The following is a 117258-nucleotide window of genomic DNA, read 5'->3' on the forward strand; positions in this document are numbered from 1 at the left end:
TTCCAACACACCTTCCTCAAGCCACTTTCAAACCACATGTGTTTTCCAACATCCAGTGCCAACCTTGGCTTTCAGGTTAACTCACACGATTCGCCCCACCCCCTAACTTAAAAGATGAATGTAGCCATACCAGATACTTAGAGGTATTTCCCTGCCTCCTCTCAGGTGTTTCAACCAAAAGCCTGTGATCAGAGCCATGTAAGTGTTGAAAAGACATTGTTATTATCAAATTAGACTTCAAAGGGTTTTAGAGATGTAAGAGGCCACGGAGATCATTTAATGCTATTCTTGTGGAGTACCAAGGCTGGAAGTGGTCGAATGACCTGCTGAAGGTCCCAGAACTAAAGAGTCACATCTAAATGAAAGTGTCATCATGACTGAACTTGTTCACAGAAGTAGGGAGCACATATAAATATAAATATAAATATATTCAAGATTATAGAATTAGGACTTAAATTCATAAAGGAATGATTATTTGTGTTTCATGTACAACTTTAGCTGTTTGTGATGGGTCTTAAGGTATGCTTGGGAACAAATCTGGACTCTTAATAGATGGAGTGAATAAATGAGTCTGAGGAGAAGAAAATCCAATTCCTTGAGTACAGAGCTCTAGGGAAAGCAGTGAACTTTAGACACGGTTTGATCCTTTAGAAGTTCATGAAGGGTAAAGCAGACTTGGGTCAACCCTGTCATGATTTAATAAGGGGGCTGGATCACTACACGTGAAAAAAGTAATACAAACAAGGAAACTGACCAGCAAAGAAGAAGCAAATTACATGTGTACAGGTATGTAGTGGGTGTGTAAATACATGTGTGTAGCTATGTAGCAGCTGCCCATTCACACATGCTACTTTCATGGCATTTTAAGTATCCAGTAAACAAAGATGGTGGCATTTGGAATGAAAAATTTTTTCATTACTCCTCACCTGAGGATGTATTTATTGATTTTAGAGAAAGTGGAAGTGGGAGAGAGACAGAGAGAGAGAGACATCCATTCAAGAGAAAAACATCGATTGGTTGCCTCCGTTATGTGTCTGGATTGGGGACTGAACCTGCAACCTAGGTATGTACCTTCACTGGGGGATTGAACCCACAACCTTTTGGTGTATGGGATGACTCTCCAACCAACTGTGCCACCCAACCAGGGCTGGAATGAATTCTTGTACAACTTCCAGCTCAGCTTTAAGTACACAAAGATATTTTAATGGCATGTCTCCTATCTCTTGGTTTGGTTCTGATGAAGTAAATAATATTCCCAGTACAAACCTCTGCTCTGAGCTCCAGACCCATAAACCCAACAGTCTGTTTGCCATCCTCTTGGGTGTCTCAAAGGTACCCAAAGCTCAACATGACCAAAATGGAACCTGATCTTTCTTCCAGTGTTCCCTGTGTTAGTTAATGGCATCATTGTCTGCAGTCTTCAAGCCAGAAACCTAGAGAAGGAGCATGATCTTGTCTTGTTTTCTGCTGCAGCTTCAAGATCTACAACAGCACATGCACAGTGTGGGTATTTCATAAGTCCTGTGGAATCACAGCCTGCAGTCTCTAGATTGCATTCTTTTCCCTCCTTCCCACCATTACTACTCAGCTGAAGCCATTTAATTCATCTCCCTTCACCCATGGTCCACCCTGTTCTGTGTCCACTCTTCAGCCAGTGATCTTTTCAAAACACAAATCCGTTCCTAAGGCAAGTGTTCTTGCCGTGGCTTCCAGAGTTGTGCATGGTCTGCATCCTACCATTCTCTTAGCCTTATCTTTGGATCTAGTCGTTAGCCTTTTGACACTGCCTCCTATTTGTGCTCCCTCCTGCCACAGGGCCTTTGCACACACTGCTTCCTCTGTTCGGACGGTTCTTCCCCTCTTCACCCACGTAACTTCTACCACCCTCCAGTGCCACTCTCAGAGAAGCTCAGATGCATTTGATGTCCTGATGTCCAGTGCGTTTGATGAAGATGTCATAGTCAAAACAAGTTGAAAAACGCTGAGACACCTTAATAGCACTTGTCATGGCTTCACTTTTACATGTGTTTGTATAACAATTTTCTGCATAAAACTTTTCACCACTTGTTAGAGGTTTTGTCCTGTCTTTCTATAGGAGGTCAAGGATCTAGTCAAGGACCATTTAAACATGTCAGCCTTTCTTTCTTCATGTATGTTTGGAAAGTGCCATGAAATATATTTAGCTGTATTCTCTTTGTTTCTATTGAATATAAATCCTCAAAATATAGATCCCATTCTGTTTTTGGATCATAGTTTATGAAGACCCTTCCTTAGTGCAATATGAATGTTTCATAATGTTTGATAAAAACACCCTGTGGTGGTAGACTGTGAGGCCCTTCTTGGCTCGTGAATGCCTCATGGGATGGTTTCAGTGTAGTTCAGCCTGGAGACAGGTGTGGACACTTTGAAGTTTCTTCTTACCCTGTGATGTCAGGATTCAGTAAAACTGAGCAAAGAGGAGCTTTTCCAGGATATATATATATTCTTCTCTTTTCTTGAAATATACAGAAATAGTTTGACCCATTCTTATGTAATCAGATGGTTGGAATCACTCAGGAAGACTAGATGTCTCAAACAGACCCTGTCTGTATATATAGGAATTTATTATACAATTAAAAATGATCATAAATCCAATAAGGGGAGGGTGAGGTTATTCAATAAATTGTGTTTTAATATTTAATGAGAACTTTGTAGCCCTGGCTGGTGCAGCTCAGTGGATTGATCACGGGCTGTGAACCAAAGGGCCGCCAGTTCGATTCCCAGTTAGGGCACGTGCCTGGGTTGTGGGCCAGATCCCTAGTACGGGGTGCACAAGTGGCAACCACACATTGATAATTCTCTCACTCTCCTTCCCTTTCCCTCTCTCTAAAAATGAATAAATAAAATCTTTAAAAAAAGAACTTTGTGGAAAAAAGTAAAATTTATCATTATACCACATCATATACCAATATAAATTTCAGAGAGATTAATGCATAAAATAGTAAAAATTCCAGCCAAAACAGGGTAGGTGAAAAAGGATCAGATAAAGCAAATATTTATCTGATATCCAAAGCGGGGAGACCTAAGCTTAGAGCAGTGGAAAACAGCACCTCTTCCTCCCATGAAGAACTTTTCTGTCTGTACAGAAATAAGACATTAATGACTGAATTAAAGGTAAGTGACAAAAAGGGAGGAAAAAGTAGACTATCAGAAACTATAAAAAGGGTCAATATCTACATAAGGGTATTTATAAATTAGTAAAAAAGCACTAAGACCACAACAGAGAAGTTAGAAAAAGACTACAAATGAATAGTTCACACATAAAACAAAATAATTGATTGACACACATGAAAATATCCAACCTTGCTAGACACCAAAGAAATGCAAATTACACTGTTTTGCAGTTGCATAAACACAGAAATTACCATTCAATCTATCAAATTAACATATATAAAAAGTGTGTGATATTGGCAAAGGTTAGGTGAAATAGCTTTTCCAGTACATTATTGGGGGAGTGATATTTGTCATGATGGATAATAAGCATTAAGAATGTTCACAGCTTTTAACCCATTTTCCAGACTATATCCTAAGGAAATCTGTTAAGGAAATACATCTAAATATGTACAGTGTTTTTTTAATTGAGTTTGAGAGAGAAAGGTGGGGGGAGAAAGAGAGAGAGAGAGAGAGAGAGATCATTCCACCCATTTATGCATTCATTGGTTGATTCCTGCATGTGCCCTGACCAGGATCAAACTAGCAACCTTGGTGTATCGGGTCAGTGCTTTAACCAACTGCACTACTCTGCCAGAGCTAAATGTGGACAGTGTTTTGTGCACAAAGATTTTCGTGTGTTATAGTATTATGTTCAGTGATAGGGAGATGATTAAAAACACTAGTTTACATTCTCATAATGAAATTAAGCAACCACTGGAAATTAAGTAAATGCAATTGTCTAATAAAATGAGGAAATGTGGGGAAACAGTACCTACAATTGTATATATTTTGCACACAGTATAATGCCAACTACATTTAATGTGTACATAGAAAAAGTATTGGAAAATATACACTGAAACAATAACAGTTGTTATTTTTCCAAGGTGGAATATGTGATTTTTAAAAAGCTTTTTTTAACTTTTCTTATTTTCCAGGTTTCCTATGATCCAATTCTCTCTCCTTTCCTAGATTAAAACTGAGGAAATGCCATAAAAACAAATGAAGTACTATTCCATACTACAACCTGGATGAACTTTGAGAACCTTAGGATAAGTAAAAAAAAAACCAGACACAAAAGGCCACATATATTCCACTCACAGGAAATGTTTTGAACAGGCAAAGCTGTGGAGACAGAAAGCAGATTAGCAGTAACTGAGGGATGGGGAAGAGGAACTGGGACTGATTGCTAATAAGCATGGGGTTTCTTTTCCTTGTAATGGAGAAGTTCTGGAATGATATAGCGGTGATGACTGCACAACATAGTGAAGATACTAAAACCCACTGAATTGCACATTTTAAAATGGTGAATTCTATGTTGTGTAAATTATATCTCGATAAAATAAATAAAAAGAGGCTTGAGATTTTTTTTTTTAAAAAAAGAGAAACTAGCCTGGCTGGCATAGTTCAGTGGATTCAGCGTGGGCTACGAACCAAAGTATCGCAGGTTCGATTCCCAGCCAGGGCACATGCCAGGGTCGCAGGCCACGACTCCCAGCAACCGCACATGGATGTTTCTCTCTCTCTCTCTTTCTCCCTCCCTTCCCTCTCTAAAAATAAATAAATAAATCTTAAAAAAAAAAGAGAGAGAAACTGAGGGGAACGAGGGCTCTGGATTAAGAACTTAATAGAGCCCATTTTCAAATGCTAATTTCTTTGTGTTCTTAAGGGAGCCCCGTTTTTTGTTCCTGGTTGGCCCGAAGGACCTCCCTCGCTGAGGGGTGTGTATGTCGGAGAAGGAGAGAGGAAGAGGGAGAATGAGAGAGAAGGAGCAAACACCGCTCTGTGTTTTGTGACTGATTGGCTCCTCTTAGGACCAGAGATGTTTTACAAATTATAAAATGCTATTAAAAAATGAAAACATATAGGGATACTATTTATAATAATGTTAAAAACATCAAATACTTAGAAATAAATCTAACAAAGGACATATAAGACCTCTATCTAGAAAATTACAAACACTGAAAGAAATTAAATTTTAAAAGGACATACTTTGTTCATTGTTTGTGAGATTCAATATTATAAATATATCAAATTTCCCCAATCGTCCTATAAATTCAATGCAATCTTAACCAAAATTCGAGCAGTTTCTTTATTTTAGAAATTGACAATTTATTCTAAAATATATATATGAAAATGCAAAGGGCTAAGGATAGCCAAGAAATCTAGGTGGAGGAAGGACAAAACTGGAGGTTTTACGTGACTAGATATCAAGATGTGTTATGAAGCTGTGATGACTAAGACATCATGGCATCAGTTTAGGAATGGACTTGCAGGCCAGTGGAACAGAACAGTGTTCGTAAACGAATCCCCACGTGTGGTGAAATGGCAATAGTGAAGAGTTGGTGGAGGAAGGCTGGGTTTTTCAGTAAATGACACAAGGTCTATTTGAAAAAATATATGAAGAACCCTGACCCCTATCTGATACCATAGGGCAGGAAAATTTTGTGCTTCAATGGAAAACTGCACTTTCTGTAGCATACCCTCTGGCTTATCTGATTTTGACTTTATGGCAGCTATTTTATAACTCTATAACTTATGCATAATTGGTATCAATGCAAATTCATGAAAATAAATTCCATCTGGTGGAGGGATAACCTCATTCCAATCATGCAAAAACCAGTTTTGCCTCAATTTGCATATTCATTTCAATATTCCTGTTCTATAAATGTGTCTGTTCTTTGGATTCACCTTTGAACAGGTGGAAACACCTTGCCAGTTTTCCTTATTAATACATTAAACAAAATGCTAACATTTCTTTTTATATCTGTATGAGAGTCATGATTTTATCTTTTCATTGGAAAGTTATCTTTTAACAATATACAGAATTAGTTCTAGTTGGATTGTTAATCTAAATTTGAAAGATAAAGTAAATAATACTTCTAGAAGATTATAAACAATGTGTTCATGACTTTGGAACAGCAAAGATTTTTTAAAATGATTTTGGTATTAAAAATATTTTTTACATTTTTATTGTTTTTCTTTTCATTTCCATTTATCCCCATACTGTCTCCCACCTCCACTCCCCATCCCCCTCAATCACCACACTTGCTCATCTCTACAAGCAGCAAAGATTTCTTAAAACAGGACGCAAAAGCACTAACTATAAAAGAAAAGATTGATAATTCAGATTTCATCAAAGGAAAGTAAGAAATTCCTTTTACCCCAAAACTCCACAAAGAGAACAAAAAGGCAAGTCATAGGGTGGGAGAAGATATTTGCATTATATTTTTTGGACAAAGGTACTGTGTGTGTGTGTGTGTGTGTGTGTATACACATACACAAACACATAAAACAAATATATAATGAAAAAAGTATCACATATATTATACATATAACAAATCAATAAGACAGAAAACTGGGAAAATGGACAAAAGGAGCGAGGAGGCACATCACAGAAGATCGTATTCCGGTGGCCAGGAAACAAGCACACACCCCATTAGTCCCTGGGAAAACACAAATTAAAAGCCCTGCACATCCACCGGAGGGGCAAAATAGAAAAGACCGACAATTCCAAGGCTGACAAAGATGTGGAGAAACTGGATCTGTCAAATGTTGCTGGTGGGAGTGTAAATTGGTAAGTACTCTGGACAACTGTTTGGCAATGTCTGAGTGCTAAGCATATAGCCTCCCTATCATCCAGCAATTCCATTCTTAGGTGTGTGTTTGTTTATTGTTAGGTGTGTGTATTGTACCAATAATATACAACAAAATGCATAGCACATCTGTTCCTAGTAGCCCTGCATTAGTTCCCTATGGCAATCATAACAAATTGCCAGAAACTTGGCTGCCTGAAAACAGCAGTGATTTCGCTTCTCGCTGTCAGTCCTGGAGGCCAGAAGTCTGAAATCCACAGTGCTCAGGGCTGTGCTCCCTCCGGAAGCTCCAGGGGAGAGTCTGTTCCTTGTCTCTTTTGGCACTTTTTGGTTTCTGGTGACGTCACTCCAATCTCTGCCCTCACCTTCTCATGGCCTTTTCCCTTTCAGTCTCTGTCATCTCCTTCTGCCTCATTCTTTTAGGGACTCTTGTCATTGGATCTAGAGCCCGCTTGGGTAATCCAGGATGATCTTCTCATGTCAAGATTCTTAATTACATTTGCAAAGATTCCTTTTTTTCCTAAACAAAGTAATATTCACAGGTGCCGGGGACCACGATGTGCACGTATCTTTTGTGGGACCAATATTCAGTCCACTACAAACTGCAAACTAGAAACAACCTAAACGTCTATCAACTGTAGAATGAAAGATAAACTGTGGTATATTCATATCACGGAGCACTATAAAACAATAAAGAGGAATAAATTACTGCTATATGAACACCATTGGTGTTGCTCATAAAGATGATAATACCGAGTGAAAGGAGCCAGACCCAAATAAATACCAAATGTCTGATTCATTTATATACTATGCTCAAAAATAGCAAGACTGATCTATGCAGACAGAAGTTAGGACAGTGGCTACTTTTGGAAAAGTGGGCACCTAGTGGCTGGGGGGGACTCGAGAGAGATTTATGCTGGGGCTGATACTGTTCTACTTCTTGATCTGAGTGGTGGAAATTCACTGGGCTGAACACTTCTGTGCCATTTTCTTCATATAATGGTTATAGCACATTTTTCTTTTCATCTTCTTGCCTTTATCACAGCTATGCTGTAAAGCCATAATAAAGTTGGTTTAAAAAAATCTGTCCCTGTTATACAGTTTTCTTTCATTTGTTGAATATATTAGATTACAACACATATATGTATTAAAAATTATGAATGGTTACATTTTCTTTCTCATGGGTTTAGGTGATACCACCTATCAGTAATGTTTCATTTTGGGACATGGGTATATATTTTCAGTCTAACAGATTTTGAAGGAAAGTGGAGTTGGAGAACCCAACTGTGGCATGGAACAGGCTGAGCTGTGCTTTGCTTCTGAACTGCCCTATGAGACTTAATGTCCCCGACCTTCCTTGCTGAGATTTGGAGTGTGGTGGTTGGGGTGGTACTGGGCAATGATGTTCCAGGGCGACTGATTCAGACTTAGGAAAGGTGTTATGCCTACTAGGATGGGTAAGGGTAGGGTTTCTTGAAGGCGGGCAGAGTCATAGAAGGGACTACAGCGGCAGGTAAGAAGGGGGCACTTCTCCTTTCCTGGGGGTACCTCCTACAGGGCACCCCCAGGTAAAGAGCTTTTTTCTGGTTCTTCCCCTTGGACTTGGTGAAATGTCATATTGATCTCAGCTTTAAGCTTGTAGGCCTACTTTGGAATTCCTTAGGGTCAAAAGTCCACATACCAAACCAAGCAAAATAGAAATAGACTCATAGACACAGAGAACAAACTGGTTGCCAGGAGGGAAGGGAGGGGCAGGGGATGGATGAGAAAGGTGAAGGGGAATAAGAGGTATAAATTTCCAGTTATAAAATAAGGAAGACATGGAGATGTAATGCACAGCAAAAGAAAATAGTCAACAATATAGTGATAACTTTGTATAGTGATAGTTACTAGGCTTATTGTGGTGATCACATCGTAAGGTATATAATGTTGAATCACTATGTTGTATACCTGAAACTAATGTAAGATTATATGCCAACTATACTTTAAAAAAGTCAATGGACTCATAAGCCCTGTGCTATGTATTGTAGCACCAAAAGGGAAGAGGAGTGAAGGGAGAGTGGGTCCACTCACACCCACCTCTTGGCCAGCTCTGCTGCAGTGAGGTCTGTATCTAGAAGTGCCAGCAGTTGAAAAGGTGGAAGCTCATGGCATGTATGGGAGAGGCCGAGAACAAGAGCCTGAGAGGTAGACTCTAATGGGAAAATTCAAGGAGGAATGTGTACTCAAAATATCTGCTTTCTCTCTGTATGCTGTAAAACTTAGTCTGGAAAGGTGGAGTATAGCTTGCATACAATGAACATATAGTTCTTTTATATCCAGACAAAATAAACCTTATGTTCTTTAAAAAATATTTATTTATTTTTAAAGGGGAAGGGAGGGAGAAAGAGAGGGAGAGAAACACTAATGTGTGGTCACCTCTCACGCACCCCCACACTGGGGACCTGACCTGCAGCCCAGGCATGCGCCCTGACCAGGAACAGACCAGGAACCCATCCACCTACCCTTGCCTCGCAGGCTGTCACCCAATCCACTGAGCCACAGCACCCAGGGCTAAACCTTATATTTTTAAAAGGTGGTTATGCAGGGTAGTGCTAACTGTGGTGGTAGCAGCAATGAATGGGTTAATGCTGATGGCTTAAAAGTCATTTATACCTCTTCTGCTTAACTTGAACTGCTTTTTATTGCAAGGAATTTGGAGAGCTAAAAATGGTGAGGACCACGCTTACTGCCCTTGAGATGTTTACAAGTGAAAAAAGCAAAAGAAAGAAAGAAAGAAAGAAAGAAAGAAAGAAAAGCTAAGAAAGAAGAGACAATTCTGAAGGGAGAGGCAGAGGGAAGGCTTTGTGCAGAAAATGGGGAGGGATGGGGTACGCATTCCCTGCGGCATTTTAATTGTGGGATTCAAGTGCCTTTTTCCGAAGGGACTGGACAAATTGGAAAGATAATACCTTTGTGTCATCAGTGATGCAAGTTTTGTTAACAAAAAATGCTGTCCACAAGAGTGTATGGGAAATGGGGAGCCATTTGCCTGCAGAGAACCCCTCGCTCCTGGCTGCTAGAGGCAACACCTGGAAGGTAGTCTCCTTGGTCAGTCCAGTGAGCCTGGAGAAGCCAGAGGGCTGTTTACCAAGCTCAGCAGTGAATGAGTCATGCCTGTGGACTTTTGTCGCCACACCTGAGTCTGAGGCAGAGGAGAAAGACAAGCAGCCATTCCCAGCCCCTTTCTGGGATAGCACATTCGCCCCTCCAGAGCCCTCAGAAGGGATTTTTGAGTTAGCATTCCTGCAGTTGGGGGGTACTGAGGGGCTGTGGGCAGGAGTGATTGGCAGGTAGCAAGGCTGTCAAAGTCCCTCCCTGGGCATGCCCTGTCTCACAGCCCCTAGCATGGCTCCACACAATGTCCTGGAGGGGAATTCTTCCCAACTGTGCCTACGAGACAATGTGCTCACAGTCTGACTACACAGGTGACAGTCTGACTACACAGGTGAGTGCTGCCTGTGGAGAGGCCCAGGGTCGGGCCTGCCGACTGGAGTCCTGGTGCTCTCTGTGCTGCTGCTTTGGGAGAGGACAGGTGGCTAACTTGTCCAGTCTAACCTGCCCGACACCTTGTCCAAGTGCTCTGGGCCGACTGAAACTCTTTTCCTCTTTCAGTCAGAGTTGGAGGCGGGGCGGGGTGAGAGGAAGGAGCAGTCATCTGGCCGCACCCTGGCTGTGGGAGGTGTTTGCAAACACTCCCGGCATTCAGCGAACCTTCAGGGTCCACTGCCCCAGGGCCAACGACAGTGGGTCTGTAAAGCGGGGAGAAGACAGATTCTCACTGCAGAGCAGTCAGTGTGTGAGTCTTAAGGTACAGACAATGTGCTCTGATTGGAGGAGGGAGAAAAGGACTATCCAGGAATCTAGGGAGCAGGAGCCAATTCCCAAACAAGCCCCCTTCTGGAGCTCCTGGCGTCTCTCTTCTCTGACAAATGTCTAATTCCTGCCTCTAGTGACCCCCACTCCTCTGAGTTTACCCCTGTCACTGCCCAGTGTCCACAGGGAAAGTTCTTGATCTCGATTTCTCAGGGGTGGCTAGGCAGCCCTGCGCGACCCCAACCCGCCACCTCTGCTTTAACCACAGAACCTATTTGTGTATGACAGAAACCCAAATAGATGAGGTCACAGGTACTATCATTTTTCCTCCCCTCTCTATGGAGCCCTTCCTCCACTTTGTCTTCTAATCCTTTCCATGACTGGAAGGAATGCTTGGTGTCATACTCAGCCCGTGAGGCTGTGCTGTCCGGGTAGGTTTCATTCCCGACTCTATTGTGAGGGCTGTGCTAATCGTGTGAGTGCGGCAGGTGGGGAGGGGAGGCCAGAGCTGAAAAACTTTTCTCCCAGCATCAGTTTTGACTTCAGATCTCTGACTTTGTCCAGCTGGGATGTAGTGGAGCAGTAGACAGGTAGGACAAGCAAGAGGGAAGAATATTCCTTATTTAATGCAGTACCAGTACAAAATGGACACCAAGGGTGGATAAGGGCTGGGACAGAATGGGGCTGTAGGCAGATGTCCCCAGGTGAAAATGAAGAAGGTATCTAGCTGTGACCTGCCATGCTATTGGCTGCTGGCCTACTCCTTATACCTGCCTTATAACCTACAGCACAGCCACTGCCCAAGATCCTCTGAAAGCTGGCTCACCTTGTCTAATACTGTAGTATAAACATGAACACTCCTTAGCCTGGAGTTCATGATTTACATGATCTGGGCACCCCTTCCTTGGCTGTCTAATCTCCACCACCTGTCCCCAGTGCCTTCCTAAAATATCCCACACTCCAGCCCCAAGGGACTCATAACCCCTAAACATGCCATGAACTCACCGGACCCCACCCCTTGCTAAGGCTGGTCTGTTCTCTCCTGAAACGCTCTTCCACCATCATCTTCTCTGCCCATCAAATCTAGTATACCCTTTAAGACACAGGTCGATACTACTCCCTTCATCAAAATCCACTTGCTTAGAGAAATCGCTTTCTCCTTAAAGCATCCAAAGCATTATATTAATACAGGACTTCTTATAGCATTGGTCATTCCTCAGAACTGAGTCTCTTTGGAGGTAGCAACTAGCACAAAGTAAGTTCTCAATAAATCTTTACGGTAATGAATGGAGCCATGAGGTTGAATGAGGTTAATAGATGGCCAGGAAGGGAAAACAGCGCAAAAACAACAGAGTTCTGTTAAGCTTTCCTGCCTCTTACGTGTCTGGTGCCTCCTTTCCTTCTCCCTACTGATCACATTAAATGTTTACAACGTACTAAATAGGCTTTTCCCACACTGTAGCTGCCCTCAGTGTCAAACCTGAGGTATAATGTCTGTTTTGTCATTTCCTACATGGTAAAAGAGAACATTGTGTACTCATGGTTGACTGGAATAACCTGCAACTCTTCAATTCCACAGCACTGTCCAAGGACCTACTGTGTACCCAGGTTTCTGCGAGGAGCTGTGGCAGAGACAAGTCACATAAGTCACCGCCTGGTCCCTACCCTGAAGAGGGATATCAGAAGCCAAACTGTGGACAAATCTGAGTGAAGCCTTGCAGGGGGAAGGACTTGGCTGGGCAGAGGTTGGTAGGGCAGCCACAGGACAGCGAAGTGCTAAAGACGTGGAAGTGGGAAGATTACCTGGGTTACAATTTGTTCAGGAGCTAGAGGAGAATGACTCAGCGTGGGGTCAGAACTGGAAGGCCCTTAAATCTCTAAGTCTGAAGTTAATACAGGTGAGGCAACATCGTAGGATTTCAAGCAGGTTAGTTAGGGCAACAATATGCAGTGTGGACTGGAGGGAAGAGAGCCCAGAAATCAGGGGAATACTAATAGAAATGCAAGATTGGGGTTCTGAGGATCTGGAAGAAGCAAGGAAAGCAGTGAAAACATTGGATGAGAGTCAGGACACCTGGGTTCTAGTCCTGGCTCTGTTGTGGGGCCTTGAACCAGTCACTTCTCAGTTCTGGGCCTTTTCTTAACTGTAAAACCTAAAAACCTTCAAAGATCCACAGTTGAGCCTTAGAAGCAGGATATTGGGAATGAAGGGAATATGCCAATCTAATGGACATTTGGAACAAGGAAGCGACTCACGAGGAGTACAGAGATAAAGAGCAGGGAGAAACCAAAGAGGGTCCCCCAGGAAGAAATGGGGAAACGGGGGTGGGCGGACCCTCCGCTCCTGACTTCTGGTTTGGCAATCCAGGTTCAGTTCCCCCTTTCTTCTCCTTCTCTAACTTAGCCTTTTAGCCTCACCATATTTGGTGAGGGCAGGGCAAAATTGGACACCCCACACCACCTCATACCGTCCCCCCACCCCGCCCCACTTTACCTTCCCCTTTTCAGGCTTTGACATGATCCTCCTCCTTCCCCACCCACCTGGCACCATCCCAGAACCCGCTGTCCTCCACAGTAACCACCCGGGCGGTCAAAGCAGAAAGAGCGGTGAATTTTTTATCATGTTCATTATTACTCTCATAGCTAGTGTTTACTAAGAACTCACCACGAACCAGGCTACATTTTTTTTTACAGCAATTCTAGGAGGTGATTGTTAACTCATTTTACAGATGGAGAGATTGAGACCAAAAGATGTTCTCTAATCTGTGCAAAGTCACACATGCCAGTGGGCAATGCCAGACTGGAAAGGAGGTCCGATTCCCAAGTCAGTTCCCCGTCCAGTTTCGGTTGGGCGGTTGTGGATTCCATCCCTCACCCACCTACCACCTCACAGACCAGAATCCTCCAAGCCCCGCCCCTCTCTCGCCTCGCCAGCCCCGCCCCCGGCGCTCCGGGCGCCGCGGGGCGTGAGCCGCAGCTTTTGGGGCGGGTACCGTGGGTGGGGCGGGGCGGTCTGAGGGAGGAGGGCCCAGGCGGGGGCGTGGCCGGAAGCCTTAAAGTGGCCCGGGCGGTGGGGCGGGCTGTAGAGGCCGCGAGTCGCGGCGATCTTCTCGCTTTGGTGTATACTACAGCGCAGTCACCATGTCCCTGGCGGCTTCGGCGGGCCGGGGCCCGGGAACCGTGTGGTCCCCAACACACGTGCAGGTGACGGTGCTGCAGGCGCGGGGTCTGAGGGCCAAGGGCCCTGGCGGCACAAGCGATGCGTACGCCGTGATCCAGGTGGGCAAGGAGAAGTACGCCACCTCGGTGTCGGAGCGCAGCCTGGGTGCGCCGGTGTGGCGGGAGGAGGCCACCTTCGAACTGCCGCCGCTGCTGTCCGCCGGGGCTGCTCCCGCTGCCGCCGTCACCCTGCAACTGACCGTGCTGCACCGCGCGCTGCTCGGCCTCGACAAGTTCCTGGGCCGCGCGGAGGTGGACCTGCGGGACCTGCATCAAAACCAGGGTCGCCGGAAGACGCAGTGAGTGCGGGCCGCGGGAGAGGACCCGGAGCAGGGGCGCGGGGAGTGCGGGGTGGCCTGGGAGCTTAGATCCGTTTAGAGTGATCGGGCCGTCTCGGCGCTGCTGTCTCAAGAGGACAGACAGGGAGAGACCGTTCAAAAGGGATCCCTCCCTGGAGCAATAGTAGCATTTTCACCTAGCTTCAACTTCTTCGGCTGTCCCGCTCCAGCTCTCCTAGTGTGTGGGCTCTGAAAGCTGGGAGGGGTACCTGGGGCGATTTTGAATCGGCAAGACCTCGCTCAGCGTCTGGAACTTAGTAAGCACTTCATGAATTTTTGATGAATTGAAAATACATGTGGGCTGAAAATACATGAATTCCTGTAGTGTAGTTAGTGTGTATATTTATTTTTTTAATTTTTAAAATGTTGTCCAAGTACAGTTGTCTCTATTTCCCCCTCACTTCCCCCCCACCCCACCCATCCCCACATCCCCCCTCGATCCTGCCCCCCTTTAGCTTTGTCCATGTGTCCATTAAACATGTTCCTTGATGACCCTCCCCCTCCCCCTCCCCATAATCCAGTACTGTGTACATTTGATATACGCATTAATTATGTGGAAAGCTTCCTAGGTATTTTACTGTACTCGACCAGGGCACAGAGAGGATTAACTGGGGGAGTGAAACCCACTGACACCCTGGCTCTAGAGGCTCATCCAGGGACGGAACAGGGGTATTACAGTGTGGGGTGGGTGGAGGTGAGGGCGGGGAATGGGAGTGCGGGTTGCCTGGTGATGGCTATCTCCCACCCCCACCTTACCCTGGCCTAAGGGATTCCGGAAGAGAATTTGGCCCTCCCTTCCCCCCTCTCCTCCCCAAAGAATGCTAGAACAGTTTGGTCTTAACCTTCAGACCAAAAAAAATATTAACCCTGTTTGCCTGGGCTCCAAATTAGTTTGAATTTCCCAGTGATGTCTGGAGCCAGGCTCTGCCCTTGGCCAAGCTCAGCTGGGAGGTAGGCGTTGTTTTTCTTTGGAGTTTGTCAAGTTGTGTCCCTGGCCCTGCTCCCACCAGATGGCTGTTCACCTGTAGCTCCCAGTCAAGGGTATCTCACTCCTGCAGGGAAAGCTGGGCAAAACCCAGTTCACTCCAAGATTTTACCCAGTTTTTTGTTCTCTTTCCTAGGTGTTTGGAATGGAACATTTGATTATACATCTAGTATACCAAAAGCTAATCTTACTTAGCTTTCTTGACTACTTGCTGGAACTTACATATGCAAGCCAGGATTGTTGCCACCTAGCCCCTACAGTTTATGAAGCACGCTGATTCACATTTTGTGTTTTAAATGTAGACAGTATTTTAACTTTACCTTGTGAAGGAGACGGGAAAAACTAGAGGGTTTGATGTTACCAGACTCCTTTTTCTGTAGGGTGGGTCCAATTTCAGCGTGCATGCTTGCAAATATAATACCTGATTTGCTTATCTGGCCAAAGATGAATAGGCATTTCTGAACTCGAATCAGATAAAAACAGAGAGCCTTGAGGTGAGGATGGATGGGGTATCTTCTTGGCATTAGCTTACAAGCCATAAGGTGATTAGTGTCTTTGCTAAGGAGGGGCTGAAGCCATGCTCATTTTTCATTTTATTAAATGACATCAGGGGCCTTGGGTTGGCTTCCTTTTCAACTTCAACTGGGCGCCATTAGCGGCTCTTTGTTTGGTCCCAACCCAAGATGTGTGGATATTATCATCTGTTTCTTATGGGAACATTTTATTGTCATGAAAGACAAAGTGCATCTCCCTGCCAGAGATGGGGACTCCATGTTCCCCTGTCTGGTACCTGCACTGGTCCTGACTCATTGTTGGGTTTCAGGCTGCTTGATTTCTCAACACCCAGGTTTCCCTATTTATGAATGGAGCTCGTTGCCCAACTTAATTAATGTTTGTAAGCTGTTTCTGGGTTCCTGGATTAATATAGATTTTAAAAGTTCTGGTACTGCTTTGTGAGGCAAGAAAACCCCCCTAAGCTCCCTGTTTCAGGAAGGGTTTAGTCTTTGCATCTTCATTTTCATCCTCTCCAATGTAACCCTAAACTGAGGTGGTCACTTCTATCTCTATTATATGAGCTGATTACCACTGAGTCACAATATCAGCTTGTAGGAAAAATGGTGCTTAGTGGATGGGCTTTTTCTTTTTTTTAATAACTGCAAACGAAGGCTTCTTTGCTTCTCTAGTAGGAGGTGAAACTACAAGCTTTCCATCTATCACTTCCTGGGACTTTCCAAGGTGCTGGGGGAACCCAGTTAAACAAATTGTCTGAGGCCTGGGCCCTCAAGAGAACTAAGATTTGGAGAATGAAAGGTGGAATTTTAACAAACTGGTTGGGCTAGGAAGTAATTTGAGCTAGTTATTAATGGTTTGACTCTACCTCAGACACTGAAAACCAGAAATAAAACAAAAGCTCATGCCCTGGCTTATGTGGCTGAGTGGATTGAATACCAGCCTATGAACCAAAGGGACGCTGGTTACATTCCCAGTCAGGGCACAAGCCTGAGTTGTGGGCCAGGTCCCCAGTTGGGGGTGTGCTAGAGGCAACCACACATTGATGTTTCTCTCCCTCTCTTTCAGCCTTCTCCTCTCTTTAAAAATAAATAAATAAAATCTTTTAAAAAATAAAGCAAAACAAAAGCTCCTATCTTGGTCTATAGGTCTGTGTATATGTGCGTGTGTTCATCTCTAGCAGAGGAGATTGCTGCTATAGAGTGTGACTTTCGTCATGGGCCGAGAAGCTGCAGGTCAAGGCATTTAGAGCTGACTGTGCTGATGTGTGCATTTGTTATCTTGATAAGCCCTCATCTATCCTGTCTTCGAGGAGTCAAGAGAATATGCTTTTTATAATGACTCAGCTTCTGCGGGCCTTGACTTTAGTGTGATGACACATTTTAAAAACACCAAACAGGGGCAGACCTGTAGGATAGGGTACATTCAGTAGGGCAGAGTGCACATGTGGCCCCTTTACTGAAGAAGAAATAGGAATGAATTGGTTTCACACTTACACGCATCTGTTAAAGACCTGGGGCCCCGGCTGGGACTCCGTTGAGCCTCCAAGGTTCATACAACGGTCATAAAAGAGACATGCATCTGAGAGGCAGAACCAGGTGACTAACAGGTAGGGGTCTCTGCTCAGTTCTCTAGTCTCCACGAGAGTGTGGTTTGGGTTCCAGACTGATTAAAAAAACTTTTTTAGGATACTGAGAGCAACACAATTTGGGGGAATTACCTGTTGAAGATAGATTAAAATAAATATTCAGGCTGGTGACTGGAAGGCCATTGTGTAACTCTCCTGAAACTTAATCCTGGAATCGTCTTCCAGACAGGAAGAGAATGAGTGAGTGGTGGAGAGTCATTTTCCTCTATCCGTTTAGGCTTTGAGAGGGAATTTTGTTGTATATGAAAGGATTCGGGCATTTATAAAGGTTCACTACGTTGAAGGACTAAGTGTAGAAGGGTGCTGTAATAAGTTGCCAAAGCAAATTTGGGTCATTAAAGAGGAATAAAGAGAGTTGTTTTTCTGGGAGCGTTGGATGCAGAGAAATGACTTAGAAGACCGTAGAGATGTATAATTCACAAACTATAAACAGTCGGTATATGTGCTTATACCTTTAGGTTTCCTAGGCATACTCTTCAGTTGTTTGTAATAGAATGGAACATTTGAGCAACATGGGTAAGGCTTTCCTTTCTTGGGATTCCCCTTAAAGATACCATTGGGCCTTACTGGAAACCCTCCTACCTCTTGCCCAAGTCCCAGTCCCTTCCCACTCCACATAGGAAACTGGTAGCTCAGAGTCCAAGAGCGCCGTCTGTCCGCTCTGGGACGAACCCCAACCTGCTCGTGGCAATGCAGTGAAGTGACCAGGAAGGGGGACGTTCCCTCAGAGCCATTTTTCTGGAGCTATTACAGATGTTCCCTTGTGCTTTTCATGGTATGATGTGATGATAATTTTATTTGTAAAACATTCAGTTAGCATGGGGAAAGTTCTAACTGCCTTTCCCCCTTTGTCCTTAAAGTTTATCCATGCTTTTCATAAATATTGTTTAACACCTACTATGTGCCAGGTACTGGGTATACAGTGTAAACAATGGTGACCGAAACCAATGCGATTCCTGCTTTCGGGAAGCTCGGAGCCTTGGGCGGCTGGTGGTGGTGATGGTGGAGGGTAGAGGCATTAAACAAATGAACACGTAAATAAATAATCGTGTATAATGGTAAGTACTGTGTGGGAAGAGAACAGGTTCTCATAAGAGAAAAGAGCGGGAAGGACATGATTTAAAGAAGATCGCAGATAGCCTTTCTGAGGCAAAGACCTGAAGAATAAGGAGTTTTTCTAGTGATGAGTAGGGGAAGGAGGGCTGATGCGGGGGCGGGGGGACCAGTTTGTGCAAAGGCCCTGCAGTAGCTGGAGAGATTGTGTAGATTGAGGGCTTTACTGAAGAACAGTGGGAGCCAGTGAGTATTAAAAGCATAGAGGTGGTGTAATCCACTGCTCAGAAATCTCTGTGGCTGCTGGGTGGAGAATGGCTTTGCAGCAGGCGTAGTTTGGAATCAAATAAACAAAATAGGGGGCCACTGCAGTAATCCAGGGGACCAATGTTGGTGGCTTGGACTAGGTTGATGGCTGTGGAGATGGACAGAAGTGGGTGGATTTCAGAGATACTCTGGAGGCTCAGATGGTATGGCTTGTGATGGATTGGATGTGGGTGGGGGCGAGTGAGAGGAAGTGATGCGAATGAACAAATGAAATAGGAGAGCTTGCTGTTGACAATGAACCAGGAAGTGAGGGCTGCTTTCTTTTCCCAACAGTCATTGCGCTAGGGTGAGGTCACCATCACCAAGACAGTTTTGGGCAGTGACACCCGTGAGTTGAGTTGAGTCTGCTGCTGGAGTGCATTAGTGGGAAACACAATTAAAACTAGGGTGTGTATATGTGTGTCTTCAAGTATTTACAGTTTTAATACAGGCCAGGTCTTTGTTTTGTAATAGTGTTGCTGGTATAGTTCTACTGGTGTGTTCCAACACAGCTGATGAAGTCACTACTTCGAGGAATGTAGGACTAAGAAAAGGGAAAAATAATATGTAACATTAGGAAAAGTAAACCCATAAATGGAAAATAAAACTCTGGAGGCAAGTAAGCTAACCGTTTAAACGTTTTTTCACATTAGGGTATGTAAGTGTACAAGAGACCTGTGCTTTCCCCCTTTTGCTTAAACTTCCTTTTGGTTACAGACTTCTATTGTATGTCTATAGCTGCCATCAGTGGGAAGGTTTTTATAAATAGTATCTGTCATTTTAATTGTAGTTATTAACTCAAAAGTGTTGTAATTACCTTAAAAGCAATACATGTGCTGATTAAAATGCCATCAGCTCAAACATATTTGCTGATATCACTCTTCCTCCTCTTTAACAATAATCTTAGATCTATTAAAATACTTACGTTTTAATTGCCATTCGTCCTAGAAAACTGTTCTCACTCTGTACTTTTGGAGGGACATTAGCTCTGGTTTAGCTCCAGAAGGATTAGGAAACCCTAACCGTAGTGGAGAGTGTGATGGGAGGTCGTTTTAGGCCTTATCTTCACCCCAGAGCAGTTCCCTGGGTGGCCTCTCTTTCTGGGTCTGGTGTAGATCTCTGAATTCCCAGGCCTTGGAATTCCGACAAAATCAACAGTCGGGCTCTTGTATTGCCTCTGAAGAAAGTAAGCCCGCTGCCAGGATGATTTTTCTGCTCCCCTTCAGGTGGCCCGGGTCAGACCTGATGCCCCAGCTGGCCCCAGAGGAGACCACGCCTGGCTTTTATCTGCTTCTCCCTCGTCAGGGGCAACTTTGGTCTCGTTGTTGCTGTGTGGCCCATCTCAGAGCTCACGGTCTCTGAGAGTGAGCGCATGTGTGTGCGTGTGCCTGTGCAGTTCCTTAGGCACGGGCAGGCGTGTTTGCCTGCGTGGACATGGAGAATGGTTAAACCTTACATTCAGTCCGGGGAATTAAAGACTAGAGGTGTCGGAAGTGCGAGGCTAAAGCTCTGCTTTTTCAGTTCCCCAGTTTGTGCTCTTTCTGAACATTGAAGCAGCAGGTTGCCTTCTGCAGCTTGTTGGCTAATGATGCTTTTGGCAAAGGAACCACTTTTAGTCACTAATGAGAAAAGAAATTCCTTTCCTTCAGGGAGAAGTCTGTATGTAGATAATCTGTTAGAAAAAAAAAAATCACGTGCTAGTCTCCAGGGTGCCCCCCAGGGACACATTTAGGAATGTGCTTGTGGAGAGAGAAAAGGCAATGGTAATTAAGTGTCTTTTCCTGAATGTTGGCCTCTGAATGGAGAGGAGGGAAAGCATTTATAAGAAATCCTAGAAAAATGTGTCTAGAGGTGTGGCTGCTCTGCATACTTCACTTTTAAAAATAAGTGCTCTTTAATTAAAATGGACATGGCTAACCTAGGTAGAACAATTAAGGCTTCCAGAAAGTCTAGCCTGAAAAGGCCTCTTGTGGTCAGGAAGAATGGTGTCCTGTGTGCAGAGACCAGCAGTAGGCTGGGTCCTGGGATATTTCCTCAAGGGTGTGGCCCGCCACAGCACCAGTCCTGCCGGGTTTTCCTTTTACACTCATGGAACTTTTCTTCTTTTTTTCTTCTTAAAGATTTTATTTATTTATTTTTAGAGAGAGGGGAAGGGAAAGGAAGGAGAAAGAGAGGGAAAGAAACATTAATGTGTGGCTGCCTCTCGTGCGCCCCCTTACTGGGGACCTGGCCCACAACCCAGGCGTGTGCCCTGACTGGGAATCAAACTGGTGGCCCTTTGGTTCGCAGGCCTGTGCTCAATCTGCTGAAGCACACCAGCCAGAATTGATGGCACTTTTCATTTTCACTAGTCATTGGTTGTGAAAACAGGATTGCTCCCTTGATTGCAAGATAAATCATAAATACTCTGCCTCTTTGCCAGGAACTCTCATAGACAGGAGTGTGTGAATCTGTTTGTGGGGTAGAGAGTAGGCTGAATGTTTTTAATGTTTGTCTTGCTGGAGTTTGTTTCTCTTTGTCCTGGTCAAAAGATGGTGAACCAAAACATTGCATTCTCTTTTTCCATCCTTAAAATCTCTTTGCATGAGTGATAAAGGACCCCGTGGTTGCCATGACACCGTTCAGACCAAATAGAATACATCAGTGGCATTTACATGTGAGCTGGAGGTGAGACACCTGATCTGGTGGTACAATATTAACATTTGTGGCTTTTTGAGATACAATCAAGTAAAAAAGTTGGTCAGTAAATGATTGCAAGGGTGGACTTACATGGTTAAAAGTGCATTAATTTTTCTAATTCTTAGAGAATGTTGAAATGCTGTTGCTTGCTATTCCCTTTAGTCTTTACCTACAAGGAGTCTAATATTGCTTTCAACTCAGAAAACATGTCTTGAACCTTATACTTCAGTGAAGTATGCCATCTTGGCATATCTCTGAAATAGTTTGGAAGCCCTCTGTTTCAGGTCTGTCCTACCTGTGTAGAAACCCTGAGGACTATTAACTAAACCTCTTGGTAAGTTATAGAAAATACACACCGATCATGGTATTTTTAAAATCCCTATATGCTTTCTAATTTTGGAAATCGTGTAATACAAATTAATTTTGTAATTGAGTCTTTTCTTACCCTCTTCAAATGCAAATTGTTGTTATTTAATGGATGCTTGGATGCCTAGTCAGTCAGAACTGAAGATATCTTAAATTCCCTTTGGAGAGCCATCTGAATGGGGAAACTGGGGAATGTATGCACTTCACAGAAGCTCACACAGTCATTACAAATGACGGGTATGGAGACTGCAAGATGATGAAGTCTGTAACACACTGCAAACAGAATCACATGTGTACTTTGGCTACAACTGAGTAATAATTACAGCTAGCACTTACTGAGTGCTTATTAATACCGGGCACTGTTCTAAGCCCTTTACATGTATGAAGCCACTTACTCTTCACACCCTCATGAGGTAGGCGCTTTACCCTGTTTCAGAGGAGGACCTGAGCCACAGAGAGGTCATGTAACTTGCCTGAACTCTCTCAGCTGGTGACTGTTAAAATGTGCAGGAAAAAGACTTCAAGATAATACTTTAAAAGGTAATAATGGTTGGATTGGCATGAGTGTGAGTCAGTTTTTTTAAAAAATTTAAAATGTTTCTATAACCTGTTTTGATTACTTCCTAACAGAATGTCGGTAGAGCAAGTAATATAGAAAGGACTAAAAATCATTTTCAACCTGCTTTTTCTATACCATGTCACTTGCCAACTTTTAGAATTGAGTTTGGAAGCTACAGATAGCCTTTTGGTACTGCTAGAGCGGCTAAAATGAGGGTAAAAAATGATCTATTTGCTGCTGTTGTGCTTTACCAGTTCTTCCCAGCAGCTGACAGTGGGCAGAGGGGAAGGCCCTCCTGGGCAGGGGAGTTGGCTGGTTGGTAATTCCATATTCAGAGTTAGGTCATGATGACCAGCCACCTTGGTCAATGACAAACTGGTTAAACTACTTAGCTTCTGGAAGGTACACACCGCACATGTTTTATAGGTCATAAACATTTCTGTCCCTGTTTGCTGTGCATTGCTCCTGGGCTCCCAAGAGCAGAGTCTGGACATTTTACCCGTCACTCCTTTGCAGAACCCTCATAGGTGTCCGCAGCTGCTAACCTCACATGATTTTCAGCCTTAGTTTTATTTCCTGGGGAAGACAGTTAAGGAACTGCTTTTTAAAAATTTCTTCACTGGAGAAAGATGAATGTGTCCTCTGTCTCAAAACACCACGTCAGGTGCTGTTTTGATCTTCCTGCGTCTTCCCTGGCCTGGGGCCGTAATCCCTTGGGTCATGATGCACAGTCACGTTGCTTGGTTATGGTGGAGGTGACGCATGCTGCAAGTCACGGGTGAGATTTTGCAGAGGGAAAGGAAACAGGCAGCCCACCACTAGCCCTCGAGTCCCAGCTGGACCCATAGACGCGGCTCCCTTGAAATTAAACAAACGCATTGAAATGTTGCGCTAACTGGTGAGCTGGGATCTTCCTCTGCATTGCCTTTTCTGTGCCCAGTCCGAGGATACAGTATTAGTTCATTCTGCTGGATCCCTAAGTAGGTGGTTCTTGTAGCCCCTAGGGGTTTAAGCTAGCTGCTGACCGACTGTATTTGCGTGTGAGTTCTCATCTGTGATAAAATGATAGGATCTTTTCATATGTAATTATTTTTTCATGCCTCAGAGGTAGAAAGAAAAGGCAGCAGTTGTGCCAGTGCCACAGACACTTTGTGACATTTGTGAGCTCACTCTCCACCCCATCCCTGCCCCCCCCAGTTAAGTGTTTTAGGGCAGAACCTGGCCTCTTCGTTTTGTGTTTCCAGTGCCCAGCATGTAAAACCATCATGCCTCCGAGTCTGCCCTCAGGAATGTTTTGAGGGGAAAACATGCTTGCCTCATCGGCAGAAAGATTGTTTTGGAGACATACCAGTCAGTCCTTCACAAGTGCAGTCCCTGGTCCGCGGCGCCTCCTGTTTCCCCAGAGCAGGAGCTGCACTGCCCGCACCCTGCCGCGTTCACATTCCGCATTCCGCGGGAAGGCCCCTGGGATCCGCTTGTGTTTGAGAAACTCCACGTTCGGAGGCAGATCAACCCTGAGAATTGGGCATGGCTGGATGGTTTCATCTGTTCTCGAAATGGCCATGGCAAAGCCCAGGAGACTCGACAGTGCACATCTGGGCAGTAGCTCCCGACCTGGCCACTGGGAATAATGGGGTGGGGGGTCCTGCGTCCTGCCCCTTTCCTTCCTCTGCCCAGTTCATGCTTTTTCACATTTCCTACTGCTGTTAATAAGGCTTCTTTTGAGAAGTGTAGACTTAAATGCAGTTTTCTACACCATTTTGTATGATTTGAACTTTTAGCCTATGCCTGTTGTTACTTAAAAAATATAGTTTATATGAGTTTTCTGTCACTTCTTATGTATTCAGAGATCCTTTTAAGTTTTGAAGAACTGAATTTCAATTATAGGTAAAAATCATTATTTGCTTATGGAAGGGATCATTTGATATTTTTTGATAGGTTTCAGGGTTTTCCCAGGACAGGGTTTAAAAATAAACTTGCTACATTGGGATTATGGCTTTCTTTCTATTCTCTGCCCTTTGGACTAGGAACCCAGCCCTGATTTCTGAGATAATGCAAGGTTTCTGGGCCTACGTGAAAGGTAATGCTGAACACACCCACGCTGACATCACATGCTCTGTGGCCATGCTTTAATATTTATGAACCACTGCAAGGTGCTGGAATTAAGTGAACTTAAAAGCAAACGAGCCCTGACCTGTGTGGCTCAGTGGGTTGGGCATTGTTCCGCAGAGCAAAAGGTCGCCAGTTTGATTCCTGGTCAGGGCACGTGCCTGGGATGTGGGTTCATCCCCAGTCAGGGCGTGTAGGAGAGGCAACCAATAGCTGTTTCTCACATCAGTCTTTCTCTCCCTCTCTTTCTCCCTCCTTCCCCTTATCTCTAAAACTAAATTAATAAAATCTTTTTAAAACGCAAATGAACAGAAACACTTAAAATCGAATTGATGTTTTAAATATTAAATCCCAGTTACATGTTCTGGTTGGGGATTCCATAAGGTGATTTATGGATCATGACTTCCACTGTTGTTATCAAATTATACTTATGTAATATCCCTTGGATGATATTGATAATAGGAGAAACAATTCCCATCTTCCTCTCTGGCTTTAATAAACCCAGCACAGGGTCGGCTTTAGCTCAAGCTGTTTGTTACTTCTTCATGGCAGATACTAATAAACCCAGCGCAGGTATTTAAAAATTCTGCACATTTGCATGGGATGCTTACCTGCCTCTGATTCTGTCTGCTCTTTACCTTCTTAAATAGCCTGATGGCTGTTCTTGGCTACTTGGCGTTTGGTTTGTTTGTGAAAATGAGCAGACAGGACCCATTGGTGAGGGGCCTGTTCATACCTCCTGATGGTGTTGGAAATTTCCAAAACAAATCCCACTTTAGTGCCTGGGGATTGAACCTGTGCATCAGGTGATAATAGGCCCTCAGGGAGGATTCTAGAGTTGGCTGGAGATTTGCTCAAAGTAAACAGCCCTCAGGCACTGATATTTTCGGAAAGGCGGGCCTGGTCCCCAGAACTGTCAAGTACTCTTTGAAGGTCTGTCCTGTCTCCACATGCCCTGGGTGGGAGGTGACACTCTCTGCTGTGGCTGCTGTGGTCATCTGAGCCCCTTACACTCAGCTTCATCAACTTCCGCTTTTCAAGGTGCCTACAACTGGTATTTACAAAAGTTAGCCACCCTCCATCACCAAGGCTACCATTTAGCACATGACTGTCAGAAGAGAAAAGTACAAATAATCCTCTCAACATCTGAGTCAGAAATATGCAAACGATTCCAGGCCAGGCCCTGGAGAACGCTCTGGACAGACCCTGGCCCGGCAGAGGCCCCGTTGTCCATCAGGACGGTGCCCCACCTCCCTCTCCAGCCTTGGACTGTGGTTTCAAAAACCACAAACTCAAGATTTCTCCTCAAGGTCCAAAATCAGAGCTCACGTCATTTTCTCAGATCTTGGCTGGATGTTGATAATGCAGGTTAAGATCTCTTGATGGCTCTGTACACTGGGCCTGACGAAAGCTTATGGTTTAGGATCAATGGCAAGCTATGGGGAGTTTTTCCCCTTTCTACTTTGATCTTAGGACGTTTAAATTAGAAGCGGAAACTTTCCCTGAAAAGAGTTTAGATTCGAGCCCTCCTCTCTGCGTGTTTCGGAAGGCGGCCCACGGAAGACGAGTGAGGAGAGGGTGCAGGCAGGAGTCTCGGTGCGCGAGAGAGACGGGGGCTCTGCGGAGCGGAGCCGGTTCGGAGCCCACTGGGCCCCTTAGCACTTGCAGCACCACGTACTCACTTGCGGGCTCGATCTCTTTATCTGTCAAACGGGTAGAAGACCTCATTTTAGAGATAAAGAGATGTCATTCTTGCGAGACTTACCCGAGGATGTTTCTCCGTGTGTGCATGCCAGGTATGCTGCAGTGGTGCTTAAGTGTTCGATTTCTACTTCCCTCTGCTCCCTTCCTTTACGGGTAGGGCCGGCTACCCCAGTGGGGGCAGTGCTCTGCCCTGTGAGCACGGCAGGCTGAACGTGAAAGAGGAAATTGTGCTTGTTTGGGCAAAACCATCATTTCCTTAAAGCCCACGGCCCTCAGCTCTTAAATAGGTCACTGAAAAGAAAGTCAGATCTGGGTTCTCAGTTTGTGAAGGTGGCCCTGGGGCTGGCTGTCAGGAGGTCACGCACTTGGAGCTGTGTGTTCTGTCACGGATGCTGTTCACATTCTTGCAGTTTCATCAGCTGGAAAATGACGTGGGCAGATCTCCTTTTTCTGAAGTTGGTCTTTCAGTGGAGTCGAAGTGATATATCATTTGCCATATCTTGAAGTGGTTTGCAAATGACCAAGAGAAATACTTGAGTAATGTTTGAAGTACTCCCCCTTTTTTCCCCCCTGATTATTAAGCTAGGGAAGAATGCGTCCTCTCAGTCTTTCTCTTTAAAAACACTGTGGTAAACAAATTACATAACAAAATGTACCACTCTGACCATTTTTAGGTGCACAGTTTTGTGCTGTTGAACACACCCACGTTGTTGTGCGACCATCCCCGCCGCCCATCTCCAAAACTGTTTTACTTGCCGTGACTGAAGCTAGATCCCCTCTAAACACTAACTCCCCATTCACTGCGCCCTCCACCTCTTGTGACCGCCGTTCCCCTTTCTGCCTCTTTGCCTCTGACTGCTCGAGTTGCCTCGTGCAGATAGAATCTCTATATGTCTTTACTGTGTCTTACATTTCCCCTGACTCTCTGGCAGGGACCTTTCTATAAGCTCTTGCTTTTCTCCGAGATTCACTTGTAAGTTTGCAGTCTGTCTTCTTCACTATTTGTGTATTTGTGTACGATCTTTGCATTTTCGCCCCGTTGAAGGAAAATGCCACCAGTCATAGGACATGATTTGATGGAGTGTTTATTTATTTTATTTTTAGACATAATACTATTAACTTAAGATATTAGGTGATGATACGCTGAGTACAGAATCAGATCTTCTCTTTGCCTAGTGGATGGTGCCTCAGAAATAAAACTACTACAAGTTCTTTCTTCATCCCCCACCCCAGTCTTGTCTCCCCAAAGAAGAGAGCACAAGAATGTGTTTGTGTGCGAGACTGGTGACTGCAGAGAGGAAAGGCCAGTTAGTGGGGATTGTGAACACTGTTTTAGTCTCTTCAGCCCTAAGGTAACCTCTCGGCCTTTCTCCTTGTAGGTGGTACACCTTGAAATCCAAGCCAGGAAAGAAGGAGAAAGAGCGAGGAGAAATTGAGGTTGACATCCAGTTTATGCGAAACAACATGACCGCCAGCATGTTCGACCTTTCCATGAAAGACAAGTCCCGGAGTCCGTTTGGGAAACTGAAGGACAAGATGAAGGGGAAGAACAAGGACAGCGCCTCAGACACCGCCTCAGCCATCGTCCCCAGCACATCACCTTCGGTCGACAGTGATGATGAGTCACCTTTGAAAGACAAGAAAAAGAAGTCAAAGCTTAAGACCTTGTTTTCCAAGTCTAACTTGCAGAAAACGCCGCTCTCCCAGTCCATGTCCGTCCTGCCTACGTCAAAGTCAGACAAAGTGCTGCTGCGTCCTGGAGACTTCCAGTCCCGCTGGGAGGACAACGACGAGGATGAGTCCTCCTCTGCCTCGGACGGTGAGCCTCCGCCGCCTCCTCCTTGCTGGGCCTCTCTTCCTCGGCTTAGCTGCCTTTGCTTTGCGGGAGAAAAGACAAACACATCTTAAGAGAAAGATTGTAGTTCAGCTTCTCAGTTACTAAAACGACAGTGGCGGGATGACATGGTGATTGGTTAGGATGGGGATGGGGGACGGTGGTGGCCATGATGATGGATTGTCTGTGTTAGGGAGCCTTCTCTGTTCCTTAGCCCTCTGGCTTCTAGGAATGTATAAATTCCTTTTCCAAAACGCCTGACTTTGTAACTGATGCACATTAGTTTAAACTTCTGGAACTCACAGAATGAGTGTATCCAGGGTTTTGTTTTTTTTTTTCCTTTAAATTAAAGGTGAACCCATAGAACATTACTGATATTTCATTAATTCATCAGGTATTTATTGAACTCCTATTATTAGACTTAAATGTCATGGGACACGCCCCTCATAAAAGCTGAGGAATCCAGTTCCCTGAACTTTGAATTAACTGTGTATCTTGAACTGCAGTTTCAATGATCAAATTCCTACTGTTGTCCAGATCCTGCTACTCTACCAAGAGTGCTGCCCTTTCTGTTGGCTAAGTGCAGGGTTTCTCAGCTCCAGCACTACTCACAGTTTGGCCCAGATGACTCTTCGTTGTGGGGGGGCTGTCCCATCTATTGTGTGATCTTTGGGAGCATCGCTGGGCTCTGTGTGCTCGCTGCCAGTGGACACCCCCACATAGTTGTGACAGCCAAAAAGGTATTCAGACACGGACACATTCCACCCCTTCCCCCAAGTGTTGAACCACTCGTTTAACTTACTCCCTTTCTTCTTTGTTTTTCTTCCCACAGTCATGTCTCACAAGAGAACAGTAAGTGCAGATCCTAAGCAGCTGAACCAGATCAACTTCAGCCTGCCCAAGAAGGAAGGGCTCTCCTTTCTGGGCGGCCTGCGGTCCAAGAACGACTCCCTTTCCCGCTCCAACGTCTGTATCAATGGGAACCACGTTTACGTGGAGCAGCCAGAAGGCAAGACCGAGACCAAGGACAGTGCCTCTTCTTCCTCCCCATCCCCGCAGGGCTTCAGGAAGAAGCATTTGTTCTCGTCCACAGAGAACCTGGCTCCCCGGGCTTGGAAGGAACCCGGGGAAGCGGGCGCGGGGTCTTCTGACAAGCGGCTCTCGGAGTCCTCCACAAAGACCTCTCCGAAATCCATGACCCTGCCGTCCTCCTGGCTTCCAGTCGGTGGGGACGTTCGGGAAAACTCAGCCCCGGCGAGATCCGAGGCTGCGAAAGAAGCCAAAGAGAGCAAGAAGCAGGAGAACAAGAAGTCCTCCCTGCTTTCCCTGGTGACAGGAAAGAAGGACGGGGCGAAGGGCAGCGAGGGCGAGGGCCCCACTGCACCCCCGGGGAGGGAGAAGGAAGGCGTGCTTCGGGAGGAGGGGCCGGGGCCTGCGGAAGGCCTTGTGAAGGGGCCAGAGGAGGACGCAGCGGCCGTCGTCTCCGGGCGGGGAAAGTCCCTGAACCCCTTCGAAGAAGTGCAGCTCACAGAACCGGAAGCTGACCTAGGGCCCAAGCCCGAACCGACACCGCTTGTTACCTCTGCCAGGGCTCCCCAGACCAAAGCCGTGAAACCTCGGTGAGTCTTGGCCCTTCTCACGCCATCATCAGACCCAGGGGAAAGCCACGGGGTGCAGCAGATTCCGGGGGGTGCACGTTGCAAATGCCAGGTTTCGGTTGTGTGTGCAGGACCTGTGTTTGAGTTCTCACACACCTCCTGTCCAGGCTGATGTTATCTTTCCCCCTTGCACCGTGGCACTGGTTTGCTGTCATCAGAGACGCTTGGTTCACTCTCGAGCGTGCATGTGACAGTTCTCTGTGTTTACTCTGCATCTCGTTGCGAGGGCCTGAGTGAGCCCCGGCGGTTCTGCTTTTCGGCATGACTCACCTTCCCTCCCAGCATCTCTGTGGTCTGGGGTGGGAGAGGCTTGGTTTTAAGATTCTGCTTGCTTTGATTTCACAGGGACACACAGATGCACACAGACACACAGAGACTGTGGCTCTTCAAAATCTGCGTGTTGCTCGTGGCGCATCTTTTACTGCTTTGAACCCTTTAGATGCTTTTTGTGTGTCACCAAAAGAAACTAGGCTGTCGCTCTACCTGGGTCTCTCTGCTTCTGTTGGAGAGCCCACTGTGTCGCAGATATGCTTGGTGATAACGAGTGTCCCTTTTGCATATTGAGTGGTGTTGTGTTCCTTTTTTTAACTTATTAAGGTACTGCCCCAAGTATAACAGTAAGTTCTCGCCTTTGAATGACTGTATTTTTTACATGTTTTCCGCCTCTCCTGCAGCATCTGCAACTGACCTGCAGATTTTATCTTGTCCTTTTTGCAGACTGGAAGTGTCTCCAGAGGTTCAACCCACAGCCAGGCTTCCTTCTTCCCCTGACTTGCTTCCCTTTTTTCCTGCTCTCCCTTCCCGTTCTGGTCAGATACCTGTCCCTTCCCAACTGGGGCTTGAGTCAGAGACACAGTCCTCAGAATCTCCTTCTGTCTTTTCCGCTTTCTCACCTCCACTAGCAGCTCCCGTTTCCACATCCACTCCTATTAAAAGCTGGCCTTCCATCGACCAGGGCCAGGCTGGTTCTGAGGAACCACCTCTGCTCCTCAAAGCGGAGTTGCGAAAGGAGAATTTAACGCAAGTTCCAAATACTGTTTCTCATGCCCTGGGATCACTTCCCAAACAGCCCCCTGTTCCCGTGTGTAAAGGGTCAGAAGAGTCTCCAGGGAGGAGGACCAGGGAGACAGACGTGGAGAAGAATACGAGTGGTGATGGTATAGAGAAGCCTCCCCTGACGCAGCCTGAAATGGGGCAACAAGAAGAACTGCTGAGATTTCCCCCCCAAAAACAGCAAGACTATATCCCTTCACCTGATGGGGCCTGGGAAGTAACAGCTGCCCTTTCAGTGAGAAGTGGCAGGATGCAAAGCCCAGCCAGGAAGCCTCCGATGCAGCTGAACACAGACCTGGAGAGTCCGCCTGGGTCTTCCGAGGAGAACAAAGTTAGGGGTGGTGGAGTGCCTTCCGCAGTCAAACCAGCAGTGCCTCCTCTTCAAATGGGGGAGTCGGCCTCCTCGCTCGACTCCATGAGTCGGGGACATGAGGAGGTGGGGCAGAGTGTGGATGAGGGCTGGAAAAAACCCAAGAAGCACGTGTCATTTTCCGAGCAGCTCTTTACAGAAGAGGCGGTGGAGAAGTCCCCTGGACGGGTGGAGGAGGATGGAAGTAGCACCCAGGAGCTGAGGTGTGAAGGGGCCGCCCCCTGCAGTGTGTCTGACGGAGAGCCCGCTGAGCCGCGCCATGCAGAAGACTCCGAGGGGGAACTTGTGCCTGAACCCAGGCCGCTGGATTCCGGTGTGCCAGGTGCCATGGCCGATCATCTCCCCTTCCTCTCTAATGAGAAGAGCGTCTCAGAAGGCCCAGTGTGTGACCCACGCCCAGGGAAAGACATTCCACTCTTTAGGACTGAGGAAGACTATACTCTTATGGCTCAAAATCAGAGCAAAGCCAGTGACCATGAAGGTCTGTTATCTGATCCCATGAGTGACCTTCAGTCTGCCTCAGATGTTCAATCCCCAGTCACGGCTGATTTGGACTTAACCCTTCCTTCCATCCCTGAAGTCACGTCAGACGATGAGAGAGTAGATGAGGTGGAAGATGACAGAGAGACAGCGAAGGTGGTGACTTTGGAAGTGGGCGTTTCGTCTTCGAGCACCTGGCCTGCCCATCCCGAGAAGGTGCCGAGTGGCGAGGCAGCCGGGTTGGCGGTGCCCACGGGCAGCCTGCATGACCTCAGGTCGAAAGCAGCTGAAGCATCTGTTAGGGCTTCTTCAGAGCAGAGTGCAGCTTCAGGAATTCGTAAACCATATCTTGGCAGCAGCTCCGGCTCGGATACACAGCTGCCAGGCCCTGGCAATGGCGAGGAGGAAAAACTGATGGGAAACGGGAGGCTAAGGCAGCCTCCTGACTCGGCCCTGGGTTCTGCTGTCTCCAGCCCCTCCTTTTCCGAGCCCTCTCCCGCCACACACTCTTGCCCCAGCTATCCGCACTCTGACACTCACCACACCAGTGCAGCAGAATCTCAAATAAAAGCAACAGCAGAGGGCCTCCCTGGTAAAGTGGAAAATTCTGGCAAGAGGAAGCCGCTTCTTCAGGCCTGGGTCTCACCCTCGGAGACACATCCAGTCTCAGCTGGAACTGGGTCAGCCAAGCACAGGTGAGAGTCGGGGGAGATGGTCTTCATACCTGTGAGCCGTGCCCCGCTTTGCCTTTTGCCTGTTATTATGGCAGGCTATGGAGGTTACTATGGCTTTCTAACTGCACGGATGCCCTAATGGGGCAGGCGCCCACCTGTTTTGCTGGTCGGGCCTGTTTTAAAAGGGTTATCTCCTGTGCTGGGAATACCTCAAGAGCGATCTTGCTATAAACTCCTGTGTTTGTAGCAGGAATGTAGTGGTAGCCTTCAAAAATAGTTTAGGGCTGATTCTGCACGGTCAGACTTGGATCCCTCAGATAGCATAGATGTACTACAGCCAGTGTCTTAATAGTGTCAGAAGCCAACTGAGGTCGAGTGGTAGCACCAAGCAGTGTTTTAAAGCCTCCTTTCTGCACCGCCCAGTGTGAAGCTGGCATGTTTGTTCTGAACTCCTTCTTTACTTTACTGCTGAGGAGCGGAAGGCTTTGCAAGGACGCCCACAGTGGAGTGCTAGGCTGCAGTCGCCTCCCAAAATAAGAGATCGGCTTTAATGTTCTCCCGACATCGATGACAAGGACGAGGGGCTTGTGGGAATGTCAGCACGCCTGGCGCCAGGGGTGTGCTTTGCTGGCTCGCCTATGGCTGCCCGCTGCCAACTGCTTTCATTTCCTCAGGGACGTTGGCGTGTGTTAGCCTGGAGAGGAGAACAGAGCGTCTCGCCACTCTCCGCCCTTGTCCTCCTGGCCGGCTGCCGTCTTTGAAATGGGCAGTGTCTCAGTTTGCGGTTACAGAAAGGTCTAAGGATCCTTTCTCCCTTCTCTTTAGACTTCATCCTGTGAAGCCAATGAACACGACAGCCACCAAGACTTCTAACTCCAGCTTGGGAACTGCCACTATCATCAGTGAGAACTTGATCAACGAAGCCATAATGAAGGTACGTCTTCTCCAAGAAATGGACGTGTTAATTAGGGATCTAAAAAAACCCCCTTATATCTAGAATCACCATTGTATACAGCTCCTCGGGCAGTGGGTAACGCCAGGAGTGACTTAATCATGCATCTCCTGTCTTTGGATAATCTTTGGAAGTCCCTGTACCTGCCACTGAGTAATACTTTTCCCTTATGGTTATGTGGTTATTGTTGAATTTGTTGTGTCTCAAGCAATGCAATTAACATCGGCACTTCTCTTTAACAAGAAGATGTCATGCACCCTCAGACCCATTCAAATGAGATATTTTCATTGTCCTATATCCTTTTTTATCTTTTGGCAAGGATATAAAATTTTTATAGTTGTAATCATTGCACAGATATGTGCAGCTTTTGTAACTTTATTCTGAAATAATTTCAAATTTTGAAACAGTTGCAAGAATAGTACAAAGAAGTCCTATGTACCTTTCATCCCAATTCACCACTGGTAACATTTTACTGGATTTGCTTTTTCATTCTCCCCACCCCTGCTTTGTTCTCTTTTTGTATATTTAGGTTTTTTTTTTTCCTGAACCATTTGAGACTAAGTGGCTTATATCATGCCTCTCTTACCCCTAAATACTTCGGTGTGGATAAATGTCCTAAGATCAGGATATTTATCAAAATCAAGAAATTTTACATTAATGTGATACTCTTTTATCATTTATAGTCTATATTCCAGTTTCACCAATTGTCCCACTAATGTCCTTTTTAAGGTAATTTTTCCCTCCAGTCCAGGATCCAATCCAGGATCACTCATTATGTGTAGTTTTTTCTAGCCTTCTTTGTTCTGGAATAGTTCCTTGGCCTTCTTTGTCTTTCAAGACATTTCTATCTTTGAAGAGTGTAAATCAGTTGTTTGTAGAATTTGCCTGAGTTTGGATTTGCCTGGTGCTTCCTCATGGTTTGGTTGAGGTTACACACTCTTGGCAGGAATTAACTATAGAAACAGTGGGTCCTTCTCAGTGTATTGTATAAACAGGCACATTATATCAGTTTGTAGCAGCCATGGGAGTGTTAACTCCACAATTGATTTCTTTTTAAAATTTTTACTTATTAATTTGAGAGAGAGAGAGAGACATGGATGTCTTGTTCCACTAACTTATGCCTCCATTGGCTGATCCTTGGATGCGCGTGACGGAGATGGAACCCACAACCTCGGCAAACCGGCACGACACACTAACCAGCCGAGCCACCCTGCCAGGGCAGTGCTAACTGGAATGACTTAGTCTAGGTGGTGTCCACGCAGGTTCTCAAGTGTGAAGTTGCTAATTTTCCCTTTACAATTAATAAGAAATGGGTGGGGAATTAATTTCAGACTGTATAAACATCCTGTTCCTCGTCAACCTTTGATTCACAGGCTTTAGCATCCGTTGATGGATATGATGGTTGCAAAGTGGTGATATTTCCATTTCCAGGTCCATCCACTGCACGGAAACACTCTTCAGTTATGTTTCACCCAATAGTGCATCCTAACCTTTTTTGCACATTGCTACTTAATTATTCTTGAAATGGTTATGCCAATATTCACTTGACCATTTCCCAATTATTAGAAATTTAGGTTGTTTTCTGTTTTAAAATTAAATTTATTGAGATAACATTGGTTAATAATATTACATAAATTTCAGCTCTACAACTTTACAAAATGTTTTCTGTTTTGCAAGATGAGTAATACCACAGTGAACAATTTCTTGCATAGAACTTTTTTCCTTCCTTTAGATTATTTCCTTAAGCTCAGTTTCCTGGAAGAATATTGCTAAATTAGAGGCTCTCTTCTCTTTAAAAACCTTGAGCTAACATTTAAAAAAACAAAACAAAACTGGCTACAAAAACAAATCAACCTCCCAGATGATTTCTGCCTGGAGTGTCTGCATGCTGCCCTTCCTGGTACTGAGATCGGAAGGATTTAGAATCCTGCCCTGTGGCAGACCTCTGGTCTTTGACTCATTGTCACATGCTCTGGAGGAGAATGACTTCCTGAGTGACTGGTGACCATTAGTGGGCAAGGATGCACTGTGTTTGAAATGTGTGGAGAGGAATTACCTAAATGACCCCTGGGGACTGTAGTCTGTAAGAAATAAAGTTTATTTTTATTCATGGCATCTCGAAGCTTCATTCAGCCATAGATTTTACAGTCCCGTGGACTCTAGGACGTCAGAGAGTTTTTGTGTTTTTAAAGTAAAGCTTTCTGCTCACGTCTCCTTCCCCCCTGCAAGCATGTTGACAGTGCCGGGTGGTGGTTAATGCCTCTGAGCACACTGTACCTGCGCCACCAGGGGCCGGGCTGAGGTTTCACTGGAAGCTGGAGATCTGAGTTGCAGGTAGAGAGATTGAGTAGTGATAATGAATTGTGGCTGGAAAGAGGTAAGCCTCTTCTAGCCATCTTGCCTTATCTCCCAACTACCAGCTGCAGCCAGAGCTATGTACCTACTGTGTTTTAGCCCTGGCCTAAACATGGGCTGGAACTCCAGAAGCTCAGCTTGGCTGGCCTCTGTGGTTGGGTAGAAGAGGCAGCATTTGTCTTTCTGGAGTTAACAATATTTACTAGGAAATTGGGCGAAAGAACAGCATGAAGGTGATGAAAACTAAAGTCATTTAGTGACCTCCCATGTCCTCTTCCTTTTACTGTGGAATGCAGCTTGGCTCCAAAGAGAAACAACACCTAACTTTCAGGAAGCGGGCCAGAAAGACCCTTGGCTCCCCATGTATTTACTCTTCAAAGCTTGTTTGATCAGGGGCTTATCTCCTGGCCCTGATGAGAGAATAACTCTTAAAACAAAGGCAACTGCTGCTTGGTTTGCTCATGCTTTGGAAGCCTGGCTGTTGTCCCCCCACCTGCCTGCAGCAAAGCTCTTGGTCCTGGACCACACCTAGTAAATACTTGGAGCAAATATCGAAAGTTTCCTTGAGACTGCTCTTGGCTGGCCATATGTTAGATGCTTTGCACTAAGGCAAAAACAATACTTATCAAAAGAATTACTCTTTGGAATGTTGCAAAGTAAGACAGGTTAAAGAAAGACATTGCATAGTTACAGCTATGAAAAGCTAGCTGAATCATTACTATATTGGATTGGGGGGAGGTATTTTTCTTAGGGCCTCCATCTGTTATAGATGATTTATAACTAGGGGTATATTATTTACTCAGGTGGCTTTGACACTTCCCTTTAAAAATAATACAGCCAGCTACATCCGAAAATCATCTGTCCCATGGAAAAAGTTGGCCACCATTTGAATGTACATCATTATTATTACAACTGTGTGGGGAAAAACCCAATGTAAAAATCCTGGGGGAATATGTGATATTGGGCACTGTTGTTTCTGAGCTAATGGGCATTTTCTTTGAATCTCTTCCCATTCATGGCCATTGCGCACTTTCCATAATGCTAAATCGTCTTATAGTTTTTAAGGTCATCACATTCCTAGAATCTAATGATTTCAAAGTCCTGCATACTTTTCCCTTTGGATTACAGAATCTAAACTGAATAGCTGTTTGACAGTTTGTGTGAAATACCTTAAGTGTATGCCTTTTTAATCCTATGCATTTATCTTAAGGAAATGTTTAAAGATATGACCAAGATTTATGTTAATAAATATTAATTAAAATGTTATTATACAATTGTACAATTATTATACAATTGAGAGAGATGGTTAAAATATAATGGAATTTTAAGCATCCATTACAACAGCAATTTTTGCTAAAATTTGATGGGAGAAGACTCACAAAATAGCAAGTTAAAGAAGCTATGAAACTATATTTTGTGTGATATTAAAGTTGTAAAACATACCAAAAAGAAACCAAGGGAAAATAAGAAAGAGACCCAAATGTTATATGTTGGAGTTATAGGTAATAATTTTTTTTCCTTCTTCCGTATTTGAGATTTCCAATGATGAGCAAATGTTCCCTTTATAATTAAAAACAAACTCCTGTTTTCTGGGAAGGAAATTACTTGTAATTCACCTCCAAGGCCTGGTTCAGATGACACTCTGTCTTCGAAGCTCGTCTGATCACCTGTGTGGCAGTGGTTTCTAGTTCGTCCAGCTCAGAGAGCACATTGAACCTCCCTGAACTCTGACCTCCCAAGCGTCGGGTTACGGTCACTGAGCCCCTCTTTTGTATTTCTCTTAGATATTTAGACTTCTTTGCTGACTTTATCTCTTTTTCTCCCCCCTTCTTTCTTCTCCAAAGAAATACACCCCCTCGGACCCTGCTTTTGCTTATGCACAGCTAACCCACGATGAGCTGATCCAGTTGGTCCTCAAACAGAAGGAAACAATAAGCAAGAAAGAGTTCCAGGTTCGTGAGCTGGAGGACTACATCGACAACCTGCTAGTCAGGGTCATGGAAGAGACCCCCAACATCCTCCGAGTTCCGGCTCAGGTCGGCAAGAAGGCAGGAAAGATGTGAAAGGCCGGCGAACGAACGACACTGAGACTTTTCTGTGCGTTTGTTTCCACCTCCTCCCGAGGTCAAGGACTCTGTGTGCCTGATAACTAGCACACAGGCTCCAAGTCCCCATCTCCCTTGTGTGTCATCTGGCAAGAGTCAGTCCTACTGCCAGGAGCCCAGTTAATTATTACAATGAATCTCTTACTGTACATTCCCAGGGTGTTATTTTTAAATGCCACTGTGCCTTATGTTGTAAATACTTCATGTCCGGACCAAAGACATGGTCATAAGATCTGATCCTGGCCCAGAGATTCACGTGGTGCCAGGGGTATCAATAGATTTTCTACATTGGGGTTTCCTTTCTTTGATGTTGAGATTCTAAAATACGTATCCCCCATCACTAATGCTTGGGGTGAAATGAGAAGGTGCTGTGTTACACATCCTTTCTTGGCTGTTGAGTAGCTCAGGTGTGGCTTTTTGGCTGCAGATGCTAAATTTTGATACCACGTCAACCTCACAGGCTTCTTAGACTTGGTCTTGATTGGACTGGAGCAGGGAAAGCCTTTGAGCATGCCTTGTAGATTTAGAACAAGGTGCCTTTTCTAAACATCAGCTTCCACTACTTTCTAGCCTTACAGTGTGCTCTGTATAGGGCCTCAGGCCCTGGAGAAGTGTAAGAGAACGAGGGGAATGAGAGTCACTTTGCACTCAGTTTGGGGGGTTTTGGTCCAAGTCCTTGCATGACAGCAGGGCCCCCGCTGGCTAGCATGGCCTGGTCAGTGCCTTGGTGAGAGATTGGGCGCCCCACGTGCTTACTGAAATGGCTGCACCGGGTACGGAACGATTTTAGTGGGGTTCCTGTGACCTCTGCCCCTGTGCCTCAGCTCCCCGGTTTCCTGGGCGCCTCTTCCTGGCATTTCTCTCCCTTGTTATGAGATTGTAAAGAGCAAGAAGATGATACTTATTTTGGGATTGATGCATTTTAAAAACTAGATTGACACACACATTTTTAAAAATTAGGACACTTGTCCTCTTCTTAATGTGCCAGCTCAGGTTCCTCAGATAGTTTCATTGTTAGTAACCTAATACTGGAATTAGAAGGGTTCTGTATTACTCCTTTTTTTTCTCCTGGCTGTGACAGACTCTCATCAGATCTCCACCTCTCCCCCTGGGGGAGGACTATCGCCAGCCCACGGGGTGGACCGGGGTGGGCTGGGGTGGGCCAGGGTGGCAGGACTAGCAAGTGTTAAACTGGGAGCCTCTTCTTTGTGTGTTCTTGTTATATTGAGGTTAAGAGGCAAGACTGTTGGCAGTAGAATTTCTTTTCAAAATCATGTTTGCTTCAACCTTAGTGATATTGGAGCACTTTAATCTGAAGGATGATACTGTAACTTGATTTATCTAATTAGCTTTTAATTATCTATAACTATTTTATTTAATTCATTCCTACAGTACTGGGGACCATTGTAAACTTCTCAGATGACTTGTATTTTTGTAGTGCTATGAAACTTATTTACATGCCTACAAAGAGAATTGTATATTCACTTGAATTCTGAAAATGTACATGTATATATTTGTTCTGCAACATGTTTTTTACTTGACATAAATGTATTTTGACTGTGATAACCCAAGTGCACTGGGGGGCAGGCGTGCTCTGAATGGTTTCTCCCTTGAAGAGCTGGCGCGGAGATCCGCGCTGTTCAGCGGGGCTGCTGGGTTTGGAGGTTGCTGCTAGGACCTTGGGTGTGTACCTTGGGCGCTGTGTAAGAGGGACGTCTGGGCGGAGGAGCGAATTCCTGTGCTCTGAAACGCCACTTGGGAACTCTGGAGAATGAAGGACAATTTACTTCAAGGGTGTCTGGTTTCTACCACTGCTGGGGGAAAACAGTTCAACTTACAGTATTCCTGTATCTCTCAAAGTGGCTAGCCTGAAGGTCATTAGTTAATAACCGTCCCTGAGGACTCTGCTTTGGGGAGGAATTTATCTAAGGAAAGCTTTAGCCTGCTCTGAGCCATTAGCAGGGCTTGTTGAGCGGGAGCACGGGGACTCCTGTGCCTGGAGACCCGTGCCCGACCTGTAGGAGAACTGGGACTCGAGTGCTAACGTCCCAGCTGCTGTGAATGCTAATCCAATGGATGGGTCCTGGGCGGAGGCTGTGCTCCGGAGAAGCAGGGGCGGCTCTCTTCTCGGCCTTGCCGAGCTGCCTCCAGAAGGAACAGTCAGTACTTTCGGGAAGCATCAGATTAAACGCCAAACACTTGGCAGTGAATTTCAACTGGAGGTCGGCTCCATGAAAAAAATGTCAACTCTTTGCTTGGTTGTTTCATGTCATCTCATTCCTTGGACTTTGACAGGTGTCCTGTCCTTCCCTTTTATTCCTCTGGGTTAACCTTATCAGGGCAGCAGAATGGCGAAGGAGAAAGTCTGCCCTTGGCCACGTGGAGCAGCTGTTGACCCGAGAGGTGTGTGCCTGCATGCACGTACCAATGGGTGCGTGCGTGTGGTCCCAGCTCCACTGACAGGGGGACCCCAGAAGGGCACCGAGGGAGGAAGGTCTGTGACACTCAGACATATGCTGTGCTAAGGGCCAGAGGCAACTGAGTGTTACGTTATGCAGGATCTTTCCTTACTGGGTCCCTTCTCCCAGCTGACTCTTCTCTCTTTTTTAGAACTACTAATAATCCCTCGGGGCTGAAAGATTAATTGTCTTAGGTGGAGAATGAAATCTCCCAGTGTCCAGACCAACCTCAACTCTGTGGTTTCTCAGTGTCTGTTATGTGAGCTACTAACTTGACTTCTCTCTCCCTCCGACTCTCGAAGGATCGCCCAGTGTTTTTGGATTATAGAGTTTTTTCCTGCTTTGTTACTTTGGGAATTTTGAATATCTCTGATTTTGTTCTTAAGAAGTAACCGAAAATTTCCTATGACACTAAATAAAATGGTACTACCTTTTAAAGATTTATGTCTGTGGTTTAGTATGGGTGCAATAAAAATGTCTCTGCCCTCCTGGATGGCTTCCCTTGGTGGTGCTGGGTGGGCGGCCCGTGAGTTTCTCACCCTTGGAGAATCTCTCACCTGCATCCCTACTGCTGACGCCTTGCCCAGTGCCCAGGGGTCCCGGTGCCCTTTCTCCTGCAGAGGATGGAACGCCTTTCTCTACGACACACGCCTCATCTGGGCCTGCTGCAGCGACCATGGGCTTTCCCAGAGCCAAGTGAAAGCTGCTTCTGGCCTTGCATACCAAACATTCATTTTCAGGCTGAACCTTAACTGCAAGAGGAAGGCCCATTTATCGAGTTCCCACCTTTCACGAAGCACATCCATCCCCCGTTCCCCCACTTGGTCTGTAGATTTCTCTAATGTTATACATATGCTTGGGGGCGGAGGAAGAGAAATCCTACATTCCTCACTACCAAGAGGTAACTACTGTTATTTTGATCTGTTGTCCTAGCATTTCCCCCTTATGCAAATAGATACATTTTTAAGTGAAAACGAGAACACGCAGTAGAGCGTTCAGAACATTTCTGCGTGCCTTTAGATAACCTGCAACAAGAACCAATAGTGATTCGGAAGGAGAATCTGCCCGGGCGAACCACCCCCTACCACAGAAGAGGTGTGGCAGCTGCAAAGATAATCCAAGTCACTTCCAGCCCAGGTTATCGTCGCAGCCACTGATGGCGAGAATGAGGACTTGCTGGGGGGGGGGGGGGGGACCCTGTCTCCCACCTCCTTGGAAAACTGTCACAGGGTGTAGTTACCACTCTTGGATCTTGGCCAAAGTATCAGCAGCATCAACCCAGTCTCTAAGCAAATGGAAGCCATGCCTGAGGCTTCTCATTAGTTAGCCTCTTGTGATCTGTGGTCTTCCCTGTGCAGGGAAGGCGGGACCTGTCACTCCACATTCAAGGCTGGCTTCCTTGCGCTCTGTGGAGCCAGCATATTCCAGAGCCACAGAACCTCCTGAGGGAGAATGTCCTCACTTAACCTTTTGATGTTCAACTATTTTACACAGAAACCTGTATCCTGAGTCCTGGAAATTGTCACCCTGGTGATAGTGATAGGCTCTGGCAGAGTGGAGAGAAAGCTGCTTCTGTCCTTGCATATCAAATGCTCACTTCAGGCTGAAACTTGCCTGCAAAAGGAGTTCCTACTGTTCACTAAGCACTGACTTCTAATTCTCATCAAAGTAGATAAGATCTCCATTATGCAGATGAGTCTCAGGCCTCAGAACTTTAGTGTGCGTAGGGTTACACAGTGAGCAGTTAAGGCAGGACTTGAACTCACCTGTCTGACCTGGAGGTCTGGAACGGGGGCAGCACACACGGCCTGTTTCCTGTTTTTGTACAGCCATCAAGCCAAGAATGAGTTTTACTTTTTTTCTTCTTCATTCAAATGTAGGATAAATAAGTCTAGAGAGCTAACGCACACACTGATAACCATAGTCAGCAACACAACCCTGAATACTGGTGATTTTTACATTTTTTAATGATTAAATCAAAATGACACTATTTTATGACACATGAAAATTACATGAAATTCAAATTTCAGTGTCTACAAAGTTTCATTGGAATGCAGCCATGCTCATTCTCTTGTTTATGACCCTTTCTACGCCACAGGAGCAGACTAGAGTAGCTGCAACAGAAACTTTATCATACGCCAAACCTAAATATTTGTTATTTGACCCTTTACAGAAAAAGTTTGCTGACCCCTAGTCTAGGGTCACTTCGGGGGTCAAGAAGATGATGTTCTGATTCACTTGGAGTCCTGGACAGTTGGAGCAGGCAGGGAAAGTGAAGACCACACAGCTCAATCCTCCCTCCAGAGGAGGCCAGATGAGCCTCTCAGGCTCCCCGAGGAGGGAAGTTCCAGATAAGGTGACTGGTGTTCAGGCTCTCAGTCTATGTAGTGAAAGGGGGCCCATGACCACCTCCTTAGAGCTATCAGATGCCTTTGTTCTTAGGAGTTCAGGGAAGTGAACACATAAATCCTCATCCCTGGAGAGGGCCAATGTGTTGGGGTCACAGAATGAACAATGCAAGAGGGAAAAGTGCGTGTGAGTGAGGGAAGTTCTTTGGCAGCAGGGTTTAGGCAGTCCTAGCCATGCTGTGCACCGTGGCTGTCCCCAGTGAGCATTGGTGAAGAATGAGTGTCCAGAGCAGCACTGAGGCGCTGGGAAGGGAATCCTGTCAGAACAGCTTGAGGGCCCGAGCCGACTGCCAGGCTTAGTGTGACAGAGCAGAGAGTGTTCTCGGGGCTCAGAGTGAAACTGGTTTAGAGTGACATTTCAGGCAACTGAGCTGGGTGGAGCCCAGGAGCAAGGCCACATTAAGGACCCCAGAGCAGCCCAACTCTCCCTAGTTACTTGCTCTAGATTGGAATGATTCTGCCCCTGAGAAAGTCTGTGTGTTGCTTCTGACTTGCCCGCCTAGGACAGGCATTCCCAGGGGTTGAACAGCTCTTTGCTGGGCGACAGCCCTCACTGCGGGAGGTGTTCCTGGGACCCAGGGATTAAAAAGCAAGATCATTTCCTCAGAGACTCGCAATCAAAAGGCAAGTCATTCCGGCAAACAACGAACTAGAATACACACATCTAGCCACGGGAGGACTGGTGGAGAGCTTCCTTCAGGCCTCACACCATCAGTGCCTTCCTCTTTGGTCTCCTTTCTAGAAAGAACTGTGGCCTTATGGTCAGTATTTCCCATCTGACCATGGCTGGAGTGGACTTTCCAAGGCCTCCCCTCCACAGTAGCTTTCTGCTCAAATCCAACCCATTCTGGGCACTCGGCATTCTAAAAGCCTGTGTATCAGGTACCCTGTGAGCTCCGGTGATACGGAGATAAGAAACGAGGTTTCAGTTTCACAGATGGGGGTAGGGGAGAAGGGCTGGAGGAGCATCTGTTAAACAGATCATCACTACCTTTGAATGATGGGAACTCTTAGAAGTGTTTGTAGCAATGGGAAGGGCACTGGGGATGATACATCTGTCCTGGTTTTCCAGAGGAAGGCCAATCAATTTTCTAAATCAATTTCTTCTTGGGAGAGTGGATAATCCCAGACTTACACGTCTTGGTAGAGTGCGCCACCTTCTGGCTTGGGCCCTGCCCACCTCCCAGCCTGTCAGTGTCCGAGGGCAAGGCCCTTTTATGCTATCACGCACTTGTGACTGGGAAGGAAAATCACTCCTCCACCCCGACTGGTGCTGGTTGGTGGATCATAAAATTACTCTTCCACTTTACTCTAAAGTCATGTGGGAGAAAGCAGAATTTTAAGACTTCTGTCATGTGTAGATGACTTTAATAAAATCCCACCCTTAAAAAGATGCTATGTTCAAGATCTGTACAAAATCAGGATGAGAGGAATCTTATGCTGCTCTTGTCTGATGATGTAAAGAGCTACTCTCGTGGCTGATTATGTTGTTTTTAGGGACATGTTTCCCTCCTCAGTAAGAACGTCGACTGTACTGTACAAAACTGACTCAGAAGTCCTGAGGTGTGTGGGCACACGAGCATGCAAGTATGTCTCAATATTATCTGCTAGACAACCAGAAATAAATTCTCATCACACACATCACACTAGTGGGGAAGTCTAGAAGAGAGGGGATTTGAAATGCCCAAGGTTGGCGCATGGATTATAGACAACATGCTATCTTTTTTGTCATGTATGTCCTTGTTCCTCATTGTGGTCTAGGGAATTCACAGTCTCTTTAGGCACCGATGGAGCCGTCTATACCTGACTGACTACTGATTATAGCTCTTTCAAAGAACCTATAGCTCTGTCTGATGAGATTCTTTTCATTTTAAGACTCAAATCCTGTTTGAGGATTAACTGGATGCATGGTCTTGACACTTCAGACTAATAAACACCATTTTTCTTTAGAATTTTTTCAGCTCTAGGATGCATGATAATTTACTGATCTTCTAAAGAAAGCAGCTGTAACCTGTATCTCATTCCTCAAGGGAGTGTGTAATCCTATTTGTTAAGGGGCTAACAAGACACCCTTACTTTTCAATTCATTCTGCATAAGTGCTGTTCAATGGTTTTCTGTTCCCAATGGGAAGGGATGAACTCATTCTGCAACCCCAATTTCCAATGCAAAGTTGAAATTTCTCCCAGAACATCTACAATCTAGTAATGCCAGAGGCCTCCCTGAAATTCTCCATTGTTAGCCTGAGAAAAAGAAATGTTCCACACTTGCTATAATGACTCCCATCTGCTTTCTTGGAGTCATCAGGATAGGCCTCTGGCTGTACTTGTCATTTAACTCAACTTCCTTATTTTTTAGCCACAACTGATTCTAAAACTCCCAAGCATTAACATATTTATTATTAGAGGGCAATATAGATTTACTTCTAAGAAAATTTACTCTCTTTTTGGTGACTTCTGATTTATACTCAAATATGGCATTTTAATTAATAAGCTTGGTTCCTGTAACAGTGTCAAGTTTGCTTAAGATTCTTTGATCTATACTAGCAATTTTCAAACAGTGTGTCACAAGAATTTTTAAAACATGCAATACCTGACTATTTAGTTAGGGCCGCTGACCTCTTACCCCTTAGACTGTCAAATAAAAAAATGACAACAGCCAACACAACAATAGCCATCCAGTGTGAATGAATCAAAATTATACCTATTTTTTGCCAGGTAGGCAAAAAAATATATTTCCTGGTGTGCTGTGCAGTTTTAATAATTAATTTATGTGTGCCATGAGATGAAAAAGGTTGAAAACCACTGATTTATACTATACCAAGCTATACCAAGGAAATTTGGAGCCAGAATCTTGGAGCATCTTAAAGCTCAAGCTTTAAAAAACATCTACATCTGTTTGAACCCTTCATTTTGCCACAGGCTACACCACTCTATGTTCTTTCATTCCAACTCACTGACACATTGCTTGCCTAGACTCTGAAAACATTTGAGTTTGCCACTCTAGATTTTAATTCTATTTCCTCATTCTACAGCTGAGAAAAACAGACTGCAAAGAGGGGCAACAAATTGCTTGAGGAAGCCGCTCTGGAAAGTAGAACGCAATTTCCTACTCTCACTACACTCACTACTCTCCCCTTTAGGGGCTTACTGTACTTTGTTCTATGATCAAAATCAACATTTGTTACCCATTAGAAATGGAGAATCTCGGATTCCCCTAGCGTCTTAGAAAAAAAAGAATTGTTTGGGGACAGAAACAATTTCTTGTTTGTTATGTGGGTCCATGTAGGCAGAACATTCACCTAAATTCAACCCCCAGTCTGACCCGCTTCAAACCACCTGAAGGCAACTGGGAACCCAAAGACACAGTCCAGGCCAGGAACCTTCTCTCCTAGCTTACGTTTTCACCCGAGTCTTCAAAGGCACGGACCGGAAGTAGCGTGCCGTCGCAGAGCGGAGAGAATTCGTGTTGGCCGGAAGAAAATGGTGCATCCCTTAAAAGGTTCCCCTCTTAGTTTCTGCTTCCGCACAGTTGCTGTTGGAGACGTTGGGGTGGTACGCGATAGCTTCCGGGGAGCTGGGCAGGCTGCGAGATGCCTGGCGGCGGCCGCTGCCCCGACTGCGGCTCCGCGGACCTAGTGGACGACGCACACTATTCGCAGAGCCAGCTAGTGTGCTCTGACTGCGGCTGCGTGGTTACCGAGGGAGTTCTCACTACAACCTTCAGCGACGAGGGCAACCTCCGAGGTACCTGTTCCGTCCTTTCCAGGGGTGAGGGTAGAGCCTGGAGCAGTGGAAGGACTGAAATCAGATTTCTCTTCTGCCCATTCCTTGTCACGTACACACTTAAATACGGGGCGGGGGGAACCTAAAGTGAACAAGTGAACTGCAGGTGGTTAGGGACTACCGTTCACGCCTGTTTTCCTAGCATCTAGTAAAATAACAGGCACGTAGTGTAAATATAAAAAATTTTAATAAATGGGACAAAGAGAAACAAAGTTCTGCTCAATTTACTCAGCCTGGTCGTGGTGGAAATATTGTGGCTCAGCTCTACAAATACAGCACATGCTATTGCCCCGAAGTAGTTTTTAGTACTAATTGGCAAAGCATATATATATATTTTTTCCCTTCAAGCTTGCTTTCCCAGTCCCTGATTAGTGCAGCCCTCAAGACCTGCAGCCAGGAAAGTTGCCTGAATTGGATGTATGAGAGGGTGCAAATCTGAACTGACATTTACGAAAACTTGGAACTGGTAGAACTGCAGTACAGTCCTGATCTTCCTCAGCGTCTGCATGTTTGGTAGTGCTTGTGGACACAGACAATCAGACGGACCTTTAATGTACATAGATAGGCACCTTCTGTGAGACGGCAAGCACATACCTAATGATCTGAATTCTGCTCCCTGGCTTTGTGTGGTGGGAGCACAGGGGTCTGGTGGATAAAGACTGAACAAGGTACGTGTTGTCCACCCCCCCCCCTTTTTTTTTTTTCAGAAGTAACATATTCCCGAAGCACAGGGGAAAATGAACAAGTTAGTCGCAGTCAGCAACAAGGTAAGAATCAACCTTTTATAACACAGTGGCTTTCAAGCACATTTGCCTGATGGTTCTGCCTGCATGCTTGCTTTTCCTGATTTCAGTGTTACCACGTAAGTAGAGCAGAAGAGAGTGGCGATTAGACGTAAAGGATGAGGATGGTTTTAGGAGAGGCAGTGTAAGTTTTGGGTTTGCTCAGGGGTGTGTTTGAGGTAGACTCAAGGAGTCCAGATCAAAATTTGCCTTGACCCTGAATCAAGCCAGCCTCTTGGAAATGGTGGGCTGAAACGTCATTCTTCCCATGCATTTCTTTGTGCCTTTAGAGTGATCTGCTAGGTGGTGTTCCTGTTATCGTAGGAAGGCACTGTATTACGTGTGCATCTCATATTAGAGGCGAGTTTAGCAGAAATTGCTAGGAGCTGCACAAGAGCTCCTTTGACCCCTCTTACTCTTGCTGTGGGTTTTCTTAGGTCTCCGCCGAGTGAGGGACCTCTGTCGAGTTCTGCAGTTGCCGTCCACATTTGAGGACACAGCAGTTGCTTACTACCAACAGGCATACCAGCACTCTGGCATCCGTGCTGCCAGGATGCAAAAGAAGGAGGTGCTGGTCGGGTGCTGTGTCTTAATCACCTGCCGGCAGCATAACTGGCCCCTAACCATGGGGACCATCTGCACCCTGCTGTATGCAGATTTGGATATGTTTTCTGGCACCTACATGCAGATAGTGAAGCTCCTGGGGCTGGATGTGCCGTCTCTGTGCTTGACAGACCTGGTGAAGACCTACTGTAGCAGGTACCTGCCTGTGGGAGATGTGGGGATGGGGTGGGTCCTGAAGCCTTTTACCTTTGGCTGTCTTTTTTTGACTAAAGCCCATCTAAAAGGATGCTGGAGAAAAATCTGTCCTCCCTCTCCTGTGTCTACTACTACCAAGGTTAATCCATTGTACATTTCTAGAAGGTTATAATTTTCAAAATTCTTTGTCCTCACAGCAACCTAATGATGTAGGAGAGTAGGGATTGGCTTGGCACAGGGCTCCTGAGTTGCACCCCTCACGTGTGTGGCACGCGTGGCTTCACGCAACACCCCTGCCTCAGCGGGATCAGCTGCGAATGGAGCTGAAAGAATATGAAGTAATATTAGTAGATGACAGAGCTACAGTCAGAAGCTAATCCTGTTTTTGTTTTGTTTTGTTTTGTTTTAGTAGTTGTATTCTTTCATTTTTTTCTGACAGATATAGTAGAAAGGAAAGGCTGTTGGTATCAAAATAGTCTTGGATTTGAAGCTTGGTTTCTTCCTAGCCAGGTGACTATGGGCAAGTTTTCAATTATAAATTCACATAACAAGGTGCAGAGAAGGCAAAAGAACATCTGTAAAGCATTTAGAGGCTGATGGGGGTTGCTCAGCAAATGTTAGCTCCCTTCTGCATGCTCCTGCCCTTGACCTTTCCTGCCCTTGACCTCACAAGCAGGACTCACCCAGTCTTCTCTCGGTGCCTTTGTGAAGCTTGCTGCCCAGCAAGCCTGAGTGTTCCCAAGAGGCCAGAAGGGCTTGCCCCTCCTGAGCAGACTGTTCTTCCTCTCTGCGGAAGGGCAGCCTCCCTGCTGGCACTGAGCACTTCAGAAGGGCAGCCTTCCATAGGCACTGAGACCAGACCCTCATTTTGGTTATTTCAGCTTCAAACTGTTTCAAGCCTCCCCATCTGTGCCCGCCAAATACGTGGAAGACAAAGAGAAGATGCTGTCCCGAACACGGCAGTTGGTGGAGCTGGCAGATGAGACATGGCTGGTGACTGGGCGGCATCCCTTGCCTGTCATCACTGCTGCTGCCTTTTTGGCTTGGCAGTCACTGCAGCCTGCAGCTCGTCTGACATGTTCTCTGGCCCGGTTTTGCAAATTGGCAAACGTGGACCTGCCCTACCCTGCTGCCTCCCGCTTACAGGAGCTGCTGGCTGTGCTGATGCGGATGGCCGAGCAGCTGGCCTGGTTGCAGGTTCTGAAACTTGACAAACGGTCTGTGGTGAAGCACATTGGTGACCTGCTCCAGCACCGCCACACTTTGATCCGCAAAGCCTTTCGTGAAGGAACAGCAGAGGTGGAGGCCCGGGAGAAGGAGCTGCAGGGACAGGGACAGGGACAGGGGCAAGGACAGGGAGAAGGGGAAGTGGGCAGTAGTCCTGTAGATTTGCCAGAGGGGAAGCGACCAGCTAGTCCTGCCCTTCTCCTCCCACCCTGCATGTTGAAGCCCCCAAAGCGTGTCTGCCCTGCCCGCCCTGCCTCCACGGTCACTGGAGACGAGAACATTTCTGATAGTGAAATAGAGCAGTACTTGCGTACCCCTCAGGAAATGCAGGACTTCCAGAGAGCCCAGGCTGCCACAAGTAATCCTAACCCTCCCTGATGCACTTTGGGGGTTGAGAGGAACACTTCGCCCCGTTCTGACAGCAACTTGATAAAAGGCTGTCATATGCAGAGAAATAAGTGTGTACAAGTCCTTATGTGTTGTCTTTCCTGTTTAAAGGAACCAGGAGGGGCTCTGCAGCTCCTTGGAGCCCAGGTCCTGGAGCAGAAGTCAGAAGGAATGTAGGGACACCTGGGCTGTTCCCGTTCTTGCGTGCCAGGGAGCAGGGCACGTGTGTTCACATTCTGTGGGATGGCTTTCCTCTCGGACTCTTGGGTGAACACCAGGCTGTCCTGCTCCTGGTTTGAATCGGATATGCTGCTGCTGCTGCTGCAGGGCCGACGGGCCTCCCGACCAGTTGGCATTTCCAACGTTACCCACCCTCAGAGGGCAGGGACTGGGCAGCTCTTGGCCCTGTGTCGTTCTCTAGGTGTTGGTGGGTTAATGGGCATGGTATCATGAGATCCTCTACCTCATAACAAAAGGACCGTGGGTGGACTAAAGTTAAAGCTCAAAGGGCTTTGCAAAATTTTAATATATTAAAACAAGAGGCATCTGCTAGAAAACATTCTATTGTATAAAACCCGAGCTTTTAAAAACATGTTTTCTTTGGCACTTCTCATCCCCTCCCTCCCCTCTCCCCAGCGTATTGCAAAAAGCTCTCCAGTGCTAAGGCATTGGCAGGGTATGTAAACAGCAGCCAGCGTATGTGGAAGAATAATACAAAGCTCTTTTTTTTCCTGTCTAATATCGTCTGTGCAGCAAGCATAAATAACAGGATCCATCCCAAGGTGTGTGGGTTTCCTTTCCTCCCCTGTGTCTTTGTTCACCTTGGTGATCAGATCAGGCTGGGGGGACCTGGACCAAGTCTTGTTTTCATGATGCTGTTTACAAGGCCCCAGGCTCCCTCCACTTTTACTGGGTCCTGTAGTACAAGGCTGGTGGTTGCTTTGTAGGTTGGGGGAAAAATAGGAGTGCTGGTGTTTAAAAGTGGAGGCTCAGGCCCCAGGGGAGCTATCGGGACTGTGCCTGCCACCTGGAAGGATTTGGCCTTGGCTTCCGTGCGGTGGGAAGCTGGTCTGGTGTTTTGGAGGCTTCCCTCTAACAGGGAGCTAGAGATCAAATGATTGGGATGGGTCTTCATGTAGCCTCATGGAGGCAGGGAAGTACTTCTCCTTAGTCCCTTGGTGTTGGGAGGCTGAGACTGGAGGCGTGGGTCTTGTACGTGAACAGAAAGTGCTTCTCCAGCATGGCTTGCAGTCCTGTGCTGGGGTCCCCTTCGGGGCCTTGTTTATAGGGCTAGGTTTGAGGCTGGACTGATGTCAGCCCCAAGTCCAAGCACTACTCTCTACTTCCTTCAGATTATCCCCAGGCACCGTCAGCCTCTTAGGTGGCCCTTGGCTTTGTCTTCAAGTGCCACCTTGGAGCCGTGCTGTATGGTTTGTGTACCACTCACGTGGGAACGGTATCCCTCCCTAATTGTGCACCTACCCCTCCCCCCCCACTTGATCTCCCAAGCTGCCTTTCACACTGCTCCACCTTCTCTAGCATAGTTAATCTGAAAAGCAGCACCTTATCACCTCCAGTTGGTCCTGGTCACTTGGCTCATCTGCTAAGGCTGGCTCCCCAGTTAGCCAAAAACTGGGTGAGGGAGAGACCCTAGAATCTAGGCACAGATGGCTGACTTAAGAAGAGTGCAGTGAGAGAACATTGTTCTCGTGCTCCCATCTGTGTTTTCCGTGTGAGGCCAGCGACCACCAGCGAGGCAGGTGGACAGGATGCGGGAGCACCTTCGGAGGAGCCTGCCTGGGCTGGGCTGTGCTGTGCTGGTCCGCGATTCATCACTGCAGGCTGACAGGACCTCCCCCTACCCTGGACGGCACTGAAAACTGCCCAATCTAGCCTGGGCTGGGACGGAGATTATCCTGCTTGTGGCTCTGGGATTGTCTGTCGCTATGCTAGAGGCATGGCCCTCTTGGCGGTGGTAGGCCTCTGCCTATTCCTCACCCCAACCTCCAGAACCAAAGCTGGTGAGCCCGGGTGCAGCCCTGGGCGCTTCTACCTCAAACCTGTTGACGTACCGACCGACGTCTTTGAGGCCTCCAGAGAAGCGGGGCTAATAAACCCATGTGGCCAGTATGTCCTAAAGTGTCACTTGACCCACCCTAGACGGTGGTCTCGCTCTTCCAGAGGCCCGTCTTCATGCAGCCGCCCCCTGCCGCCTCGGCACCGGAGGCCATGGTGATGTCGTCGTACTTGCCGCCTTTGGGGGCGCCATTCAGACTGGCGGTGTTGAGCGGGTAGGAGCGGCGCTTGCTTTCCTTCTCCAGCACGCCCTTGAGGTTGTCCCGACTGGCGCTGCGGCGCTGGCCCGGCCGGCCGGCCTCTGGGAGCGGTGCGGCGCTCGTGTCGCTGCCCTCCGACGGCGTGAGTGCAGGCTCGCCTTCCAGCTGGAGGCGGGCGCCAGGGCTATTGCGGCTGCTGCCCGGGTAGCTGTCGGATGGGCTGTTGTGCAGGCTGCCACTCTCGCTGGACAGTAGCTCGGGCGCCCCGGCAGCTGCACCCCCGCGCAGTGCCTTGAGCCGGTTCTTGCCTCCCGCCTCCCCCGTGCGGTGCCCCTTGGCCCGACTCTTGTGCGCTCGGCGCCCGTGGGGCAGGTTGTTGGGGTGGCGGGGGGCGAGGCTCCCTCGGGAGCCCACGGGCTCTGGCTCCCCTTCTCCACGGGCCACCACTCCTGCCTCGCACACCTGACTCTGGGCCAACTGTAGGTTGGTGAGCTTGCAGGGACCCAGGGCCGGCGCATGGCCACCGCTGCTGCCGCTGGGGGATGACTTAAGGGAGGCGGGTCCCTCTCCGAACACCGGGGAACCGTCTTCTGGGATAGAGGCGGGCACCGCTGGGGGTGAGGCGCGCGTGCCCGAGGCAGGGGGACAGCAGGCCCGCCAGGAGGCCCTAACGTCCCTGCGCCTGGCACAGTGGTGGGTGAAGACGAAGAGGCCTAGGGCCGAGGCCGCCACCCCATACAGACAGCTGCACACCACCCGGGGCAGCCAGCGCTGGGACACCGCCAGAGCCCCGCAGGCCCACATGGCTAGGTACAGGAAATGCGTGGTCACCAGCGCCCCCAGCTGGACTCCCGGAGAATAGAGGCCATCAATATCCTCTGGGGGTCCAGGCGTCACCACCCCCGCGCTGCCGGTACCCAGAAGGGAACCTGAGTCACTCAGAAGGGGGCCGCTGCTCCTGAGTCTGGTGGAACCTCTCAGCTCCTCCCCTGGGTCCAGGGAGACCCTGCTCGTGCCCCCCTTTGAGCTCTGTGCCAGAGGACCCCTCAGATGCAGCCCTGCACACAGGAAATAGATCCAGGTGATCAGCAGAATCAAAGCCACGGGGATGTAGAAGGCTCCTAGGCTTGGACGCCACACCAGCCAGCAGCTGAGGGGAGACATAGGCAGCGGATGAGGAGGGGGCGCAAGTCTGAGGCTGGGCCCATAGACTGGGTGGTTGGGGACGCAGAGGATACAGTGAGTTGATAGGCAGAGACTGGTGTAGTCAACATGCACGCGCTTGGGTGGGATCGCTGGCTGGGTGGGCGCAGCAGGCGCCCCTGCCAGTGGAATAGAAGGCAGCTGGTGCTGGGGTGGGTGGGTTTGGGGCAGGCAGGCAGGCAGGCAGGCAGGCAGCGTGCTCACTAGGGGCTGTGGTCCCGGTAGTTGTGGATGTTGACGGCAGCTGTGATGCCGCAGATAATGAGTGGGATCCCTCCGGCGATCAGATAGAACCTGGAGGGGAATGGGTTGGGGGGTCAGAGAGAGAGGGAACAAGGGGGAGGAACCAGGTGCTCAGAACCCTTGACCCAGGGTCTCTGTCCCATCTCCTTTCCCCTTTAAATTCTGTCCATTTTTTCCCCCCAGGGATGCAAGGCCCCTTCAGGACAGGCTTGATAGATCCCTAGGGGATGTGGCCAAGACTATTCTCAGGGACAGAGGCCACATTGCTCTCTCTCCCGCTAAGTGCAGAGGTCAGAGGGTGCCGCTCAGGTTCCTGGGGTCCCTGCCCAGTGCCCTTCCCTGCTATTGTTGCAGTCACTTCCTTCCCTGGCCTGTCGTGCCTCAGACGCCCTAAGGACGCACCCACTACATGACCTTCAGCAACCTAGTGCCTTGCCTCTCCTGTCTTTGGAGCGTGGTTTGTGGGGACCTCGGACCCACCCTGCATCCACCCGGAGAGAATTGATTTGGTGTCTTAACCACCCTCTGAGCCCTCTCCCACTGCAAAGCTGACATCTGGAAGCATGTACCGGAGCATGGGGCGGGGAGCAGATGGGGCAGAGTCCCCTTCCTGTGGAGGGGGCGCCCTCCAGGTGAGCTCCTTGTGGAGGACGCGGGCCTTCACACCCATCCAGAGCAGTGTGGACAGTGAAGAGTAGTGCAGGGTGATGCCCACCTGCGGGATCAAGGCGCCGAGGCTGGGACTGCTACCGGGTCAGGGGCACTGGGCTGCTACCGCCCCAGAGCCTCAGCCCCACAGGGTGCTCCCCTCCTCCCACAGTCCCAGGCCCCAGCTCCGCCCAGATCCTCCTCCAGGTCCTGTCCCTGCTGTTAACTTCTACTTCCACCCCAGGTTTCCCCCACTCTGGTGACTCTCCATGACCTTGTTATGGCTGTCTGGTTTGTCCTCGGCCTCTCTTCCATGGCAGGCCCCCACTTTGAAGTCCCACCTCCAAGTTTCTCTGCTTCTATCCCCTTCTACTCTCATGCCCTCCCCTCCCATGAGTAAACTGGACACAGAATGATGGAGCTGGCCTGCTGGCGTGAGCCCCTGTTCCCTTCCCCTGCACCTCCCTGCTGCCTAGGCCGCCATCACTAATCTTGGAGCTTCCCCAGCCACCACTCCAGCCCCCTCTCCTCTTACCGCCTGGCAGACCATCTGGTAGTTGGTGAGGGTGATGCCTCCTGCAAAGACGGCGGAGGTCATGGCCATGTGGAAGCACAGGTTCAGCAGCATGTGCCAGCCCTTCCGGGACACGTGGATGGAGCTGCCCGAGAAATAGTAATTAATGGGCCACCCGGCCCAAGGTCAGGCCCATGGGATCTCAAGGCCATTGGGAGGGCCAGAGAGAGGTGCCGGTATCTGTGTGCATGCATGTATGTGAATGTGATAGAGGCCCCAGGACAGGTCGGCCTTAACCCACAAAATGTGCTGTCCAACCCCAGAACTTCAAATAAAATGCTGGGCAAGAGCCTGGGAGAGAGACATGGCCCCACCTGGGAGAGGAACACCTGCCAGTACTTGGTGAGACCATCCCTGCCCCAGCCTTCCCGCCACACCCGCTTCCCGAGGGAGCTCTCACCTGTGGTTGAGGATGTAGGTGATGATGGTGGAGAAGAGGCAGAGCAGCAGCAGGGCTGTGCAGGGGTACACGACCGGATGCAGCCCTGCGCCCGAGCCCCCCACCTCCCTGGGAAAGGCACTCAGCTCCTGGAAAGAGTAGGAGAGAGGAAGTGTGTACCAGGAAGCCAGGAGTAGAGGCCGTCCCACGGAGTCCTGCCAGGGCCAGTCCCCGGGCCAGTTTTCCTCTTCCCGAGCCCAGCCGGCTGTGGTCCTCAGCATAGTCCATCTGGGTAGGCAAAGATGGACGTGCCAGGCATCCACTCTTAGAAGGTCGGCCTATGTAGCATTAATAATCTGCCGCCTACCTTTCTGGGGGCTTTTCAGAGGGGGAGTCTCTGTCTACAGTACCGCTGCATGCCTGCTCCAGATCTGGGAAAGTGGGGTGTGGACGTGGTCAGGGAGGGGGAGCTAGACAGGGGTGAGTGAGGAGCGTGGCCAGAAAGGAGAGTGGTTGACAGACTTTTTTCCACTTTAATAACCTGGATCTCAGGGAGTACAGGCTGGGTCTCGAGAGACCAGGCTGGGTAGTTCTGGCTCCTGCTCTCTCATTTCGGGAGAGGAAGCAGGATGTCCCCGTCTCCTGAAAGGTGCGAAGTGTGGGAGAGACCAGAGGGACATTTCCCTGAGTCCTCAGGTGACCAGAGAACCTGCCCCCAGCCCCCGGCATACCTGCCTTGTGCCGTGTCCCTCTCATCACCCAACCCGACTCTACTCACCATGAGCACGGCCACGTTGCCCAGGTGCTGGCAGTGCAGAGAGCTGGCGTTGGGGTGGCTGGAGCGGAGCTGGCAGCCTTCGGCACTCCAGCCCCCAGCCCCGCCCGGCCCCTCCTGGCTCCACCAAGCTGCCACGGGTTCAGCCCCCTCAGCCCAGTGGCGCAGCGAAATGGCCACTGGCTCCGTCAGATTTCCCACGCCACAGCCACCTATGGGGGAAGAGGAGTCCACACAGGCATGCGCAAAGCCATGGGAGGCTGGCGGGTGGGGGGGAACTGAGCAGGTGTGGAAGACCCGTGCGTGGGGTGTGCCCTGGGCTTGCTGGATGGAGTTGGATACCAACGCAAGCCTGCCCTCCACACCCTCAGTCTAACTGAGGGGACAGCAGGGTGAATCAGAGTGAAAGCACTGGGAGGCGGCCCACTCTAAGTGCTGAAAGAGCAGTGGTGACATGCCCTGAAAGAGGGGACTCCAGGGCTGGGGTCAGGGATGAGAAGGTGGAAGGTCACGCTGAGGGAGCAGAAGCCTAGGTGAGGAGAGGACTCAGGAGGGCGTCCCTGGGAGGCAGCGGTGGGACAGAGGGCGGTCTGGGTGGGCTGACGGTTTGTACTTATAGCCCTTTTGAAACCTGACAAATCTTGCATATAAATCCTGGTGTCTTCCTGAACCTTTTCTCCAACGAGCCCTTTCTTTATGGGATGGCCGTGTCCCCTATCCTCCTTGGAAAAGGTGAGGGCCACCATCCTCTGCCACCTCCACCAGGGTGTTAGGGGGCGCTGGGGGTGAGGGAAGAGCAGGATGAAGGGGCACAGGGCGGGCACTTAGGAGGGGCCCCACGCGGTACCTGGAGTTCAACCCCTTACTTGTTCCTGCGAAGATGACAGGGGTGGCCACGCCGCGCCTCTTGCTGGGCCCCACAGCTCCGGGGCGGGAGGTGTTGCCGTGGCTGCGGAAGAGGCGGCCGTTTCGGAAGACGAGCAGTTGCAGGGTGCAGTCTGGGGGCGCCGGGGGTGCCAGGGCGGCCGGAAGGGACGAGAACAGACTGGGCGGCAGCTGGATGGAGGCCAGGGCCACACTGTTCTGGGGTGCGGGGGAGGACACAGGATGTCCTCAGAGAATTCCTCAGACACACCCGGATCCTCTGGGACTCTGATGTTCCCCAGCCCTTCCTCCCACCTCCGTTCCTGGGTCCAGCCTCCACTTGTATCATCTGCCTCCACCAGGCTCCTGCATCTTGGCATCTCCCCCCTTAGTGTCCTCCCTGCCCCGGTGCCCACCTTGATGTGGAAGGACGACAGAGAGATGTTGGGCCTCCCGGTGGTACAGCGGAAGCGCAGCTGCTGGTCAGCCAGGGGCTCCGGCTCGGGAGAGGGGTTCTGGCCAAGGCCTGCGGGCCGGGCGCCGGGCCCGCTCGCCTCCCTCCTCTGGAAGGCTGTGCAGGTCAGGCCCACGTAGCTGTTTGGCTTGATGAGGTAGGCCTCCAATGCCACATTCCTCGAGTTCTAGGGATAGGGAGCTCGTCACCCGACCCTTTGAGATCGGTGGCTCCCTTCTGGCCCTTTCTCGCCTGAGACTGCACAGGCCCTCTCTGCAGATCTGCTCAGGCCGCGCCTCCTGTACCCTTCTTCACTCCTCACTGTCTTGTCCGGGCGTGGCCAGTCTTACGTCTGCTGTAGAGTAGTCTCCCCAGTTCCTGGCCACGGCGCCTCCTTCCTCCTAAGGTTCTTCCTCCCACTTGTGCACACCCACCTTGTGTCTGGCTTGCTGCCTCTTAACACGGACTAGTTCTGCTTCCCCAGCTAAGCTGGAGAGCAGGGTCCAAGTCTAACCTCCTGTGACACCCGAAGGGACCAGCACAATACCTTGCATGTGGAAGGTGCTCTGTTGTGTTGTTAATTGGTTCACGACCCACCACGGGGAACAGAAGTCTGCATTCCCCCACATTCCCATCATCACAGTGTTACCCCCTACCGTTTGGTTCCCCACCATAATGCCTGCCTCCCTTCTCTAGGGTCACTGGCCTCCCTCTCTTTGCACTTCCCCTGACTGTTCAGGATTTGATTCCACTCAACTGGGAGTCATCAAGTCAGGGGGTCGTGGCAGGTGCACAGCTGGAGGACCTGCTGCCTGAGACCGAAGTGCTTCCCTTCTGGACGACTCTAAGTCCCCTCCCAGTGCCAGGCCCCCTGAGGAGCTCCCTCCCAGCTGACCCACATTACCACAGAGATGTGCTGGGCGTGGGGGCTCAAGGCGGCACCCCCAATGCGCTCCAGGGCACCCACAATGCCACTGCAGGCCTTGTCCTCACGCTGGGCCAGCCACAGCAGGTGTTCGTCGACCAGCATCAGGTTGCTGGCCATGTCCACCATCACCTCCACCAGCTGCGGGGGAGGGGGGTCACTGAGGCACGTGTGGGGTTTGGGACTCAGGGACTGGGGTGTGAGAGGCTTGAGCAAATGGGGAGCAGGAGGTTTCCAGGGGCCCCAGAGTCCTGGCTGAATCTCACCTCTTTGATCTGGTCGACATAACCCAAAAATTTCTGGATCATCTGAGCCACATAGACTACGTCCATCATGTCCGAGAAGCTGGCAGCCTCAGCGGTGTACACACGCAGCTGGTGGGCCAGGGTCAGAGCGTTGGAGGCATTGATGGGCATCTGGGAGTGTTGGGAGAAGATAGGGGACGGTTCAGTCTTTCTCCTTCTCCCCCAGAACCGCCCCTCGAGGCCCCTCCTCTGTGCTGATGCTTTGGGCGCAGGGCCTGGGGAGAGGGGTCCAGCCCACCAGCTGCGTTTGATCAAGACAGGAGGCACGTAGCCCTCTGCAGTGTGGCTCGGTTGGTTGGGTGTCATTGCCCAAAGCTAAAGCTGGCCGGTCTGATTCCCAGTCAGGGCACACGTCTGAGTTGTGGGTTTGGTCCCTGGTTGGGGCACATGCAAGAAGCAACGGATTGATGCTTCTCTCTTGCATCAATGTTTCCCTCCCTCCTTTTCTCCCTACCTCTCTCTAAAAATAAGTAAAATCATAAAAAAAAAAACCCCACAAAAAGACAGGAGGCACCTGTAAGGAGTGAGCTCATCACAACCCAAGGCAACCCACTCCTAGCACCACTGGCCCAGGGATCATGGGATGGCTCGTGTGTCCTTGTTTCCCCCTCAAGGCTGCCCTTACTGTGTTAGGAGATCAAGATGCTTGGGCTGGCCAGCATCCCGAGTGCGGCCTCCAGGGTCTGCATCCCCTGGGAGGAGGGCAGCCGGAGAAGAGCGAGAGCTCCTCGTGGTGCGTGCCCAAGGAGCAGTTGTGAGTCCTCTCCCCGTCCCATTCCCTGGCACCGGAGCTGACGGGGCACCCCCACCCCCTGTCCTGGCCTCACCAGCACGAAGGTGTAGAGCACCCGGGTAATGTCGTTGGTGTACAGACAGTGGGAGTAGTCCCCCGGCTCCCAGCGGCCAGCTCGGTCACACCGGCGGGAGGCCCGGGTGCCTGGGGCACCCCCGCTCAGGGGCACCGAGGTGAAGGGATACTGCAGGCAGGATTGGTAGGCTGTGATGCCAGCCAGAGTTCGAGGCCACCTGGGGACAGAGGCAGGAGTTGCCCATGACCCAGGCCCCTCGAGGCAAGGGCCCCTCCCCTGCCCTTGAAACTGGGATGTTGGAGCCCTTGAGGGAATAAGCCAGAATAGGGGCTTGGGGCCGGCCTTCGAGGGGTTCCCAAACCCCACCTTCTTCCTAACTGTGTTTGTACTGCTAACGCTGCCATTGGTGCTATGGGGGCTAGACTCCAAGTTCCAAGTTCTAGTCACTTATCCTTTCTGGGCCTCAGCGTTCCCAGTTGTACAGTGGGGAGAACCATACCTCTTTCCTAACTGAGAGGGCCATTAGGGTATTGCGTGTGTATTCCTGTGGGACAGCTTTGTAAACTGTTAATGTAAGGAATCAAATAAAAACCCTTCACATTTCAGAAGGCATAATCTTGGGGCTGACACAGAGGGAAGTGTTCTCTCCATTTTAGAGTGGAGGTGAGACCCTGGTTGCCTGTGGGCTTAGAGGCAGGAGCTGGGAGTGGGGTGGGGTGGGGGGTTGGGAAGGTGGTGGGGTCACCAGGGCAGCAGGGCACACCGAACCTGAAGTCCCCACGGTTGTTGGCGACGCGCTCGGCGGGGCAGTAGGAGGCGGAGGTCTCGAGCACCACGATCTCCACCTTCTTGCTGGCGTTGCCCTGGACCGTGGACACGGAGCACTCCCACTCGCCTGAGGCCCCCACACCGATGTGAGACAGGGTCAGCTCACTGCAGGCGGGCGGGCAGGGCTGGCTTGGCGAGGTGCTCCGCCGTGCCACCCCCCCCAGCGCCCCCGGCCTGGCCACCCACAGGCGCCCTGCCCCAGGTGTGCAGGATAAGCTTAGGTTCTTTGTTCTTTAACTGAGTGAGGGATACAAGTACATACTCCTTTCATGGTGATTGGCCTTGAGGTAATGTTTTTCTGAGCTTCCATTTCCCCATCTTTATCATGGAGATAATACCTCCCTTACAAGTCTATTGGAGAGATTAAGTCTGATAACTCAGGTGAGTATACATTGGAAAAGCTCTAAAGAAATGTCAAGTATAATCTTTTTTTTCTATCAGGCATTTAATTTCTGTCCCTTAGCTAGACCACTGACTTAGTCCTGGGTTTTTATAGACACGCACGTGTGCACACCCTTACACAGATGGCATACTCCCGGGGCTGTGAATGGGCACAGCCCCCTTGGGGGCTGGGACATGGTGCCGTGGCCACCCTCTGCCCTGGCTGAGAAGCGGCAGCGGGGCCTGTACCTGGTGATGAAGGTGCAGTCGTGGATGAGGCTTTCCGCCAGGAGGATGCCTGCCTGCTCATCGCCCTCCACCGGGGCCCGGTTGTGGTACCAGCGGATGCGGGTGTCGTTGCCCAGATAGCTGGCGGAGCACTGGAAGGGCAGGCGGTCACCCTGGAACACCACTTGGCGTAGGGATGGGATGAGGTGGTGCGTGTGTAGCTCCAGGGCCCCCTCTGCGGGAGGAGACAGGAGCCGCGGCCTGAGTGCGCCTGCGCCAATGTGGGAGTGCCCCGGAGGGCAGGGTCCGGCCTCTGCTGCCTGGGGCCTCAGGAAGGAAAAGGGGGCAGGAGAACGCGCTAGCGCTAGGAGCAGGAAGATTTTGGACAAATAAGTAAAGGTGGTGCTTTCCACGGCATACTTATCGACCCAGATGAAAACAAAGCAGCGGCCCCAGAGAAAGTTTAGAAGGTGGTGGAAGATGACCCCCAGTGGGATCTGAGGGAAAGGATACCCGGAGAGCTGCCTACCACCCAGGAATACCGCAGGCAGAGGGAACCTTGAGCCAGCCAGGCCCTTCAGAAGGGAGTCTGGGGCCCAAGGGCCAGGGACGATCCCTGGCAGGTGTGCAGGGTGAGGATGTGCTCACCGCAGCGCAGCTGGGCTTCCTGGAGGCCGCCCAGGGCCTGAGCGCGTAGGGCAGTGGGGTAGGCACAGAGCGTGCGCTCGGACAGCTGCAGCGAGTGATTCCGGGCCCAGGAGGGCAGCCAGCGCAGGTGGCAGTCACAAGTCAGGAACTCGGTGCCGAAGTCCCTGCAGAGGGCGGGAAGAAGGGCCATGGTGTGGAGCAGAGGCGTGGGGGCTCACGGAGTGGGGTGGAGCCCCAGGAAGGCACTGAGGCTGGAGAGGGCAAACTTGGGTTTGCGTGCAGCAGCTTAACAAGGGAAGGCAAATATATATGGTGGAGTTTCAGCCACTGGCTGTCCTGCCTACTCATGAGGCTGGCCACCGGTCACGATGTCTAGGTGTCTCCCTCCTGGGCAGAGGAGCAAAGCGGGGGTCTTAGTTCCTGGGCTGGGGAGAGATACTCACACAAGCTTAAGGGCTGGCAGCTCATCAAAGACCCCAGGTTGCAGACTGGAGAAGATGTTTCCAGATATGTTTCTGCAGGGGGCAGGCAACAGTAAGATGGATCTTAGGGTCTCCTGGCACCAGAGGGGGTAGGGGGAGTGAAGAGCATCCAGAGACCTGGAGGGGTCTGGGGCCGCCTTCCTCCTCCCAAACCCTCCTTTGGGGTGAGCCTTCCCTCTCCCCCTCCCTTCACTCACAGGCGGAGAAGCTTGGGGAGGCCTTGGAAGGTCTCGGAGGTGAGACAGCCAATCCGGTTGTTGGAGAGATCTCTGGAAAGGCACACACACACAACCACAGCGAGTCGGCCACGTGGTAGCACACGGATCAGCTTGTGAGGGACCCACAAGCGTGGCTGGGGCTTGTGTGGGAATGGAGTGAGAAAGAAGGCGGGGTTGGGGTGTGACATTTCTGCCCCCAGACAATATGCTGCATGGGGAGGGGGCACCTCCGGGTGGGGGTGAGTAGGAGGGGTGGCTGCTCATGGAATCCATGGGACCTTCTCCTGGGACAAGGGGTGGGGCTGGGAGGTTTGGGGGGCAGGACATGCCACTCACAAGCGCTTCAGCTCCCCCAGGCCCAGGAAGGCCCCAGCCTGCACCGTGCTGATGACGTTGTTCCTCAGGTCCCTGTGGATGAAATGGGAGGCCTCGCACCTCTCCCGCTCTGGGGGCTGCACCCCCTGGGGCCTGGTGGCCTCACTCTCACCAGAAGTGTTGAGTCTCGGTCTCCTTCTCCCTTTGGAAATCCCAGCTCCCTTTAGCACTGGCTGGGAAGTTGGGTGAAGGACCGTGCCCTTCAGACAGGTCTCCCCAGCCTCTCTGCCCGAAATGAGGGGCGCCAGATGCCGAGAGAGGGGGAGAAAGGGCCTCAGGTGAGCACTGGCTTCGAGGGCGGGAGGCCTTGGTGCCACCTCTGAGCTGCCCCGAGGATCCCTCAGGGCAGGTGTGAGAAACATTCCAAAATGGGTGTTATGCTCTTTTGTAAATTGCTCTACAAAGGTAGTCTTCTTCAGCCTGGCTGTTAAGAGGAGTTTTATGGCTCTCCTGTGAATCTCTCCATTCGGCAAGTGAGGAGCTAGGGCAGGCAGCCGGCTACTGACCGCATGGTGCTGCTGACCAGGTCCCAGGGTGCGGACTCCAGGGCAGGGCTGTAAGTCACCTGGAGGCCAGCCCCTCAGGACAGAGGTTTGCTCACAGTCCTGTGCCTGTCTCCCCCCAGGGTCCCCTAGGAGCCCACAGCACCGAGAGAAGGTGGCAAGGAAAGCGCCACTCAGGGCTGAGCTCCAGCAGGCCACAGACAGGACAGAAGGTGGTGAAGTCCCCTGTGACCCCCACCCCCCCCAGCCCAGACTGAGAAGCGGGCTCATGGCTCTCCCTGCCAAAGCCTCAGGGGAATGTCTGGATTGTGGGCAGGAGGGGGTTAAAGGAGCCAGCTCCCCGCTGAAAGGAGAGGAAATGGGTGTCCAGGATGGGGAGGTGCTGTCCCACCAGGGGGCCTGTTTTCGAACTGACTGTCCCAGTTGGGGACGTAAACACACACACACACACACACACACACACACACACACACACACAGGGCGGGGCGGGGGGGGGGGAACACCCTGCTCAGCCCTGCCCATGGCCAGGGGTCCTCATACCTCAGCTCCTTCTCATACTGAGGACTCTGCCGGCCTCCATAACCCCGAGGCCCCTTGGGGAAGAAGGGAAAGCCACCAGAAGGGGTCAGCCTCCTAGAGGGGTGGCTTCCCTACCCAGGCGTGCTGGGCGGTGCCCCAGTGCTGGGCGCAGGCCAGGAATGTGTGAGCGTGCAGACCCCAGCACGCTCCTGGAGAGTGGAGACTGCAGAGGACTGGAGAAGTGCCCCGCCTGGCCAGGGCTGCCCTTCCTGCCTGTCACCCCCCTTTTGCTGCCCAAACACCCCCTTCACAGCCCCCCTCCCCTGTGCGGTGCTGTTCCAGCATGTGCCCCCTGGCCCCTGTTGGGGTCTGGCCATTCTCAGGACTCTGGATCCCACCCCCATGCGGGGGGACAGGCAGAGGGAAACACATTCCTCATTGTGTCACTTCCCTTCATGGGCTGCCAAGGGGCCGAGGCTGCAGCCCCCCGCCCCTTCCCTCTAGTTCACTTGTGTTTATTCCCATTTCCTCCCTGGCCCTCCTCGAGGGCCCCCACCCCGCCTGCCCCACTGATGCTATGCAGATGGGAGCAAGGCGGCCTACGCGCCTGCCCCAGCGCCTTCCTGCCCCGTGTTTCCTGCAGCCTGGCCATGCCAGGGCCTAGTGAAAGGGGAGCTTCCCCCAAGTGTTGGCACCCCTTCCCCCTCGCCTCACACCCGCAGAGGGGCTTCCTGGGTGACCAGGGCAGCACCTCAATTGCCCCTGGGATTTGGCTTGCTCTCCTGGACCGGCCAGTCCTGGGTCCTTTCCTGAAGGGCACAGGCCAGGGGCTGCTTCTCACCGGGCTGAGCTCTGACAGGCCAGTGGGGTTGGGACCCCCCACAGCAGCTGACTCCTGGTCTCCAGTCCCTAAACAGCTCTGGGGTGGTGCCCTCCTGAGCAGCAAGAGGGTGTGCTATGATAGAACTTTTTTTAGAAACTATGAGGCCCTTATAGGGTGGTGGTTCTCTGCCCCTTTCTTGCTTAGCACACATCCTTTTGAAAATTTGATGATGGCTATGCTGTGGACTCCTGCTGCCCTACCCACCCCGCCAGTGCATACATCCAACATTGTGCATGTGACTTCAGGGGCTTGTGGAACCCAAGTTTGAATCCCCGTTCCGCACTGTCTAATTAGATCCCTTCGTTTCTTAGGTGAAGTCATGAGGATGCACAGATGTTTCTGTGATGTGGGATCTCCCCCCATCCCCCGCCCCCCCTTCCACAAAGCTGCGTGATCTTGGAACATGGAGAAGGTGTGCACACGGATGGAGCCCCCCCTCCACCTACCCCTTGCCCAGCTGGGACCAGGCTCCCTTCACTCAGCACACCCTTCTCCCTGTGTCTGGGCTGATGTGGAGGAGGAGGAACCCCCATGACAGAAGTCAGGGGAGGGGGGACTTCTGGGAGCAAATCATACCCTATTCCCTTCTTGAGAAAACAGCTCAGGAAGCCGAGTGTGTAAGAGTGTGTGTGTGAACACAAGTACCAAAACAGCAGATTGATAAGTTGGACTTAATAAAAAAGTTAAACCTTTTGATTTTTAAAGGACACCATTAAGAAAGATGACCCATGGAATGAGAAAAAAATTTCCATAATCATATGCCTGATAAGGGACTTTTATCCAGAATTTACAAAGAACTCTTACAGGTCAGTTATAAAAAGCCAAATAACCCAGCCGAAAAAATAGACAAAGAATTTACATAGACATTTCTTCAGAGGATATAACATAAAAATGACCAATTAATGCATGAGAAGATGCTTAGCACAATTGGTCATTATGGAAATGCAAATCGAAACCACAATGAGATTCTGTTACCACGGACAGTCACTCAGAGTGCTGAGGAGTCGCCCCCATTGGCCAAATGGCACAGGGGAGGTTCTTACACTGAGTGCCTCAAAAGAAAGATGAATGGATAGGGCCCAGGCATGCCAAAAGCTAGAAAGGTGAGGGGAGAGGACCTGAGTACACTGAAAGCTGGAAAGGTGAATGGATAGGCCCCCCTGAGCCCAAAGCTAGTAAGATATTTGAATAGAAAAATAAAAGCTCTCCCCTCCCCTCCCTATCCCTATAAGAACCATGGGCTTGAGCAGGAAAGGCTTGGTATAGTCTTTGAGATAAACTCCACCATTCCCCTAGGTAACAGCACCTGAGTAAATCTCTTTCCTTTTTTACCAGCACCTGTCTTAAGAGTTTGGCTTTCACTGTGGTGGGCAGCCAAACCTGCATTTTCAATTACAGTTTTGGGTGACCTAGGTTGTACAGCGTGGACCTCAGGAAGTCCAACAGGGACTCCCTGGGGCCCCAGGTGGGGGTCCCAGCTGCCAGTGGCAGACTGACCCCCCCAGGAGCAGACTGCGAGGACTTCTCAGCAGCTGCGAAGAACTTTTCTCAGGGAATGTCCCTGCACTCCTCAAGGCACCAGCTGTCTGAAACACTGGGCTGGTGAAAGGAAACGAGTTTTGGGGGAGCAGATGGAATTCAAGACTGGGTAAGTTGAACCAGCATGCACACTGGAGGTCCTCTATCCCTGCCGCTTGGGCTTTGTGCCACTTGGGTCTGGTCAGGGCCATTGGCGGGACTGGCTGGTAGACTACTCCTGTCGCTTGGGCTCTGTGCCACCTGGGCTTCGTGCCACCTGGGCTTCATGCCATTTGGGTCTGGTCAGGACTACTTGCGGTGTTGGTTGGCAGGAAATAAGATGCTAGGACTTGCTTGTGAGTGCTCATTTGGACAAAAGGAATTACGGATCCAAGTTTGGTTCATATGTTCCCGCTTTGTCTGGGTCTTTCTATGGTTATGGTTTTGGGTTTGTACTTTCATGCCATCCACGTTCTGTTTCGACTCCTGAAGGGAGCCCACTGGGCCAAATTTTAACAGATTGGTCCGTGTATAGCTATACTCCAATGACAAAGAAGGAATTGGTTTTCTATTGTAAAACTGCTTGGCCTACGTATACTTTATACCATGTGGAAAAATGGCCCCTAAATGGTCCCCTAAATTACTACACCATCATACAGTTGGAATTGTTGTGCCGACAGTCAGGGAACTGGGACAAAATCCCTTATGTCCATACATTTATGTCTTTACACAAGAAGCATTCAGCAAAGGGAACAGACTGATCCTGCACAGAAGGGAACGGACTTCAAATCTCCTACCTGACAGTGGGACCCAGGAAGAAAACGAAAACGAAAAGATGAGTCTCTTTAATGCCCTGAACCCAGGGGATGGGGGATTAGCGGCAGAAAGATTTCTTCCACCACTACCCTTGCTGCTAGATACCCCCGAAATAGGGCCCAGAGGGGTAACAACCACACCTCTATATGATAAAGGAATAGTCTCTCCCTTGAAGATCCAGCAGGGCACACACTTGGCCAAGGAGCAACCCTATGCCGAGCAGGACAACTCCCTTTAAGGCAATACCCTATAGGTGGAGTAAATCAGCCCACTGGCTACTAGTGGGTCAATACTCCATTTTCCACTTCAGATTTACTGAATTGGAAGAATTCCAACCCTTCATATAGATCATCAGAAAATGGCAGATCTTATCACCTCCATTTTTGCCACTCACCATTCAAATGGGGCAGATGTACAGGCTGCCCTTAACATCTTGCTAATGGCAGATGAAAGGTGGCTAGTTATAAATAAGGCTAATGAACAGGCTTATTACCTCCGTCAAGAAAATCCCAATGGGACCCCCAACCGAGCCAGAGCAATCCCCTTGACAGATCCCAACCAGGACCTGAATAGTGGGGACCTAGCCTTCCTTGAACGTTACAAAAGATGTATATTGGAAGGGCTTAAGAAAGGGGTGCCTGAGTAAAAGAGCCTGAATATGTTACAGGCTATTCATCAAAAATCAAGCAAAGATCCTTCTGAATTTTTAGAATGGATCTATCAGGCCTATTGAAAGCACACTGATGCTGCCCTGGCTGGTGTGGCTCAGTGGTTGGGCATTGTCCTGCAAAGCAAAAGGTCATCAGTTCAGCCCCTATTCAGGGCACATACCTGAGTTGTGGATTTGGTCTCTAGTCTGATCATGTACAGGAGGTGGCCAACTGATGTTTCTCACATCGACATTTCTCTCCCTCTCTTTTTCCCTTCTTTCCTCCCTCTCTAAAAATAAATAAATAAAATCGAAAGAAAGAAAGAAAGAAAGAAAAAAGAAAGAGCGAGCAGGCACACCGATGCTGACCCACAGGCACCAGAAAATGTCTGGATGGTAAATATGACTTTTATTGGGCAAGGTGCCTTGGATATCAATAGGAAGCTCCAGTGTTTAGACAGGGCTTTGGGAATGAATCCCTCCCAGTTGGTGGACATAATCTTTAAAGTTTATTATGCCTGGGAGATAAGGAAATTAAAGCAAGCCACGTTTTCTTAGAAATAGTGTGAAAATACCAGAAAGAGAGGTGGGACCCAAAAAGAAAAGGGAAAGACCCACTAGGTGCCAACCAACGTGCCTATTGCAAAGAGGAAGGCCATTGGAGAAAGGACTGGCTGAGATTAAAAAAAAATTGTAGAAACCCTCACTGAGAAACGTTAGAAAGGAATGACAAATCTGATGACAAATGAGGAGACCCAGGGGCTCCCCTAGACAACTCCCAACCCCAAACTGTTTCCCCACAGAAGTTTGGGGTACAAATGACAGTGGGGAACAAGCTAGTTGATTTCCTTGTAGATACGGCAGCTACATACTCAGTGCTAAATACAAAACTAACCAAGAAAGTTCGGCTATGGTGTTGGTTACTGGAGTCACCAGAGAATTACAAAGACAGTCATTCCTTCAGCCTGTAGAATGCCAGCTTGGTAATCAAAAACTTATGTATAATTTTCCAATATGCCAGACTGCCCCATTCCATTGTTGGGCCAAGATTTACTTTGTAAATTGCATGCACAAATAACCTTTTCCCCTGAGAAGCAGCAACTGTGTTTAGGAGTCCTGCTGGAACATGCCCTGCAGCTCCACGTGCTCCTGACTTGCCCCGAAGGGCCCAGAGGTGAATTCTTCCCACCTGAGATCTATGAGCAGGTTGACTGAGCTGTTTGGGTTGATGGAACCCTGGGTCTCACTTTAAAAAGCCACCTGCAACACCACCTCTTAGAATATAAATCAGTCTACCAGCTTCTCTTGTTCAGCAGTGCCATCCTCTAGGCACTGCACATGTTGCCTTCTGAAGACAGCAATTCTTTTCCCTCACATAAAGGCTTCCCTCCATTCTCGACACTCCCTCTTCCTTTAGTACACAGCAAGGACCTCTGGGGATAGGTTAGACTGCATCCCTTGACAGCAGGAAGAAACTGTAAAAGATGAGACCTCCATCCATTTACCCTGGTAAGATTACAAGGGTCCAGAATTTTGAAGGGGGTAACTGTTACCCATAGACAGCCACTTCAGAGCACTGGGGAGTCTCCCCCATGGCTGAGGTAGCACAGGGGGAGGTAGAGGTCCTTACACTGAGTGGTGCCAAAAGCTAGAAAGACGAATGGAGAGGGCCTCAGTGTGCTGAAAGCTAGCAAGGTAGCTGCATAGAAAAAAGCCGTCCCCTCCCTATCCCTATAAGGGCCTAGAGCTTGAGCAGGAAGGAGAGATGGTCCTTGAGACGGACGTCCATCATTCTCCCAGGTCACAGCACCTGAATAAACCTCTTTCATTTTGCACCAGAACCAGACTCACGAGTCTGGCTCTCATTGCAGCAGGCAGCCAGACCTGAGGTTTTGGTTACAATCACTTCATTTCTAATAAAAAAGACAGACAAGAGCGAGTGGCGATGAAGATGTGGAGAGACTGGAGCGCTTGTACATTATTGGTAGGAGTGTAAAACGGTGCAGCCACTTTGAAAATCAGTACGGCAGTTAGTTAACATGTGACCCAGCATTTCCACTCCTCGGTAGCTACCTCTGGTAAGTGAACATACATCCAACAAAAACCTGCACAGGAATGTTCACAGTAGCATTATTCACAATAAGCCCCAAAGTGGAAAACCCCTAAATATCCATCAGCTGATAAACGAATAAACAAAATGTGCTATAGCCATACAAGGAATATTATTCAGCCATAAAAAGGAATGAAGCACTGATACATGCTATTATATGAATGAACCTTGAAAACATTATGCTGAGTAAAAGAATCCACTGACAAAAGACCACATGACCCCATTTACACGAAACGTCCAAATCTACAGAGAAAACCGTGGAGACAGAAAGTAGATCAGTGGTTGCTTAGGGCTGGGAAGTAGGGGGTGGAGGAACGGGGAGTGCCTGCTAATGATTCAGGGTTTGAGGACGATGGAAATGTTCTAAAATTAGATTATGATGATGATTGCACAACTGTGTAAATACACTAAAACCATCGGATTGTATGCTTTAAATGGGCAAACTTTATGATATGCAAATTGTATCTCATTAAAGCTGTCAAAAGGGTGTGTGAGTTTGTAGAACAGTGTGCGTGTGTGCGTGTGCGTGTGTGTGTGTGTGTGTACCACGTTAGGACAGGGTGGGGCGGCACGAAGTTGGCTCGTCTGGCCCCTGCAGACCTCCCTGCTTGTGGGTTTTGAAACTAAATTATTGGTTCGGAGGCCGCAGAGCAGCTTTCCCTGGTTCTTCCAGGACTTCCAGGGTTCATTAGAAAGCAAGGGCTGGCTGAGAAGGGGGCCAAAACACCCCCGCAGGTATAGAGGTTGTCTGCGGGGAGGACGGGGAGAGCTTCTGGTGGCTGGGAGGAGATCCAAGACGGTCCTGGCCTCCCTCTCACCCCCTGGCCCTCGGCCCTCTCATCTCTGATATCATCCAGCAGGTATTTATTGAGCACGTACCCTGTGCCAGGCGTTGGAGCTGTCGTAAAACCCACGAGCCTCCCTTCCCCGCCTTCAGCTGCGCCAGAGCCTAGGGCAGGCATTCCTCCCCACTGTCAAGGGGGATGGAAAGGGGAGGAGGGACTGAGGTCCCTTGGCCCCGCCTACAGATTAATAGAAACCACCTGGCGGGTGAGCGGCACTCCACCCCCCAGGCCCCCACTTGCCACCATTCCCATGACCATCTGCTTCTAATGAGTGTCCCATCCCCCTGCATACCAGCCCCCCCACCCCACCCCAGGCTTATTAATCTCATTAGGCAATGACAAATCATCCTGGGCTAAGCAGGCTCCCCGCCCGGGGCCCTTTCCTCCAGGCGCACAGCCTCTGGGGGCGGTGTCCACACACATCCACTCGCTCCCTCCCAGGCCAGTCCCGCTCCCGCGGCCTCTGCTGGGCACTGTCTGCCCTGCGGCCCACTTGGTCCCGGGCAGGGGCTTCTCACTGTGACTGGGGCACTCTTGGAACCCTGGGAAGTCTTCTGGTGGCCTGCTCCTTGTTGAATGTGCGTGGGTGGGAGAATCGGGGCAGAGACGTGAAGCCCCAGAGGAATAAGCCAGTCTTGGGTGCTTCCAGCTCATCCATTCTGTCTCCCTGCCTGCCTGCTCAAGGCTGGGGGGGCTCTGGACAAAGCCTATGCAGTGAGGGGCTGTTGAACATCTTGCAACTTGGAATTCTTCCGAGGAGAAGGAAACGGCCATTTACCGACTGAAAGCCCACGCTGTCTGGGGCTCTCTCCCTAGCCAAACTCATCCATTCCCATGGCAACCTGCCGGGGGTCGTACCTTGCCTCGTTTTCCAGGTGAGAAACCGGACCCTTGGGCAGGCACCCAAAAGGTAAATGGCAGAGGCGGGATTCAATCCCAGGCCTCTTTTTAAAGCAGAGTAAAGCTCTGTGCCCCTGCATAGCCTGCCCACGCCCACTCCAGAAGTCTTTCCTCTGGGCCCTTCTGCACACTCCTTGGGCTGGCCACGAGCTGCCTCTGCTGGACGCTGTTTCAGGTGTTCTTGTCCATACTGCCCGGCCGATAGAGGTGTGCCCCTGCATCCCCACCCTCACCCCCAACCTCTCTGGAGCATGGGTACTCCCATGGGACCAACTCAGGCACATGCTGGCTCCTCGCTCTTTCTGTCCCCTCCCCCCACGCTTACCCTGGACCCCTTCTCAGAGGCCAGAGGGGTGCTCAGCACAGGGAGGCAATGCCAGCATTTTCTAGAGCAGGCCAGACCTGCCCCTTCAGTTACTAGACTAGGCCCCGACCCTTCCACGGGACTTGCTGCTGTGGACTGTGGGACGCTGAGCCGCCATGGCGCAGCTGCCCAAGCCTGCACGTCTTGGCCCGACAGCACAGAGAGATCAGTGTTTCCTGGCACCAACTGCATGCCCAGGCCACGGCGTCTCATTTGTCATGAATGGGCCCACAGTCTGGGGGTCATCTGGTCCACTGGTTCCCAACCCCAGATGAGCATGAGAATCGCCTGCATACCTTGTAGTAAACAATTCCCAGGCCCCTTCCAACCTGATGAATTAGCATCTCTAGGAGCCGGGGCCCGGGATCTCTCCCACCTCTGGGACAGTGGGATAGCGTGATGATTAGTTTTGAGTGTCCCCTAGGCCAGGCTATTGCCACCAGGCAACTTAGTCAAACACTGAGCTAGTGTTGTGTCTGCATTTTGTAGATGTGGTTAACATCTACGACCAGTTGACTGGAAGTATAGATTACCTTTGATAACATGGGTGGGCCTCATCCCATCGGTCAAAGGCCTTCATAGCAAAAACAGAGGTTTCACGTAGAAGAAATTCTGTCTCAAGACCACAGCGTCGACTGCTGCCTGACTTTTCAGCCTGCGGGTCTGCCCGACAGATTTTGGATTTGCCAGCCCCCACATCATGGGAGCCACTGCCTTAAAATACATTTCTTTATAAAGAAATAAGCTCTGGCTGGTGCAGCTCAGTGGATTGAACATGGGCTGCAAACCAAATGGTCGCCGGTTCAATTCCCAGTCAGGGCACATGCCTGGGTTGCAGGCCAGGTCCCCAGTGGAGGCCAGTAAGGGGCCACCTGAGAGACAACCACACATTGATGTTTCTTTCCCTCTTTCTCCCTCCCTTCCCCCTCTCTAAAAATAAGTGAATAAAGCCTTTAAAAAAAAAGGAAGAAAGGAAATAATTTCTTCATATGTGGTATACAGACACACACACACACACACACACACACACACACACGCATACACACGCCCCTCTGACGGACTCTGTTTCTCTGGAGGACACTGGCTGGCGGTGCAGTGCTCAGCCAGGCTGCAGACCTCGGGCCCCCAGCCCCTGCACTGCCTTCCTGTCCCTGGGCGGTGTGGGCACCTGCTGAGCACAGTGCCTGCCCTCCTTTGCAATGACCGGCCACATCACTTTGACCTTTGATCTTTTCTTTCACATGCAGTACCTGTGGAGAGCGCACACACACACAGGATCGCAGACTTTTAAATCCATAGTGCACGGTACAAATCGCCCTGTCTCCACTGCCGTTTTTACAGAGGAGGAGACAGGCCCCAGCCTGGCGTCCATCCTTGCATCTGTCTGACCCCATCGCGGACCGCTTCCTGGTCACATCGCCCTCTGCTCCACAGACTCGCCAGGCACCCTCTGGACCCCAGGGCCTCGCCACGGCTGCTCGCTGTACCCTCCAGACCCCTCCCAATGAGTCCGTTCCTTGAGGTCTCAGGCTGTCACCTTGTCAGCGAGGCCTTCCTTGGCTTCACTAAATAAAACAGCAACCCCCTCATTGCTTTCTCCCCCCTTACCCTGCTGGGCTTTTCTTTGTAGCACTTACTAGCTCCTGACATAGGATACATTCTTCTGCTATTTTCTGGGTCCCGTCAGGAGAGGGGAAGTTGCACGGCCGAGGGCACTTGTCTATTGTGTTCACTCCCGGTGCCTAGAACAGGGCTTGGCACGTAAATGAAGGAGACTCATGATAGGTAAGTGAAAACAAAATATAATCAATAAAGGGGGCTGGAAAACCTTCTCTAAAGGGAATGGCTAGAATGCTCCCTCACAGAGAGCAGGGGCTCAAACTCAGGACCTCGAGTTCCACTCGGGTGCTCTTCCTCGTGCCCAGCCCCCCTTCCGCCTCCCGAGATTCAGGGTGTAGTCACTGTTCTTTGACTATTCTCCCGCTTTTCTGATTGCCTCCCACGCTTTGCATGCGTCTGCTGTGGCGGCCAGAGTCGCAGTGCTGGGGAGAGGGGTCTGAGTCAGGGTGCTGGCATGGATGGGGAGAAAAGGGCCATCTTTTTCGTCTTCATCAGAAGATCTGCCCTCATGAGACTGAAGGACGAGAAGCAGGCAGAGCCAGGCGGCTCTGACGCCTGCAGCGGGAGGGCGGAGGTGGGAAGATGTCAATGAGGCCGAGGGGCTCAGAGTAGCGCCTGCTCCTGCGAAGGAGAAGGGGGAGCATCTCTGGGCGGTGACCAGCCCTTGTGGGGCAAAGCAAAGAGCTGGTGAGGCAGCTGCGGTTTGTCTTCCTCCGAAAGATCCTAGAAGGAGAGTCTGGTTTCCTGCCACTCAGCCCTCTGAGGCCGAGCCTGGGCTGGGCCAGGCACAGGAACTGGAGCTCTCGGAACGCTAACTGCTCTGGGAGGGTAGAACCTGCCCTGTTAGCTGGTTCCCACGGAGACGTCTAAATAGCAGCTTGGTGGCCGCTCCTCCTTCTTGCCTGGATCTCCCTGCCTGTGAGCTGCTGAGCAGATGATCAGAGGGGCCGGGCCCCAGAGCTCTGCATACACCAGAGTCAACATCCCAAGGCCCCCCTCAGACCCCCAGAATGCCCCAGATCGGAAAACATGCTCTGCCTTCCCAACCCCACTAGCCAAGCAGGCCACCGAGCTTTCCCCACCGCGTGAGGTGGGCCGGGGAGTTTGGAGGAGACGCGTTCCCTGCCCCTGTGAAGTGGGTGTAGTAGAGACGACCTCATTCGGTGGTCGTGGTTCAAGGTCTAAACTCGTTGTCGTGTAGATACTGCCTCTCTCTTCCCCTTGAAGTTTCCAGCCTTCCCTGATCCTTCCTTTGGACCTCAGGTGGAGCCCATCCTACCTAATTCTAACAGATGTGGCATTGTCTGGTCTCCAGTAGACGGTAATCTCTTTGGCTCTTTGAGAGCAGGGCTTCCGCCTCATTCTCTGTATCCTCCATCACACTGACCCAAGCATTTTAGGAAAATGGTACTAGAGGGGGCAGAGACCCCATTGGAGGATTTAGGAATGCCCAGCAGGTTGGGAGCAGAGATGGGAGGGGGCGCAGGAGGAGCGCAGATTGAAGGGTTCAGTCTCCAGGAAGAGCAGGAAGCCCACGTCTTCTGTGGGGGAGACAGGATCCAAAGCTCTTACACAGTCTGTGGATCCTGGAGCATGCCAACTCAACACGGACTTGAGAGAGGGGCTGGTTCAATCCCCCCATTTGAGAAGTTAAGTGAGTTCTTCTGGGCTAGCAGTGCCCTCCTGAGTCCACTGCCAGCCTGCCTGGGTCTGCAGGGCGACGCCATATCGGCAGTACTGTCTGCGAGGTCAGGGGTGGATTTCCATTTGATCAGCAACCCCACCCTCAGCCCAGGGCTGTGGCCCCTGGGGGCTCTGTTTGTTGATTTGCTTTTAGAGAAGGAGGAAGGAGGTCTCAGCCACACTAAATCCTCTCTCAGCCCTTTCTTTCTGCTGGGCCCCCAGCTGGGAGGAGGCAGAGGCTTCTGGCCAACTAAGGGGCTCAGCCCTCATAGCTAATTGCTCATTACAGAGAGTTAATGAACTTCCCTTAGTCCCATCCCTGCCTAGACCAGTATCGCCGATCACCTGAGGACATTTCCGTCCTTCTCTCTGCTGTCACTGGTGAAGGAGCTGGTCTCTCAGAAGAACCCCTCTCTGCCTCTCGCCCAATGGCCACGTTCTGGGTGGGGTCCCCGTGGATCTGACTCTTGGCCAGCCGGTTCTGGATTTTGGGGTCCCTTAGCAACCAGTGTTCCTCATCCTCCCTGGACTGAGCTCTTGCCCGTGACCTCCACCCCCACCTCCGCCCCACCTCACCCCTGCACTTACAACTTCTCCAGCAGGGACAATCCCAAGAAGGATCCGTTCTGGAGCCCAGTGATCTTGTTGTTGCTCAGGAGCCTGGGGGCAGAGGGAGAACACAGATAGGAGAATGTGCAGTTACAAGCTGGCAGGTGTCGATGGCGTGGGGAGCCAGCCTCACCACTGCAGCCATGCTGCATTCTGCATGAATGCGCTGCCTAAAGGCGTGCAAGGCAGCAGGCCCACCATCAGCTCCAGGAGACTGTAGGGAGGGGCCAGCAAATGGTTCAGGCGGACTCATTGAGTCCCAAATCAGATATTTCACCTGCCCTGGGTGCCCCTACGGCCTGGGTCTGACTTAGGGCTCTGTATGCCGGTGGGTCGTGTAGGTGTAAAGTTGCAATGCTCCTTGACACCATGGAACCTCAGGGTCTAGCCCACAGCGCCCCCTTCCAGCCCTCCACAGCTCTGCCTAGCGCAAGTCCTCAGCCCAGCATCCCGAGGACAGTGGTGGGGAGGACTGGGTCGGGGTTCTGGCAGGTGGAACAGTAAGCCTAGCAGGTGTGGCGGCAGATGGGAGGAGCTGCCTGTCCTTGGGGTCTCGGACACTTCCTCTGTGAGCTGAAGCCCTCACTGGTAGGGGCCATTCCTAGCCCTGAGAGGGCGCCAACTCAGGGGGCCCGAGTGCCCTCGCCTCCCTGAACCTGTCTGCTGCCTTAAGAGAAAACTGATAGGGCCCTGGGCTTCTCCCAGGCCTCATCCCTTCTGCCTGCTCGGAGCTCTGTTTATTTATTAGTTTGTATTTGGGGGAGGAGGGGAGAGGCCCGGAGCCAGCTGTCTGAACCCCTCCCCACCCCCTGCCCACCCACTCAGCCTTTCTCTGCCAGGCTCCCCGCTGGGAGGAGGCAGTTCCAGACCAGCCAAAGGGCTCATCCCTTGAGTTAATTGCTTATTCAAACACTTTAATGAGCCTCTCTGCCCAAACTCTTGCCTGCCCAGGGATGATGCAAAGGGTTTCCCTCCTTTGCTCCTACTGGTGGACCTGGGAGGGCCAGAGGTACAGGCCTGGGGACTTCTTTGAGTGGGCAGCCTCGGAGCTGGGCAGTACGGGAGAGGGCAGGGGCTGGGGACAAGTGTGAGAGGAGCTGCCAAAGAGTTCTGCCCCGGAGGTCACTGGAGCTGTGTGGGTGAGTACACCAACAGGTGCGAGGGGACCCCAGACATCGGACATTCCAGGCACTACGTGTTCAAGGGCTCGCGGAGGACAGACAATGGCCAGGATGGAGGCAAGAGGAGAAGGGGCTATCCGGGTCAATGGGAAGGGGTGGAGACCTCCTCCTCTTCCTCCCTCCTCCCCTCTCCACACAGACCCTTCCAACCCTTCCCGTCCCTGCCTACGGCCCCTCCAACAATGGCATTTCCCAGTAGGGCCCGAAGGGCGACTGTGTGGAAGAGTTGAGGGGGAGAATGCTGGGTGTCCAAAGTGCTTTGCGCGTGCACACACACACACACAGACACACACGCACACCATTATCATGGTGTTTCCAAAAGCACACCGCACAAGTCACTACGTGAGCAATCAGAACTTTCACGAACTCCTTTATTCGCATTTATGGATTAGGATAGTTTTATTTCGCATCACACGTGGTGGTGGTAAATCATAACTAGTCTTGTCACTTCCTAGTGCCTCTAATGTCTCATTCAGGCCCCGGTGGAGCTGGGCTGGCCCCCTCGGCGGTGACTGGCTCTTGATGGTATGACTTTTAAACCAAAGCCTGCCTCAGCCCTGGCAGGGGAGCTCAGTTGCTCAGAGCACCATTCTGATACGCCAAGGTTGCGGTTCAGTCCCTGGTCAGGGCACATCCGAGAATCAATCAGTGAGTGCATACATGCGTTGAACAACAGATCGGTGTCCCCCTCTCTCTCCTCCATCTTCCTCTCTTTCTCTAAAATCAGTTTAAAAAAAAAAAAAGCCTGCCTCGCCTCACCTCCAGCTCACTCCCTCAGTACAACCCCGGGGTGTGAGCTTCCGAGGTTATATGAAAAGTTGTCGATGGCAAGAAGACCCCCACTCCCCAGTATCCGTAGGAATGTCAAGGAGGGGTCCTGACGTATCAGGAAGAGGGTGAGTCCTGGCTGACGTGGCTGAGCGACTGCACGCTGGCCTACGAACCAAAAGGTCACTGGTTTGACTCCCTGTCAGGGCAGCTGCCTGGGTTTCAGGCCAGGTCCCTGGTTGGGGGCGTGTGAGAGGCAACTGATCAATGTTTGTCTCACACACTGATTATTTCTCTCCCTCTCTTTCCCCTTCCCTTCCTCTCCCTCTAAAAAGTAAATTAAAACCTTAAAAAAAAAAAGAAAATGAAAAAAAAGGCATCCGTTTCAGCCTGTCCCCACCCCAGGTGTTGCCCCTGCCCAGGTTTGTAGGGCCGGGTCGGGGGCACAAGGGGTGGGGAGAGGTGGAGGGTGCAGGGGAGGGAGGAACAGGGCTGCCGCATTTTCACAGCCCCACCCAGGAACCAGGAGGCCCCACCCAGGAAGCAGGAGGCCTGGCAACGTAATTTCTCAAACCTGGGTTGAGTGTGGACCTGTCAAAGGGATGGAAAAAGGTATCTTATTTCCTGGGAAAATGTCTGAAGATTCCAGTTTAAGAAACTTTGACTTCAGAAATGAAAATCTTATACTATGAAAGTACCTTCTAATAAAAAATTAATCTGCAAGAGGATTTTTAAAAGATCACTGAATTGAGAACAGAATATTTAAAAATTCTCCAACTCCCAAATCACTGAGATTAAAACCTGAGATCCTAATTTGAGAACCATGTCCAGACAGGTCTAGGGTGGTGTTGGGGGGAAAGTACCTCATCTTCACCAGACTTTTCAACCTTTAACCCTTGAACTCCAAATTCTTCAACCCAGAGCTCAACAACAGAAGTATAATGCAAACTGCGTATGTAATTCAAAATGTTCAAGTAGCCATTTTTAAGATGAAAAATTAAATTAATTTTAACATTTCATTTCACACATATATCCAAAATGTTATCACTTCAACATGTAATTAACACACAAAATTATTGAGGTATTCTCCTTTTCATTTTTTGTACTAAGTTTTCAGAATCGGGTGTGTACACTCTTCCTCCACGTCTCAGAGGACAAGTGCATTACAGGTGCTCAGGGGCCCCGTGTGACTGACTGGTGGCCCTAGCCCTCCTCGCCTGGTCTCCCGCGGCCAGCGCCTCCCGGGGGACGGACCTCTGCGCAGCGTGAGAGATGCTGAGTGGTGAGCGCGCGTCTGCATGCGTGCGTGTGGCGCAGGAGCAATGCAGAGGAGCAGGGGGCAGCCCAAGGCAGGTGAGGACCAGCCTCGGGCCCGGAACAGCTCACCTCCCATGCCCCACCCCTCTGCACCCGGAACCCAGGTCCCCTGCAGGCCAGAGCCCCTCACTCCCTCTGGGGCAGCCTCTGTCGTGCTGGGGAGAGGAGGGCAGAAAGGGGTGGGGGTCTGCGGAAGCCTGGGCTTCCGGCTCGGCTAGCCTGGTGCAAAGTCCAGCCCTGAAAATCTTGAAATGAGATTTTTTTTTTCTTGTTGCAGAAGAACGCTGATCCCGCACCCTCTCAGCCACTCACAAAAGCGGGACACCAGGCAAACAGCATTTCACCCTTCTCCAACGGACCCCCTTCTCGCCGCATTTCCGGTTCTTGGACAGACTTTGGGCAGACATCTGTATGACTCGAGTCCCCAAATACCCAGAATTGGGTCTTCTGGCCTCAACGACCTAGGCAGGGCTCAGGAAGTTTTACTCGAGACTCAGACTCTCCGGACAATGGCCTCACTTGTGCTTGTCCGTTTACTTCCCCGGAGGTGCCCCTTGTGGGTCGGGCGTTGTGTCTTGGGCAGGTAGGGAGCTGGCAGTCACAGGGCTGCCAGTGGGGTGGATGAAAGCACACAGCCTTGTGCTGTGTTCCTGCCACACTAGTCTGTCTCGTGGGAGGAAGACAGGCAGGGCGCCCCCAATAATCAGGCAGGGAAGGCGGGACCCTCGGCCCCAAGGCTCTTTGCAGCGTTGCAGACACAGTGCCAGTCTTGGTCCCATCTTAACAACCTCCTCCTCACCCCCCTGCCACACTCCCAGACAGACACTTCCTTGGCCTGCACCAGCCTCTGGCCCTGCACCAGCTCAGGGAGCCGTCCAGGTGGGTTTCCTTCCCAACCGCGCTGGCCAGCCCACCCCACCCGCCTCACTGACCTCTGGCCCACTCGCTCAGCCCAGCATCTCCAGTCTCCCTGCCTTCCCTCCCCACCCCCAGCACTGCCACTCCAACATCAGATTTGCAGAGGAAGGCAGCCAGTCCCTGGAGTCCCCTGTGTTCTACCCCAGAATCTGAATCTGGTCAAGGAGAGGGGGCACACCAAGTCCATTTCAGAACTCTCTCCCAGCGAGGGCCCTATTTTAGGGAGCAGAAGCAAGCAAGTTACCACTAATGAGTCTGGAGGCCAAGGGAGTGAGTGGCTGGCGTCTAAGGAGAGGCCCTGTGGGCTCTGGGAAGCCACAGGAACTCACCAGACCCCAGCCTGACATCAGAGATGACCCTGTGGGGGTCATGTGGGCACTGCTCTGTGGGGCGAGGGGCCAGCACATGCCTGAACCAAATGGTTCCCCCATGTGCAGGAAGAGTCGTACATGTACGATACCCCACCCCAGCGCACAGGGATGCACGGACCACAGGTCTGCACACCAGGGATCCGGCTCTCTAGAGAGTCCGGGCCTGAAATTCAGACCATTGCCAAGGCCTCCTGGGCTGGAAGGCCCGCCTCCAGCACCTGCTGCTGGTACCTGGGCGGTGTCTTAGGGAGACCATCAGTGAGGGGAGGGGTGGTCTGCCTGCTGGCACCAAAAAGGCATCAGGTCCATAATGTGCCCTGACCATCCAGGTGACACTGGGGTCCCAGCTTCTCCCACAGGTATAGTGCCCAGGGCCTTCAAGCAATTTCCAGAGCTCACAAAGACGTCTGAGACCTAAAAAAAAATCACTGCCTCTGAAACATAAATGCTACGAAACTGTAATTAATAAAAGCTTAACTACGTGACTACTAAATATCATCCCATGTCCCTGAGTAGTAACTGGCACGTTTCCTGGAGGAGGGGGCGCATCGCAGTACCGGGGACTCGACAGCAGGGCCGCCAGGACTGAGGCCGCCTCCGGTCCGGGGCTCCACTCTGACACACCTGCAGGCTAAGGGCCACCCTCCCAGGGCTTGCCTTCCTCTCCAGGTTGCCCTTTATGTCCTGATTGCAGGGGACATGATTGTTGGAGAGGACATTCCACACTCCTGTACTTTCTGTGCTCCTGGCCCTGGGCCGGAAGCCTGTCCGGTCAGCCCTGAACCTTTGCTGGTTAGTAGGAGACTCAGGTAGGGCCTCCCTTCCCTAGGCTTTACAGGGTCGTGTCCTGAGACAGCCGCTGACCTCAGCCCTGACGCTGGGCTGTCCAGGCAGGGCCTGAGGTCAAGGTCAAGAGAACAAACAGCCTTGCAATGGCTGCTATGAATGGGGCTTTCTTGTCTCCTTTTCTCTAACCTGCCCTACCAGGCACCCTGTCTTGGTGGTGAGCTGGTGTTTGCAGGAGATGGACTGTGTGCTTTGGTGGGGATTTGGGGGCCCCCAGCACCCTAACTTGGGCACGTGGAATTGAGTCTGCTTTGATCGTTCACACCTAGGCATTCATGCACGCATTCTTCAAACCCACACTGACACCATGGTGTGCTCAGCCCCATGCAACACGCTGGGACCTCCAACCTCAACGAGACGGGGTGTCTACACACTTCTGTGCGTGGGAGGTGGAGGGAGGTGTCAGGCAGGATGGGATGGTTGTGAGTGTGTATCCACCTGATTGGAGGAAGCTGGGAAGTTATTCCCGATCCACCGTTACACTTCCTCCACGCAGGGCCTAAAGTCTTGCCACTGGAGAGCCAAGCTTTTGGGTGAAGAAACTGAGTTTCTCTTTGAATACAAGTAAACTCGAAAGGATCAATCTTTTATCAGTCTTGCATGCATAAGGATAATTTGTCTCTAATCTTTCCATGCCAGGCCCTGATCCCGCCCTGCCTTTGTGAGTCTGTATCCAGTCCCCACGACAGGACTGTAGGGTGGCCGTGGGCAGAGGCCAGGCCTCTCACCTCCTGGCCTGGGGCTGGGCACACGGGCACTGGCTGCATGAATGGATGGGTGTGTGGAGGGGCAGAGCTCCAGGGAAGGTGGGGGGTGCTCAGTAGACAGAGTTCATGCTGAACCCTGCTTGTCCCAAGTCAGGGGGCAGTTTCCTGCTACGTCCATTCCCAGTACACCCCACAGTCTTGGTAGGGTTCACTCCTGAGCTAACCTGGCTCTGAGCACAGCTCTCTGGGGACAGCCTAGGGGTTGCAAAGCCCAGAAGCTGAGGGGGAGAGGGACAGGGAACACTGGGAGAAGGCTTTAGAGACCGTGGTCCTATCTTTCCTGGGTGGGTCTGATTTCAAATACTCTGGACGGTCCCAGTTTTCCCCCTAAGGACACGTGTACTTGTTAGGCCGTCGCTGGGGATGGGTGCCCTTTTCCCTGGCTTCCAAATCCTTGCAGAGGAAGTAGATTAGCGTATCTCCCAGTCTGTCCCCAGGGATGACATCTCTGATTGGTCAGTGTGGGAATAGCTGGCGGGGAGCAGGAGCTCTGGGGTCTGGCTGGGAGCTGTGTGACCTCAGGCGGGCCAGTCCCTCCCCTGGGGTTTTCTTCTCTGTGACAGACGGGTCTGTACAGAAGACCCACACTCCCTGCATTTGATGGCTCTTCCCATCCCGGATATGCAGTCTCTGGGAGCCTGCAGTCTAGGGTGTCTGCCTCACTACACAGCTCCCAGCAGGCACAGCGCCTTGGGGGTGGGGGGTAGGGCGGCGCTCAGACCTTCCTTCCCAGCTGGGAGATGTCTGGCCCCTCAAGTTCAGGCTGAAATTCCCTCCTCAGCCTGCTGCCTCTGCCCCATTCCCAGCTCCTCTGTGACGGATCGGTTCCCCTGCCCCTCACCTGGCCCCATCCATCTTGCACACCCTTTGCTCCCCCATCTGCCTCTCCTCACTCCTGGGGCCGGGGAAGATGGGTCCTGGGAGGCTGCCCAGGGCTAGCCAACTCCAGTGTCTCTGCTCCCCCACCCCCACCACCCAGTCCTAAAAACAAAGGAATGTTCTGGAGTTTGGGAAGGATGCCCCCTCCCCCAGGAGGGAGGAAGGGGAGGAGGCAGCCTTGTCCTGTCAGTGTCCGAGCTCTAAATAGAACAGAGCGGCTGGGCTGGGGGAATGAAAATAAACAGCCCCTCTAGCAGCCCCTTCCTCGCAGATACCGGATTTTCCTTCTGGTTCCCCAGCCCGGGGCCATTTCCCTCCTCTCTCTTCCCCTGCTCCCAGCCTGCTCCCAGGGCGGCACGGGGCAAGCTCCATCTCGGGGAGCTGGGGGAGTGCAGGGCCCGGTCCGGGCTGTGTGGCGTCGGGCCTGGGCTTTGGCGAGGAAAGTCCACTGAACGGAAGGCCAGGGATCAAACACAGAGGTGGCTAGAACGCTTTCTCCCTCAGGAAAGGGTTCTTATCCCAATGACTCCCATGTGGCTTAAACTTAAAATCACTCTCTCCCTTTAAAAACATGACCCCAAATTTAAGGGTCAATTTCTGGTTAGGTTCAAATTACGTTGGTTTGCCTGTGCCTTTGGGGGGAGTTCTCAGACTCACCCCCAGGACTAGGGATTGCTGCCCGCCCCCCCAACACGGGAGGGATGATCCTTGGTAGTCAGCAGGAAGGGGCCACCTTAGGGATCAGGAGTGGCTGGCTTCATACTCAGGTTCTGAATAATTCGGGTCAAAGAATGCATTCTGGGTTCTGGACCCCACTGGTGGGGCTGAATTATAGGTGCTGTCTTTGGAGCCCAGTGCCACCGCCTCCTCAGGCTCTCGGTGCCACGAGGAGCCGACAAGCGAATCCCAGAAGGCTCTGTTCTCTGCCCTGTGCTCACCCCGATGGGAGGGTGGGCCCTGACATTCTGCACCAGAGGGGGGGCCACAGGGGCAGGGGACCCCGAGACCTCCAGGAGAGCATCTGGCTGTCTCCACCTCCTCTGGCAGGTAGGTGGGAAGAGTCAGGAAGGGACCTGGACTCCCTCTGGGTCCCTCATTTCAGACAGGCGGGGTTCTGGACCCCGAGCGGGGTGTCGCAGCTGAGACCTTGCTCCACTGGAGGGTAAGGGAGCGTGTAGGACTGTCCTGGCCTCCTCCCACCTCTGCTTCTTCCCTCTTTTCTCTCCTCCTTTCTCTTCACTCTCTCCCCCTCCCCCCTCCTCCCCTCACAAAAGCTCTCTGTACACAGCCACTTCCTCTGGCTGCTGTCTCTGAGCCCAGACCTTATGAGAACCATATGGGGGAAAGAGGCTGGAAGAGAAGGGGGTGGGGAAGCCGGCGTGGGCCCGCCCCTCCAGCCAGCATCACTCCACTCCCCTCAGGCTGTGTGCTCCGTGGTTGGCACACTTTGCCCCAAATTCCCCTAACTGGATCCTGGTGGCTGGGGTGAGGGCACTGACGGGAGGGCTCTGTCCAGAGCTGGAGGTCCAGAGGGAGACCTGTGCTCAAGAACCACTTCCCCGAGGCTGAGGCAAGCACCCTCCATGGTGCTTCTGAAGACCACCACACTCACAGCAAAAGGACCAGCCATGGCTAGGTACATCTGTGTGGCAAATGCCCCTCTCCCCTGTGCGGACAGCCTATGTGGTGGGCAGCAGCCTCCACCCCCAGCGGGAGGGCTGAGTGGATGAGGGTTTGTTGGCTCTGGGACAATCTGGAGTGACCTGTCCCATGTCTGGCTCCCTCCCCACCCAGCCTTGGAATGCTCCCAGGTCAAAAGGGCCTGGATCCTGCTGAGAAGGAACAGGGCTTTTTTAAAGCAACTTTTGTGTCCATTGGGTCCCAAGTCCAGCCAGGTGGACAGCAAGTCCCTGACCTGAGAGGAACACTAAGCGAACCTAACCAGTTAATCCTGAGGCTGGCGTCAGCTAGCTGGGTGACTGTTAGCAAGCGCCCGGACCGCCCCTGTCAGCCTCAGCTTGCTCAGCTGTGACCTGTAGGTGCAGGGGCGGGCCTCACTGATCTCTAAGGCCCTTTTCGGCACGTGCACACAGTCTAGGAATTGACGACACTGGCTGGTGTCCTCTGGGGGCTGCTCAGATGTCCTGGGAGGTCCTCCTAGGAAATTTGCTTCTGGAGTTCTCTATTATCAGTCCTTCCTTGGAATTCCTCATAATGCCCCCTCCCTCTCACTCTGACTGCCAGAGCTGAGAACCAGCAGGCAGGCCCATCCACAGCTGCCGGGGGTGGGTGGGGGGTGCACAGTGGTGGGCATCTCCTTCTCACACCCAGGTTCTCCCTGTAGTAAGCCCCTTGGCCATGAGACCTTCCCCATAAAGGACAGGAACATAAGTGCCCACAGCTGTCCTGTGGACTGGGCCCCGATACTGGGGGTGGGGCAGGGCGGGGCGGGACAGATGGATCAGGAAGGAAGCCAAGAGTTCTGCTTTCCTGGAAAACCTCGAATAAAAATCCATGTGGGGAGCGGGCATGCAGGCCACAAAAACAGAAGGCACCAGTTGCGATAACAGGGTGGAGGTAGAAGGGGTTTTGGTGAGGTGAGCGGGGCTGGCCCTTCACAGAAATGCCTCTGCACGGCCTGGAAGCCTTCCCTGAGCAGAGAGGCTCCTTGCAGACAGGCACCTAGTCTAGCGCTTTCTGTGCCTGACCAGTCCCAACCCCCAGAGCCTCGCAGATTTCCCAAGGCGGAGTCCCCGGTGCCCTGGGGACTTCTCCGCAGGGTGGTGTGTGAAGGGCACTGGGGTCTGGGGGCCCGTTCGGGAGGAAAGCAGGGCAGGAGGAGGGAGGAGAGAGCCACCGCAAAAACTGTTGGCTCGAGTCCTGTGGCTCGTACCAGGTGACAGGCAAAAAGGTGAAAGGGGAAATGTGTGTGGAAAAAGAAAAAGAGCAAGGAGGAGGAGTTTGGGAGGGTGTGGGGGAGGTTTTCAGGCTCTGAGCCTCTTGCTTTGCTGCCAGGCTGAGGCGGCAGCCCCTTTCCAGGCCTCTCTTCCTCCTTCCCTCGCGACGCATGGGGGGTGGCGATGGGTGTGCTGGAGGGACTGGGCCCGGAGAAGAGAACCCCGGCCGGTCTACTCGAAGAAGAACTTGGCTTCTTTCTCCCCTCACAGCCATCACTGTGGGGGGCGGGGTGGGAGGGCAGAACCCAGGATTAGGCTTATTTGGGATGAGGGGAGAACCTGAAAAATACGTCTGCAGCTGGGGTTCACTCTCACTCCAGGTCGATGAGCTCAGGGGCTCGCAGGCTCCTCTCTGGCCTGGCCTGTCTGCTGTCCCGTGCGGAGGAGGTCCAGCCAGGCCCAGGGGCCTGTTGGTTTGAAGGTATCTTAAACCAGCTAGATCCGTGCCCTAGGGTGAGAGGGGGTCCTTCCCCTGGGGAGGGTTTCGGGATGGGAAGGTGAGCTAGCAGTCAGGTATGCCGCTGCCCTGTCATCATATGCTCTCACCCAGTACTGGCCCCGCTCTCTCTTTGGAGTGGCGTCGATAGGAATTAGCCATGGCTGGAAAGGATTAGTTGCCAAATCATTCTAAGATGTACTGCTAAACCATCTTTTAATGGTTTGCCCCTTCTTTCTGCCTTCAGTACGTTAGGATTTCCGAATCCCAGCAAACGGACATACAGAGAGACAGCGACCTTCCCAGGTGTGTGAGCACCGCCACAAAATCCAGTACACACACACACACACACACACACACACACACACCCCTATGGGAACTGAATTGTGGAGGCCCAGCACAGTCGCCAGCCCAGCCTCTCACACTGCAAGCATTTTTCTCTTCCAGAACTGAGTGGGCTGGGGAATGCTGGGCCTGTCTGGACCCTTCGGCACTAGGGGACACTCAGCAGGAACTGGAATGAGCAGCCACAGCCGCCTTCCCAAGCCGCGGCCACATCCCCGACCTGCTGGGGGTGGAGAAGGGAGACATGCTACCTTCGCCCACCTAATGCACACAGGCACGCGCACACAGCCCAGCCGGGGAAACGCGGGCCAGGCGGCCAGCGTCAGAGGCTGACCAGTCTTGTCCTGTCAGGAAGCGGGCAGCCTCTGAACTCACCCAACCAGAGGCGTTCCTGTATTGTTCTGGACACAATCGGACAGAGTGTGGGCCAGCTCCAGCTCGGGCGAGGGGCGCTGGGGAAACGGCTGCCACCGGGGTCTGGAGGACGGGGAAGGGAAGCCGCTTGCAGGCGGGATCCAGAACGACAGGAAAGGAAAGGGCCGCCGCGAGGGCCCAAACTTCCACTTCACTGCGTGGCGTGCGTGGAGTTCCAAGCACATGCTCAGCGCAGGAGATCGCTGCCGTGGGGAGGGGTCACTAACTCCTGCGGTTTCGGGACCTTCAGACCCCTATCGAGTAGGCGTGGGGTCGGGCTGCCTGACAAGTGAGGGCTAAGGCCCTGGCTGGAAAGGGAAACGGGATGACGGAAGGAGGCTGGGAGGCGGCCGCCTCCCACTCCGCCAGGTTTCTTTCTTAGCAAAATTCAATACAGTAACAGCCGAAGCTGGTGTCACAGCCAGGGGAGGGATGCAGGACCTAGCGCATAACTCACTTCCCAGGTGCGCGCGGCGGCAGTGGGGTCCAAGAGGAATCGGGACGCCGGGGTGTCACTCAGACCAGAAGCGCCTGCACCCCAAGGGCAGACTTTTCCGAGCCCACCCTCCTGCCCGCACTAAGTACACCGACCGGCTGTAAGCCGTGAGCGAACGGAGCGCCCCCCACTGGAGGAGCCTGGCCCGCTGGGTGAGCCCCGCAGACTCCTCCAGTCCGGCCGGGGACGCGTCCGCGGTGCTAACGACCACAGCCCCACAGTGGGCCGCGGGCGTCGATCCTTCCTGAGACTTTCTCCCATCCCACCCACCTCACGTCCCCGAAATTCGCAACACCAGCCCAGGCTGGAAACTCAAGGGGCGTGGGGGTCCCGCCAGCGAGCATTCCCCTTCACCTGTGCAGGTGAGTGGGTGCCCGCGGTGCCTCCCTCTGGGTCTCGCCCGCCCTCCGCGGCCCCTTCTTCCCTCCACACCTCTGGAGCCCTAATCTCTTCTCTAGTTCTCCCTTCCCCGGCGCCTGGACTCAGGCCCGTCCCAAAGTCTCTGAAGTGTCGGCGCCGTCCCAGTCCCTCTCTTCCCGCCCCTTCCGTCTGGTCTCCATTCGTCCCCTGGTCCAGGCTCCGGCCGGGCCGGCCGAGTAGGGTACTCACAGGGTAACGGTGCCGTTAGGCAGGAGGCCTGGCTCGGGAGGCTCCGGGAGTTCCCCGCCGCCGCACACCACCCTCCTGCGCGCCGGGTTGGGGGCGCCGCCGCTTAGCCCCTTGGGCCGCTCCCCCGAGCACTTGCAGCTGCGGATGGGGACAGGGCAGCCGGGCGCGCCCCAGGTCTCGCGCGCCAGGAGCAGGAGCCACGGCAGCAGCGGCAGCAGCAGGCGCGCGGGCGCCCCTCGCATCCTGCGTCCCCCGGCGCCCATCAGCCCATAGCCCCGCGGGGACCGACAGCGCTGGGGCCGCTCTGCGCACGGGCCGGAGGGACCCGGGCGTGCGGGAGGCGTGCTCAGCAGGGGCCCGGGGCGCCCGAGGGCGGGGCGGGGGGCCCTGGGCGGAGGCAAGCCCCGGGGTCCCCGCCGCCGCACCCCGGGGGCATGTCCGGCGAGCGCCCCGGCGGGGAGGACGCCGGCGCGGCTGTCAGCGCAGAGCAGGCGGCCCTCCGCGGCGCTGCCCGAGTCTCTGCGCGGTGCCCCGGGGCTGGTGGAGGCCGGGACCCTCCGGGTCGCTTGCTCTGTCGGCGCTGGGCTGGGACCTAACGGATTGCGCCGGGCTCCTGCTGCCGCCGCCGCCGCCGCTCCGTGCCATGGATGGAGGCTACTCGGCGCGGCGCAGCTCCCGCCGCCGCCAGACCCCGCCCGCCCTCCCGAGGGTGCGCCCTCCCCTTGCCAGCTCGTCCGCTAGGCCCTAGCGCCTCCCGATGCGGAGCCAGGCCAATGCCCTCCTCGGCGCGACAGAGGGCTAGCGGGCTTGGGGCTTCGCGTGTTCCCTGCACCCGCCCTGAACCCAGGTTCCTTGTCTCTCCCGCCCCTCTCCACGACTCATCTCAGACCTTCAAGCCCCGCGCCATCACTTTCCTCGAAACCCTCCTGTCCTCTTGCTCATCCAGCCCACACCCTGATGCTTCTGGGGCTTTCATGGGCCTGCCGGCTTGACCAGAGAGGTCTGCTGCTCCCTGTCTGGGACTGAACTTTGATCACGGCTCTGGGGTTGCGGAGACTCGGCTTCCCTTGGCCCCTGACCTGATGCGTCAGTCTGGATGCCGGCTCTGACTCTCGCAGCCCTGCTCCAGCCGCGCAGGACACAGCCAAAGGCTAAGGAGGCCCAGACCCTCCTCTGCTGGTGTGACCTTGCCCAGCGGGGCGTGCATGTCTCTCAGCCAAGGAGGGGGCAAAGGCCAAGGCTAGATCTAGCTTCTTACCTTTTCCACATCCCATCGTGTGTGTGTGTGTGTGTGTGTGTGTGTGTGTGTGTGTGTAGGTGGGGCGGGCAGTGGCAATGAGGAAGCCCAAGAAGGGAAAAGCAGGGATCCGTGCTATGGTGTGGAAAAAGCACTGTGCTGTGAGTGGGTCAGAAAGCTCTGTGTGACTTAGGATGTGGCCGCTGACATCCTGGAGCAGTTAATCTCTGGAGTCAAAATGGGGCCCTGCCTGCCCCCTCCTTTGTGAATGCCAGTTGTGACATGAGAATGAGTGAGTGGGCGAGGGGCGCACCCCCCAGTTACCCGAGGCAGAGGGCTGGTGGCTTTGGGAGGGATCTGACCTTGACAGCTGGGGATGGGGATGTAAATTGCCTGTGGGTCTTTGATGGACTGTAATGCAAGCCCGGACAGGGCTGGGGACAGAAGAAAAGAGAAATGTGGCCCAGTATGTCTGCTTCCTCAGTTTCCCCACAAAGCCTGGCCTGTCTGCCACTTAACAGAGCCTTGCTGCTGAAGGGCCGGCAGCCCAGGATGAAGGGTCCCTGAGCAGGACCCCGTTCTCTGTCCTTCACGGTGCGACCCAAGTGGTTGCTGCGGTGACCAGCACCTTTTCTCCGTGTTCTTGGCCCTGCTGGTGTGTGTGGCACCTTTTCCAGGACGGTGGTCTTTCAGCCTGTCTCCCACCCTCCTTTGCATGGATGCAGCTCCTCCTCCTCACCCGTCAGCAGCAGACACAGGCCCAGACGCTGGCCTCTTCACTTTCCCTCTCTGGCTCCACGAGTCTCTCCCAGTTGCAGGCTCTGGTTCCTTCAACTTCCAAATATAAATAAATAGTGATTGCAAATGGAGGAAGAGAGAAGGGCAATGGACTCCCCCAGCAGGAGCCCTCCACAGGCGGCAGGCGGGCTGAGGCTGCATTCCTCAGGAAAGGTCAGGAGAGCAGAGTGTGTCGCAGAGCCGCTGCCCAGAGGCAGGGTCTGCCATGCCACGGTCCTGCGCGGGGGAGAGGGAATCTCGGAGAGGAGAGGAGAGGGGAGGGGAGGGGAGGAGAGGAGGGCCCTGGCCTGGGTCACACAGCTTTTCTGCCCTTTCTTTTTGCTGAATGAAGAAACTCAAAGTCTGGAAAGGAATTCCACTGTAACACACGTTCTCTGAGGCTGGGTAGGGGCCAGATGACATTTAATAAGGTGATGCTCCCCCCCAGCTGGGAATGGGGTGCTGCCCTTTCTGTTGGCCATGGTTTCTGGCCTCTGCTACCCACCGAGGGAGGTGAGTGGGCCGGGGTTACTTTCCCATTTCGTAAGTGTGGATGAAGAAACCGAATCCCTCACTGAGCAATGAGGAGCCAGGGGTGCGCGCTCACCCTCTGATCCCTTTCTAAGCGCGCTTTTCTCTGAGTCACTCAAAGCTTTTCTGATAGGAGCTCCTGGCTATTTGTCCTCAGAGGTGCAGGGCGGAGTGAATGAGTGGCCTACATGAAAATCTTTTTGTCTTGAGGCTTGTTTGAGATAGAAGGATGACTCAAACTTTGCTCCCAAACACAGGAAGTCTGCCTGGGGAGTTTGCTCAAAGTCTCTAGTGTGTGATAAGCACTTGAATGGAGTGGTGATAAGGTACCCAGACGGTGGCTACCAGGCTGAAGGGACCCTGAGCGAAGCCAGGGAGCGGGGCTTACCACCAGTTCTTGTCTGATCTGGGGCAGCAGCGTAACCCACAGGACTCTTCTAGACCATAACTACCCTCTTCAGGGCCGGGCCTCACATCTGATGCCCCTCTCAAAGAAAACCTTGTCTTTGCCAGGTGCTAGCTGTGGGCCAACCTCTCCCTTTTCCCAGTTTCAATGCTGATCCATGCCCCCTTGCCAAGGAGTGGCTGGGGGCTCTCCCCCAGGATAGCCCAGGCCCTTCACTAGGAGAGGCTGAGAGCCGAAATGGGGGGCCGGTCACTGACCCCTCCCTCCGAGACTGGAGCAGACCAGGGCTATCTCAGACCTGTGCATAAGGAGGGGAACGTCACTGACAGGCCCTTGTTGACTGCATTTTGTAAGAATTAGCTCAGTTAGTCCTCACGACACAGGGAAGATGACTGTTTTAGCAGACAAGGAACTGAAAGGTGAAGAGGTACCTTAAGAGTAACTTGCCCAATGACATATAGTGAGCAATAGAACCAGGATTTGGAGTATGTATTCTGGACTCCCAAGTTTTCACTGACGTGCTCTATCATTTCTAGGAGAAAAGAGACTCTCAACAATTCCCCCAGGAGTCTTACTCTCCTTGAGGTTTCCTGATTTTGATTTTCTGGTCCCTCTCTGACCTTTAGAGATGTCCTCTCCCAAATCAGAGCTGTTAGTAGAACCAGGATCCACTCCCCTGTTCTTCCAACGGAGTCAAGGAAGACAGAAATTTTCAAAGGAGCTTCACTGTTCACGTAGGAGAAAGTGAGGGGTGAATAAGGACTGTCAGGATGCTGCAAACATGTACAGAGTCTGAACGTATCCCAGCTCCGGGCCCTGCTGTGGAGGCCCCACCCTGGGGGTTCACCATTATTTCTGAGGTTTTTGAGCTCCTTCTGTGCCTTGCTGCCTTTCAGAGGCAATGTCCTCTGTCTGCCCTAACGCAGACTGAGGACAACAGTTGGTAAGGTCATAGCCCACAGTTGAACTGACAATGCAAATGGGACATTTTTCTAGGGCTCCATTAGCTTGCAAAGACAGTGGAGGCACTGAGTCCATGACAGCCCCACCCCATTCTCGCACCCCCCTCCCGGGTTGGCTCTACTGGGCCGTCTTCTGAGCACGCCGTCCTCCTCTTCCCTGCCTTGTACTCCCTGTGGGGGCTGCGCTGGGCTGCCTATCCTATTGGAACTTTCACACCGAGCGTTCGCGACAGATGTTTGTGCCTCAAGCAGAAGGGATGGATGAGAATTCATTCCTATCTAGAATATTTGGGGGCTGCCGGGGCTTTCCTTTGGTGCTCGGTTTCACCGCATAGCAGATCCCTACATATAATTTAGACATTCCCAGGGTTATAAGCTTTGTCTCCACTAAGGTACGACTCGTCTCTGAGCAAGGTCTACTCACATTTTTCAGATAATGGAATATTTCCTCACTGTGAGCACAGGGGCTAAGAGCACGAACTCTGAAGTTGAAGTCAAACCCTGTCCCTCCATTTTACTCATCGTGTGACTTTGGACAAGTCACTTAATTTACCCGGGCCTCAGTTTTCTCATCTGCGAAATGGGAGATAAAGCCATTATTGGCTTCAGACGATCGTGATGTTGACCTCAGGTACATGTGTGGATGAAAATGGGGCCACATACCGAGCCTGGCAAGCTCAGGGGAGGCCCATGTGGCGGCCTCGCAGACTCAGAGACGGAAAGTAACCCCATAGGATGGTCTGAAATGAAAACTTCCTAATTAAAAGTGAGTCATGGCAGGTAGTTTGGTTCTAGGCCTGTAGCGTCCTTGACAAAAGTCAATCTTTACCTTAAACGAGCCTGTCTGTTGTCTGTTTGTGTGTAAGTTAACTTTGAAATGACCGAGTAATCTTGTCCAGTAGAGCACAGAACCCCTCATTATCTCGTTCCCTGAATACCGTGTCTGCTGTGCCGTAAATGTTAGGCATTAACTCTCTTCTACCCACCAGTGTAAAGGAAGTACGTGTCTCTCCATGTTGCTTTTTATCCAGTCTCAGAAATTCCCTGCCTCTCTAAAGCACCACCAGTGGATTTCATGTAACTTCCTCACGTCTCTCCTTTTATTCTAGTGCATAAAATAAGCTGCAAAACTGCCGTTCTCCAGAGCATTTTCTCAATTCGTTGAGATTTTTCTTCCTGGCAATTGTTGTCCATTTGGCTCAAATAAACTCATAAAAATTCTCTACAGGTCTGGACTTCTCTTATGTTGACATATGTAAATGAAGCGTGGGTGGTATGGTACAAAAGTATATTTGGTCTCTGTCTCTGGTTCCTGACCCAGAGCCTCTAAAAACCCTTGGAATTTCCTGAGTAATAGGAGTATGTTTTGTTATTCCTCGGGACCATTTTTGAGCATACCTGCATTTGTGCTAATGAGGTAATTTAGGGTGCTGCTTTTCGATAACCTCAGGAGGGGGCTAGTCACCAGAAAGAGCAAGCGATTGGAGGGCTGGCACTTTCAGCATCACCCATCAGCCTCCAAGAAAGGGAGGGGCTGCTGGAGACTGAGTGTTATGAGCCCACTTGAGCCATGGCATTCAGAGAGCTTCCAGGTTGGTGACCTCCTCACGGTGCTGGGAGGGCGGCACACCTGGGACAAGTAAGGCAGCTCCATGCCCCTCTCCCTGTCTTGCCCTAAGCATCTCTTCTAGTTGGCTGTTCCTGAGTTATTTCCTTTATTATAAACCAGCAAATGTAAGTTTTCCCTGAGTTCTATGAACTGTTCTAGGGAAAAAAACAGGAGAGAAGAGAAAAAAAAATCAGAACCAAAGAGGGTGTTGTAGAAATCTCTGACGATTTATAGCCAGTCAGTCAGATGTCCAGGTGACCTGGGACTTGCGCCTGGCGTCTGACGTAGAGGCAGTTCTGTGGGACCCAGCCCTTCACCTGGAGGGGCCACGCTCCCTCTGAGCTGTCAGTGTCAGAACTGAGCTCAGTTGTAGGCGCCCAGCAGATATCAGAGAACTGGAGAGTGGGTTGGTGTCAGAGAACACCCCAGCCTGGCACATGCACGTCCTCACGTCCTCAGGAAATGTTAGCTTGTGAGCTAACCTGCAGCTCCTAGGGCTTGCTGCTGTTTTTCTCATTCGTACCTACACAGTTCTGCTCTGCGTTATAGTTCACTGCTTGCGTAGTTGACTCCTCCATTAGGATGTAACATTCCAGCAGAAGGAGTTCTTTTCTGCGTTTCTCTGATTCTTCAGCCTGTGTTAGTGCCCAGCAAATAGAGGAGACATTTATTTAACTTGCTCAACAAAGTGTTACTGAGGCCTTAGTCATTTATTTAAACAAAATGTATTGAGTATGTGCTACAGGCCAGATACTGTTTTGGGCACTGAAGATATAGCAATAGACCCAAAGAAAGTGTGTGGTTTCATGGAGCTGACATAGCAGAGGGAGCCAGGTAATGCGTGCGTAAACAAATATGCCCTGCACACGTGTAATCTAGCAGGCAGTAGAAGATCAATGAAGCACAATGAAGCAGGGTAAGGGAATGCAGATGATGGGGAAGAGCTCTCTGACAAGGCGAACTCTGAGCAGAGTTCTGAAGGAAGCAGCGAGCGGGCCCCATGGATTTGGGGGGACAGGGCATTCCATGCAGAGGGAACAGCAAGCGGCCAAAAGGTAGGAGGAGCACACTTCCTGTGTTCAATCAAGGAAGAGTTAGGGACCCGTGCAGGTGGTTGGAGCACAGGGAGCAGGAGGGAGAGATGCCCCTCCCACTCCACCTGCCACCGTGCGCGGAGGTGGGCGGGTGTGGGCGGGTGTGGCTCTCTGGTCTCTCCCACACCTGGCCCAGGCTCACACACTCTGGGAGAGACCTAATGCAGCTCTGAAGATAAAGGAAGAGGAGCAAAAAGCTGTTTGGTGAAAGTGGCAGGTGTTGTTCTGTGCTGGAGGAGAGGTGGAGACAAGACTGGAGTGTTTGGCGTCACCCCCGCCGAGCACTGGGCCCCGGAGGGCTGGTCAGGCTGAGCAGTGGGGTCTCCTGTTGCAAGGCTCAAGGCTGGGCCAACGTTGAAGCAAACTTGAAAGCCTCCTCCACAGAGATGCCTGCTTCCAGCCTCAACACTATTGACAAAGAGTATTTTTATCAAAGCAATGCGTGCATGTGTTAAAAAAAATGAAACAGTGCAGAAGAGCCTAGAATGAAAAGCAGTGGTCCCTCCCAGTCCTGTTCCCCGGGGAACAGGTCCTTTTAGCTGGTTCTGCTTTCAGTTCCCTGAAGGAGGCTCAGTACCTGGGAGAGCTTCCTGTCTGGTGGTGGGTCTGCACACCCAGCCCTCAGGACCTCCCCTCCCCGTGGCGCTCCACAGATTTCCAAGCCTGGTTCTCTGAATCACTGTGGCCCTCTCCCCACACCACGGCCCCTTCCCCATGGGTCAGCTACCAGGCTCAGGGAAAGTGGGAAGCCCCTCTAGTCACGGAGGGTCTCAGAGAGACACCCTCATTTACACACAGCAGAGGCTCATCAGCAGCCTGGCAGGATGGATTTCTAATTCTCTGGAAAAGTCTGTCTTTGTGTGGAACCCTAATTCCCTGCAGCAGCTGTCGTCTTGGTGCATCGTGGGCTTGCAGGGCATCTCTGGGGCCAGCCCTTTGGAATCTACCCCTTTTGTCATCTCCTTCTCCTCTTTTCCCTTCCTCTGTGTTTTTCTTTCTCCTCTTCTCTCTTGCCCTCTTGGTGCACCCTCCCCTTTCTCTTTCTCTGGAAGGTCAAGGTCAAACTTCTGTGCATAAGGTTGGGTCTATTACCTAAGACCTGTCAGGCTGCCTTGGGGCCCGGGAAGGCCATGGTCATGGAGGGGAGGCTGGGAGAAATATAAGAGGAGCCCTCTTTCTGGGCCTGCCGTCCTGGGGACACACTCAGGCAGCTTGCGTGTCACTGGAGTCTCGGCTCCCAGAGGGTGTGATTTAGAGTATCCAGTTTTGGTTTCACTCTGGGCTGATTTTGCTGTGTTTACGCCTCAGTTCCTAGTTAGGTCTTTAGTTTAAAGCTGTGGGGAGCGAAAGGGAAGGTTTGGGTGCCCATGTTTGGGCAGTTGTTCACAGGAAACTGGGCCTTTCCACCTCCCCGTGTCCAGCCCCGTGTGCCAGCTGCACTCAGAGAGACACCCATGTGGGAGCTTGTTGTGGGCACCCAGGGCTTTAGTTGCTTCTTGGAAGGACCCCTTCCTCCTGGGCCTTAGAGGATCACTTTTCCTTTGCGCAGGAAGGCAAGAGTGTTCCCAACAGTCCTTATCTGCTCTGGGCATCAGTGCTCCGCCCTGTTTCTGCAGGAGACTCAAACAGACTGTAAAGCCCAGCTGGGCTGGGTCCAGTGTGCGGTCCCTAACCTTGACTGAGCTTTCACTTTGCACCAAGTTCTGTGCACAGCACTTCACATGCTTTATCACATTTAAACTTCACAACAACACCATGGGGCAGTTGCTCTTAATATCATCCCTGTTTACAGATGAGCAAACTGAGGCACCAAGGCACACATTCTTTAGCCCAAGTTAATCTGACGGGTAAAGAACAGATCTGAAATTCAAGCCCACGCAGACCGGTGCGAGAGTCCCGGAGCCAGCATTGTGGTGGGGGTATGTTTCCCTCCCCCAGTGGGGATCCACTTTCACTCCTGTAGCTCTTCTCCTTGTATGTTCTCAAACTTACTGCATAAAGTCCTTTTGATGCCTGGGTTCCTTGAAGTGGACACAGTGAGAGCCCTGTTCCCCATTCCCCACCCTGCGCCCCAGGCTCTGGGCCTCAGCTCAGAGCGCCAAGCAGTGCTGTGGCTGCCAAATTGGGCCTGGGCCTCCCAGGTGAGCAGGGCCGCGCTTGGGACAGCCAGCCCCACAGTGGAGGCGCACACTCTGTCTGGGAGACAGGTCCTGTAACCAGCCACAGAGGCACACGCAGAAACGCCTGTGAAGGCCCACACTGGCAGAGATGGAGAAGGTGACTCCCACCTGGACCTAAGTCCCTGGTCACAAACTGGGAAAAGGGAGACAGCCATACCCAGGCAGAGCCACCTTCTGACGGAGGGGCTGCCCTCTACAGTCAGTGCGGGTCCCGAGTCCCAGCACTCACAGCGGCTGACTCCCTCCCTGACTGTTCGATGCTGGGCAAAGCGTGGGGTACTTAGAGAACCGGCTCCGACAGCAAAAAGGAGAAAAGAAGATGGCTGGGCTCATGCAGAGGCCTCAAATGGAGGGACATTCTCTTTCTCCAGTGGTGCAGATGCCCGCCTTTGGAAGCCAGCAGGAGGCAGATGAGGCCGGCTGGGGCTCCAGACCCCAAACAGCGGCTGTGTGCGTGTGCGTGTGTGTGGAGGTGTCTGTGGGGAGCCCTGGGGATCAGCAGCAGCTCCGCAAACCTGGGGCCCAGCTGGTAATCCGCCCTCTGCAGGGGCCAGCCAGGCCCCAGCCTCAGAGGGCTGTTGGCAGAGGCTGCCTCTGCAGATCTCTGGCTTTATCTTCCTCACACATTGAAACCATCAGGTCAGTCCTGACTGCAGCCTGCCCGGCTCTGTCTGCTGGAGACACTGTGCTTTCATCCAAACCAGGCCTTCCCTCCTCCGGGTCCCCACTCGGGGGAAGGGGGGCCTCGAGCATGGCCTCACTTCTGCTCCCCGGGAGCCAGTTTCAGAACTTTGTACCTTTGTACCCTATTTTGCTCTCCTCTCTGACATGTTTATGAGGCCACTTTCCACTCTGGGACCCCAGCTCCACCCTCATACCCCAAAGGGAATTTTAGTCCGTGCTGCAGAAAGCAGAGAATTCTGGGGGCCCCCGAGTCCCGAGCTGCTCCATCAAAGCAGTGAGCACTCTTCAATGCCTCGTGTTCTGGGGAAGCCAAATCAAAGGCAAAGCCTGAATTCCTCTTGCTCACGGCCAATAAAAACCTTGCTTCAGTGCCGGCTTCCTCTGCTGAAATCAGATATCCTAGTAATAAACAAGTCCGAAAGGCAGGGAAAAGCTCTTGCTTCTTTCTTCTGATTAGTTTTTATTCCTTTTAAAAAAGTTCTCTCTTAAAACAGGATGCCTGCCCCAGAAACTTGAGCACAGAACTGCGCCCTCTCCTTCCCTGCACCCCCCACTCCTGAGTCCTCACCCCCTGGGCGCCTGCAGGAGAGGGTGGGGCCTGGCTTCCCAACACCCACTAGACGACTGAGCTCAGAGGCAGGTCAAAGGGGCTTGGGGAGAATGGGCCTCCGCTGCCTGGGGAGCCAGCTGCCTGCTGACAGGGGTAGCTGGGCTCTGTGGCGGCTGGCGGCGGGCAGAAATGGGAAAGGGAAGGTAGAATAAGCTGGGACCACTTTTTAACTCTAGCAAGCCTTCTGGATCCCCTCAATGCACCGTGGGGCTATAAGAAGCCCAGTCCCGTGGATTTATGTGTTGAGTGTACATCTGAGAAAGCCACACAAGGTGGACCTCGAGGCATCAGAGGGGCTGAAAGGGCAGAGGCCTGGGAGCTGGGCTTCCTGGGGCTGGCCTCGCCTTGCATGCAGCCCTCTCGGGGGCGCCCCTCCCCAGCCTGTCCTTGTCCCTTCCCGGGGCAAACGTGTCTCCGCATGTGGAGGGGTGCCCTCCCCTGCATGCTGTCATGTCTCCCTGCAACCCCTCCCTCCCAAACAGGCTTTTAAGTGACTTTGCTGTCAGAGATGCTATTCTCTTTGTTTTTCCTTCTGACACTATCTCTCTGGAGAGTTTCTGGTCAAGAGAATTATATCGAGGCTGCAGATTGCAAGAGAATTGCGCCTAATGGGGAACAGACAGACAAGACACCTTTCATGTCCAGCCAAGATTTCCCCCCTCCCTTTCTCTCTCCCAACATCTCATCTTCCCTTTTTGGCTTCAAAGTTGGACCAAGTTTGTGCTAGTTTCTTCGGTACAGCTGGTGAATAAGGTCACACATTGATTTTATTTTGGAGATTGGCAGCTGGGTCAAGCTTAGCTCTGAGGCTGGAGAGCAGCGCAGCTCGCTCCCTCCGCTGGAGCACATGCCATGGGGGGGGCACAGCCAGTGGGGGAGGCCCATTTAGAAGGCACTCCGGCACCCCAAGGGTGGTTTTCACTCCTTAGTGATCTCAAAGCTCAAGAGCTTGAGCTTGTACAATTTATTTTCAATATAAGAAGGGTGCCCAAAGTGTCCTCTCAGACCCCACATTGGGCCATTTCAGCTTATGTGTGCTGGACTTTATAGGAAAAAAGTGTTCGTTCTGAGGTCCCTTGGGACCTTGAAGTGATTATGGGAGAGGTTCTTAAGGTTAAAGGCCTCTACCTTGTAAATAGCCTCTCAACCACACATAGCCGTCCATGCAAACTGGATGGGAAAGAAAGCTCTTTTCTTTACCTATGCGCTTCCTGAGGGGAGAGGGCAGCTTAGCGAAACATCTTGGTGGATGGTTTGGATTCTTTTGCCTTTAGTACGAGGCTGATGTAATAGCAGTCAACTGATTTCATGCTAAAGACAGCCACAGTTTCCAGAGCGAATCATTTCCAATTGCGCCATAACGACATCCACCCTTATCGCAGCCCTTCAGGAACTGGTGGGCGGGTCCTTCCTCCTTCGGAGCCTTGGTAGGAAGCACCGGGCCACATTTTTTTTTTTCTGGAAGGGCAAAGATGTCTTGGATTTTAAGAATGTCCCATTGGCCCTGGCTGGTTGAGTGGCTCAGTGATTGAGTTCCTGCCTTTGAATCGAAAGGTCACCGGTTCGATTCCCAGTCTAGGGCACATGCCTGGGTTGCAGGCCAGGTCCCCAGTAAGCAGCCTGTGACGGGCAGCCACACATTGATGTTTCTCTCCCTCTCCTAAAAAATAAATAAATAAAATCTTTAAAAAAAGTATGTACTGTTGGACGCCATTCCTCCTTGTCTAGCCTCGGAGGACAGAACTTACCGCCAGTCTACCTCTGGGGGATGAAGGGCATGCACTCGGAGCCTTGCAGCCTGTGGGACAGTTTGAACATGGGGGAGGAAGGTGGGTGTTAGGGGAAATGGGTGACAGGAGGGGAAGGCTGACCCCACCCAGGCTGGGTTCGATTCTCTCCTTCTTTCTCATGCCCACTGCTTGTAGTTTTGGAGTTTGTTCTGCATTAGGATGTGTCGGTTTTCAACCATTACAATAGACTAAAAACATACATTTCTTTTATGTTAGTAAGTTTCTTGTAAATTAAGCCTGTAAAATAAGAATATGCCACTTACCAATTGTTAAAGCAAAGCCTGAGGCAACAGAAGATGCCAGTGTGGTGTGGTGGCCAAGCTCTGGACCAGGAATTAAGAGTCTTGAATGTATTTCTTGCCCTGTCCCCAACCAGCTCTGACCTCAGACAAGTGCCCAATCCACAAAGGGGTACTGGCAAATAGCCTGCATTCCCCTACTGAATGCCATGGGGGGAAATGAGAGAATGTACGGGACAGTGCTTTACGTGCCATGAATGTTTTAAGAAGCGGGGAGCACAATTCGGGTATTGAGAGGCTGCTTTGTTAAGAGATGCAGCAGTCAGAATCCATGACGCATTTCCTGAGGACAAGGCCTCGATGGATCGTCGGGAGCCTCAGGGCGTGCAAACCTGAGGCCCCCACCAGGCACACAAGGGTCCAGGCTGCTGACAGCTCTCTCAAGCCAGAGGCTGCTGGGCTGTCTGGGTGGGTCTGACCCAGGGCAGCATGCTGTCGTCACTCAGGAAACGGCTGAGGATGCCGCCACTGCTTTGATGAAGACCTAGAAGTTTTCAGACCTGCTGCTCATCAGGTGGAATAAAAAAACCTGTCACAACTTTGCTCAGTGTTCTCTTTGCCCAAGCCCTGGCCTGTAGTGGGTGCTCTGGAGAGACATAGTCTGGTTGACTGTCCTTACTGGGGTTTGATCCAGCCTCCCGTGGCTCACCTCCTTTGCTGTTCTCCAAGTCTGGGCACAAGCTGGAGAGAGTGTTACTGCTCAGACCATTTCACCTCTTCCGAAGCGCTCCACAGCCACCATCGGGACCCTCCGCTGAGCCAGCGAAGGAGTGTATCTGAAGGAACCCAGTGGCTCTGCAGGAGGCAGCCCTATTGCTTGGGAAAATCCTGTCCTCTCTGAGCTCCTTGTCTGCCCGGTAAAGAGGGGAGAGGAAGGGTGAGTCCCTTGCAAGGTAATTTGCTGACGGTGGAGCCTGTGCTTGCTCCGCAGGCTAGCCAATGTCGCCATCTAGAGGCAGTTTAAAAGTATCTTGCAGCAAGAGGTAGGCAACTTCTATTTTTGTTAATTCCTGAAATGCCAACATTTCATTTTCTTGCCCTTGCAAGTTCAGAATCCCTCTCTCATCCGCAGTGTGGCTTTGGCGGCATCTGTGACCCAAGGGAAGCCCTCCCCCCACAGAGCCGCCTGGTGCGAGGCCAGCGACAGGCACAGCTGCATCCTGCCGGTCCCAAGGCCCCGCTCCTGTCACACTCACTCACTACACCAGATCTTAGAAAATAAATCTTTTAATTGCTTTGTAATCGGCACAGATGGCATAATCCAAACTCACATTTTTATTTAATAGATTCTGAAGTATCACACTCTAGCTCTGACTGAAAGAGTACAGGGATCATACCGGTTAAAATTTTACAAAATTACATTCAGCAGCAGCATCCTATCTGAAAGTTATCTCATAAAATTAGAGTGGGGCTTGAATAAATAAGAAAAAGCCATCTAGGTTATAAACCACCCAGCCCAAGGTATCCTGCTGCTCTATTAACAAACAAGAGGAGCCGCGGCTCTGGCTTACAAACACATGTGTGTGTGTGTGTGTGGGGTGGGGGTGGGCCGCAGGAGGCCTGCACAGTGCCCCCCGGGGAACAGGAACCTCCGAGTCAGGCCTGGTTGAAGCTGTGAACCTGAACTGGCTTTGAAGGGACCTTTCACGTCTGGGGAGCTATGAGATTCACTGGGCTTTGATAAGAAATCACCGTAAGAGAACCACATCATTAACTCCTCATTACTGTAGGGCCCAGGGGGAAAAGCTCAAAGCCCTGTCTCTTCGGGAGGATGTTGGAAAGGCCCAAGTCCCATGTGTATGACCCCTACAATTTTCAGGGCAAACAACACAGGGTGGTCAATGACAAATTCTCATTAACCATCATTTGGGTTTGGGGCATTAACTGGAACCATTTCCTGAAGTTACCTGTACATTCCAGAGTAGAGAGAAATATTTACTGAGTGGGGGGGGGTGGGGGGGGCAGCAAAACCACCTTGTTCCAGAGCAGCAAATGTGACTACTCAGCAGGACTTTGCATGAAGTTGGTAATCACAGGGAATTTTCTGTACAGTGAATGACAGATGGGAATTCCTCTGACTTTGGTGATTACAGGCATCTGTGACCTAATTTTAACCTGGGGAAGGCATTCATGGGTTGGTCGGTGCTCCTGGACAGGAGTCAATACTGAACTCAATTCCTGGCTATGGATTTGGTATTTGTTCTGCAGAAATGTTGGGATTTCTCAGATTCAATACAAAGCCACAACTTAAAGCGAGCCTCCTTTGCCAGACACTGAATACAGATGGTTTCCATTGATACACACAATCCTCCGCATGCTCTCACCAGGTCACAAGGAGCATGGTTGTGCTAAAACCTGGGGAACATCAATGTGAAAGCCAGGTGAGTGCACAGTCAGTCTTCCTGGACCGGGCCCGTGGGCGGTGAGCCGCTGCTGGCTGTTCCTGGGCTCAGTGCGCCTGTGTCACCTCCACGGCGGCTTTCAGGTCTGCTGCGGACTTGTCCAGGGCAGGTTTCTTTGAGTAATCTCGCTCTCCGAAAATGGTGCTTCCTATGCGGACATTTGTAGATCCAACTTCGATCTGTGGGAAAGAAGAGCGAGTGCGGAGGGCTGAGTGTGGACTAATGGACGGCAGCCGGAGCTGAAGCTGTGCCTCCCATTCTGGCTCTCGAGGGGCCTCTAGGGGCGGACGGTGATGCCGCTGAGGACGACGGCGGGGCAGGGGCTCTCCTTGGGGGCGATATGACCTCGGAGGGGTGTTTTAGAAATAAGTGAGGATTTCTTTGGCTTTCACAGGTATACCAGATGTCCCAGCATGCGTATCTGTGTGTGTGTGTGTGAGAGAGAGAGAGAGAGAGAGACACACACACACACAGCAGCACACACGCTCTCTCATGTTCCCTGGTCAGGTAGATGAAAAAGCCTTATCATTGTCTCTGTACAGAATCTAATTCTATTTTACTTAAAAACACAAAGTATTTTTGCACTGTTTTAATCTGCACAATTTTCCAGCAATGCAACTACTGTCTACACAGAGGGAAGTTTATTCTTTGATTTCTGCAACTTCGTTACTGTTCCAGAAAATCATGTATTTCAGTTGACAATACAGCACATCTGTACCAAAACCGTTGTTATAGCCATTGCATTCACAGTGGATCTACACATAAGATTAAGCCTCAGACTTCATCACGACTTACTGTCAAATATCTATGTGCAAGCGTTTACATAGCAAAATGTCTTTAAAAATTATAGTTTAATTTCTTCTTATTTTCCTTTAGATTCCACTTAGGGAATTATGTTAAAAAATTAAATTGTGTGTTAGGCTATAAGTTCTATACATTTCATTTCAAAAAGAAGGGGATGATAACATATACTTACACACACACACACACACACACACGCACACGCATATAAATAAATAAAGAAGGGGGTGGGGGATATTAGAATAGTTGAGAACCACTGCTAGTGGATGCCCTATTGCTACAATGAAGCATTTCAAAGGTCAGGGTTCTGTCAAACCAGAACCTGGTTTGCTGTGGCCTTTGGGGCCCTGCCGTCACACAGCACCCAGAAGGACACTTACTGCATGCTGGAAGTCCATGGACATGCCCATGCTCAGCTCAACCCGCTCAGTAGGAATGTTCAGCTTCTTGCACAGCTCCTCTCGGAGGGACGATAACATCTGACAGAAAGACAAGCGTGACGCCTTTTTTATACCTGCCTCTCTACAGACGCCTGGGAGTGGCGAATCTGAACACCTCTGACAAAGGTTATTTATCGCTAATGGTTTCAAGGTCTGTCAAAATTGCCAGTAGTTACTGAAAGTTTTTTTTCTTTCTTCAAATTCGCCTACTTTCAGAAAGAAGACTCTCAGTCCCTGGAGAAGAAGAAGGAGCTTGTTTTCTCTAAAGAGTGTGTTGGAGTCAGGTTCAAACTGAGCTGAGAAAGCTCTGCAGGGTTTTGGAGACCTGTTCTCTCTTCCCCATGGAAAGAGCTCAGAAGAGGGCTATAACCCCTGACAGACCGCCTCTGGGAGTCTTCGAAGTCTACGCTAGCAGCCAGCCCTGTGGCAGCACTGTGCTAAGATGCTCCTTTAGCTCGTCAGCAATCCCCACCCCCTGCCCCCCCCCGCCCCCCCGTACCTGGAAGTCCGGATTCGGTCCTTGACTAAGATCATGCCCAAAACTCCCTATGGTCATCAGCCCCACAAATTCCAGGCTGGGGCACTTGGCGTTTATGTGTTCCACCACGGCTACTGTCTCTGACGGTGGAATGCCATGTTTACCTTCAACACAAACACAAAACAAAAATTAAAAAAAAAAATTGAGGACCCTTATACCAAAATGTTTTAAGTAGCCAGACATAGGGCCTATTTTCACCCCTCCTTTGCAATAGAGGAGTGATCCTCAGACAAGAAGGTCCCTTGTTCTCAAGTCCAAAGCAGTAACTGTATGTTTGAGGTCTACATGTAGTTCCCCTTCTGGTCAGGTTCTGAATTTCTCAAGAGAAGAGCTATACATTGAACTCTCTTGATTCTGTCTCAATATCTGAGCTGAGAACAGCTAGAGTACTAGGAAAAGAAGAAAACATTGCTTTTCTTGGGATACCAAGAAGATTCATGTTGCCAAAATGCCAGATTGACCTCAGAGCTTTTCCCCCCAAACCTGGTATTTCTATAGTTTTAATAATTTATAGTTTTACAGTAAAACTGTAAAACTATAAAATAAAGTATATATCACACAGTTCTGACTATGTATTTGGTAAACTGAACTTGCTAATTAACCACTAGAGGAGGAATCTTGAGCAACTGATCGTTTGTTATGCAGTTGTAAGGATTATTGATACTGTCTTTCTCTCATTTATCACATGTAGATGCTAAGAACACTTATTTCAATAATTAATTAGGGAAGATTATAGCTAATTATCAAGAAATGATGTAATAGACTTGATCTGGAGTCTGTTTCAGATTTACAATAATTGTTAAAACTTACTGAGCACTTACTTATGTGCCAGGCATAAGTGGCGAATCCTAAGTGTTTTTCTTGTAATACAGTAACTCTGCTGAGTCACTATTCTTACTCTCTCTATTCTAGACACGAAACACAGGGAAGCTCAGTACCATTTCCAAGGTCACACAAATAGAAGCTGTGGACCTAGATTTGAACCCAGGTAGCCTGACTCCAGTGCCTATTTGGAAAACAGATGCCTATACTGAGCTCCTTCATGCTCAGATTTGGTGAATGCTGGTGCTCTGATGGCTGGAAGCAAGTGACTGATCTGTGGACAAACTGCTAACAAGTAAGACGTGCGAGGTTCTATGCCAGTGGCTTCACCTGTGTGAGCACAGTCAGTCCTCACAACAGTGATATCACATCATCACTGTGTGGCAAGGAGCCTGAGGTACAGGGGGAGCAGGTGATTCATGCGAGACTACGGAGCTGGGAAGTGGTGGAGCTCAAGCCTGAGGCGTGTCTGACTTCGAAGCCCGAGCTCTGCTCACCGTGTTACACCATTAGCCCTGTAATGACACCCACTGCCTGATGCTCACACTGCTTTTCCTTCCAGTTTCTCCCAGTGGGACACTAAGCAATTTATTTTTTAGGGCCCAAGAAGTGTAACTTCTCATGTAATTTTGCAACTTCTTTCAGGAGTGATGGTGACTTCTGGGAATTTTCAGGAGATCAAAATCACAATCCTCTTCTTGCTTCTCCGTCTGCCTCCTCAAAATTAAGAAATAACAAATCATGACGTATTAAAGAATCCCACGTGGGCTGGCGTGAATGTCGTTGTGCCACCTAGATCCTACATAACACGGCTTACTTAACAGTCTGTGATTTCTTTCTGTAACCTTAGCTATCAGGTAGAGTAGGCCAGCCATTCTTCCTGGGCTTCCAGCACCCTAGGGGGAGGAAAAATCTACAATACAGCTCTGGTCACTTACTCTCTTCTCCACTGGTGTTAATCTGGACCATAACCTTTAACCTTTCAGGAGAACCTTTTTTCTGCCACGAACTGTTTACTTTGTCTGCCAGCTTCACAGAATCCAGTGTTTCCAGCATGAAGAGATTGGGGACAGCTGAAATGAGAAAGAAGCAAGGAAATTCTTCATGTATCTCACTGCAGCAAGCAACAGCTTTTGGTGGACAGAAAAATAATTTCCCAGAAGAGAAAAAGACAGTTAAGTCTCAGTTCTGCTAAGAAGACTTATGTGGAAGTTTTATTAGACGTAAGTTCAAATGCTAGACCATCACTGTCTAATCGGCAAACATGAACAAGGAGAGGAAAATGCTGACACGGCACAATCCCGCAGCATTTGTATCCACACAGTCCAAGGGGCTGACAGTCGCAGAGCTCAACCCCACTTCCAACAGAGAGAAACAGTTCAAGAGGACGATACAGAAAGAATAACCAGTGGAAGCCGAAGGGCTTCTCTGGCATGACATCACCATGTTCTTGAACTTTCTAGGATGGGGGCACTAGAAATGATGCCATCCAGATGGTGAAAAGACAACCCATGGAGTGGGACAAAATATTTGCTAGTCATTTATGATAGGTCTGGTATCCAGAATACATAAAGAACTTTTATTATTCAATAAAAAGATAAATAACCCAGTTAAAAAATGAGCAAAGGATTTGAGTAGACATTTCTCCAAAGAAGATATATGAATGGCCAACGAGCACACAAAACGGTGCTTCACCCCATTAGGACCTAGAGAAATGCACACAAAAACCACGAGATACCATTTGACATTTTTTAAAACCCCATTTTATCTCCTTGGCTGGCTTATTACTCTAACTGTTTATTGTGTTATTTTATTGGTTTCCTTAGGTTAAACTTATCACAGTCTACCTTTAATGGTGTTATACCACTTCACATAAAGTCTAAGAACCTTATAATAGTGTACTTCTGTTTTTTCCTTCCCATTCTTTAAGCTATTGTTGTAATGTATGTTGCTTTTACATGTTATAAACCCCATGATACATCATTATTTTTGCTTATATAACATTATAATAAAACAATAGAGAAAAATAAAATCAATCTTTGAGAAGACTGATAAACCTCTAGCCAGAGAGACTAGGAAAAAAGAGAAGGCAGAAATTATTAATATCAGGAATGAGAGAGTTGACATTACTACAGACTCTTCAGATATTAAAAAAGATAATAAAGGAATTACAAACAACCTTATGCCCCTAAATTCATTAATTTAGATGAAATGGGCAGATTTCTTGAAAGACACAAAGTACCAAAGGTAATCCAAGAAGAAACAGATTTTGTGAACAGCCCTATCTATTAGTAAAATTGAAATTATATTTAAAAACCTTCTCACCAAGTAACCTCCATTCTTCAGTGGTAAATTCTACTAAATGGTTAAGGAAGAGATAATAGTAATTCCACACACTAACTCTTCCAGAAGACTGAAGAAGGGAATACTTCCCAATTCACTCTATGAGGTCTGCATTACTTTGACATGAAACCCAAATAAAGATACTTCAAGAAAAGGAAACTAGAGACCAATGTCCCCTGGGAATATAGATGCAAAAATTCCAAACACCATCTGACAAATCAAATGAAACATTATACTAAAAAGTTAGTACTTTTTTTTTAAAGGATTTTATTTATTTTTATTTTTAGAGAAGGAAGGGAGGGAGAAAGAGAGAGAGAAACATCAATGTGTGGTTGCTGGGGGCCGTGGCCTGCAACCCAGGCATGTGCCCTGGCTGGGAATCGAACCTACGACACTTTAGTTCGCAGTCTGCACTCAATCCACTGAGCTATGCCAGCCAAGGCAAAAAAAAAAAAAGATAGTACTTTATGACCAAGTGAAGTTCATCCCCAGGAATGCACGGTTGATTTAACATTTGAAAGTCAATAAATGTAATTCAACATGTTAATAAACTAAAAAAGAAAAATGGTATGATCATATTTAGAGTTTTATCTTACCCATCAGTTTGTTGACATTTTGTTTCTGTAAGTGGCCAATGAAGTGCCATTTAATCTCAGGACACGAAGACAGAACCTGAAAAGAAAAAGGTGACTATGTTTGACTTAGATTTTTTTTCTTTTATTCTCACCCAAGGACACTTTTCCACTGCTTGTAGAGCGAGGGGGGCGGCGGGAGAGAGGGAAAGAAACATGAGTTGGTTGCCTTCTCATATGTGCCTCAACGGGGGATGGCACCCACAGCCTGGGTATGTGCCCCGAGCAGGAATTGCACCAGTAACCTTTTGGTGTATGGGACGACATTCAACCAACAGAGCCACGCCAGCCAGGGCTTGGCTTAGATTTTTATGGAGGTCTAGCTGGCTCAGATACTTTGCATACTCTCTCTTCTGACCTTTCATGTCTACACAATGAAGCACTACCACCATCTTCAGCCAGGCTCCTAAGGATACTTAGAAAAACATTTAAGGCTTCTGTTCTGTTTCTCTTCCTTGTTCCCATCAATCCCCTCCATCTTTCAGATATCACCCATTAAGAATCAGCTGACTAAAGCTTTCAAATCTCAGAAGGATCCTAGATTACAGCAAGCTCCTAAAAATCACCATTTTCAAAAAAACTGCAGAGGAGAAAACTATAATCTTTTTTTTTTTTAAAGATTTTATTAATTTATTTTTAGAGAGGGGAGGGAGGGGGAGAGAGAGAGAGAGAGAGAGAGAGAGAGAGAGAGAGAGAGAGAGAGAGGGAGAGGGAGAGAGTGAGAGAGAGAGAGAGAGAAACATCAATGTGCGGTTGCTGGGGATTATGGCCTGCAACCCAGGAATGTACCCTGGCTGGGAATCGAACCTGGGACACTTTGGTTCCCAGCCCGTGCTCAATCCACTGAGCTACACCAGCCAGGGCTAGAAAACTATAATCTTAATAAAGAAAGAAAACCTAACTGAGAAATATTGGGGGTCAAGGTAAATGTAGACATTTCTGCTGCCAATCCAACCTCCTGGTGTAAAACTCAACCACCAACATGGGTCTAATTTTCAAATGAAATGTTGAGATTTAAATACAAACTCAAGAATTGAGATATCTACTTACTTTAGGATTTGATGCTTTTTCTAGCAGTTCTTGAACCTACAGGGTTAAAAGAAAGACAAGTCAGCAGTTTGGCCAACATGACTCTTCCAAAGGAGGTTTGGGAAAGGGGTCTTACATAGTTCTCCCCAAAAGTGCGCTGGCCGTGACTGTAGGCCTCAACCACCATGTCCGCAGGCTTGGTTTTGCTGACGGCTACCAGCCGGGGCTGGATGTCTGGGAGATTCTGCCGAGAGAGAGCCAGATGAGTAAATGTTTGGGCACATTTTCCTGATAAACCCTGTAAGATAGATCCTGTACAAAAGATCAGCATAGATCTTAACTTGGTATTTGGTAAGCTCCATTTTTCCAGTACTGCAGGAATATCAGTGCCAAATAATGTTGACAAGTATGTGTTTCAAATGTACTGCATTTAGCCCAGGCTGGTGTGGCTCAGTAGATTGAGCTCCGGCCTGCAAACTAAAGGGTTGCTGGTTCGATTCCCAGTCAGGGAACATGCTTGGGTTGAAGGCCAGGTCCCCAGTAGGGGGTGCAAGAGGCAACCACACATTGATCTTTCTCTCCCTCTCTTTCTCCCTCCCTTTCCCCTCTCTAAATAAATAAAATCTTAAAAATACCCAAATGCATTGCATTTAAATGTAATATGTTACCTACTTTAATATCTAGCAAAAGATAGTTCTTGGGAAAGCTGGGCAGGTAAGTAAAAGCAGTATATTTCCTTAAAATGCAGTCTTTGACCAACTGTGTTGGCATCAGCTGGGTCTCACTCCAGACCTACTAAATCTGAATCTCTGGGGCTGGACTCTGAGAATCTCCTTTTAAATAAACTCTCTAGGTGATTCTCTTGCACACCAGGGTAGGAGGTTTAAGGATCACTTCATTACAGGAAGGCACCACTCTCTGACCAGAAGGCAGGCTGGTTCTGGCTTCTGAAACCCCCAGGTTAACTGTTTTAGAAGCTCATTCTGGTCCTGGTATAATTGTTAGCATTGACCCCATTCACATTCAAAAGCAACCTGCTTAATTATATAATCTATTGTTCAATCTAATGAAGGACCAGTGGCAGACCTGACGGAGGGACACAAAAAACCCTCTGGACTCTGGATTAGATCTATCCAACCCCTCTCAAGGCCAGTACATGAAGAGCAAGGCTTCCCCAAATTCTACTGCAACAAAATCCACACAGGTGCAGTAAGAGAAGAGATTCACCTCTCCTTACAGAGTTCAGTTTTCATGTACGCCATCACCCTTTTGCAATTTTTACAGAGTCATAGTATCCTCAAAGGGCCTGAAGAATCAGGTCAATTACAAAGAATTTCCTCGTCTTTCCAAGGGCTATATTAATAGCCTTTTATAACATCATGTCATAACTCCTGGGATTATGATGATGGATCAATGGTATCCAGACAGAAATGTAGGACAGGCAGATTTGCTGGGACAATCTCCAAGCATGATGTTTATTAGGGAAATCCCTAGTTTATCTTGGAGAATCACTGAGAATCATAGAACATTAACTCCAGGAGTGAGCTCAGAGCAATCAGAGTTCATTCCCTTTCCTATGCAGATAAGGAAATTCGGGGCCAAAGTAGTTAAGTGACTTGTTCAATGTAATATCTAACTAGTAGCCAAGGAAAGGCTATACTAGTACAGGTTTCTGTCTGCAGGCCAACATTCTTTGTGTGTGTGTGTACGTTTTATTTTTATTTTTCAATTACAGTTTACTTTCAATATTTTTTTGCATTGGTTTAAATTGTACAACACAGTGATTAGACAATCACATGCTTTAAATGTGTTCCCCTGACACTTCCAGTACCTACCCTGCACCTTACATAGTTAGTGAAATAGTATTGACTATTCCCTATGCTGTACTTTACATGCCTGTGACTATTTTGTAACTGACAATTTGTACTTCTTTCACCCATTCCCCCAACATCCCTCCCCTCTGGCAACCACCACTCCTCTCTGTGTCTATGAGTTCCAGGCCAGCATTCTGAGTCTGACACCGTAAGTATAGATGAGAAACCTTTGACCTCTCTGTTGAGGTATGTCTAACTCCATACCATCCAGCTTAAACTTGCACCAAGGGAAGCAGATACTGACTGGCCCTTGGTCTAATGAAATTCCAGGAGGAGACAGCAATAAGGGGTGGGTGGGTTGGGGGGGGAGTCTTCTCATAAGGGGATTAGATGTCAGCTCCCCTGTGCTGGAAACGCGAAAGTATAGCTCGGTGTCTCTGATCAATACTATCTGCTTCGCCTACACGTGGAACTGACATTTACCGAGCATCTACTAGGTGTCAGACGCAGCCACACACGTGATATCAGGCGGATCTGGCCCCCTTTGCCACGCTCTAGTAGGAGACGTCTTCTCTTGCCGCTGCTGGGCACAGGCCTGGCCCTTCTCCCGTCCCCTAAGGCTGTTGACGCCTACACGAAGCGGGATGAGCAAAGGCTGCGATTTACGCCCGGAGATTGGTCATTTTTCCGGAGTAGCGGATACCTTCCGTTCCAGCCTAGCCAACCTCCAGGAAACCTGACAGACTCATCTCGAGGTCACCGAGGAAGCCCTACCCTAGCTTTTTGGGGCTCTGCGACCCGTGCCAACGCCGAGGCGGCGGACAGGTCCCGCCCCTCCGGGAGAGCCCTCTGCGTCACCGTGACGACCCATTCTCACGCAGGTGTCCCCCTCCTCACAGCGGCCGCCCACTGTCTCCACGCGGTCCCCTTTCTCACCCGCGGCCGCCGCGCCACCGCCTGCTGCACGCGCTCGTTCACTGTCCGCAGAGCAAATGCGACTCCCAGTTCCGCCGACATGCCGCCAGCTCTCCACATCCCCTAGGGATCAACGTCTAGACCCAGACCGGGGTACCCCGCGGTTGAGACGGCTTTCCGGTCCCGTCCAACTTACGTCTCGGTAGGACTCCAATCAGCGCTCACCACCAAATCGTCTCGCCCAATCGAAACCTGGCATTGCGGGGGCGGGGCGGGGGCGGTGTAGTGGAGGCCCCGCCCCTTGACGACGGCCATCTTGGGGAGGTCGCGGTGGACTGGCTGGCGGCGCTCAGGCCGCCGGGCGACCTGCGCGAGGTGGCGGGGCGGGGCGGGGCGGGGCGGGGCGGGGAGGGGGTATTCTTGTGCCGACCGGAGAGCCTTCAAGGTTGTGTCACCTGATTCGCTGCTGCCCCCGCCCCAGCGGGACCTTCCTGAAGCAAAAAACGTGGCTTGCTCCTGCTGTCCTATTTCCTTTCAAAATGCCTCCGAAATTTTTAGTCCCCGGCGTTCAAAGAGCTGTGAGCCAAGATTTCTGTGCGCAGGGACCAGGATTAAAAGCTGCTGAGCGGAGGACATCCCTTTTAGAACCTCAGTCTAGTGAGGAACCGCTAAGAGATATAAAAGACACGGCATGACTCAGTGTATAGTTTCATCTTGTCAATCTTTAGACTAGTGCTGTCCAATAGAAATAGGTGATTCACATATGTAATTAAACAATTTCGAATAGGCACATAAAAAGTAAAAACGTAATGATACATTTTATTTAACCCAATATATCCAGAGTAAGCTTTCAACATATAACCCATGGAAAAACTTCAAACAAGATGTTTTCTTTATATCGTACTCAGTTTCCAAAATCAGGGGTAGTTTTGACCCATAGCCTGTCTCAGGTCGAGCTCTCCATACTTCAAGCGGCCAGAAGTCACCTGTGGCTAGCGCTGCCTTGTGGGCCTGCACAGGTGGGCTAGCGAGAGCTCAGCGCACCTTCAGTCCAGCTCTTGAGTCTCATGTGCCTACCTCTGGGCAACCTGAGAGTCATAAACGGGATGAGGAGGCGGACAATACGTAGACTAGAAGGTAAAATACCAAAGTTGTCAGGTGATGAAATAGTAGGTGTCGTGGGTAAGTAGAAAGAGGTCCGTTTTGTTAAGGAAAGCACTTTTTGTGCTGTTGGTTCTCAAACATTAATTCAACTTAATGAAGTGGGACAATACTTTGTCGGAGAAAGGGCTCAAGTTTGTTCTCCAGGTTGTGCTGAGGTGACTGGAAAACAAGGGCAATATTCTTACTTCCTTCTCTTATCATCTTCCAGACCCCAGGGACTGAGTTGAACTCTGACATGTTCTTGCCACCAAGGACTTCTTTCGGGGAAGTCCCCATTCACCAGGTACACACAACTAGGGTTGTCAAAGACATGAGTAATTGTATTCAAATATCTCTGGACTTAATCTCTACTCCTGCCAAAGGGATAATTAAAAAATGGCTGGAATAGCCCTTCATGGTGTGAATATAATAGATGTTTGCTATAAATACAGAGTTCAAAGGTGCTAGCCAGCAGTTGGTGGTGGGAGGAACAAGGGGATTACAGTGATGAGGTCACAGGGAAGGGACATATAGAGCAAGAATTGGGTGAGCACCAACACTTAAAGTGGTATGTCATTTGGAAAGCATTGAAAAAACCATAGGTCAGGTCAGGTCTCTCCTTTGAATTATAAGGTCAAAGCCCCTAACCCCACCATCATGGCATAAATGTGTGTAGCTCCCAAAGAGGTATCAGAAGAGTGATTTAAACTTTCAAGCCAGTAATGGCAGTGATGGCATGATTGGGGGGAGGTGGCATAGGAGTGACACAAGTTGAATCTTAGTTTCATCACTAAACTGTGATCTTGGATAAGTTACTGAACTTCTCAGTTTTTCATTCATAAAGTCAACATCTCCTTCAGAGTTGCATTAAGGGGCAGTCAAGATAATGTAATACACTTAGAAGACTGCTCCCCCAAACAGATGCGAGTGTTCGGTGAATGTGAGACCCCACCCTCCGCTTATCCATTTAGTGCACATCTATCGAGGTACGTCTCTGTAGAGGTGCCCTGGGGGAGGCCAAGGTGAGGAAGGCAGGCTTCGCTGTGGGTTCATTTCTAAGGTGCTTTTTATCTCCCGCATCCTGTGACATGAAAGTGGCAGGACAAAAAGACCACGGTGACCCCAGTTCCATGATCTTTCCCCGTTTTCCAATTTCTTTACTTCTTAGCTGTGTTTTGCAATCAACTTTATTCCACTGTTTTCTCCATTTTTACGTTCTTCTCCTCTTCTTCCTGGGATGTCAACCATCTTATTTATCTATTAATTTTTAAAAATACTTAACAAAGATTTTATTTATTTATTTTTAGAGATGGGGAAAGGAGGGAGAGAAACATTAATGTGTGATTGCCTCTCACAGGTCCCCAACTGGGGACCTGGCCTGCAACCCATTTGTACCCTGACAGGGAATCAAACTGGCAACCTTTTGGTTCACAGGCCAGCACTCAATCCACTGAGCCACGCCAGCCAGAGCTAGCTATTTATTTATTTATTTATTTATTTATTTATTTACTTACTTACTTACTTACGAGAGGAAAGGAGGGAGAAAGAGGAGAGAAACATCCATGCTGGAGAGATCAAACCTGCAACCCAGGCATGTACACTGACCAGAAATTGAACTGGCAACCTTTCCATTTGTAGGATGATACCCAATGGAGCCACACGAGTCAGGGCTCAAACATCTATAACCTTTTATCCTTTTCCATTACCTAATCCTTGAAAAATGCAAGTTCAAAATCACTTTATCGCTAGTTAACTGTCTTTATATTTCTCTAATAGTTTACAAGGACAAAGGAGAAAAGGGAAAAATTAAAAAGCCAAATACCCAGAGGGACAGATTTCATAATCTAAAACCTAGTATACTTATTCACCATAAATGCCACGAAGCTTTTAAAACATTACCCCTGTAGTCTAATGCCTTAAATTATGAGAAAGATATTTATGGATTTTAAAATTGTTTCCTTCTGAGCTTACTGTGAGTCTTTTGGGGGATAAAAAAAAGATAAAATAATAGAAAATTACTGTTGCCTGGTTACTTGGCTCTGAAGAGAAATGGAGAAATAATGCCCATGTCCCAGTTTAAATGAATTCAGGCCGAGTAGCCACGACAGAAATCCCTCAGCAAACATGCTGTCACATCTGGCTTTTGAAATGTCAATATAGATTCTAGAACCCTAGACTTGGAGAGGACCTTTAGAGAGCGTTTGATCTTTCATATAGAAAGGATGACATTTAAACCATAGAATCTCCCCAATTTCTGGAGACCATCAGAGAAAAAAATATTATCCATGCTCATTCTTAGATTTATTTACTTTCTATTTGTAGAAAGTTACTTCTACCCATTTCAAATTTTAGCCAGTCTTAAGTAAAATCTTTAAAACTACTGTATTCTGCAAGCTAATTTCCTCCTCTTTGGTCTCTGAAGAATCAGAAAATACCCTGCCAACAATTATGCAACTTTTATAAATGTAGTTTTGGTGAATTTCCCTTCTGCCTCTCTTGGGGTCAACCCATGAGCTTTGTTTTTCCCTTACATTTTCCTTTTGGTTTTAACGTTTTCTTTTTTCTCTAGCCTTTTAAAGTCTTTCTTCTCAGTAGAGCCTGGAACACAGCAATTTTGATTCTCAGCAGGGCCAAACCAGGTTGTTTTCCACATGTTACATTTCTGTAGAGGCGTGTGTCCTCGGCACCGTGTCTGCTGCCCTGCCGTGTCACTCCCTTCTTCCTCCGTGGGCTGTCCTATTTGTAATCTTACTCTGTGTTATCGCATCTGATTTTCTACTTAGTGGTACCCACTTAATAGTTGTGTACTTTCTAGCCTATTTTTCCAGATGATTGAAAATAAGTATTTTTGAACACTTATACAGGCTGGCCACAGTGCTAAAGCCTTGTGTGCATTATTTCATTTAATTGATTCAGCCCATTTTATAGATGAAGAGACTGAGGCACAAACAGGTTAAAGAATTTATTCAAGACCTTATACTTCGGAAATGGTAGAGTCAGTATTTGAATCTTGGTAGTTTTACTCCAGTATCTATATATTCTTACTTGTCTATTCTATTCTAAGTTCATATTACTTGTGTAGTAGGCTCTCAAATCAATAAAGTTTGGGAATACCATGAAAAAACCCGAGGGAGAGGAATAATGGTGGAAAGAAGGGGAAGGGATGAGTCAAAAAACATGTGTGAATGACCCATGGACACGGACAACTGTGTGGGGACTGACTGTGGGAGTGGGGGTTGGGATGGGCAGAGGAGGGCAAAGGGGGAAAAACTGGGACAACTGTAGTAGAATAACAATAATAAAAAACTGTAACCCTCCCCGCTCCCTCCAAACCTGAGAAAGCTTGGGCTAGGGTTGCCAGATTCAACAAATAAAAAGACAGTATACTCAGTTCAATGTGAATTTTACGTAAACAATGAATAACTTTTTAGTATAAGCGTGTCTCATACAGTATTTGTGAGATACTCAATGCTAAAAATTATGTTGTGCCCTGGCTGGTGTGGCGCAGTGGACTGAGTGCCAGCCTGCAAACTGGAGGGTTGTCATTTCTATTCCCAGTCAGGGCACCTGTCTGGGTTGTGGGCCAGGCCCCCAGTAGGGGGCGTGTGAGAGGCAACCACACAGTGATGTTTCTCTCCTTTCCTTTCTCCCTCACTTCTCTTCTCTCTGAAAAGAAATAAAGTCTTTTTTTTTTCTTAAAAGAAGACTTTTCTTCTCTCCCATAACTTTAAAAAAATAACAATTATTTGTTTATATGAAATTCACATTTAACTGGGCACTCTGTATTTGGCAACCCTAGCTAGGCTGGGCATCTTTTCAGGGTAGAGACTGGGACTTTTTCACTGAATTGATATCATGATGAATTTTGGGTCAATTTCCACTGTTTGGAGCAGGATTGCAGTGGTGTATGGATTCTTCAACATTATAAATCTCTACAGCACCTACCAGGAATTATGCCGTGTTTACAAATCAGTTTTCCCTGTTTCTGCGCTGATGCAGGGAACACACAGGGTCCGGCAGAAGGCAGGCCTGCTGGAGTGTGGTTGCTAGGGTAATAATATGGGTGCAGTGATTTATAGTTTCAATCTGAACATCTCACCTAAAATGTCACATAGTGTGCTTGAGTGTGATATTTTTATGTTACAGAATTACATGCATAGGATTTTGTAAATAAAAGATTTTGTAAGAACGAGGGGCGTTATTTGTGCCAGACCCAGCATATTCATTTGAATATATTTTTAGGGTGATCTTGTACTCACTCACTTGGCAGGGATATTTTATTTCTTATATCACCTATTCTACTATTAGCTAGTGCTAAATTTCACTTTGATAAAAAAGTAAATACAAAGACTCAGTTAGCAAGACCGAAAATAAAACTAAGACATGAGTTCACACCTTTGGTGTTGTCCAGAACAATTCCTCTATCAGCTCGAGGCAATTAATCCAGCATATCATTCATTTACAGAGTGGTCATGTAACAAGAATCACTTTCAGTCACAAAGGGGGTCATGAAGCCCTCAGGGCTCTTTGAAACTAGAGCTAGTTTGATCGATCACTTGCTCACATAAAACTAGAAATAAAAAGGAATGGAAACACAAACACGAAGTGACTGACCATTACCACTTTTATAAAAAAACATCAGAAACAGTGGCAAGACCCCTACTGAGCAGAACAAAAGGAGTGCTGGTTAAGTTCTTACGCACAGAGTAGCCACTGGCCAAGATACAGACTGTCCCCCACTAACGACTTTTGACTTGATGATGGTCATCATGTCAAATTTTATTAAAAAGTAGGTGTTGTGTTAGATGATTTGGCCCAACTGTAGGCTAATATAAGTGTTCTAAACACATTTAAGGTAGG

The 117258-nt window shown here is 50.1% G+C and overlaps 4 protein-coding genes across 5 annotated transcripts; 2 read left to right on the plus strand and 2 right to left on the minus strand.

Moving 5' to 3' along the window:
* The first annotated feature begins 13710 nt into the window (after nt 1–13710).
* RAB11FIP1 (RAB11 family interacting protein 1) lies at nt 13711–40494 on the plus strand. Of its 2 annotated transcripts, XM_045821337.1 has the most exons (6): nt 13711–14158; nt 27496–27935; nt 28783–29569; nt 30326–32206; nt 33011–33119; nt 37337–40494. In XM_045821337.1, the coding sequence occupies exons 1-6, from the start codon at nt 13782–13784 to the stop codon at nt 37553–37555; spliced, it is 3813 nt and encodes a 1270-aa protein (XP_045677293.1). In that variant the 5' UTR covers nt 13711–13781; the 3' UTR covers nt 37556–40494. The 2 variants fall into 2 exon arrangements, with proteins under 2 accessions (XP_045677293.1, XP_045677294.1); XM_045821338.1 differs by lacking the exon at nt 30326–32206.
* Nucleotides 40495–45949: 5455 nt separating this feature from the next.
* On the plus strand, nt 45950–50138 carry BRF2 (BRF2 RNA polymerase III transcription initiation factor subunit). The gene is made up of 4 exons (XM_045821286.1): nt 45950–46208; nt 46955–47014; nt 47467–47788; nt 48670–50138. Exons 1-4 carry the CDS (start codon nt 46055–46057, stop codon nt 49391–49393), a joined length of 1260 nt encoding a protein of 419 aa, XP_045677242.1. The 5' UTR covers nt 45950–46054; the 3' UTR covers nt 49394–50138.
* On the minus strand, nt 49898–88022 carry ADGRA2 (adhesion G protein-coupled receptor A2). The gene is made up of 19 exons (XM_045821285.1): nt 87341–88022; nt 75016–75087; nt 61979–62050; nt 61622–61693; nt 61386–61457; nt 60943–61106; nt 60316–60529; nt 59626–59790; nt 58876–59074; nt 58010–58159; nt 57723–57884; nt 56781–57005; nt 56367–56583; nt 55504–55712; nt 54747–54874; nt 54308–54431; nt 53694–53839; nt 53086–53175; nt 49898–52828 (listed from the first exon to the last, which is right to left on the minus strand). Exons 1-19 carry the CDS (start codon nt 87601–87603, stop codon nt 51559–51561), a joined length of 4014 nt encoding a protein of 1337 aa, XP_045677241.1. The 5' UTR covers nt 87604–88022; the 3' UTR covers nt 49898–51558.
* Nucleotides 88023–100730: 12708 nt separating this feature from the next.
* On the minus strand, nt 100731–111441 carry LOC123807503 (pyridoxal phosphate binding protein). The gene is made up of 8 exons (XM_045821421.1): nt 111277–111441; nt 108663–108770; nt 108548–108583; nt 107462–107537; nt 105461–105595; nt 103662–103804; nt 103103–103201; nt 100731–102100 (listed from the first exon to the last, which is right to left on the minus strand). The coding sequence occupies exons 1-8, from the start codon at nt 111373–111375 to the stop codon at nt 101969–101971; spliced, it is 828 nt and encodes a 275-aa protein (XP_045677377.1). The 5' UTR covers nt 111376–111441; the 3' UTR covers nt 100731–101968.
* Nucleotides 111442–117258: the final 5817 nt, after the last annotated feature.

This window comes from Phyllostomus hastatus, unplaced genomic scaffold (assembly GCF_019186645.2).
Source record: "Phyllostomus hastatus isolate PE091 unplaced genomic scaffold, TTU_PhHast_1.1 phas_scaffold_46, whole genome shotgun sequence".
NCBI lineage: Eukaryota > Metazoa > Chordata > Mammalia > Chiroptera > Phyllostomidae > Phyllostomus > Phyllostomus hastatus.

Bases quoted from the DNA above. Each gene is read 5' to 3' on its own strand.
- BRF2 (XM_045821286.1), top strand. From the start codon at position 46,055: ATGCCTGGCGGCGGCCGCTGCCCCGACTGCGGCTCCGCGGACCTAGTG. The intron at 47,015-47,466 runs GTAAGAATCAAC...GGGTTTTCTTAG, and splicing joins TAGTCGCAGTCAGCAACAAG to GTCTCCGCCGAGTGAGGGAC. The intron at 47,789-48,669 runs GTACCTGCCTGT...TGGTTATTTCAG, and splicing joins GTGAAGACCTACTGTAGCAG to CTTCAAACTGTTTCAAGCCT.
- ADGRA2 (XM_045821285.1), bottom strand. From the start codon at position 87,603: ATGGGCGCCGGGGGACGCAGGATGCGAGGGGCGCCCGCGCGCCTGCTG. The intron at 54,875-55,503 runs GTGAGTAGAGTC...TACTCTTTCCAG, and splicing joins GCAACGTGGCCGTGCTCATG to GAGCTGAGTGCCTTTCCCAG. The intron at 54,432-54,746 runs GTGAGAGCTCCC...TTTCTCGGGCAG, and splicing joins ACCTACATCCTCAACCACAG to CTCCATCCACGTGTCCCGGA.
- RAB11FIP1 (XM_045821337.1), top strand. From the start codon at position 13,782: ATGTCCCTGGCGGCTTCGGCGGGCCGGGGCCCGGGAACCGTGTGGTCC. The intron at 14,159-27,495 runs GTGAGTGCGGGC...TTCTCCTTGTAG, and splicing joins CAGGGTCGCCGGAAGACGCA to GTGGTACACCTTGAAATCCA. The intron at 33,120-37,336 runs GTACGTCTTCTC...TCTTCTCCAAAG, and splicing joins TCAACGAAGCCATAATGAAG to AAATACACCCCCTCGGACCC.
- LOC123807503 (XM_045821421.1), bottom strand. From the start codon at position 111,375: ATGTGGAGAGCTGGCGGCATGTCGGCGGAACTGGGAGTCGCATTTGCT. The intron at 107,538-108,547 runs GTAAGTAGATAT...TTTTCTTTTCAG, and splicing joins AAAAAGCATCAAATCCTAAA to GTTCTGTCTTCGTGTCCTGA. The intron at 103,805-105,460 runs GTAAGTGACCAG...TTTGTGTTGAAG, and splicing joins TAACACCAGTGGAGAAGAGA to GTAAACATGGCATTCCACCG.